A 144179-nucleotide genomic window follows, 5' to 3' on the forward strand; every position below is an offset into this window, starting at 1 on the left:
GTATGCATTGTTGAGCATTGGATTCCTATTGCTTGAAGGAGGAGTTGTAGCTTGCTGAGGAGTCTTCCAAAGCTTGATTGAGTATTAGTGTGGGCCCTATCATGATCATTATCATCAAATGGTGCTGTTGTACACTCCTGACAGACCTGCGTGTTTGCGCCTGATGAAGGCATGACTCCTACTGAAGCAAAATTGACATGAGCACTATATAAGAAGTCATCAAATGCTTGTGAGCATACATTGGAAGGTAGTTCAAGGTTACAAGAAGCCATTGCTTGTGTTGGAGCTCTGTTATGAGCTAAAATCAGAGTACACAGACCTGGGATAGAAGGTTGAACTGCTATATACAGAGTATATACAGCATATGCAACACTTTGGAAGAGCCTTGAAGCTCTCTGACATGCTTTATGGACCTCATTGGAGCCTAGGAGCACTCTAGAAGACATATGTATCAGTTCTCATGCCTTTGAGCTGAAATTCCTTGAAGAAAATACTCAGATCTGGAAGTATAAATAGGTTGGAAACCTGTCTCAAAACAGTGGCCAGCAAGCATTAGCTTTCATTGAAGCATTACTTGACACTTGGCTGGGATTTATCATATGTATGACATGGGATATGTATGCTGGAGGTTTATGGATTGGGTTGAGCATCAAAGGATCATGGAAGTTGAAGTCTAAGGTTGGTGATTACTACAGTGACATTGTCTCAGTGGTTGCAAGCAGTAAATGCAATCTATGAATTGGATTCATGAAGACAGGATGCCTATAGTTATCGGAATGCTCATGTATTGAACCTAACACTTCAAAGTGAATGTCTGACATGATTTGAGGCTGTTTTGGAGCTGGATTGACTTTGGTGTACTGAGAAGTTGCTAATTGCATTTTGTAAGCAAAAGGCTCGATACTTATACCTGTTATCTATGCACTGATTTGTGCCCCATTGGTTATGCTCGGATTGCTACATGTACTAGCAGGTGTCTATCAAGGTTTGGGACATGTATGACATGTATATCACTCAGTTTTGGGCTTGAAATCACTGCTGGTCACTCACAGAATTAAGTTTTCAGACTGCATAAATGTACCCTGGCAGTGAGGTTGCAAGAGTTCAAACTGAAGTGAATACATAGTATTTGCACTGACTGCTTTACTCACAGGTTAAGCCACTTGGTGTGAGCTATCTTGGACTGTCAGTGGGTTGAAATACCCTGGTTTTTTTACTGCAATTAATTGCAGAAAACTGTCATAAACAGTTCTGGGCTGAAGTTGAACTATTAAGAAGATCTTGGTTTGCAGATAGTCAGGCAAGGTCTACAACATGGAAAATGCTGATAGAACTGATAATGTAACCCAGATTGTGGGAGAAAAGCTTGATAGCAATAATTATGCAATATGGAAGTTCCGCATCGAGAACTTTCTGATACACAAAGGATATTGGGACTTAATGACAGGTGTTGAGGCTGAACCTGAAGTTCCAGATAGGAATCCTATAGCTGATCAAAGACGAGCGCATCGAGCTTGGACGAAAAGAGCTCGCAGGGTTTTACATTGGTTGTCATTATGTATCTCGGATGCTATGGTGATGCAGATCCTGAACTGTAAATCCCTAGCAGATGCATGGAATATATTGGTCAAATACTATGGCACAACTACAAGTGTAAGGAAGATACAACTGAAGCAGAAATTCAATAACATGGAGAGGAAGAACAAGTCCATACAAGATTATGTCACAAAGGTTAAGACCATAGCAGATTAGCTGGCATCTATTGGCTCACAGGTTGAAGATGAGGATATGGTTGCAGTGACCTTAAATGGCTTGGGTCCAGAGTACAAGTCTTTTGACACTTCAGTATCTGTGCGGGCTGAGATGCCTGACTTTAATGAGCTGGTTGCATTATTGATTCATGAGGAGGTGAAGCTTGGCTTAGCTACAGGGTCAAGCAACTCAAAGAATAAGGATGCAATTTTTTACTCGAATCAGCGTGGTCGTGGTAGCCGTGGTAGAGGCTATGGATTTGGCAAAGGAGGCTAGCAGAATGCATTCTATAGTAATAGCAATCAGCAGTCATCAAATGTAAGAGGTGGTGGAAACTTTCGAGGCAGGGGGAGATCTAACTCCCGTGGTAGAGGCTCATGGCAGCAGCAGCGTCAGTCAGACAATCCAAATAAAGATAAGGATTGTCACTACTGCGGAAAGTATGGGCATATTGCAAAGGACTACTGGAAGAAACAGGGAAACCAGAAGGGCAAGCGACATGGACATTATGCTACGTCCAGTCAAGCAGATGACTCTGGTGATAGACTGTTTGCTATGCAATATGTCAAAGATAAGGCTGCTGAAAAATCATCTGATGATGCAGTGTGGTACATTGATTCAGGGGCGTCAAATCACATGACCCCTCATAGTGATTGGTTCACGGATATGGTGGCTGAAAAGCATGGCTATGTATGCACAGGTGATGACACGCAGCATAGCATTGAGCATAAAGGCAAAGTGCCTCTTGTGGTTCATAATGGCAGAAAGAAAAATTTGCATGATATATTGCATGTCCCTTCAATTACGAAGAACTTGTTATATGTTGCGGAGCAGAACTTGCAGGTTAGATTCAATAAGCATGGCTGCTTTATTGAAGAGTTTGGCAATGGCTACAAGTTGATAGTTCGTGGTCACAGGAATGGCAGAATGTTTACTCTTGATGTTTCTTTGCCAGAGCTGAATTCAGCTATGTTTGCCCATGGTTTTGGCACTGTTAGGGATTTGGAAATATGGCACAAGAGAGTGGGGCATGTCAGTTTGCAAAGGCTGCAAATTATGCAAAAGAAATAGCTGGTTACAAGTCTACCGAAGTTCCAATATTCAGATATTGGTCATGTATGCGAGGCTTGTCAGTTTGGTAAGCAGTCACGATTGCCATTTGTCAGGCATGTACGACAGAGTACACGTCCATTGTAGTTAGTACACTCTGATGTTTGGGGGCTAGCTCATAATGTATCTATGGGAGGTTCCAGATATTACGTATCCTTCATTGATGACTATAGTCGCTATACCTGGCTTTACCATATTGAAAACAAAAGATGAGGTCTTTGCTGTTTTTCAACAATTTAAAGCACAGGTTGAGAAGGAGTTTGAATGCTACATCTCTTGCTTGAGATCTGATAGTGGTGGGGAGTATGTATCAAATGAATTTGATGATTTCTTGGCTGAAAATGGCATTCGTAGGCAGCTCACCTGCAGCTACACTCCACAGCAAAACGGAGTAGCTGAAAGGAAGAATACGGTTCTGATGGAAGCTGCTAGAGCTATGATGAATGAAAAGCATATGCCACTTTACTGTTGGGCAGAGGCTGTTATGATAGCCGTATACATTTTGAATAGGACTCCCACTGCAGGTATTCATGAGATGACACCGTTTGAGAAGTTGTATGGCTATAAGCCAGATGTAAGTCACATGAAAGTCTTTGGCTATCTTGCTTATGTGCATATTCCAGATGAGAAAAGGAAGAAGTTGGATCCCAAAGCACATAAGTGTGTTTTCATTGGATATTCCCAGGAGAAGAAGGCATACAAATGCTATGATCCCTCTACCAGGGAGACTTTGGTAAGCAAGGATGTTATCTTTGATGAGATGGGTTCTTGGTATGTATCACCAGTTGCAGTGCCAACAGATATGCCTTCCACTCATGCCTCTACAATTGATTTATAGCAGAGTACTGTTATGACAGAACCTTGTAGTCAGACAGTATCCCCATGGACAGGGAGATTGAAGAACTCGCCGTCCACAGACACTAGTATGTCAGTGAGGGGGGAGACATGATGTCTTGGACAGCAAAGAAAAATAGAAAGTTATTAAGGATGCATCTGGTATGATGACACCTGGCAAAATGACTTCTGTCTATGAGTCTGGTGATACTTTAGACATCGAACTCGATATTCCGACTGTCTATACATCTGGCACAAGGCAGAGCAGGTATATTCCGCCTCATGAGAGAGGGGAATCGAGTACTGAAGCACATCTTAGATGCTCGCAGAGGGTCAGATACCCTGTTGACAGGTTGACATACAGTGGCTCCTCTGCAAAGCATTATGCGTACATGACAAAAGTGATGGAGGTCAAAGAACCAAGTACATATGCTGAAGCAGTGAAAGATGAGAATTGGTGTGTAGCCATGGATGAAGAAATGAATGCCTTGGCTGAAAATAAAACATGGAATTTAGTACCACTGCCTGAAGGGAAAAAAACCATTGGCCGCAAATGGGTCTACAAAATCAAATGCAAGTCAGATGGCAATGTGGAGAGATACAAAGCCATGCTAGTCGCAAAGGGGTATGCCCAACAGTATGGACTTGATTATGAGGAAACATTCAGTCCTGTTGCCAAGATGGCAACTATACGCACTGTGATTGCCTTGGCTGCTGCTAAAGGCTGGAAATTGCAGCAAATGGATGTTAAGAATGCATTTCTTAATGGTGACCTAGCAGAGGATGTCTATATGGTTCAGTCGGAAGGGTATGTTCACCCTGATTTTCAGCATTATGTATGCATGCTGAAAAAGGCATTGTACGGGCTGAAACAGGCTCCGAGAGCTTGGCATGCTAGGATCAGTAACTACTTGCAGAGATTGGGTTTTGCTATTGGCAGGGCTGATCATCGCCTATTTACAAAGAAGAGTGACAGTGGTTTAGTAGTGTTGTTCATATACATTGATGATTTGATAATCACTGGTGATGATGACTTGGGCATACAGCATGTAATGAAGATGCTGAAATCTAAATTTGACATGAAAGACCTGGGAGAACGGAAGTATTTCTTAGGCATTGAGGTAATTCCAGCTGACAATGGGTTATGGCTGATGCAAAAGCACTATGCCATAGAGATGCTGAAGAAGTATGGCATGGCTGAATGCAAACCGCTGGATACACCTCTTGACCAGAATGTCAAGCTAGACATGAACACTGGGGCTGAAGTAGAGGATGTGACTATGTACAGGCAGATGGTTGGCAGTTTGATTTACTTGACCATAACTAGGCCTGACTTGAGCTATGTTGTAGGGCTCATAAGCCAGTTTATGCAGAAGGCTAGAAAGCCGCACTTGGATGCAGTTAGACACATTATGAGATATGTTAAGTCCACTGTAGAGTATGGGATGTTCTATGTCAGAGATAAGCCCTTGATATTGACTGGATACACAGATGCAGATTGGGCAGGTTGCTCATATGATCGTAGATCTACGAGTGGATATGCATTTGGACTTGGTAGCGGCATGATTAGCTGGAGCAGCAAGAAGCAGCCTACGGTTGCTTTGTTGAGTACTGAGGTAGAGTACAGGGGTGCTGCATTAGCAGCATGCGAGATTTCATGGCTGCTCAAGCTTATGGCTGATTTGGACATACAGGTAGATGCTCCAGTGAAGTTACTATGTGACAATCTGAGTAGTGTACTCCTGGCTATGAATCCAGTCTATCATGCCAGGACAAAACACATAGAGGTACACTACCATTTCATCATAGAGATGGTTCTTGCAGGACGAGTTGATCTTATGCATGTGAAGACTGATGAACAGGTAGCGGATATCTTTACCAAGTCCTTGGGTAAAGATAAGTTCTGTGGTTTTAGACAGCTGCTTGGAGTACATATGCTGTCTTGAGCTTGAGGGGGAGTGTTAGAATATCAAGCTCATTCATGTGTGTTTGATCGACATGAGCTGGACACATCTAGTCTGGCTACATCAGTTAGGTATATTAAATAAGTCAGTTCTACTTCTAGTGTGAATGGTCTTTATGACCTTAGGTTGTATATGCACTATGAGTGTGCTAAATGAATAATAAGAAGAATAGAGAGAGGAAGCATGTTGCTTCACTCCGTGTTGCTCTCCTTCCTGCTTCCATGAAATTTAACACCTTAGGCATCACAAGTAAGTTTTTTACCACTTTTGCACGATTCTTGCCCTGTTTCTGCCCTGTTTTGCAACAGTAACCCTAATGCTTATTTTCTTTGTTTTTCTTTGTTTTCACCTACTTTAATGCATCCAAATCACAAAGTAAATACCTACATTACTCCATCTCACAACATAAATCTCAAGAAAAACAACAAACCTACTTGCCAAGGATATCGAATACCATCTTCAACCCCCTCGCTTCCTACCTATCTCAAGCATTGGTTCGGGGGAAACCCTACTCCAATGCTCGATTCGAAGCGCGCAAGCGCTCAAGGCTTGAATCCGTTGGTCCCGGCAACCGAACCAAAATATGGGAAGCTTCCACTCAACCGCCAAGACCCACGGACCGCTTATTATTTCAAGCGTTCCAAGTCGAGCACTAATGGCTACCTCTCACATAATCGACATGCAATGCCTACCTTAGGGGTGTAGTGAGCTTACCTCCGTGCCGTTCGAGTTACCTCCTCTCCTGCGCACTCCGGTAGCTCCACGATCCAAGTGCAAGCTTCAAGCAAGCTCCATCCTCAAGCTCCACACTCCACGCTCCAAGCTCCATTGCCACGAGCAAGACAAGAGAAGAGAAGAGAAGAGAAGAAGAGAGGAGAAGATGGAGAGCTTCTCCTCCTCGGTCCCTCACCCTCACACACTCACTCCCTCACACTCTCACACTCCCTCTCTCAAGCACAAGCTCACGCAAGCAAGAACAAGAAGAAGAAGAAGAGGAGGAGAGCTACTTTTGGCCACACACAAGAATGAGCTTCTCATTCACTTTTCAACTTTATATACAAAACCCTAAATCCCTTTTGGGCGGTTATCCCCCTTTTCCCTTTTTACATGGCCGGTCGTAGCCTAGGCCCCTTTTTCCCATTGTCCTTCTATCTTCCTAACTTCCTTTCCACCGCCCTTCTACATTTACAAATTGCACGGGTGAGAGCCCAATATCCTTGAATTAAACCATGATGCGCTTGCACTCTTTTACAAAAGTTTTGACTTGCGCTTTTCCTTTTGCACCTTTCTTCCTTATTTAGGACTCTTCTCCTTGTCCTTCTTTGTCTTCCATTTCTCTTTGCCTTGGCCTTTGTCTTTGTCTTCTGCTTTAGCTTTTCTGGATTTTCTGCCTTCATTTGTTTGAGGGTTAACAAGAATATAAACCAAGTTTGAAAGTTTCTAGTAGTTTAAATTCTACTCTTCATTGCCATCTTGTTTGTGATTGCAATAATGCTTGTAAAGGATTGCTTGTGATTACAATGGTGCTTACAAAAGATTACTTGATATACTTAGAAAGATATGATTGTATAAGTTTAGGATCCTAATATAACCTAATTTACAAAAGGATTAAACAGTCGTATTAGACCTTCCCCAAGGCTAGCTATAGAATCGTTCACTAAGGGTGTTGGTTTTTACTGCCTCGGCGAAGAGAGCTCAGACCAACTCAATGAGGTGAGATGCCATTGCATAGACAACCCTTGGACAAGAGGAGGTAAGGATGCCTGGGGAAATTTGGCTAGTATACCCCTTAGGCTCTTAGGAATCACCCAACCACACTGTGTGACTAAGGATGGACTTTGTGAGAGTCATTTTACTAGTTAAGGGAAAAATATAGGTGAATAAGACCTTCATGTTATTCTTACATATGGGTAAAATGTGAAAATTTGTGTAAGACTCTGTATGATAAATAAAAGTTATTTTTCAAATGACCTTTTTCTTTGTTTATGTATCATGACCTAAGTCACGTGAACAAATACTATGTTTTGAAAGGCTAACTAAAGAATTTGGTTGTATATGTTCAAACATAAATGTGTTAATTAGTTAGGTAACTAGGGCCAACCAATCGAGGGAAGCGAGAGGCCAAGATTCCCAACAAATCCTTCCTAAGGCACACTCGTCCTGATAAGGTGAGAGCTTCATAATTCACCAACTCAATCCATCATATTAGAGCCAACATTGATCAAATAGGAATTAGCTAGAAATCCTAGCTCCATGTCATTTTAGGGGACCAGAGTGAGATTTTCCTATAGGCAAAGGGGTCAAGATGCCTATATCCCCCATAATTTCTCACTAATATTGAACCAATTGTGACATGAGTTGGCTTCAGTTCAAGTGATCTAACACAAATAGATGTTCAAAGATTGATGCTAGATAAATTTATAGTAGGTAATTCAAGCTAATCCTCATGGGTATGGCCAAAACCTTCTATTGAAAAGTGGACTCAAGAGTGCCTAAGCAACAAACCTTTTGCTATTCTAACAAGCATCAATAGGAAAAGCATCTCAATATACCACTAAATCATGCTACTGAGGGTGACTCAATCATGCATGTTACATCATACAAAAAAGAAATCCAATTAATGGGTTAAATATTATGAATAATGACTAGTGGAAGTGATGTATGAAAGCATGCAAAGTAGGTTAGAATAAAGACCTAGGTAAGGGTGAGCTTGGAATATCCATTCAAAGATTATTGAAGGCAAGGATATCGGAAGTAATCCAAAGTTCAAGATTGTAAAGGAGAAGGTGATAGAGTGTGCACTAAAAGATATCTCAAACAATTTCTTTGCTATGGATCCACAATCTATTTGTGATAGAGCCAACATTAGCATAGGGACTTACTCAAAATATTCAAGGGGGTGAAGGTTTGATTTGGTCATCTCTATTGAAGAGAAATAGAATCATGTCTCTTCCTAGATCTTCAAAGTTAATAGAGACTAAAAACTGATTAATGCAAAGGTTTTAGAGCTGACACAAGATTCGATGCATGTTCTTGGTGTGGAAACACTAAAGGTTGGGATAAAAAATACATATGAGATTAAGTTTACCAACCTCAATAAATATTGTCTAGATAGATCTATGCAAGGTGTAGTTAAAAAGGGCAACATATTATAATATGTTTGTTGAGGAATGTAGTAGTAAATTATAGTTTATCATAAAATTAGATAAAAGTGAGATCATTAAGAGATTAAAGCTTAAAAGAGTTAATGTAACTTTGATGAGTCGATAAGAACAACCCAAGGAACTTCAGTGTTAAACTAGAGTACCATATGTGGTGGCTTGCTACATTTGAAGTTCATAAGGAAATATTTGAGGTGCTACAACTGTTATTTACGCACATAAATATTCCAAACATCATCAATCATCAAGAAGATGGTGAGATACTCTCAATTGAAGGGTATGGTGAATACCAAGTTAAATGGCATCTTGCAGAAGAGACCTAAAAGCTTTAAAATGCATATGTTGGATCCATAATGGTGTAAATGAAAATAATCCATACCTATATTTCACGATAGAGAGGGGGAAAGAAAATCACATGAAGAAAAATTGGCAAAGAGTGATTAGCATGCCACTAATATGTGATAAATAAGATCCCACTTGGAATCCCATTCTTTCAGCATTTCATTAGATTTTGTTTGCATTATTCATCACATGTTTTTGTTAGAATTATGGAAAATTTTATGTATGAATATATTTCCTTTGCTCATAGGATGCACTTGGAAAAAGAAGCCATTGCAGGATGTAAGAATGTGGAGTGGGTTCTATCATAGATTGGGTTCTTTATATCTTATTGTGCTCTTTAGTGAGCTTCCTCTCATGTGTATGGTGTGTGTTCAGTGCAGTACCTACAGCAAGTCTCCCTACCACACAATTCATGAAATAGTATCAGATCGATGCCACTGAGAGAGGCTACATTTGAAGAGTAAAGTAAGGGAGAAGAAGCTAGGATTCAAACAAGTAAGCAATGGGTAAGAAGCTATTCTATTCTTCTACTCTTTCTCATGGATAGTTATTGTGGAGGTACCAGAAGCAGTGCAGGAAAAAAATCTTAGATTGCTATGACATTTGGTATGTAAGTAGAGCATTGTATATCTTGTAGATAAGCCCTTTGAGGCCATCTCGAGCCCCATTTTAGACCTAAAAGGTATAGTAGTTTCAGTATATATTGTGATTTTGATTGTGTTGTGAAGAGTGAAAGTGGGTATATTATAGGTTATAGATTTCAAATCTATAAGCTTTGAGGTTTTTTTAAAGAGAAAACACAAATTTTATTTACTAAGAAGTTGTAGATTACATGTACTATTGAGAAATTAGTGAAAAAGATTTCTTGGTGTATTATTATGCACTTATTATGAAAGGTTACAGAAGATTTAATCATTGTTTTATATCAAATTTTTGATAATGACACGGAATTGGGGAAACCCCATCATTGAGAAGCTTGATAAGAACAATTACTCATCATGGAAGTTTCATGTAGTAACAAACTTTCTTATTGGAACATGCCTTTATGATTTTGTTCCAAGTGAAGAAAAGGAGCCAGAGCTAAGTATTCCTATATACTATGTTGCGACATATCAAAAGTGCAAAAACTTCACATGCAACTTGGAAAAATTTTAAGAACATATTTTTCATAAATACAAAGGCACGAAAGATTTACTCAAGCAATTTGCAACCCAATATTATGTTAAGAAGAATGATATTTGCAATGGTAAATTGCAGCAAAGAGACTATGCATCATCTTCATAATAAAATGAAGACAAAGATAAGCATCTTTTGGTTATGCAACTTATGATGAATGTTGTTATAGGAAAGGGGATACATGATGATGTATGGTATGTTGACTGAGGTGCATCTAATCATATGACTGGCCATGCTCAATGGTTTAAAGAGATACAAGATTTATAAAATCTAGGTTATGTTAAATTTGTGATGATTCATGCCATCCAATTTTACACATTAGAAAAGTTTCTTAGTCCTTGCATGATGGTTAGGTTAAGAGTTTGTTAGATGTACTACATGTGTCATTCATCATAAAGAATTTAGTGTCTATTGGCCAAATAGTAGAGCAAGGACTATAGGTTCAATTTAGTTCAAAATATTGTTTTGTGGAAGACTTTAATGATAATTATAGGTTGGTCACAAAAGAAAATAGAGTTGGATGCATGTTCACTTTAGATGCTAGAATTCTTGCTATGAATTTCGCTATGTATGCTAAAGGTAAAGGAGTGGTTTCAAATATTGAAATATGGCATAAATGTATTGGATATGCAAATGAGTTGATGCTAAAATTAATGTAGTTTAAAGGGTTGTTTATAGCGTTATCTACTTTTTGAGTTGTAAAATTAATGTAGTTTATAGCGTTACCTACTTTTTGAGTTGTAAAATTTCATAGTGTGTGAAGCATGTCAATTTGGTAAGTAGGTAAGATAACCTTTTCCGCATGATAGAGATGTGAGCAAGAATATACTTGATATTGTGCATATAGATATTTGGGGGCCTACACAAAATATATCTCTAAGTGGAAACAAATATTTTATCAGGTTTATTGATGATATTTCAAGAAACTAGTGGATATATTTCATGGAGGAAAAGAGTGATGTGTTTGAGCACTCCAAAACTTTCAAGGCTGTTTTGGAGTCATAAAAAATCTTCAAAGTTAAGTGCTTGAAATAAGATGGATGGGAAGAGTGCCTCTCTAATGAGTTCAGCGACTTCTTGAGGTCTCATGAGATTAAAAGACAGTTTGCAGGTATATGCCACAGAAAAATGGAATCGAAAAAAAGAAAAATATATGTATTGCAGAAGTTGCACATGCATTGATGACTGAAAAAATTTTACCAAAACATTTTTGGTCTGAAGCTACTCATACTACTATCCATATTATGAGTAAAACTCCCACAACTACAATTCATAGGATGACCTTGAAAGAATACTTTACAAGCAAGAAGTCCGATGTATCACACTTGAAAGTTTTGATTGTAATTTTTATTGGATACTCTTTAGAGCAAAAAGGGTGTCATTGTTATAACCGTGTCATAGTTCAAAGTGAGCAAGGATGCTATTTTTATAACATGAGAAATTGGTATGTATTTAATGATAATGCATTGGTGGACGATGATAATAATCATGATGGTTATATGCAAAAAGAAAAGAAAAAATCACGAAGCCTTAGTGGACCAAAGACATCATTTGGTACTACATCTATAGTTAGCCTTTGGTTTTAGAGACTAAGGAGTAGTTTTATATCTTCAGGTGCATCTACTAGTGTTGCAAGTAAAGACAAAGAGAAGAAAAATGTGCTAGATGATAATGATGCATTTTCTAGTCATTTGGAGTTTGATAGACATTCTAGTGATTCAGAGAGTTTGAATGATGATCTTGTTATTCCTTTAGTTAAAACATAAGGCGTATAGAGAGCATATGGTAATGTGTAAATGCTCCACTGAGTGATTGTAAAAGTCCGCGTGGGAAATAATAGATCAGGCTTTTGAAAAAAAAATTATTATTTATTTCCCCCCCTTATCCCTCCAGCCGACTGACGAGCTGGAGGGGGAGGGGAATAGAAGGAGTTATGAAGCTCCTTGGTGGAGCTTGTGGAGGGAGGGAGGGCATGCATGTCGACACACAGGAGGAGAAGATCCCCCTCCCTCCACTAATTAAATGAGGGGAGGGGAGGGGCCACAGAACACAGAAGGCTGGGGGGGCCGTGAGAAGAACCGAACGCCGCTGTCGGGGATCATGACGCTGTGAGAGAGAGGGGAAGGAGGTACGTGAGCGGCTGCTTGAAGACTGGGAAGGGATGTTGTTGTTGGCCGCCAGGGTAGTAGATAGGAGTCGCCGTCGAGGGAGGGAGGAGCCACCTCCAATTCGCCGTCACGACGGATAGCCATAACCACCCCCCCCCCCAAAGCTTCTGGAAGCTTGGAAGCTTCCAAACGGGGGGCCTCTTTAAACCCCCTTCTTATACCCTACTACCCCCTTTGTTTTTTCCCCGGGTTTAAAATCCTTTAAGCCCCCTTTCATTCCCCCCTCCCCCGTGCTAAAACCCTTTTCCCTGGATTTCAAAAACTTTCACCCCCTCCTTGTGCTGTATGAAGCCCTTTTAACCCCCATATCTAAAACCCCTTTCCATGGGTATTAGAAACCCTCTGCCGGGTTTTAAAAATCCCTTAAGTCCCCTTTCACCCTTGTACTAAAACCCCTTTCCTTTCACTTGGAGTCACTCCCCCCCCATGAGCACAAAGGCCTTAAGGGTCTTATTACTTCTTTACCTGTGTATAATCCCTAAAAGACCTATTCCCTTGGCATTGGAATCACCCCCTTCCTGTGGCCTCTTAAAACCACTTCTCCCGTGATTACCCCTTAAGCCTTTACCTTGGCATCAAAACCTTTCACCCTCCCCCATGTGTAAGCCCCCATAAGCCCTTTTTCTCCGAGTTTGACCTAAGGGTCCTTAGACCCTTACTTATAACCTTTACGGCTATTATTTTCCCTTAAAGCTCTCCTACACCTTGTGTCTTCTCCACACCTTGTTATTTCCGTTCGTGCGAGCTTACAAAGGCCATTAAGCCTTCCCCATGGCTTCAATGGGTCTTAATTGTAAAAGTTTCTAAAATACCCTTTTCAATTCCTGAATTCAAGGAGGGAGCCTTCCAAAAACTACTTTTGACGAACGGTGCAAGGAGCGACGGTGGAGTTCTAAGGAGAAGTTGTAAAGCTGCTTCCACGTTCGACGGACCACACTTGCGATGCCTCCTAAGAAAGTCCAAGGCGTAGCCGCGGGAGGATCATCTCCTGATATCCATGTGGATATCTCACCCCAAAACTAGGTTTTTTTCTTCTTGGCTTTAATTCGGGTTTAAGTCGATCATGCAAAGAGAAATTATTAGGGATAGGATATATTTATCCGAGTTATTTGCAATAAAGAAGTTTAGCTTATTTGAATGAATGATAATGAATAGAACTTAGTTTCCTTCGAGTTGCGTCAAGCATTATAAATTACGAGCGAGATTATCCATTTGCTATAATAGTATATTTTAGTTAAATCCTAAAGGTGTAAAAATTATATCTTGCACCATTAGTCTTATTCCTTTCGCAACGAATCATTGTAAATGGTTAAATTCATGAAAGGTTTCTTTCGATGCTCAAATTACTAGGAAGTTATATTTGCTAATTGCGCATCTTAGCAAGGCAAATGTTGTTATTTGGCATGAGTTCATCTTTTAGGAAAACAGAAGTTAAATTAAACTGTATTGACTGGAAAGTAAATTGTCACAAGGATAGCAAAACTGTGACAAGACGATTAATATTACCTTCCAAAAGTTAACTAAACCAATCTAAACATAAAAAAAACATTCATACCCTAAGCACTTGACTACTTTCCTTACTGTAGGGACAATAAATTCGTAAAGATAAGGAACTAGGGTTTGTCCCTAAGGTTCTCAAAAAAAAGAAACCCTAGGCCTAACATATGTCAGCTTAAGGGATCTAAAACAGATTATCCCATCGCAGAACTTGCGCAGCAAGTACGAAATCATTTAGTCTTGTGATTGATTCACAAGGAGGAAGGGTAAAAACCCTCATCAAGGATGGTAGATCCCTACGCAAGTTATCTTGCAAAAAGACGTATTTTTGCATATCCTCCTAAATAAGGAAATTTGTAAACTGGAAACTAGCATATCTAAGGAACTTTAGGGTTGACCAAGTTGGGTTAATAAGGTACGCCCTACACCGGAATGTAAAGGATCTTGCCAATTTACAAGACACCTTGGAAACGAGTGCTGATACACTCAAAAGGAAAGAACACTTCCTTAGCAGTTTGCCAAACATCACGGTTGATTAATGGAAATGTTTGTGCTTGCTAGAGATTTTAGGGCTCTGTTTGAATTATGAACTACAAATTAAATGAGTACCTATACTTCAGGTTAAAGGCCTGAAGGAAGAGGCAGTTTGAGTTACCCCCGAGTACCTGCCTAACCCTAACCAAGGGGGTTGTTCACCGCGCTGGGAACGTGGACCAAACCCGCCCCGCGAGAGGTCTCTCCGTTGAGCTCTACTAGGAGTAGGAGGACGCTTGGGTGCCAGGGGGGCTCTGGCCGTAAATCCCTCGCCTTCCGGGTCCTGCACAAGAGGCTAATGTGACTCGGGATTGGATCTCGAGGCCCGCATACTAGTTTACGGGCGGTAGCTTGGAATAGTGATCCCTGAGGATCACTGGATAGCCTTCGGGCGGATTATGGACAAGCCTACGGGCGGAACTCCTTGTATTTCAAAGATAAAATGATGAAATGTTTTAAAAAAAAGAACTTGCTTGATATTGTTTTTCTATGTCACGTGATAAGATTACGTGAAGGAACTAGTGCTTAACAGGATTAATTAAAGAAGCTGATTGTTATATGTCAAATTAATGTGTTAGATAATTACATAACTAAAACAAACCGAGGAAAGTGCGGAGGATGGGCCATGGGTCCGTCCTATGGTTGGGTGGTCCCAGTTAGCCGGGAACTTTTCTCAAAAATCTCGAAGAATAGCGGAATGATCATCATCATCAAAAAGAATAACGAGAGCGATGACCTAGAATTACGTCTTACCCGATTTACGTTGTTTTAGGGGAACGGAATGGGACTATGCCTTATGGCAGAGAGGTGGAGTTTTGCATCCCTCTCGTTTCCCATTCTCCTTGAACCAAGTGCAGCGTGAATCCGCTTCGGACCTGGCGTTTCTGCGTAAAGTAGTTCGCTCGGGTCTGACGCTAGTTGCTGTTAGCTAATGACCCATTAGGAAAACCCTAATTTCGGTCGATCCTAAGTGGGAACGGCCAGGATACTTCTGCTACGTGGCAGACGCGGGAGGAACTAGATCGCAAAACCCGTAACATTCCATGGGAGTGCCGGGTAGAGCTTTCTAGACATCCTTTCCGATGGACTGCTAAGACGTGTCCTGGATGATACTAGGGGACACGTTACAGTTGGTATCAGAGCCGACCAACAACGGAATTGTTTTTATGAAATCTCAATAAAAGGAAATAAAGAAATTGTTGCTGTCCAAACATTTCCTCATCTTCAATGCTGTCTTGCAGAACTATGAAGTGTGGAACAAGTTTTTGGTGTTTCGGGTCATGTTTATGACTGCAATGCATTCTCCGCTTTATAGACAAAGAATTGGGATGATGAACATCCTGGAGTAGATTTATAATCCATCACCTTTATACATAGAACGAAGATGGACGGGGTCTTCAGGAATCTACTACATAGCTGCCCACTGGTTTGCTTATCTACACACCAACCTAAAGAGGATCAAGTGGTTGGAAGACTTGAAAGTCGTGAAGCTGTTCATTTTTGTGGAAGCTCACGTAAATTTGACTTTACATATTCAAGGTCAGAGGGTTGAAATAAACTCATATGTATATGAGGAAGTAACCCGTGTAATCCCAGCCGACAAGATTAAAGTGTTGGGCCGCCATGAGAAGTATGGATTCCAACGAAAAGGGTATCCTGAACTTCCAATGAATTATCGATTCCTAAAGATCCATGACCCAAAACCTTACTATTACACAGTTCCTGTAGACAAATGCAATACAACGTTGTTCTCCCCAAACTGAATGTAATGATTGAATTATCATCACACGAGACGTTGTATAAGGCTACGCCCATGTAAATATAAATAAGGACTTCTTTTATCAATATCTGGCTGTGCATCAGAGTTGTTAAAAAGTTAAGTAGCTTCATGATTTACGAGATAGCTGAACTAAAGATAAGCTAACGTCAATTATCATATAATCACATTAAGAAAACTTTTATCCAGGCACAACCCCAGGTACAGGTTCCAAATTCGCCCCCTACATCAAGTACTGCTGTGACCCAGGAGAAGAAGTTCCTCCTCAAGCAGATAAAGCCACCCGAGTTTGACGGGAGAGGCAGATTCATCCAGTTTGATGCTGAAATTAGGATTGAATCTATGGAAGATTACTTTGAAGCACCTGGTACTGCACCTACCAATCAGGCCATGCTCGCCAAGTTAAAACTCACCGGCGAAGCTAGACTATGGTGGAAACAATGGTGTAGGGATCAAGGGACTTCAGAGGGGTCCGTTACCTGGGAGAAGTTAAAGAAAGCCATGCAGGGGAGATATTTGCCACCTGCATATCGTACACAGAAAATGAATGAGTTCTACGAGCTAAAACACCTAGGACTCACCCTTGATGCATACTACTCTAAATTTGTCTCACTCTTAAAGTATGCGCCACAGATGGACATGACGCAGCAGGTGTCCAAATTTTGTGCGGGCTTAAATCCACCCGTAAATTCCCGTCTCGAATCTATGCGTCCATCAGATCTTCAAGATGCACTCATTCGAGCGGTGCCTATAATTCAGGAGGTGCAAACTAGACCAAGGGGTAACAAAACTTGGTCCTATAGTGACCCAAATAGAGGAGTATTCAGACCTCAAGTGAAGAGAGTTCAAGGTCACAATCAGGGACAAAGGAAGAAAGCAAGGACAAATAACGTCAACAACTTTGTTCCTACTCAAAATGGCCGAAACCTCTGATGTTTCCACTGCAACGAACTCGGTCACTTCAAAAGGCAATGTCCCAAGCTCAGCGGGGGACATCGTCAAACACTTTTCCAAGGTGCAGGCCGCGGTCAAGGAGCCGCAACCCGTGGAAGAGGAAGAACTGCCTGCATTACCAATAGGCAAAGATGCGAAGCAGAAGAAGAGGAAGATCCGACTATGGAAGCAGAATTCGAAAGAGCGACAGTCCATGCCGCTTTACACAAGAAAGCGCCGAATCACCAGTTCTCGGTGATTCAAACACCGTCGGACTATCAAGGTAAAGGTTTCAAAACCTTGATTGATTGTGGCAGTACACATTCCTTTATCTCACCAGCATGTGCAAAAGGATTAGGAATAGCCACAGTAGAAGCACCTACCCTGCTTGTGGAATTGGCAAACGGTCGTGAGGTAACTTGTACCAGGCAAACTGCTAAGGAAGAATTCTTTCTGGGAGGAAAGAAAACCTCAGTCAAATTCAGAGTCATGAATTTAGGTATCCATGAGTGTCTACTCGGGATGGATTGGCTTAAGCCTAATGACGCCCACATCCATTGTGGAAAGGGTCAAGTTTCCTTTCGAAACTCTGAAAGGGAGTTTGTCACAACTCAAGGTGAGGCAGGAGTGCCAAGAATCCAGTTAGCCAAAGTATCGCGGATCATAAAAGGAGTCAGAAAAGGATTACGCGTTTACCTGATCAAACTCAACAAGTTAAATCAAAAGCAAGAGTCTCATGAAGGACCTTCTTGGTTAAAGGAATACGCTGACGTATTCCCTGAGGAATTGATTGAACTTCCGCCTCCAAGAGAAGTTGATCATGAAATTAGGCTAGTACCTAGAGCTGCGCCAATTGCAAAGAGACCTTATAGAATGTCCATACCGAAAGCTATTGAGTTGAAGGAACAACTCAAGCAACTGTTGGATCAGGGTTACATCCGGCCTAGCAACTCACCGTGGGGAGCTCCAGTACTATTCCAGAAAAAGAAAGATGGGACACTTCGACTATGTATTGATTAGCGAGGGTTGAATCAATCAACAGTCAAGAACAAGTATCCTATTCCTAGAATAGATGAGCTTCTGGATCGCCTTCAAGGTGCAAAGATCTTCTCCAAGATTGATCTCAGGTCAGGTTACTATCAAATAAGGATCAAGGAAGAAGATATTCCAAAAACAGCCTTCAATACAAGATATGGGCACTTTGAGTTCTTGGTTATGTCATTCGAGCTTACAAATGCACCTGCCACCTTCAATAGGTTAATGCAAGATATTTTTAGACCATATCTTGATGATTTCGTGCTTGTCTTCTTCGATGACACTTTAGTCTATTCTAAACGGGAAGAAGATCATGAACCTCAACTTCGGATTGTCCTTGAGACAATGAGGTCCCATAAGTTGTATGCAAAAATGAAGAAGTGTGCATTCTTCAAGCGTCAGATTGAATATCTGGGATTCATAGTATCATCAGAAGGAATATCAGTAGACCCAGCCAAAGTCAGAGATGTGCTTGAATGGCCAATACCAGTATCCGTCAAAGAAATACGTAGCTTTCTTGGCTTGACACGATGGTATAGGGTCTTTATCAAAAACTATGCTTTGATTGCAGCACCTCTTACAGACTTACTAAAGAAGCAGACTTCTATTACATGGTCAACTTCCAAACAAAATAGCTAGCTTTGACAAATTGAAGCAAAGTTTGGTATCAGCACCTATTCTAAAACTTCCTGACCTCAATAAGGAGTTCAAGGTAGTAAGTGATGCCAACATTCTTGCCTTGGGGTGTGTACTTATGCAGGAAGGTCATCCAGTAGCATACTCTTCAAAGAAATTGAAGAGTCATGAAAAGAATTATGCCACGCATGATCTGGAATTATTAGCTGTCATCCATGCTCTAAAGCTTTGGAGACACTACATGTTGGGTAACAAGTTTACTCTAGTAACCGATCATAAGAGTCTCAAATGGATTTTTACATAGAAGGAGCTCAACATGAGGTAACGTCGGTGGATTGAAGTATTGGAGGAGTATGATTTTGAAATCAAGTATCGACCAGGGAAAGAGAATGTAGTTGCCGATGCACTCAGTCGCAAGGCATTCCTAAATTCCCTAATCTTGCAGAATCCATCAACGGCCAGATCTCTGGCTACAAAGGTATCTATGCCAAGCAACCCTATACTCGAACTAGCTAGAGAGGAAGCATGCCGTGATTTGGCCTACCAAACCATGATAAAAGAAATATCTACCAAGGAGCAGAATCTGAAGTCACAAGCTAAGTATCGGGAATTTTCCATTGATAATGGACTTGTCTATTACAGAACAAGGCTATGTATACCAACAAGCCAGTCACTTAAGCAGAAGATATTATGGGAAGCTCATGATTCCCCTTTCGCAGGACATCCTGGCTATGCAAAAACTCTTAATGCAGTTAGGAAGAGCTACCATTGGGAGAGGCTCAAAGGTGACGTTCTCAAATATGTCACTGAATGTTTGTCTTGCCAACGTATCAAGGCTGAACATGTCATGATGCCAGGAAAATTGCAACCACTTGATATTCCCCAGATGAAATGGGAATTCATCAGTATGGATTTTGTGGTGGGCTTACCCCAAGTCCAAGGAGGATACAACTCCATTATGGTTGTAGTTGACATGCTTACTAAGGTTGCACACCTGATTCCAGTAAAGACAAACTATAAAGCCTCCGACATTGCAAGAGTGTTTATCAAGGAGATATTCAAGTTACATGGGTTACCTAGAAGGATCATTAGCGATCGAGATTCTCTCTTCACTTCACACTTCTGGAGAGCTATCTTTGAAGCTATTGGAACTCAACTCTGTTTTAGCACTGCCTACCATCCCCAAACAGATGGACAAACAGAGCGAGTAAATCAAATCATTGAGGATATGCTTAGGGCATACTGCTGTCGAGAGCCGAAGAGGTGGATTCAGTACTTGCCGTTAGTAGAATTTGCCTACAATGCTTCTTACCAGCAGAGCATTCAAATGACCCCTTTCCAGGCATTGTATGGTCATGATTGTCGAAGTCCCCTAAACTTTTCTGATCCAACCCTAAGAGTTGAAGCTACAAGACAAATGTTGGAGGACATGGATGATCAAATAAGGTTAATAAGACAAGACATACAAGCAGCCAAGGATAGACAAAAGGCATATGCAGATTTGAAACGTCAAGAAAGAGTCTTCGAAAAAGGAGACATGGTCTTCATTCGGGTACGTCCTAAAAAGAGTTCTCTATCCCTAGGAGAATGCAAGAAGCTAAGTCCAAGGTATTGTGGGCCGTATAAAATCCTCAAATGCCTAGGACCCAATGCTTATAAATTGCAACTCCCTGAGAACCTAAAGGTTCATAATGTATTCCATATCAGCCTATTAAAAAAATATGTACCCAATCCTAATCATGTACTTAATGACCAACAAATTGTAATGCCTAGCCAAGGAGTCCTTGAAATAAGGCCAGAAAGGATCTTAGATGTTAGGGAAAGACAGTTAAGATCTAGAACCTTGAAAGAATGCCTTGTCCAGTGGAAAGATTATCCCCAAGAGGATGCCACTTGGGTAGATGAAGGCACTCTCAACCATCAATATCCCCAGTTTATCTCGAGATGAGGACATCTCGATTCCTCCAAGGGGGAGAGAATGTAAAAGTCCACGTGGGAAATAATAGATCGGGCTTTTGAAAATTTTTTAATTATTTATTTTCCCCCCTTATCCCTCCAGCCGACTGACGAGCTGGAGGGGGAGGGGAATAGAAGGAGTTATGAAGCTCCTTGGTGGAGCTTGTGGAGGGAGGGAGGGCATGCGTGTCGACACGCAGGAGGAGAAGATCCCCCTCCCTCCACTATTTAAACGAGGGGAGGGGAGGGGCCGCAGAACAGAGAAGGCTGGGGGGGCCGTGAGAAGAACCGAACGCCGCTGCCGAAGATTATGACACTGTGAGAGAGAGGGGAAGGAGGTACGTGAGCGGCCGCTTGAAGACTGGGAAGGGACGCTGTTGTTGGCCACCAAGGCAGTAGATAGGAGTCACCGTCGAGGGAGGGAGGAGCCGCCTCCAATTCGCCGTCAGGATGGACAGCCATAACCACCCCCCTCCCCCAAAGCTTCTGTGTAACGTGTCCACTAGAATCCTCTAGGACACGTCTTGGCAGTCCATCGGGAAGGCTGTCTAGAGAACTCCGCCCGGCACTCCCACGGAATGTTACGGGTTTTGTAATCTAGGTCTTTCCGCGTCTGCCACGTAGCGGAAGTGTCCTGGCCGTTTCCCACTTAGGATCGACCGGAATTAAGGTTTTCTAGTTTGGTCATTAGCTAGCAGCAACTAGCGTCAGACCCGAGCGAACTACTTTATGCAGAAACGCCAGGTCCGAAGCGGATTCTCGCTGCACTTGGTTCGAGGAGAATGGGAAATGAGAGGGATGCAAGGCTCGACCTCTCTGCCATAAGGCATAGTCCCATTCCGTTCCCCTAAAACAGCGTGAATCGGGTAATAGGTAATTCTAAGTCGTCGTTCTCGTTATTCGTTTCGATGATCATCCTTCTGTTCGTCGAAGATTTTTGAGAAAAGTTCCCGGCTAACCGGGACCACCCATCCATAGGACGGACCCATGGTCCATCCTCCGCACTTTCCTCGGTTTGTTTTAGTTATGTAATTACCTACCACATTAATTTGACATATATCAAACAGCTTCTTTGATTAACCCTGTTAAGCACTGGTTCCTTCACGTAATCTTATCACAGGACATAAAGAAAACAATGTCAAACAACTTCTTTATTATCATTTTATCCTTTTATCTTTGAAATACAAGGAGTTCCGCCCGTAGGCTTGATCATAATCCGCCCGAAGGCTATCCAGTAATCCACCAGGGATCACTATTCCAAGCTTCTGCCCGTAGACTAGTATGCGGGCCTTGAGATCCAATCCCGAGTCACGTTAGCCTCTTGTGCAGGGCCCGGAAGGCGAGGGATTTACGGCCAGAGCCCCCTCTAGCACCCAAGCGTCCTCCTGCTCCAAGTAGAACTCAACGGAGAGACCTCTCACGGCGGGTTCGGTCCACGTCCTCGGCGCGGTTAACAACCCCCTTGGTTAGGGTCAGGCAGGCAGTCGGGGGTAACTGAAGCTGCCTCTCCCTTCAGGCCTTCAACCTGAAGTATTTAGATATCATTTCATCCTTTAGTTCATTGAGCAAACAATGCAAACAGTGCTTTCTAAACTGTTACAAGCACAATCAATTCCAGTGGTCGTTTTAGCTGGCAAACTGTTAAGGAGTGACTCCTTTTCTCCGAATGCAACCCGCATTCGATCCGGAATCAATTGCAACTTGGCAAGATTCCTATCGTCCTTGGGCTAGGGTCATACCCTGTCAATACTTTAGGTTTGGTTTATGGTAAATTCCGGCGACCATGTCGCTTTAGTTTATTGATTAATCATTTTCGTCCAAGCAAATGCCTAGCTTCCCTTAACTTGACAAAGTTTCCCTAATTAGGATAGAGTAAAAGGACGACTACCCTTTTCCCCTTGCGAGTTTAAACTGGCGCAAGAACCTGCCAACCTTAATCCACGGAATGGCAAAACTTCTCACGATCAAACCGCAAAGCTATGTGACGTTGCAATTTATTGCACAAGTGTCGCCTCCATTCTAAGAGATCATTTCCCTTAATGAATGGCGTATTCAGGTCACGGAATTAACTTCAGTCGAGAAGGAGGGTTTAGGGTGTCTTTTTACCCACCCATCCTTAATTTCACTAAATCGACAGCGTTTAGTCCAACTCAAATCGAGTTTCATCATCTTGAACGCTTGGTCCATAAGGTAGGAATCCTAGATTATTGTTTACATGAGCATCCAATTAGCCCAACATTTTGGGAATGTGGTTAGGACTATTGGCTTGAAGGTTTCGACTTAGCGACATTTGGAAAACTTGGCCGAATCCTTAACCTAGTTAGTGTTCGGGTTGTCTATCGTACCATATGATTCCTTTGTGGCTAGGTGATTTGGATAATTCATTATGCTTGTCTCGCGACAAGGATGAATCCTTCCTAGAGACAATAAACTAGATCTAAAAGAGGAAAAATAGTTGCAACTAACATATTACATGTAAACATGTGCTTCATTGCTCCCACGCATCACATGGTTCACAATAACTCTATCTTTCCTTGGTATAGTAAAAATGCATGATAATCTCGATACTAACCTTCCTAGGACATACTAGGACTTACATCAAATAATCATGCTTACAACCTTGTTGTCTACACTTTAGAATCTCATGCTTTGATAACCCATGCGACCTTTTCTAGATACGGCTCCTAATGAATGGAATTTCTGCATGATGACTATGCAACACGCAACTTCCCACTAGCTACAATGTAGTTAATGAAGTTCATACCAACTAAAACTAGTGTTAACTTATTCCATGTTACATGCTACTTGCAAGTTCATAAGATCATTTTCGTACTCTTCTATTTCTTTCCGGATAATATCTTATGGGTGTTAACTTTTCCCCACAAATCATTACAAGGAAGATGTTACCCAAAATGCGGCACACGCTTATTCCTACCATGTCTAGTAACCAAATGCACTTATCAATTTCATTTCTTTGTCCTATATGTTTAGACTCATTACTTTGATAATGTTCCAAAATAGCAACATGCAGCTAGTCCTTTAAGGCGGACAACTCCGGAAATGCAACCGTTTCAATTCCATGACATGCACCAACCTTATCTAATGTTTAAAGAGATAATTTATCAAATGTATTTTTAACACTGCCACATGCATTAAAAATAAGCGTAAAATGCATTCTCCCTTATGGAATTAAGCGTGACTAAACATTTCTTTATGCGAGAATAAACTCGAAAAAACCTGGACTTGTGGGCTCGGGGAGATATCCACTTGTATGCTCAGAGATGAACCTCCCGCGGTCGCGCCTTGCAACTTCTTGGGAGCCATTGTAGTCGTGGTTACGGACTCCTTTACTCTCGCCTTTCGAGACGGCTAGAGGATCGCTATCTTCTCCTTGCGTGGGAATAGGTATTTCCCTAACCGGATTCAAAATCGCGAAGTCGCGTAGGATCAAGGCCTATGGCCTTAATCCTTAGAAGCTTCTTAAGAAGCTTCTGGCCTGCAGCGATGACGAGGAGGGGGGTCCCAATGCTTGGGAAGGAGGCCGTGATCAAGGCGAGGGTGGGCGGTGGCCTGGGCCTTTCAGCCAGGCGGCGGAGCTCCTGGACGCGGCAACGGATGGCGACCACGGCAGGCCTTGGCGGCGTTGTCAATACGGCAACTCCCTCACAGAGCACGGTCGCCCTCACGCAGCACGGTCGCCCTCCTTTTTCCTCACAGCCCGTCCTCTCCTACCTCCTCTTCTCTCCCTAACGGGAGTTCATATAGGCAAGGGGGGAGGGAAGGGAAGCTCCACCACGTGGAGGACTCATGCCATTCCCTCCTCATGCATTCCCGATTCACTCTTCCTTAGCCATTCCTCCCCACACTCCCTCTCCTCCAGCCATGCATCGGCTGGGGGAAGGGATAAAAAAATTTGCCTAAAAATTTATCCAATTGCCCCTTCAAAAAGGATGTTCCCTCGCGACTTTTACGGTCCTCAACCCCAGCCTCTAATTCACAATGTGGAGGCTACATTTTTGAGCGTGAATGGTATAGATTAAGCTACCAATAATACGATGTAGGGGATACCCTTGCACAGGATTTACACGGCGTGCGGGAAGTCAATATTTACGGTACGCAGTGTGCGGAAATATTACATTCTGGAAGCTTGGAAGCTTCCAAACGGGGGGCCTCTTTAAACCCCCTTCTTATACCCTACTACCCCCTTTGTTTTTTTCCCCGGGTTTAAAATCCTTTAAGCCCCCTTTCATTCCCCCCTCCCCCGTGCTAAAACCCTTTTCCCTGGATTTCAAAAATTTTCACCCCCTCCTTGTGCTGTATGAAGCCCTTTTAACCCCCATATCTAAAACCCCTTTCCATGGGTATTAGAAACCCTCTGCCGAGTTTTAAAAATCCCTTAAGTCCCCTTTCACCCTCGTACTAAAACCCCTTTCCTTTCACTTGGAGTCACTCCCCCCCCCATGAGCACAAAGGCCTTAAGGGTCTTATTACTTCTTTACCTGTGTATAATCCCTAAAAGACCTATTCCCTTGGCATTGGAATCACCCCCTTCCTGTGGCCTCTTAAAACCACTTCTCCCGTGATTACCCCTTAAGCCTTTACCTTGGCATCAAAACCTTTCACCCTCCCCCATGTGTAAGCCCCCATAAGCCCTTTTTCTCCGAGTTTGACCTAAGGGTCCTTAGACCCTTACTTATAACCTTTACGGCTATTATTTTCCCTTAAAGCTCTCCTACACCTTGTGTCTTCTCCACACCTTGTTATTTCCGTTCGTGCGAGCTTACAAAGGCCATTAAGCCTTCCCCATGGCTTCAATGGGTCTTAATTGTAAAAGTTTCTAAAATACCCTTTTCAATTCCTGAATTCAAGGAGGGAGCCTTCCAAAAACTACTTTTGACGAACGGTGCAAGGAGCGACGGTGGAGTTCTAAGGAGAAGTTGTAAAGCTGCTTCCACGTTCGACGGACCACACTTGCGATGCCTCCTAAGAAAGTCCAAGGCGTAGCCGCGGGAGGATCATCTCCTGGTCTCCATGTGGATATCTCACCCCAAAACCAGGTTTTTTTCTGTAACGTGTCCACTAGAATCATCTAGGACACGTCTTAGTAGTCCATCGGGAAGAATGTCTAGAAAACTCCGCCCGGCACTCCCTTGGAATGTTACAGGTTTTGCAATCTAGGTCTTCCCGCGTCTACCACGTAGCGGAAGTATCCTAGATTGCAAAACCCGTAACATTCCAAGGGAGTGCCGGGCAGAGTTTTCTAGACATTCTTCCCGATGGACTACTAAGACGTGTCCTAGATGATTCTAGTGGACACGTTACAGTTGGTATCAGAGCCGACCAACAACGGAATTGTTTTCGTGAGATCTCAATAAAATGAAGTAAAGAAATTGTTACTGTCCAAACATTTCCTCATCTTCAATACTGTCTTGCAGAACTATGAAGCGTGGAACAAGTTTTTGGTGTTCCGGATCATGTTTATGACTGCAATGCATTCTCCGCATTATAGGCGGAGAATTGAAATGATGAACATCTGGGAGCAGATTTATAACCCATCACCTTTATATATAGAACGAAGATGGACTGGGTCTTCAGGAATCTACTACATAGCTGCCCACCGGTTCGCTTATTTACAAACCAACCTAAAGAGGATCAAGTGGTTGGAAGATTTGAAAGTCGTGAAGCTGTTCATTTTTGTGGAAGCTCACGTAAATTCGACTTTGCATATTCGATGTCGGAGGGTTGAATTGAACTCATATGTATATGAGGAAGTAACTCGTGTAATTCCAGCTGATAGGATTAAGGTGTTGGGCCGCCATGGGAAGTATGGATTCCAGTGGAAAGGATATCCTGAACTTCCAATGAGTTATCGATTCCTAAAGATTCATGACCCAAAACCCTACTATTACACAGTTTCTGTAGACAAATGCAATACAACGTTGTTCTCCCCTAACTGAATGTAATGATTGGATTATCATCACACGAGATGTTGTATAAGGCTACGCCCATGTAAATATAAATAAGGACTTCTTTCATCAATACCCGACTGTGCATCAGGGTTGTTACAAAAAGTTAAGTAGCTTCATGACTTATGAGATAGCTGAACTAAAGATAAGCTAAAGTCAACTATCATATAATAATGTTAAGAAAACTTTTACTCAGGCACAACCCCAGGTACAGGGTCCAAATTCGCCCCCTACATCAAGTACTACTGTGATCCAGGAGAAGAAGTTCCTCCTCAAACAGATAAAGCCACCCGAGTTTGACGGGAGAGGCAGATTCATCCAGTCGGATGCTGAGATTTGGATTGAATCTATGGAGGATTACTTCGAAGCAGCTGGTACTGCTCCCACCAATCAGGCCATGCTCGCCAAATTAAAACTCACCGGTGAAGCTAGATTATGGTGGAAACAATGGTGCAGGGATCAAGGGACTTCAGAGGGGTCCGTTACCTAGGAGAAGTTAAAGCAAGCCGTGCAGGGGAGATATTTGCCGCCTGCATATCGCACACAGAAGATGAATGAGTTCTATGAGTTAAAACAGTTAGGACTCACCCTTGACGCATACTACTCTAAATTTGTCTCACTCTTAAAGTATGCGCCACAAATGGACACAACACAGCAGGTGTCCAAATTTTGCGCGGGCTTAAATCCACCTGTAAATACTCGTCTCGAATCTATGCAACCATCAGATCTTCAGGATGCACTCATTCGAGCGGCACCTATAATTCAGGAAGTGCAAGCTAAACCAAGGGGTATTAAGAATTGGTCTTATAGCGACCCGAACAGAGGAGCATTCAGACCCCAGGTTAAGAGAGTTCAAGGCCACAATCAGGGACAAAGGAAGAAAGCAAGGACAAATAACGTCAATAACTTTGTTCCTACTCACAGTAATGGCCGAAACCTCCGATGTTTCCACTGCAATGAACTCGGTCACTTCAAAAGGCAATGTCCCAAGCTCAGCGAGGGACACCGTCAAGGTGCAGGCCGCGGTCAGGGAGCCGCCACCCGTGGAAGAGGGAGAACTGCCTGCATTACCAATAGGCAAAGAGGTGAAGCAGAAGAAGAGGAAGATCCAACTATGGAAGCAGAGTTCGAAAGAGCGACAGTCCATGCCGCTTTACACAAGAAGGGGCCGAATCGCCAGTTCTCGGTGATTCAAACACCGTCGGACTATCAAGGTAAAGGTTTCAAAACCTTGATTGATTGTGGCAGTACACATTCCTTTATCTCACCAGCGTGTGCTAAAAGATTAGGGATAGCCACAGTAGAAGCTCCTACCCTACTTGTGGAATTGGCAAACGGTCGTGAGGTAACTTGTACCAGGCAAACTGCTAAGGAGGAGTTCTATCTGGGAGGAAAGAAAACCTCAGTCAAATTCAGAGTCATGAATTTAGGTATCCATGAGTGTCTACTCGGGATGGATTGGCTTAAGCCTAATGACGCTCACATCCACTGTGGAAAGGGTCAAGTCTCCTTTCGAAACTCTGGAAGAGAGTTTGTTACAACTCAAGGTGAGGCAGGAGTGCCAAGAATCCAGTTAGCCAAAATATCGCGGATCATAAAAGGGGTTAGAAAAGGATTACCTGTTTACATGATCAAACTCAACAAATTAGATCAAAGGCAAGAGTTTCATGAGGGACCCTCTTGGCTAAAGGAATACGCTGACGTATTCCCTGAGGAATTAACTGAACTTCCACCTCCAAGGGAAGTTGATCATGAAATAAGGTTAATGCCTGGAGCTGCGCCAATTGCAAAGAGACCTTATAGAATGTCCATTCCGGAAGCTATTGAGTTGAAGGAACAACTCAAGCAACTGTTAGATCAGGGTTACATCCGGCCTAGCAACTCTCCATGGGGGGCTCCAGTACTATTCCAGAAAAAGAAAGATGGGACACTTCGACTATGTATTGATTACCGTGGGTTGAATCAATCAACAGTCAAGAATAAGTATCCTATTCCTAGAATAGATGAGCTTCTTGATCGTCTTCAAGGTGCAAAAATCTTCTCCAAAAATTGATCTCAGGTCAGGTTACTATCAAATCAGGATCAAGGATGAAGATATTCCAAAAACGGCCTTCAATACAAGATATGGGCACTTCGAATTCTTGGTTATGTCATTCGGGCTTACAAATGCACCTGCCACCTTCAATAGATTAATGCAAGATATTTTTAGACCATATCTTGATGATTTCGTGCTTGTCTTCTTCGATGATACTTTAGTCTATTCTAAACAGGAAGAAGATCATGAACCTCAACTTCGGATTGTCCTTGAAACAATGAGGTCTCATAAGCTATATGCAAAAAGGAAGAAGTGTGCATTTTTCAAACGTCAGATTGAATATCTAGGATTCATAGTATCATCAGAAGGAATATCAGTAGACCCAGCCAAAGTCAGAGATGTGCTTGAATGGCCAATACCAGTATCCGTCAAAGAAATACGCAGTTTTCTTGGCTTGACAGGATGGTATAGGGTCTTTATCAAAAACTATGCTTTGATTGCAGCACCTCTTACCGACTTACTAAAGAAGCAGACTTCTATTACATGGTCAACTCTCGAGCAAAATAGCTTCGACCAATTGAAGCAATGTTTGGTATCAGCACCTATTCTGAAACTTCCTGACCTCAATAAGGAGTTCGAGGTAGTAACTAATGCCAGCATTCTTGCCTTGGGGTGTGTACTTATGCAGGAAGGTCATCCAATAGCATATTCTTCAAGGAAATTGAAGAGTCATGAAAAGAATTATGCCACGCATGATCTGGAATTATTAGCTGTCATCCATGCTCTAAAGCTTTGGAGACACTACCTGTTGGGTAACAAGTTTACTCTAGTAACCGATCATAAGAGTCTCAAATGGATTCTTACCCAGAACGAGCTCAACATGAGGCAACGTCGATGGATTGAAGTATTGGAGGAGTATGATTTTGAAATCAAGTATCGACCAGGGAAAGAGAATGTAGTTGCCGATGCACTCAGTCGCAAGGCATTCCTAAATTCCCTAATCTTGCAGAATCCATCAACGGCCAGATCTCTGGCTACAAAGGTATCTATGCCAAGCAACCCTATACTCGAACTAGCTAGAGAGGAAGCATGCCGTGATTTGGCCTACCAAACCATGATAGAAGAAATATCTACCAAGGAGCAGAATCTGAAGTCACAAGCTAAGTATCGGGAATTTTCCATTGATAATGGACTTGTCTATTACAGAACAAGGCTATGTATACCAACAAGCCAGTCACTTAAGCAGAAGATATTATGGGAAGCTCATGATTCCCCTTTCGCAGGACATCCTGGCTATGCAAAAACTCTTAATGCAGTTAGGAAGAGCTACCATTGGGAGAGGCTCAAAGGTGACGTTCTCAAATATGTCACTGAATGTTTGTCTTGCCAACGTATCAAGGCTGAACATGTCATGATGCCAGGAAAATTGCAACCACTTGATATTCCCCAGATGAAATGGGAATTCATCAGTATGGATTTTGTGGTGGGCTTACCCCAAGTCCAAGGAGGATACAACTCCATTATGGTTGTAGTTGACATGCTTACTAAGGTTGCACACCTGATTCCAGTAAAGACAAACTATAAAGCCTCCGACATTGCAAGAGTGTTTATCAAGGAGATATTCAAGTTACATGGGTTACCTAGAAGGATCATTAGCGATCGAGATTCTCTCTTCACTTCACACTTCTGGAGAGCTATCTTTGAAGCTATTGGAACTCAACTCTGTTTTAGCACTGCCTACCATCCCCAAACAGATGGACAAACAGAGCGAGTAAATCAAATCATTGAGGATATGCTTAGGGCATACTGCTGTCGAGAGCCGAAGAGGTGGATTCAGTACTTGCCGTTAGTAGAATTTACCTACAATGCTTCTTACCAGCAGAGCATTCAAATGACCCCTTTCCAGGCATTGTATGGTCATGACTGTCGAAGTCCCCTAAACTTTTCTGATCCAACCCTAAGAGTTGAAGCTTCAAGACAAATGTTGGAGGACATGGATGACCAAATAAGGTCAATAAGACAAGACATACAAGCAGCCAAAGATAGACAAAAGGCATATGCGGATTTGAAGCGCCAAGAGAGGATCTTCGGAGAAGGAGACATGGTCTTCATTCGTGTACGCCCAAAGAGGAGTTCTCTATCTCTAGGAGAATGCAAGAAGCTAAGTCCAAGGTATTGTGGGCCGTATAAAGTCCTCAAATGCCTGGGACCCAATGCTTATAAACTGCAACTTCCGGATAGCCTAAAAGTTCACAATGTATTCCATATTAGTCTCTTAAAAAAATATGTGCCCAACCCTAATCATGTACTCGATGACCAACAAATTGTAATGCCTAGTCAAGGAGTCCTTGAACTAAGACCGAAAAAGATTTTAGATGTTAGGGAGAGACAGTTGAGATCTAGAACCTTGAAAGAATACCTCGTCCAGTGGAAGGATTATCCCGAAGAGGATGCTACCTGGATGGATGAAAGCTCTCTCAACCTTCAATATCCCCAATTTATCTCGAGATGAGGACATCTCCATTCTTCTAAGGGGGAGAGAATGTAATATTCCCACCCGTGAATATTGACTTCCCGCACACGACGTAAACCTTGTGCAAAGGTTATCTCTCGTATTGAAATTATTGGCGATGTAATGTGTGACCCGCACGCGAGAAATGGGGTTCTCCGCATTGGTAAATTAAACCCGGAAGTTCGAAACCGCAAGTCTTACATAAACACCCTCTTGGGAGGGGAAATTTGAATATTCAAGGCAAATTTTTTTATTTTTATCCCTTTTTCCCCAGCCGATGCACGACTGGAGAAAAGGGAGTGTGGGGGGGATGGGACATGGGAAAGTCATGGCCTGCATGGGAGGGGGGAACCCATGCAAGGGGGCCACGTGGTGGAGGCCTTCTCTCCCCCCCCATGCCTATAAAAACATCTGTTACGTGCTGAGGAAAAAGGCTGGGGATACACGTCGCCGTGCTGAGAGGGGGATGCTAGTCGTGCAAAAGGGAAGGCTGCGTGTTGGAGAATCGAAGGAGGAGGAGGCTGCCGTGACCACCGACTGCTGTGCCACCAGAAACGCCGCCAATGCTGCTGTGACCACCGACTGCTGCGCCACCAGAAACGCCGCCAATGCTGCCGTGACCACCGACTGATGCGCCACCAGAAACGCCGCCAAGGACTGCCGTGACCACCGACTGCTGCGCCACCAGAAACGCCGCCAAGGCTGCCGCCATACTTCCCTACCATCATCCTAATCACCTCCTCCTTCCTTCGACATTCCCTCCTTCCATCATTGGTCACCCTCTCTCCCACGTGGTTCCCAGAAAGTCAAAAGCCTATTAGAAGCTTCTTAAGAAGATTCTAAAGGGATAAGGTCCATAGGCCTTGTTCCTATGTGCCCTTCCCCGATTTAAAACCGCCGATTAAAGAACCGGGTGCATTAAGCTCCTATTCTTACGCGAGGAGAAGGTATCGACTCCTGACCGTCTCGAAGAGCAAGAGTAAAGGCTAGAGGGAATCTGCGGGGTCCGTAATCACGTCTACAATGGCTCCCAAGAAGACGCAAGGCGCGGCCGCGGAAGGTTCTTCCCCGGACTTACACGTGGATATCACCGCGGATCAACAAATCCAGGTTCCGTAAATATATTTCCACATGAAGAGATGTTTTAAATACGCTTAACTCCATAGGGAAATTCATACTACGTTATCATTAATTCAGGGGTAGTGTTAATAGTACATTCGATAAAATATAGATAAAGGGTCCGTGCATATCATGCATCTATAAAGTTATGAAATGAAAGCACCTATGCATGTTCAAATTTACCAAGCCGAATTAAAAAGGCAATTCAGGAAAATTTGTCTATTTGATCGATTACTAGAATTAGCTCATGACATGAAATGGAGTTATTAACATTTTCAATATGATGAAGTGAGTTGTCTATCCATCTTACGACTCTAGTATTATGCTGCCTTATCATGCATTTCAAAGTGACGAGCCTAGAACACCTACCGCCTATCTTTATAAGGCTGAAGTTATTAAGTGTATTTTTGACTAGACATGGAAAGAATAAGCTTATGTCGCAATTTAGGAAAAATCTTTATTGTAATGGTTCATGGGGAAAAGCTGTTAACACCCGTAGGAGGTTGTCCGAAAAGTAATGGTGGTGTATCAAAAATGAATCTAGGGATTGGCATGTGGCATGTGCTTGCAAGAAAGAATATACCAACACTAACTCTACAATAACCTCATTTAACTACGTTGTAGTTATGAAAGGGTTGCATGTTGCACTTTCATCGTGCATAAAATTGATTCATCAAGTGTTGCATTTGGGAAAGGTTGCAGAATTTAAACAAAGCATGAGATTCTAAAGTGTAGATAACAAGGTAGTAGTCATGATTATTTGAAGTAAGTCCTAGTAGGTCCTAAGAAAGTTGGTACCCAGCTTATCATGTATTTTTACTTTACCAATAAAAGATAGAGTGAGTCGCATGTTTACATGTATTGTGGTAGTCGAAACCATTTTTCTTCTTTAGATCTAGTTTATTGTCTCTAGGGAAGGATTCATCCTTGTCGCGAGACAAGCATAGTGAATTACCCAAATCACCTAGCCGCAAAGGATTCGTATGGGCATGGTTCAGTCAATACGATAGATACCCCAAACACTAACTAGGGATTAGCACGTTAAGGATTCGGCCAAGTTTTCCAATTGTCGCTAAGTCGAAACCTTCATGCCCAATAGTCCTAACCACATTCCCAAAATGTTGAGTTAATTGGATGCTCATGCAAACAATAATCTAGGATTCCTACCTTAAGGACCAATCGCTCAAAATGATGAAACTCGAATTGAGTTGGAACCCTAGGACTAAACGTTGTCGATCTAGTGAAATTAGGGATGGGACGGGTAAAAAGACACCCTAAACCCTGCTTCTCGTCTGAAGATAATTCCGTGACCAGAAAATGCCATTCAATAGGTGAAATGATCTCTTGGAATGGAGGCGACACTTGTGCAACTAGTTGCAACGTCGCATAGCCTTGTGGTTTGATCGTAAGAAAGTTTTGCCATTCCTTGGAATGAGGTTGGCAGGTTCTTGCGCAAGTTTAACTTGAAAAGGGATGGGTAGTCATCCTGTTACATCGCCCTCATTAGGGAAAAATTGCCAAGTTAAGGGAAGTTAAGTAATTGCTCGGCGCAAATGATTAGTCAATAAATTAAAGCGACATGGTCGCCGAGATTACTATTAATAAAACCTAAGGTATTGGTTAAGTTGGGTATGACCCTAACCCAAGGACGATAGGAATCTTGCCAAGTTGCAATTGATTCCGAATCGAATGCGGGACGCATTCGGAGAGAAGGATTCACTCCTTAACAGTTTGCCAACTAAACGACCACTGGAATTGATTGTGCTTGTAACAGTTTAGAAAGCACTGTTTGCATTGTTTGTTCAAGGAACTAAAGGATGAAAGATATATAAATGCTTCAGGTTGAAGGCCTGAAGGGAGTGGCAGCTCAGTTACCCCCGACTGCCTGCCTGACCCTAACCAAGGGGGTTGTTGACCGCGCCGGGAACGTGGACCGAACCCGCCGCGAGAGGTCTTTCCGTTGAGCTCTACTTGGAGCAGGAGGACGTTTGGGTGCCAGGGGGGGCTCTGGCCGTAAATCCCTCGCCTTCCGGGTCCTGCACAAGAGGCTAACGTGACTCGGGATTGGATCTCGAGGCCCGCATACTAGTCTATGGGCAGAAGCTTGGAATAGTGATCCCTAGCGGATTACTGGATAGCCTTCGGGCGGATTATGAACAAGCCTACGGGCGGAACCTCTGTATTTCAAAGATAAAATGATGATATGATAATAAAGAAGTTGTTTGATATTGTTTTTCTATGTCACGTGATAAGATTACGTGAAGGAACCAGTGCTTAACGGGATTAATCAAGGAAGCTGTTTGTTATATGTCAAATTAATGTGTTAGGTAATTACATAATTAAAACAAACCAAGGAAAGTGCGGAGGATGGACCATGGGTCTGTCCTATGGATGGGTGGTCCCGGTTAGCCGGGAACTTTTCTCAAAAATCTTGAAAAACAACCAGATGATCATAACGAAACGATGACCTAGAGGTACATCCTACCTGATTTACGCTGTTTTAGGGGAACGGCATGGGACTATGCCTTATGGCAGAGAGGTTGAGCCTTGCATCCCTCTCGTTTCCCATTCTCCTTGAACCAAGTGCAGCGTGAATCCGCTTCGGACCTGGTGTTCCTGCGTAAAGTAGTTCGCTCGGGTCTGACGCTAGTTGCTGCTAGCTAATGACCTAACAGGGAAACCCTAATTCCGGTCGATCCTAAGTGGGAAACGGCCAGGATACTTTCGCTACGTGGTAGACGCGGGAAGACCTAGATTGCAAAACCCGTAACATTCCAAGGGAGTGCCGGGCGGAGTTTTCTAGACATTCTTCCCGATGGACTACTAAGACGTGTCCTAGATGATTCTAGTGGACACGTTACATTTTCTTCTTGGCTTTAATTCGGGTTTAAGTCGATCATGCAAAGAGAAATTGTTAGGGATAGGATATATTTATCCGAGTTATTTGCAATAAAGAAGTTTAGCTTATTTGAATGAATGATAATGAATAGAACTTAGTTTCCTTCGAGTTGTGTCAAGCATTATAAATTATGAGCGAGATTATCCATTTGCTATAGTAGTACATTTTAGTTAAATCCTAAAGGTGTAGAAATTATATCTTGCACCATTAGTCTTATTCCTTTCGCAACGAATCATTGTAAATGGTTAAATTCATGAAAGGTTTCTTTCGATGCTCAAATTACTAGGAAGTTATCTTTGCTAATTGCACATCTTAGCAAGGCAAATGTTGTTATTTGGCATGAGTTCATCTTTTAGGAAAACGGAAGCTAAATTAAACTGTATTGACTGGAAAGTAAATTGTCACAAGGATAGCAAAACTGTGACAAGACGATTAATATTACCTTCCAAAAGTTAACTAAACCAATCTAAACATTAAAAAAACATTCATACCCTAAGCACTTGACTACTTTCCTTACTGTAGGGACAATAAATTCGTAAAGATAAGGAACTAGGGTTTGTCCCTAAGGTTCTCAAAAAAAAGAAACCCTAGGCCTAACATATGTCAGCTTAAGGGATCTAAAACAGATTATTCCATCGCAGAACTTGCGCAGCAAGTACGAAATCATTTAGTCTTATGATTGATTCACAAGGAGGAAGGGTAAAAACTCTCATCAAGGATGGCAGATCCCTACGCAAGTTATCTTGCAAAAAGACGTATTTTTGCATATCCTCCTAAATAAGGAAATTTGTAAACCGGAAACTAGCATATCTAAGGAACTTTAGGGTTGACCAAGTTGGGTTAATAAGGTACGCCCTACACCGGAATGTAAAGGATCTTGCCAATTTACAAGACACCTTGGAAACGAGTGCTGATACACTCAAAAGGAAAGAACACTTCCTTAGCAGTTTGCCAAACATCACGGTTGATTAATGGAAATGTTTGTGCTTGCTAGAGATTTTAGGGCTCTGTTTGAATTATGAACTACAAATTAAATGAGTACCTATACTTCAGGTTAAAGGCCTGAAGGAAGAGGCAGTTTCAGTTACCTCCGACTACCTTCCTAACCCTAACCAAGGGGGTTGTTCACCGCGCCGGGAACGTGGACCGAACCCGCCGCGAGAGGTCTCTCCGTTGAGCTCTACTTGGAGTAGGAGGACGCTTGGGTGCCAGGGGGGGCTCTGGCCGTAAATCCCTCGCCTTCCGGGTCCTGCACAAGAGGCTAACGTGACTCGGGATTGGATCTCGAGGCCCGCATACTAGTTTACGGGCGGTAGCTTGGAATAGTGATCCCTGAGGATCACTGGATAGCCTTCGGGCGGATTATGGACAAGCCTACGGGCGGAACTCCTTGTATTTCAAAGATAAAATGATGAAATGTTTTAAAAAAAAAACTTGCTTGATATTGTTTTTCTATGTCACGTGATAAGATTACGTGAAGGAACTAGTGCTTAACAGGATTAATTAAAGAAACTGATTGTTATATGTCAAATTAATGTGTTAGATAATTACATAACTAAAACAAACTGAGGAAAGTGCGGAGGATGGGCCATGGGTCCGTCCTACGGTTGGGTGGTCCCGGTTAGCCGGGAACTTTTCTCAAAAATCTCGAAGAACAGCGGAATGATCATCATCATCAAAAAGAATAACGAGAGCGACGACCTAGAATTACGTCTTACCTGATTTACGTTGTTTTAGGGGAACGAAATGGGACTATGCCTTATGGCAGAGAGGTGGAGTTTTGCATCCCTCTCGTTTCCCATTCTCCTTGAACCAAGTGCAGCGTGAATCCGCTTCGGACCTGGCGTTTCTGCGTAAAGTAGTTCGCTCGGGTCTGACGCTAGTTGCTGTTAGCTAATGACCCATTAGGAAAACCCTAATTCCGGTCGATCCTAAGCGGGAACGGCCAGGATACTTCCGCTACGTGGCAGACACGGGAGGAACTAGATTGCAAAACCCGTAACATTCCATGGGAGTTCCGGGCGGAGCTTTCTAGACATCCTTTCCGATGGACTGCTAAGACGTGTCCTGGATGATACTAGGGGACACGTTACAGTGATCTAGTAGTATACAAGTCTAGAAAGGTCAAATACCCTTTTAAAAGATTTAGTTTTGAAGGTCATGCAACCCACCATTATGCTTATATGGTAAAGGTGGTTGAGGAAGTTGAGCCCACTTGTATCTCATTAGGGCAAAAAATATTTCAAAACTGGCACTTGTAAGAAAATGATTAAGTTACTAATTAGTTGAGGTTTTGTAATATTTTTGCTTGAAATATTAAGTCAACCTTAAAACCCACACATCCCGTGCAATAAGGCACCCCAAAGTGATCTCCCATATCGAAAAATGTTGGCAGTTAAATGCTTGCCCTGCACACGCGATAATAATCCCCATCCGCATTGTGCAAATAAGGCCAAGGTTAATACCCGCAAGCCGCACGAGAACACCCCTTATGGAAAGGAAAACGAATAAATGATTAAAGTAGTGCAAATTTTTTTACTATTTACCCCCCTCACCTCAGCCGATGCATGGCAGGGGAGAGGAGTGTGAGAGGGAGAGAAGCTAAGTGGCATGGGGAAGCATGAGGGGGGAGGCATGCACACAAGCCACGTGTGTGGCTACCTCCCCCCCCCCCCCCCCCCCACCCTTCCATCCTATATGAGCCCCACTCCCCTTGAGCTTGGGAGGGAGAGACAAAGGCTGTCGTGCTGTGCCCGTGCCATCTGCCATTGCCAGAACGCCGCCTTGCTACGCCCGCAGTCCGCCAGGCTGCTGCCCTCAACACCACGATCACCATCATCATCTTCATCTTCATCTCCTTCAATCGACACCTTCACCCCTCCTTTCCAATCATTTCCCTCCCCGTCACGTTCTGACACAGAAGTTTTTGAAAGGTTTTTTAGAAGCTTCTTAAGATAAGCTTCCATAAGCCTTGTCCACATGGCTTATCCCTGGTTTCTTAAAACCGCATTTTTGTAAAGGAATTTCCTGCACGAGAGGGAGTAGGTAGATTTTGAGGTTGACTTTCCAAAGCCTGGAGGGAGTTCGGAGATTGCATAAAGGCGAGGAAAAATCGCAGAGTCCAATTCCACTACATCAATGATGGCTCCAAAGCCAAAGATGCAAGCCGCACGTGCGGAAGTCTCCAACCCAAGTCTACGCGTGGACATTCCTACGAGTTCTCATGCCCAGGTTGTTCTACGACCTTAATTCCGCATAAAAGAAATGCATTAGGCACATCTAACTTCATGGGAAGAATGCATTACGCTTGTCTCTATTTCACGTAGTAAAGTTAAAATACATTTGGGAAATTATCTCCTTGGACGATTTACAAGAGTTAGTGCATATCGTGCATTTGGGCTGCTTGCATCTCCAAGTTGCAAATCCTAAGCGCATATTGCATAGGTTTAAAAAGATGAAATTGTTTAAATGCATCTTTGATTGGCCACGGAAAAGAAAAGCGCATAAGGCATTTAGGTAGTAATTTTCTACTTGTAGATACGTATGACGTAATCATTGTCGCTATTGTCCAAGTAGTTGCATTGCATGGAAATGAAACCATGAACTTTCCTGTTACATGCAAATATGTGTGCATTTTAAGTCAGATTAATTGCCATAGAACTGATTAAGTCAACATTAGTCTTATGATATTCGTCATGCATGAACTTCATTTATCGAAGTTGTATCTAGAAAAGGTTGCATGTCACATATTCGTCATGCATGAACTTCATTTATCAAAGTTGTATCTAGAAAAGGTCGCATGTCACATATTTGTCATGCATGAACTTCTTTACCGAGGTTGTTTTGGAAAAGATGCATTTCATATTCAATGCATCAGACAAAAGGGTTATAGAAATAATTCAAAATTGAAACTCAACGTAGGTTTTTATATGAGTTAGCCTTGAAATTGTAAATCATCATGATTTTAAGCAAGGAAAGGAAATGGTCATTGCAAACATTATAGTTGCATAGAAGTAAAAGTCTATGATTTGCATACTTGCATGGAATGTTGTATCTTGAATTTAGTTATTTGCATCTCTTAGGAAAAGTATTTGCATCTTTTCTAAGCGAAGATCATTCTCGTTGCGAGACAATTAGATCATTTTAGATAGATCACTTGTAAGGGTATAACCCTCAAGGGATTCGTAAAAGCATAACTAGACAGTACAATGAACACTTCAAAGTGCTAGGTAGGGTTTAGCACGTCAAAAATGCTGCCTAGTATCGCATGTGGGTCGCCAAGTCGAGACTTTCGAACCCAAAAGATCCTACCCACATTCACGGAATGTTTGGGTAAATTGGACGCCCATACAATAACGATCTAGGGTTTTTACCTGAAGGATTGAATGACCTGATAGTAGTCTTTTGACTGAGTTTTGAAACCCTAGGGCCAAGCGTTGTAACCTAGTAAGGTTAGGGTTGGGTTTGGCAAGAAGACATCCCAAACCCTACCTCTTGACTAAACGTATTTTTGACCAAGGTATGCCGATTGATGGGAAAGATGATCCCGCAAGTCAGATGCGACTCCTATGCTACAAGTTGCAATGTCACATGGTTTTGTATTAAATCACAAAGTAGAGTTGTTACTCCTTAAAACAAGGTTGGCAGGTTCTAGCACAAGTCTAACTTGCAAGAGGATGAGTAATCATTTTGTTACATTACCCTTTTGTAAGGCTAAGTTGCCAAGTTAGGGTAACTATTAATTGCCTAGCAAGCAATTGACAAATCAAGTTAGAGCGACAAAGTCTCTAGGATTTACTATCTCAATTTAAGGAACCTAAGGTGTTGCTAATTTGGGTTGACAGGGTATAAACCCTAACCCAAGGATAAAAGGGTAATCAAGTAATGAAACCCTTGGGGATCTTGCCAAGTCGCAATTGATCCCAGAGCGGATGTTGGACACATTCGGAGAGAAGGATTCACTCCTTAGTAGTTGGCCAAATAAATGACCACTGGATTGATTGTGTTTGTACAGTTTAGGAGCACTATTTGTATTGCTTTGCTCAAGGAGCTAAAGATGGAAAGATAATTAATGCTTTAGGTTGAAGGCATGGAGGGAGAGGCAGTATCAGTTACACCCGACTGGCTGCTTGACCCTAACAAAGGGGGTTGTTAGCCGCGTTGGAACGTGGACCGATTCGGCCGCGAGAGGTCTCTTCGTTGGGCGCTACTTGGAGCAGGAGGACGCTTGGGTGCCAGGGGGCTCTGGCTGTAAATCCCTTGCCCTCGGGGTCCTGCACAAGAGGCCGATGTGACTCGAGATTGGATCTCGAGGCCGGCATACTAGTCTATGGGCGGAAACTTGGATTAGTAATCCCTAAGGATTGCTAAATTGCCTTTGGGTGGATTATGGATTGCCTTCGGGCGGATTACGGATTAGCCTACGGGCTAGATTATATGATGTATTCCAAAGATAAATAAGATCAATTGTTGAAAAAGAAATTGTTGGACACTGTTTTTCTATGTCAAGTGCTAAGATTACATGAAGCAATTGGTGATTAATTGGCTAATTAAGGAAGTTGTTTTTGCATGTCAACCTAAATGTGGTAGGTAAATAGACAACTAAAGCAACCCCGAGGAAAGTGTGCGGATGTGGCCATGGGTCTATCCTATGGATGGGTGGTCCCGGTTGGCCAGGAACTTTTCTCGAAGGAAGTTGACAGCAAGGAAAGTTGACCTAGAATCTAGGACACTAGAGTCTTGATTTATGTTGTTTTAGGGGAATAGAATGGGACTATGCCTTATGGGCAGAGAGGTCGAGCTTTGCATCCCTCTCGTTTCCCATTCTCCTTGAACCAAGTGCAGCATGGGTCCACTTCAACCCTAATGTTTCTGTGTAAAGTAGTTCACCTGGGGTTTGACACTAGTTACTCTCTAGGCATTTGACCATTAGGAAAACCCTAATTCAGGTCGATCCTAAGTGGGAACGGCTGGAATGCTTCCACTTCGTTGGCTGACTCAGGAGGACCTAGATCGCAAACCCCGTGACATTCCATGGGAGTACCGGGTGGCACTTTCTAGACTCTCTTCCCAATGGGCTGCTAAGATGTGTCCTGGAAGTGAACAAGTGGACACGTTACAGTTGGTATCAGAGCCAAGCAACGAGGAACTAATGTTTACTAGTAAGGAGAAGTAGAGAAAATGTTGCTATTAAGAACATTTCCTTACTTACTTATCGATGCTGACTTGTAGAGTCGTGAAGCATGGAACAGATTCTTGGTGTTCCAGGTTATGTTTATGACCGTGATGTGTGCCTCGAATTATCAACGGAGGATTGATATGATGAATATCCTAGACCGCATCTACAATCCTTCACCCCTGTACGTGGAACGGAGATGGACAGGTGACTCAAGAATCTATTACATAGCTGCCTGCCGATTTGCATACCTTCGAACCAACTTAAAGAGAATCAAGTGGTTGGAAGACTTAAAGATCGTAAAGCTATTCATTTTTGTTGAAGCTCACGCAAACGCAACCCTACATGTCGGCAGTCGAAAGGTCAAGAAGAACATGTATGTGTATGAGGAAGTGACTCGGATAATCCCTACTAACAAAATCAAGGTGTTGGGACGTTATGAGAAGAACAGATACCAAAGGAAAGGATACCCTAATCTTCCAATGACCTATCAATTCCTGAAAATCCATGACCCCAATCCATACTATTACTCAGTTCCCGTAGCTGAATGTAATACAATCTTATTTTCCCCGAATTAATGTATCAACTTGTTCCATCTCCCCAAGAGTAATTGTACTTTGAAAGGGCTATGCCCACATGAATGAAATAAGACTCTTTTTATCAATGATTGTCTTGGCTGTGAGTATTGATAAAAAAGTTAAGTGATTAGGTCTCTTGGCTGAAAGCTGAGAATTGGGCATGAAATGTAATGTGAGAAACGTCTAGCGAGTTGTTAACATTAAGAATCTCAATCCCCAAGCACAACCTCAAGTGCAAATTCCTAGTCCGACCCCTACACCAAGTACGGTTGTGATTCAGGAGAAGAAGCTTCTTCTCAAGCAGATCAAGCCACCAGAATTTGATGGAAAGGGAAGGTCTGTCCAAACTGATGCCAAGATCTGGATCGAATCCATGGAGGATTACTTTGAAGTGGCAGGTACTGCACCCGCTAACCAAGCAATGCTCGCCAAACTAAAGCTTACCGGCGAAGCAAGACTTTGGTGGAAGCAATGGTGCAGAGACCAAGGGATCTCGGAAGGGTCAGTTACTTGGGAAAATCTTAAAAGAGTTGTGCGCAAAAGATACTTACCACCTGCCTACCGCACGTAGAAGATGAACGAGTTCTATGAGCTGAAACAGCTTGGTTTATCTCTTGATACATAGTACTCAAAGTTCGTCTCTCTTTTGAAGTATGCGCCACAAATGGATATGACACAACAGGTGTCGAAGTTTTGTGCTAGATTAAACCCACCCGTAAACACTCACCTCGAATCAATGCGCCCAACAGATCTTCAGGATGCACTCATTCGAGCTGCACCCATAATACATGAAGTGCAGACCAGGCCAAGAAGTAACAAGACTTGGTCTTATAAGGATCAGAACAAAGGAGTGTATAGGTCCCATGCGAAGAGAGTTCAAGGTCAAAACCAGGGACAAAGGAAGAAAGCTAGGACCAACAATGTCAATAATCTTGTTCCTACCCAAGGTAATGGCCGCAATCTCCATTGCTTCCATTGCAACGAGCCTGGTCATTTCAAAAGGCAATGTCCCAAGCTTGGTGGAGGACAACGTCAAGGACCATTCCAAGGAACCGCCCGTGGCCAAGGAGCCGCCACCCGGGGCAGAGGAAGAACCGCCTACGTTGCCAACAGGGAAATGTGCAATGAAGAATACCCGACCATGGAAACAAACTTTGAGAGGGCAACAGTCCATGCCGTCCTTCACAAGAAAGGCCCGAATCGCCAGTTTTCGGTGATTCAGACACCATCGGACTATCAAGGTAAAGGCTTCAAAACCTTGATTGATTGTGGCAAAACACATTCCTTTATCTCACCAGTTTATGCAAGAAGACTAGGAATAGCCACAATAGATACACCTACCTTACTTGTGGAATTAGCAAATGGTCGTGAGGTCATTTGCACTAGGCAAACTACTAAGGTGAAATTCCTACTAGGAGGAAAATTGACTTCGGTCAAATTCAGGGTTATGAACCTAGGTATCCATGAGTGTTTGCTCGGAATGGATTGGCTTAAACCTAATGATGTCCACATTCATTGTGGGAAGGGCCAAGTTTCCTTTCGAAAATTCTGAAGGGGAATTGGTCACAACTCAAGGAGAGGCTGGAAAGCTGAAAATTCAATTGGCCAAAGCATCTTGGATAATAAAGGGAGTTAGAAAGGGACTACTTGTCTATTTGATTAAGCTTAATAAGCTAGATCAGAATCAAGAGTCTAGTGAAGAACCTTCATGGCTAAAGGAGTATGCAGACGTATTTCCTGAAGAGCTGACAGAACTTACTCCTCAAAGGGAAGTTGATCATGAAATCAAGCTAGTGCCAGGAGTTGCACCAATTGCAAAGAGGCCATATAGAATGTCCATCTTGGAAGCAATTGAGCTGAAGGAGCAACTCAAGCAATTGTTAGATCAGGGCTGCATCCATCCTAGTAGTTTGCCATGGGGAGTCCCAGTGATGTTCCAGAAGAATAAATATGAAACGCTTCGGCTATGTATTGATTACAGAGGGTTGAATCAATCAACCATTAAGAACAAATATCCCATTACAAGAATAGATGAATCTCTTGACCATCTTCAAGGTGCGAAGATCTTCTCCAAGATTGATCTTAGGTCTGGATACTATCAGATAAGGACCAAGGAAGAAGATATCCCAAAGACCGTATTCAACACAAGATATGGGCATTTTGAGTTCTTGGTCATGTCATTTGGGCTGACGAATGCACCTGCCACCTTCAACAGGTTAATGCAAGATATCTTTAGGCCATATCTTGATGACTTCGTACTCGTCTTCTTTGATGATACCTTAGTCTACTCCAAACAGGAAGAAGATCATGAGCCCCAGCTTTGCATTGTCCTTGAGACAATGAGGGCACACAAGCTTTATGCCAAGAAGAAGAAGTGTGCATTCTTCAAACGACAGATTGAATATCTGGGATTCATTATATCAGCGGAAGGAATCTCAGTGGATCCGGCTAAGGTCAGAGATGTTCTGGAGTGCCAACACCAACTACTATCAAAGAAATACACAGTTTTCTTGGATTGACAGGATGGTACAGGGTCTTTATAAAAAACTATGCTTTGATTGTAGCACCATTGACCGATCTACTAAAGAAGCAAACATCAATTGTATGGTCAACTGCTGAACAATCTAGCTTTGATAAACTAAAGCAAAGCTTGGTATCAACACCTATCCTAAAACTTCCAGACCTTAGTAAGGAGTTTGAAGTGGTAACTAATGCTAGCACACTTGCCTTAGGATGTGTGCTTATGCAAGAAGGTCATCCTGTAGTATGCTCTTCAAGGAAAATGAAGAGCCACGAGAAGAATTATGTTACCCACGATCTGGAGTTGTTAGATGTCATCCATGCTCTCAAGCTCTGGAGACACTACTTGCTGGGTAACAAGTTTACCCTAGTGACGGATCATAAAAGTCTTAAGTGGATCTTTACCCAAAATGAGCTCAACATGAGGCAACGTTGATGGATTGAAGTGCTAGAGGAATATGACTTTGAAATCAAATACCGTCCTGGAAAGGAGAATGTAGTTGCCGATGCACTCAGTCACAAGGCATTTCTAAATTCTCTAATCTTGCAAGATCCATCAACAACTAGATCTCTAGCCATAAAGGTATCCATGCCAAACAACCCAATACTTGAGCTAGCTAGAGAAAAGGCATGCCATGATCCAACCTATTGGAAGTTGCTAAGGGAGATCCCCATCAAGGATCAGGACCCAAAGCTACAAGCAAAGTATCTAGAATTCTCTATCAATAGTGGACTTGTCTACTATAGAACGAGATTATGTATATCGGCAAGCTAGTCACTCAAGCAAAAGATACTTTGGGAAGCTCATGACTCCCCTTTCTCATGACATCTTGGCTATGCCAAGACCCTCAATGCAATCAGAAAGAGAGATTATTGGGAGAGGCTTAAAGGTGACGTTCTCAAATATGTCACTGAGTGTTTGTCTTGTCAACACATTAAGGCCGAACATGTCAAAATGCCAGGGAAGTTGCAACCACTTAACAATGATTCCCCAAATGAAATGGGAATTCATTAGTATGGACTTCATTGTTGGCCTACCTCAAGTTCAAGGAGGTTACAACTCCATTAATATGGTTGTGGTTGATATGCTAACCAAGGTTGCACATCTTATCCCTATTAAGACAAACTATAAAGCCTCAGACATTGCAAGGTTATTTATCAAGGAGATATTCAAACTGCATGGGTTACCCAGAGGAATCATTAGCGATCGTGACTCTCTCTTCACATCACACTTCTGGAGGGCTATCTTCGAAGCCAATGGGACTCAACTCTATTTTAGTACAGCTTACCATCCCCAAACTGATGGTCAAACGGAGCGAGTCAAACAAATCATTAAGGATATGCTAAGGGCACACTACTGTCGTGAGCCCAAAAAGTGGATTCAATACTTTCCACTGGTTGAGTTTGCCTACAATGCTTCCTACCAACAAAGCATTCAGATGACCCCTTTTCAAGCATTGTATGGGCACGACTGCCGAAGTCCTTTAAACTTCTCGCATCCAACCTTGAGGGTTGAAGCTTCAAAGCAAATGCTGGAAAATATGGATGACCAAATGAAGTCAATAAGACAGGACATCTAAGCCTCCAAGGATAGACAGAAGGCATACACGAATTTGAAACGTCAAGATAGATCCTTCGCAGAAGGAGATATGGTCTTCATTCACGTATACCCAAAGAAGAGTTCCCTATCCTTAGAAGAATGCAAGAAGCTAAGTCCAAGGTATTGTGGACCCTACAAGATCCTCAAGTGCCTAGGGCCTAATGCTTATAGACTGCAACTCCCTGAGAACCTAAAGGTTCATAATGTATTCCATATCAGTCTATTGAAGAAGTATGTACCTAACCCTAGTCATATACTTGATGATCAACAAGGTGTAATGCCTAGCCAAGGAGTCCTTGAGCTATGACAGCCTGACAGGATCTTAGATATTAGGGAGAGACATTTGAGATCCAGAACCTTGAGAGAATACCTCCTCCAGTGGAAAGATTATCCCGAGGAGGATGCCACTTGGATGGATAAAAGTAATCTCAACCAACAATACCCCTAGTTCTTCTCAAGATGAGGACATCTCGATTCCTCAAAGGGGGAGAGAATGTAATATTTTTGCTCAAAATATTAAGTCAAATTTAAATCGCACATCCAAAAATGTTGGTAGTTAAATGCTTACCCCGCATGCATGATAATAATCCCCATCCGCGTTGTGCAAATAAGTCTGAGGTTAAAACGCACAAGCCGCACGAGAACACCCCTTACGGAAAGGCAAATGGATAAATGATTAAAGTAGTGCAATTTTATTTTTTTTTTACCCCCCTCCCCTCAGCCGATGCATGGCAGGGGAGAGGAGTGTGAGAGGGAGATAAGCTAAGTGGCGTGGGGAAGCATGGCAGCGGAGAGGAGTGTGAGAGGGAGAGAAGCTAAGTGGCGTGGGGAAGCATGAGGGGGGAGGCATGCACACAATCCACGTGTGTAGCTACCTGTCCCCCCCCTATGCTATATGAACCCCCCTCCCCTTGAGCTTGGGACGGGAGTGACAAAGGCTGCCGTGCTGTGCTCGTGCCGTCCGCCATCACCAAAACGCTGCCTTGCTACGCCCAGAGTCCGCCAGGCTGCCACCCTCAACACCATGATCATCATCATCATCTTCATCTTCATCTCCTTCAATTGACACCTTCACCCCTCCTTTCCAATCATTTCCCTTCCCGTCACCTTCTAACATAGAATCTTTTGGAAGCTTCTTTAGAAGCTTCTTAAGATAAGCTTCCATAAGCCTTGTCCACATGGCTTATCCCCTGTTTCTTAAAATCGCGTTTTTCTAAAGGAATTTCTTGCACGAGAGGGAGTAGGTAGATTTTGCGACTGACTTTCCAAAGCCCGGAGGGAGTTCGGAGATCGCATAAAGGCAAGGAAAAATCCTGGAGTCCAAGTCCACTACATCAACGATGGCTCCAAAGCCAAAGACGCAAGGCGCACGTGCGGAAGTCTCCAACCCAAGTCTACATGTGGACATTCCTACGAGTTCTCATGTCCAGGTTCTACGAGCTTAATTCCATATAAAAGAAATGCATTAGGCATGTTTAACTTCATGGGAAGAATGCATTTACGCTCGTCTCTAAGTCACATAGTAAAGTTAAAATACATTTGGGAAATTATCTCCTTGGACGATTTACAAGAGTTAGTGCATGTCGTGCATTTGGGCTGCTTGCATTTCCAAGTTGCAAATCCTAAGCGCATATTGCGTAGGTTTAAAAAGATGAAATTGTTGAAATGCATCTTTGATTGGCCGCGGAAAAGAGAAGTGCATAAGGCATTTAGGTAGTAATTTTCTACTTGTAGATTCATATGACGTAATCATTGTTGCTATTGTCCAAGTAGTTGCATTGCATGGAAATGAAACCATGAACTTGCCTGTTACATGCAAAGATGCGTGCATTTTAAGTTGGATTAATTGCCATAGAACGGATTAAGTCAACATTAGTCTCATGATATTCGTCATGCATGAACTTCATTTATCGAAGTTGTATCTAGAAAAGGTTGCATATCACATATTCGTCATGCATGAACTTCATTTGTTAAAGTTGTATCTAGAAAAGTTTGCATGTCACATATTCGTCATGCATGAACTTCTGTATCGAGGTTGTTTTGGAAAAGATGCATTTCATATTCAATGCATCAAACAAAAGGTTTATAGATATAATTCTTGTTGAAACTCAACGTAGGTTTTTATATGAGTTAGCCGTGAAATTGTCAATCATCATGATTTTAAGCAAGGAAAGGAAATGGTCATTGCAAACATTATAGTTGCATAGAAGTAAAAGTTTATGATTCGCATACTTGCATGGAATGTTGTATCTTGAATTTAGTTATTTGCATCTCTTAGGAAAAGTATTTGCATCTTTTCTAAGCGAAGATCATTCTCGTCGCGAGACAATTAGATCATTTTAGATAGATCACTTGTAAGGGTATAACCCTCAAGGGATTTGTAAAAGCATAACTAGACAGTACAATGAACACTTCAAAGTGCTAGGTAGGGTTTAGCACGTCAAAAATGCTGCCTAGTATCGCATGTGGGTCGCCAAGTCGAGACTTTCGAACCCAAAAGATCCTACCCACATTCACGGAATGTTTGGGTAAATTGGACACCCATACAATAACGATCTAGGGTTTTTACCTGAAGGATTGAATGACCTGATAGTAGTCTTTCGACTGAGTTTTGAAACCCTAGGGCCAAGCATTGTAACCTAGTAAGGTTAGGGTTGGGTTTGGCAAGAAGACATCCCAAACCCTATCTCTTGACTAAACATATTTTTGACCAAGGTATGCCAATTGATGGGAAAGATGATCCCGCAAGTCAGATGCGACTCCTATGCTACAAGTTGCAATGTCACATGGTTTTGTGTTAAATCACAAAGTAGAGTTGCCACTCCTTAGAACAAGGTTGGCAGGTTCTAGCACAAGTCTAACTTGCAAGAGGATGAGTAGTCATCCTGTTACATTACCCTTCTGTAAGGCTAAGTTTCCAAGTTAGGGTAACTATTAATTGCCTAGCAAGAAAATCAAGTTAGAGCGACAAAGTCGCCAGGATTTATTGTCTCAATTTAAGGAACCTAAGGTGTTGCTAATTTGGGTTGACAGGGTATAAACCCTAACCTAAGGATAAAAGGGTAATCAAGCAACGAAACCCTTGGGGATCTTGCCAAGTCGCAATTGATCCCGAATTGGATGTTGGATGCATTTAGAGAGAAGGATTCACTCCTTAGTAGTTGGCCAAATAAATGACCACTGGATTGATTGTGTTTGTACAGTTTAGGAGCACTATTTGTATTGCTTTGCTCAAGGAACTAAAGATGGAAAGATAATTAATACTTCACATTGAAGGCCTGGAGGGAGAGGCAACATCACTTACCCTCGAGTGTCTACCTGATCCTAACCAAGGGGGTTGTTAGCCATGCCAGGAATGTGGACCGAACCCGCCATGAGAGGTCTCTTCATTGGGCACTACTTGGAGCAGGAGGACGCTTGGGTGCCAGGGGGCTCTGTGTAAAAGTACACGTGGGAAAATAATTAATTGGGCTTTTGAAAATTTTTTATTTTATTCCCCCCCCTTATACCTCCAGCCGACTGACGAGCTGGAGGGGGGGAGGGGAATAGAAGGGAGTTACGAAGCTCCTTGGTGGAGCTTGTGGAGGGAGGGAGGGCATGCGTGTTGACACGCAGAAGGAGAAGATCCCCCTCCCTCCACTATTTAAACGAGGGGAGGGGAGGGGCCGCAGGACAGAGAAGGCTGGGGGGAAGACCGTGAGGAGAATCGACACCGTTGCCGAAGTTCAATCGCTGTGAAGAGAGAGGGGACGGGACGCTGTTTATTGGCCGCCACCTCCAAATCCCCCCGCCAGGTCGGACGACCATAACCACCCCCCCAAAGCTTCTGGAAGCTTGGAAGCTTCCAAAGGGGGGGGCCTCTTTAAACCCCCTTCATATACCCTACTACCCCCTTTGTTATTTTTTTTTCCCGGGGTTAAAATCCCTTAAGCCCCCTTTCATTTTCCCCTCCCCCGTGCTAAAACCCTTTCCCCTGGATTTCAAAAATTTTTACCCCCTCCTTGTACGTTATGAAGCCCTTTTAACCCCCATATCTAAAACCCTTTTCCATGGGTATTAGAACCCCCTCTGCCGGGATTTAGAAATCCCTTAAATCCCCTTTCACCCTCGTACTAAAGCCCTTTTCTTTCACTTGGAGTCACTTTTCCCCCATGAGCACAAAGGCCTTAAGGGTCTTATTACTTCTTTACCTGTGTATAATCCCTAAAAGACCTATCCCCTTGGCTTTTGGAATCACCCCCTTCCTGTGGCCTCATAAAACCACTTCTCCCGTAATTACCCCTTAAGCCTTTACCTTGGCATCAAAAACCTTTCACCCTCCCCCATGTGTAAGCCCCCATAAGCCCTTTTTCTCCAAGTTTGACCTAAGGGTCCTTAGACCCTTACTTATAATCTTTACGGCTATTATTTTTCCTTAAAGCTCTCCTACACCTTGTGTCTTCTCCACACCTTGTTATTTCCGTTCGTGCGAGCTTACAAAGACCATTAAGCCTTCCCCATGGCTTCAATGGGTCTTAGTTGTAAACGTTTCTAAAAATACCCTTTTCAATTCCCGAATTCAAGGAGGGAACCTTCCAAAAACTACTTTGACGAACGGTGCAAGGAGCGACGGTGGAGTTCTAAGGAGAAGTTGTAAAGCTGCTTCCACGTTCGACGGACCACACTTGCGATGCCTCCTAAGAAAGTCCAAGGCGTAGCCGCGGGAGGGTCATCTCCCGGTATCCATGTGGATATCTCACCTCAAAGCCAGGTTGTCTTCTTGATGTTAATTCGGGTTTTAGTCAATCATGAAAAGAAAAATTATTAAGGAAATATATATATTTGTTCAAATTAATTCTAACGAAGGAGTTAGCTTATGAATGACAATGGATTCAAATTAGCTTTCCTCAAATTGCATCAAGCATTATAAAATAATAGGCAATACTATTCATTTACTATAGTATTATAGTCCTAAAATGAAGAAATTATATCTTGCTCCATTAGTCTTATTCTTTTCGCAATGGATCATGGCAAAATGGCTAAATTCATGAAAGGTTTCTTTCGATGCTCAAACTACTAGAGAGTTATCTTTGCTAGTTGCAAGGCAACTGTTGTTAATTGGCATGAGTTTATCTTTAAAGAAAACGGAAGTTAAATGTTAGAAATTAACAAGTATAAAAATTAGACATACGAAATCATTTGGGAAGAAAATGTAATGGGGAATTGCTGGATGATACTTTATTAACACTTTTCCCCTACAAATTGAGGACTTGGAACAAATAAAGTGTGTATTCACCAATTCCTTAGCTAGGTATTTGTCCCAAGGAGTATCGTCACTCTTTGTATCATGATGGCATTATGCTATATGCCAAATTAAACTGTGTTAATTGAGAAAGTAATCAAAGATAGTAAAACCGTGACAAGACGAGTAAGATTACCTTCCTAAAGCTGACCAAACCAATCTTTCCAAAAGATAACCGGACCAATCTAAACGTAGAAACATTCATACCCTAAACCACTGGACTACTTACCTTACCGCAAGGACAATAAATTCATAAAGATAAGAAATTAGGGTTCGTCCCTAAGGTTTTCAAATGAAGAAACCCTAGGCCTGACATACGTCAGATTAAGGAGTCTAAACAGATTATCCCATCGTCTGACTTGCGCAACATATATGAAATCATTTTGTGAATTGATTCACAAGAAGAAAAGGGAAAAACCCTTTTCAAAGACGGCAGATCCTTACGCAAGTTATCTTGCAAAAAGACGTAGTTTTTGGATATCCTTCGAAATTAGAAAAGTTACGGCCGATGCACTCACTCGCAAGGCATTCCTAAATTCCCTAATCTTGCAGAATCCATCAACGGCCAGATCTCTGGCTACAAAGGTATCTATGCCAAGAAACCCTATACTGGATCTAGCTAGAGAGGAAGCATGCCATGATTTGGCCTACCAAACAATGATAAAAGAAATATCTACCAAGGAGCAGAATCTGAAGTTACAAGCCAAGTATCAGGAATTTTCCATTGATAATGGACTTGTCTACTACAGAACAAGGCTGTGTATACCAACAAGCCAGTCACTTAAGCAGAAGATATTATGGGAAGCTCATGATTCCCCTTTCGCAGGACATCCTGGCTATGCAAAAACTCTTAATGCAGTTAGGAAGAGCTACCATTGGGAGAGGCTCAAAGGTGACATTCTCAAATATGTCACTGAATGTTTGTCTTGCCAACGTATCAAGGCCGAACATGTCATGATGCCAGGGAAACTGCAACCTCTTGACATTCCCCAAATGAAATGGGAATTCATCAGTATGGATTTTGTTGTTGGCTTACCCCAAGTCCAAGGAGGTTACAATTCCATTATGGTTGTGGTTGACATGCTTACCAAGATTGCACACCTAATTCCAGTAAAGACAAACTATAAAGCATCTGACATTGCAAGATTGTTTATCAAGGAAATATTCAAGCTACATGGGTTACCTAGGAGAATCATTAGTGATCGAGATTCTCTCTTCACATCCCAATTCTGGAGAGCTATCTTTGAAGCTATTGGAACTCAACTCTGTTTTAGCACCGCCTACCATCCCCAAACGGATGGACAAACCGAGCGAGTGAATCAAATCATTGAGGATATGCTTAGGGCATACTGCTGTCGAGAGCCGAAGAGGTGGGTTCAATACTTGCCATTAGTTGAATTTGCCTACAATGCTTCTTACCAGCAGAGCATTCAAATGACCCCTTTCCAGGCATTATATGGTCATGATTGTCAAAGTCCCCTAAACTTTTCTGATCCAACCCTAAGAGTTGAAGCTTCAAGACAAATGTTGGAGGACATGGATGATCAAATAAGGTCAATAAGACAAGACATACAAGCAGCCAAGGATAGACAAAAGGCATATGCAGATTTGAAACGTCAAGAAAGAGTCTTCAAAGAAGGAGACATGGTATTCATTCGAGTACGCCCTAAAAATGTTGAGATATCGAGCTCCACTCGTGATACGCCAGGGTGACCGTTGTATATTTATGTCACCGACTTGTCAGTTGCAGACGCGGTTGGTACACCGCCCATGAATAATAGCTACATGATAGCTATCCTTATCTACTCTAGTTCGTGGCTCAGTTAGTATGCCACCTTAGTTAGTTGAGTTTGGTTTGAGACCCATATATAGGGTTCTTCTATTTCTTTGTACTAGAGTTCTTTTGGCTTACACAACTAAGAAGAGGAAAACTGTTTTCAGCCTCCACACTTGTGTGTCTTCCCCCATTGTGCAAGCAAGAAAGCTTCAAGCGAGACTCCTTCCTTCTCTCCCACAATCTTGACATGGTATCAGAGCCTTGTTCGTGGTAAGGAGCTCAAGAAAGCAAGCCAAGCTCGCGGTGTTCTGGTAAGAGGAGCAGTGTTGCTTTCATTTTCTGTTTTGGGAGCAGATCTCTGCAGGTAGCACAGCCGGAAATTGCAGGAGTGCATTGTCTCAGGTTGAGACGCCCTTCGCGGTGAAGCAAGAGGGCAGTATATGCTGCGGGACAGGGCTTTAGCCCTGGGCGACCTTGTTTTTTTGATTTGAGGCCATTTCGGGGCCTGTTTTGCAGATGGAAGTTTTCTGCACGCACTCAGGAAAAGGCTCAGTTTTATGCTGTGCGACCACTGTTCTACAGGTCGGTGAAAAGTTACTGTAGAAATTGCATCGTATGCTTGTGCGCAGAGACATTGGGAGTTTCAGAATCATCCTTGGTTCCTGTTTATGCAAAATCGTCACTAGGAAGTGACTGTGTGGTCAAATACCACTTTCGCCAGTTTTGCAGATTTGCCCTTGTGAGGGTGAAGCTGTGTTTTTTGCAGTGACAGAATTTCTTGCAGTATTCTGTAATGGCGTCTGATTCTCTTTCACAGATTGTCACTGAAAAGCTTGACAAGAACAACTTCCAGGCATGGAAGTTTAGAATGACGAATTTCCTTATGGGAAAAGGATATTGGGAATTTGTTGCAGGAAATGAAGAAGAACCAGTTCTTCCTGATGTTCCCAATCAACAACAAATGCAGGCATTTAAAACATGGCATGAGAGAGCCAGGAAAGTTATGTATTGGCTGTCTATCAGCATTTCAGACTCTATGATTGTGCATATTCAGGATGCAAGTACGCCAAAGGAGGCATGGGATACTTTGTCAAAAATGTATAGCACAAATACGCAAGCCAGGAAAATGCAGCTCAAGCAAGAGTTGCACAATGTACAAAGAGAAAATATGAGCATCAACGACTACCACATGAAGGTGAAGAAGATTGCAGATGCACTTGCTTCCATTGGGTCGCCAGTGGAAGATGATGATTTAGTTTCCGTGACCTTGAATGGTCTAGGAAAGGATTATGCACAGTTTCGGACATCCATTTCAGTTCGTGAAAGATTTCCTGATTTTGAGGAGTTGATTGCTCTTCTAATTTCTGAGGAGCAGAGAAATGGTGGTGCATCTTCTTCAGGAGGAACTTCAAAAGAAGCTGTCTTCTACTCAAATGCTGGAAGAGGTAGAGGCAGAGGTAGAGGAGGCCGATTTGGAGGCCGTGGCAGAAATCAGAATATGCAGCAAACTCAAGAAAACCAGTCCTATGGAGGAGGACGTGGTAACTCTAGAGGCAGGGGGAGCCAAAGAGGTCGTGGTGGATGGCAAAGAGGCCAAAATGCAAACAGTAATGTTGAATGCTACTATTGTGGTAAAATGGGTCATATGGCTAAAGACTGCTATAAAAAGCAGAATGACATCATGAATGGAAAACTGCAACAAGGGAATTATGCATCTTCTAGTAGACAGGGTGATGACAGAAATGAGCATTTGTTCATGGTGCAGCACATGAACAATTCTATGACAAGTGCAGAAGAAAGCAATGATGTATGGTATGTTGACTCAGGTGCATCAAACCACATGACAGGTCATGCAGAATGGATGGAGGATGCAAGGAAAATGGAAAAACCAGGATTTGTGGAGACTGGTGATGATACTGCACATCCTATTGTGCAGATTGGAAAAATTCCCTTGTCTATGCAGGGTGGGAAAAAGAAATACCTGTCCGATGTATTTCATGTCCCGAATATCACCAAGAATCTGGTTTCAGTTGGTCAAATGGTTGAACAGGGCTTGCAGGTCAGATTTAATCCTCATGGATGCTTTGTTGAGGATATGAAAAATAAAGGTCGCTTGATAGCAAAAGGAAAGAAGAAGGGCAGAATGTTTACATTGGATGCAGACATGTCTGAATTGAGTGCAGCAATGTTTGCACATGGGACCGGTGTAGTTGCAGATATTGATATCTGGCATAAACGCATTGGTCATGTTAATGTACAGCGACTTAAATCAATGCAGGCCCAAAATATTGTTGCAGGATTGCCCAAATTCAAGGTTGCAGAAATGCATAAGGTATGTGAAGCCTGTCAGTTTGGAAAACAGGCAAGGAAACCATTTCCTAGACATGTTCAAGAGAGTGAGAAGCCATTGGAATTAATTCACTCTGATGTGTGGACAACTAAAGCTGCATCTCTTGGAGGCTGTCATTATTTTGTCAGTTTTATTGATGACTATAGCAGAAAAGTTTGGGTGTATTTTATGAAAAAGAAAAGTGAAGTTTTTGGGCATTTCAAAACTCTTAAAGCTATGGTTGAAAAAGAAACAGGCTTGCAGATAAAATGCCTAAGGTCAGATGGAGGGGGAGAGTACCTCTCAAATGAGTTTGCAAAGTTCTTGCAGGAGCATGGCATAAAGCAGCAATATTCATGCAGTTATACCCCACAACAAAATGGAATTGCAGAAAGGAAAAACAGGCATATTGGAGAGGTATCTCGTGCCATGCTCAATGAAAAAGACTTGCCAGATTTTTATTGGGCTGAAGCAGTTGCTACAGCAGTCTACATAATGAACAGGACTCCCACTGCAGCAATACATGGAATGACTCCAGAGGAGAGGTATACTGGTAGGAAACCAGATATTTCTCATTTGAAAATTTTTGGTTGCATTGCCTATGTACATGTGCCAGATGAGCTGAGATCCAAGTTGGATCCAAAAGCTGAGAAGTGCATCTTTATTGGTTACTCTCTGCAGCAAAAAGGGTATAGATGCTATAACCCTTCTACTCGTAAGTTTACAGTGAGCAGAGATGTTGTTTTTGATGAGATGAGTAGCTGGTATAAACCAGTAAATGTGATTGATGATGAAGATGCACAAAATGGTAATGCTACACAGAATTCACAGCAGCAGTCACAAAATATTAGTGGACCTGGAGCGTCCTCTAGCAGTGGTTCACATTCTTCGCCATGGACAGGCAGATTGAGATCAGGAGAATCTTCTCAAAGCAATGCAGATAGTGGTATGCAGGTATCACGAAAAGGAAAAGAGAAGGTTGATCAGCCCATGTTTGATGTGAATGCAGGTCACTCTTATGTGGATGGTGAATCCAGTGGCTCAGAACAGAGCATTGATGATGAGTTGGGTATTCCTTCTATTGTTACACCTGGAGTAAGGAAGACCAGGGATGTTTTGAGAGCACCTGGGAGTGAACCTACTTTGCGCAGGTCTACAAGAGCTAGGTATCCTGTGGATAGGCTGAAATATGATGGATTTACAGCCATTCACTATGCATATATGGTCAAAGTGATACAGGAACCAGAACCCACATCTTTTGAGCAAGCCATGGGAAAAGAAAAATGGGAGAAAGCCATGGATGAAGAAATGGATGCCTTGGAAGCAAATGCTACATGGGAGTTAGTACCTTTGCCTAAAGGTAAGAATGCAATTGGCTGTAAGTGGGTTTATAAGGTGAAGCACAATGCAGATTGTTCTATAAACAGATACAAGGCAAGATTAGTAGTCAAGGGGTATGCACAAACATATGGCATTGACTATGAAGAAACATTCAGTCCGGTTGCAAGGATGGCAACCGTAAGAGCAGTCATTGCTATGGCTGCATCAAAGGGATGGTCTTTACATCAGATGGATGTAAAGAATGCCTTCTTGCATGGTGATTTGCAAGAAGAGGTCTATATGGAGCAGCCACCACGTTATGTGCATGTTGTTCATCCTGAGTTTGTTTGCAGGTTGAAGAAAGCTTTGTATGGCTTGAAGCAAGCACCTAGAGCATGGTCTGACAAGATAGGACAGTATCTTGTCACTATTGGCTTTCAGATTTCCAAGGCAGATTTCTCACTTTATGTGAGAAAAACAGAGAAATGTATTATGCTGCTTGTCATTTATGTTGATGATTTGATTATGACAGGTGACAGTGATGAAGATATCCTTCATGTGAAAATGCTATTGAAGCAGAAGTTTGAGATGAAGGATTTGGGAGAGCTGCGTTATTTCTTGGGCATTGAGGTGATTAGATCACCAAGTGGGATAGAGCTCTTGCAGAGGCAGTATGGATTGGACATGCTGTCCAAATATGGGATGACAGGCTGTAAGCCTATTTCAGTTCCTTTGGAGCAAAATGTGAAGCTGAGCACAGATGCAGGTGAGCTTCTAGAAGACCCTACTATGTACAGACGCATAGTAGGAAGTTTGATTTATATGACTATTACCAGGCCAGATTTGAGCTATGTTGTTGGATTGGTAAGTCAGTTTATGCAGGCTCCAAGGAAACCACATTTGGATGCGGCTAGACGCATACTTAGGTATGTGAAGTCCACATTGCAGTATGGACTATTTTATGAGACTGGGGTTCAGATACAGTTGCATGGATACACTGATGCTGATTGGGCTGGTAGTATTTCTGATAGACGATCTACCAGTGGATATGTATTCTCTTTTGGGAGTGCTGCAGTCACTTGGAGCAGCAAGAAACAGCCTACAGTTGCCTTGTCGAGCACAGAGGCTGAGTACAGGGGTGCAGCAATGGCTGCATGTGAGGTAGCTTGGTTGCATAAGCTACTTTATGATATGCATCAGTCTACAGATGGGCCAGTTGTCATTTATTGTGACAACATGAGTAGTATACACTTGGCAAATAACCCAGTCTATCATGCTAGAACAAAGCACATTGAGGTGCATTATCACTATGTGCGAGAGAGGGTTTTACTAGGTCTTATTGATCTAGTTTATGTCAGCACAGAGGATCAGGTAGCTGACATATTCACGAAGGCATTGGGCGCAGAGAAGCTACGCAAGTTCAGAGACCTGCTTGGTGTGCAGGAATTGGGATTGAGCTCGAGGGGGAGTGTTGAGATATCGAGCTCCACTCGTGATACGCCAGGGTGACCGTTGTATATTTATGTCACCGACTTGTCAGTTGCAGACACGGTTGGTACACCGCCCATGAATAATAGCTACATGATAGCTATCCTTATCTACTCTAGTTCGTGGCTCAGTTAGTATGCCACCTTAGTTAGTTGAGTTTGGTTTGAGACCCATATATAGGGTTCTTCTATTTCTTTGTACTAGAGTTCTTTTGGCTTACACAACTAAGAAGAGGAAAACTGTTTTCAGCCTCCACACTTGTGTGTCTTCCCCCATTGTGCAAGCAAGAAAGCTTCAAGCGAGACTCCTTCCTTCTCTCCCACAATCTTGACAAAAAAGAGTTCTCTATCCCTAGGAGAATTCAAGAAGCTAAGTCCAAGGTATTGTGGACTGTATAAAATCCTCAAATGCCTAGGACCCAATGCTTATAAATTGCAACTCCCTGAGAACCTAAAGGTTCATAACGTATTCCATATCAGTCTATTAAAAAAATATATATCCAATCCTAATCATGTACTTAAGGACCAACAAATTGTAGTGCCTAGCCAAGGAGTCCTTGAACTAAGGCCAGAAAGGATCTTAGATGTTAGGGAAAGACAGTTAAGATCTAGAACCTTGAAAGAATACCTTGTCCAGTGGGAAGATTATCCCCAAGAGGATGCCACTTGGATAGATGAAGGCACTCTCAACCATCAATATCCCCACTTTATCTCGAGATGAGGACATCTCGATTCCTCCAAGGGGGAGAGAATGTAAAAGTCCACGTGGGAAAATAATTAATTGGGCTTTTGAAAAAATTTTATTTTATTCCCCCCCCTTATCCCTCCAGCCGACTGACGAGCTGGAGGGGGGGAGGGGAATAGAAGGGAGTTACGAAGCTCCTTGGTGGAGCTTGTGGAGGGAGGGAGGGCATGCGTGTTGACACGCAGAAGGAGAAGATCCCCCTCCCTCCACTATTTAAACGAGGGGAGGGGAGGGGCCGCAACACAGAGAAGGCTGGGGGGGAGACCGTGAGGAGAATTGACGCCGTTGCCGAAGTTCAATCGCTGTGAAGAGAGAGGGGACGGGACGCTGTTGATTGGCCGCCGCCTCCAAATCCCCCCGCCAGGTCGGACGACCATAACCACCCCCCCCAAAGCTTCTGGAAGCTTGGAAGCTTCCAAGAGGGGGGGCCTCTTTAAACCCCCTTCATATACCCTACTACCCCCTTTGTTATTTTTTTTTCCCGGGGTTAAAATCCCTTAAGCCCCCTTTCATTTTCCCCTCCCCCGTGCTAAAACCCTTTCCCCTGGATTTCAAAAATTTTTACCCCCTCCTTGTACGTTATGAAGCCCTTTTAACCCCCATATCTAAAACCCTTTTCCATGGGTATTAGAACCCCCTCTGCCGGGATTTAAAAATCCCTTAAATCCCCTTTCACCCTCGTACTAAAGCCCTTTTCTTTCACTTGGAGTCACTTTTCCCCCATGAGCACAAAGGCCTTAAGGGTCTTATTACTTCTTTACCTGTGTATAATCCCTAAAAGACCTATCCCCTTGGCTTTTGGAATCACCCCCTTCCTGTGGCCTCATAAAACCACTTCTCCCGTAATTACCCCTTAAGCCTTTACCTTGGCATCAAAAACCTTTCACCCTCCCCCATGTGTAAGCCCCCATAAGCCCTTTTTCTCCAAGTTTGACCTAAGGGTCCTTAGACCCTTACTTATAATCTTTACGGCTATTATTTTTCCTTAAAGCTCTCCTACACCTTGTGTCTTCTCCACACCTTGTTATTTCCGTTCGTGCGAGCTTACAAAGACCATTAAGCCTTCCCCATGGCTTCAATGGGTCTTAGTTGTAAACGTTTCTAAAAATACCCTTTTCAATTCCCGAATTCAAGGAGGGAACCTTCCAAAAACTACTTTGACGAACGGTGCAAGGAGCGACGGTGGAGTTCTAAGGAGAAGTTGTAAAGCCGCTTCCACGTTCGATGGACCACACTTGCGATGCCTCCTAAGAAAGTCCAAGGCGTAGCCGCGGGAGGGTCATCTCTCGGTATCCATGTGGATATCTCACCTCAAAGCCAGGTTGTCTTCTTGATGTTAATTCGGGTTTTAGTCAATCATGAAAAGAAAAATTATTAAGGAAATATATATATTTGTTCAAATTAATTCTAACGAAGGAGTTAGCTTATGAATGACAATGGATTCAAATTAGCTTTCCTCAAATTGCATCAAGCATTATAAAATAATAGGCAATACTATTCATTTACTATAGTATTATAGTCCTAAAATGAAGAAATTATATCTTGCTCCATTAGTCTTATTCTTTTCGCAACGGATCATGGCAAAATGGCTAAATTCATGAAAGGTTTCTTTCGATGCTCAAACTACTAGAGAGTTATCTTTGCTAGTTGCAAGGCAACTGTTGTTAATTGGCATGAGTTTATCTTTAAAGAAAACGGAAGTTAAATGTTAGAAATTAACAAGTATAAAAATTAGACATATGAAATCATTTGGGAAGAAAATGTAATGGGGAATTGCTGGATAATACTTTATTAACACTTTTCCCCTGCTAATTGAGGACTTGGAACAAATAAAGTGTGTACTCACCAATTCCTTAGCTAGGTATTTGTCCCAAGGAGTATCGTCACTCTTTGTATCATGATGGCATTATGCTATATGCCAAATTAAACTGTGTTAATTGAGAAAGTAATCAAAGATAGTAAAACCGTGACAAGACGAGTAAGATTACCTTCCTAAAGCTGACCAAACCAATCTTTCCAAAAGATAACCGGACCAATCTAAACGTAGAAACATTCATACCCTAAACCACTGGACTACTTACCTTACCGCAAGGACAATAAATTCATAAAGATAAGAAATTAGGGTTCGTCGCTAAGGTTTTCAAATGAAGAAACCCTAGGCCTGACATACGTCAGATTAAGGAGTCTAAACAGATTATCCCATCGTCTGACTTGCGCAACATATATGAAATCATTTTGTGAATTGATTCACAAGAAGAAAAGGGAAAAACCCTTTTCAAAGATGGCAGATCCTTACGCAAGTTATCTTGCAAAAAGACGTAGTTTTTGGATATCCTTCAAAATTAGAAAAATTATAAAATAGAAACTAGCATGTCTACGGTACCTTAGGGTTAACCAAGCTAGGTATACCCTACATCCGAATATAAGGGATCTTGCCAAGTTACAAGACATCTTAAGAACGACTGCTGATACACTCAAAAAGGAAAGAACACTTCTTTAGCAGTTTGCTATACAACTGGGTTGGTTAATGGAAATGTTTGTGCTTGCTAAAGATTTTAGGCTCTGTTTGATTTATGAATTACAAATTAAATAAGTATCCATACTTCAGGTTAAAAGCCTGAAGGGAGAAGCAGCTGCAGTTACCCCCGACTGCCTGCCTGACCCTAACCAAGGGGGTTGTTTGACCGTGCCGGGAACGTGGACCGAACCCGCCGCGAGAGGTCTCTCCGTTGAGTTCTACTTGGAGCAGGAGGACGCTTGGGTGCCAGGGGGGGCTCTGGCTGTAAATCCCTCGCCTTCCGGGTCCTGCACAAGGGACTAACGCGACTCGGGACTGGATCCCGAGGCCCGCATACTAGTTGACGGGCGGAAGCTTGGAATAGTAATCCCTGGAGATTACTTGTTAGCCTCTAGGAAGATTATGGACAAGCCTACAGGCGGAACTTCTTGTAATTCAAAGACAAAATGATGAGATGTTAAAAGAACTTGCTTGATATTGTTTTTATATGTCACGTGATAAGATTACGTGAAGGAACTAGTGCTTAAACAAGATTAATTAAAGAAGCTGATTGTTATGTGTCAAATTAATGTGTTAGATAATTACATAACTAAAACAAACCGAGGAAAGTGCGGAGGATGGGCCATGGGTCTGTCCTATGGTTGGGTGGTCCCGGTTAACCGGGAACTTTTCTCATAAATCTCGAAAGACAACGGAATGATCATCATCATCGAAAAGAATAACGAGAACGATGACCTAGAGTTACGTTTTACCCGATTTACGTTGTTTTAGGGGAACGGAATGGGACTATGCCTTATGGCAGAGAGGTTGAGCTTTGCATCCCTCTCGTTTCCCATTCTCCTTGAACCAAGTGCAGCGTGAATCCACTTCGGACCTGGCGTTTTTGCATAAAGTAGTTCACTCGGGTCTGACGCTAGTTGCTGTTAGCTAGTGACCCATTAGGAAAACCCTAATTCCGGTCGATCCTAAGTGGAAACGGCCAGGATATTTCCGCTACGTAGCAGACACAGGAAGAACTAGATCGCAAAACCCGTAACATTCCATGGGAATGTCGGGTGGAGCTTTCTAGACATCCTTTCCGATGGACTGCTAAGACGTGTCCTGGATGATACTAGGGGACACGTGACACTCTGGCCGTAAATCCCTTGCCTTTTGGGTCCTGCATAAGAGGCTGACGTGACTCGGGATTGGATCTCGAGGCCCGCATACTAGTCTACAGGTAGAAACTTGGATTAGTAATCCCTAAGGATTGCTGGATTGCCTTCAGGTGGATTATGGATTGCCTTCAGGCAGATTACGGAGTAGCCTATGGGCTGGACTATATGATGTATTCCAAAGATAAATAAGATCAATTGTTGAAAATGAACTTGTTTGATACTATTTTTCTATGTCAAGTGCTAAGATTACGTGAAGGGATCGGTGATTAATTGGCTAATTAAGGAAGCCATTTTTGCATATCAAACTAAATGTGGTAGGTAATTAGACAACTAAAGCAACCCCGAGGAAAGTGCGGCGGATGTGGCCATGGATCCGTCCTACGGATGGGTGGTCCTGGTTGGCCGGGAGCTTTTCTCGAAGGAAGTTGATAGCAAGGAACGTTGACCTAGAATCTAGGATACTAGAGTCCCGATTTATGCTGTTCTAGGGGAACGGAATGGGACTATGCCTTATGGCCAGAGAGGTCGAGCTTTGCATCCCTCTCGTTTCCCCACTACAAGGAATTTGGCAATTAGCGACACCGATTAGCGACGGCGGATATTGGCGTCGCTATTGGCGTCCCTATTTGCGTCGCATTTGCATCGCTATTGGCGCGCTATTTGCGACGCAAATAGCGACGCCGCAGGAAAAAAAGCGCGGCCGAAACCCGAGCGCCGTTTTCATTTCTTTTGCTTCGACTTTTGAGAGCGAGAGCGAGGGAGAGAGCGAAGGCTTTGTGAGAAGGAAGGAGAGGAAGAAGACTTGCTACCGCCGTCGTTGTTCGCGAAGGAGAGGAGGAGCCCTCATTGCAAAGAGAAGCCACCCCACGCTCGCCATATCTCATTGGTGAGTCTCCCTCTCTCTTTCTTTTGCTTGTTGAAGGTTTAAATCGTTCTCTTTTGCTTTTTTAGGAGAGGAAATGAAAGAGAAGGAGAGGGAGAGGGAGAGAGAGAGAGAGAGAAAGAGAGGGAGAGGGAGAGGGAGAGGGAGAGGGAGAGAAAGAGAAAGAGAGGGAGAGTGCATTCTCTCTCTCTCTCCCTTTTGCTTTTTTAATGTTTAAATTACTTTCTTTTTTGCTTGTTTAGGAGAGGAAACGAGAGAGTAAGAGAGAAAGAGAGGGAGAGGGAGAGGGAGAGAAAGAGAAAGAGAAAGAGAAAGAGAAATAGAAATAGAGGGAGAGGGAGAGGGAGGGGGAGGAAATGAGAGAGGGAGAGAAAGAGAAAGAGAGGAAGAAGGAGGGAGAGTGCATTCTCTCTCTCCCTCTCCCTTTTGCTTGTTTAATGTTTAAATCACTTTATTTTTTGCTTGTTTAGGAGAGGAAATGAGAGAGAAAGAGAGCAAGAGGGAGAGGGAGGGGAAGGAAATGAGAGAGGGATAGAAAGAGAAAGAGAGGGAGAGTGCATTGTGTCTCTCCCTCTCCCTTTTGCTTGGAGGATGTTTAAATCACTTTATTTTTTGCTTGTTTAGAAAATGAGAGAGAAAGAGAGATAGAGAGGGAGAGGGAGAAAAAGAGAAAGAGAGGGAGAGGGAGAGGGAGGGGAAGGAAATGAGAGAGGGAGAGAAAGAGAACGAGAGGGAGAGGGAGAGGGTGAGAGAGAGTGTGTGCATTCTCTCTCTCACGACGGGTTTGGTTGTTTGTTGTTTGAATCACTTTCTTTTTTGCTTGTTTAGGAGAGAGGGAGAGGGAGGTGAATGAAATGAGAGAGTAAGAGAGAAAGAGAGGGAGAGGGAGAGGGAGAGGGAGAGGGAGAGAAAGAGAAAGAGAAAGAGAAAGAGAAAGAGAAAGAGAAAGAGAGGGAGAGGGAGAGGGAGGGGGAGGAAATGAGAGAGGGAGAGAAAGAGAAAGAGAGGGAGAAGGAGAGAGAGTGCATTCTCTCTCTCCCTCTCCCTTTTGCTTGTTTAATGTTTAAATCACTTTATTTTTTGCTTGTTTAGGAGAGGAAATGAGAGAGAAAGAGAGCGAGAGAGAGAGAGAGGGAGGGGAAGGAAATGAGAGAGGGATAGAAAGAGAAAGAGAGGGAGAGTGCATTGTATCTCTCCCTCTCCCTTTTGCTTGGAGGATGTTTAATTCACTTTATTTTTAGCTTGTTTAGGAAATGAGAGAGAAAGAGAGATAGAGAGGGAGAGGGAGAAAAAGAGAAAGAGAGGGAGAGGGAGAGGGAGAGGAAGGAAATGAGAGAGGGAGAGAAAGAGAACGAGAGGGAGAGGGAGAGGGTGAGAGAAAGAGAGAAAGAGAGGGAGAGGGAGAAAGAGGGAGAGAAAGAGAGGGAGAGGGAGGGAAAGGAAATTTAAGATAATAGACTTATTCATTAGGAGAAATATGGACTCTCTTTTTTGCCCCTTAAGGGGTTTCTCTCACCTCTCTCTCTCTAAAAAGAGATTCCAAAATAATATTATAAAAAGAGATCTTCTACAATCAAGCAAATCTCGTTTTTGTGTTTTCAATAGATTTCACCTATTATTTTATTCCCAAACTGCAGGATAAGGTCACTTTTTCTCAAAATCCTCATAAATAAAAAAATACAATTCTATTTTTTCTAAAAACGCAGCCAATCATTCTTTAATGACCTCATGACTCTTTAATGCCCTCTTTAGTGCCCTCATGACTTTTCAATCATTCTCATTCTCGCTTCTTAAAAGAGCGGAAGTTAAAAAACGATATAAAATGACGTACACATCATATTTTAAGATTATTTTTTACCCAGAGACACCTTTTTGACTCGAGAGTTTCCTTGTAAATTTTCGTCTTTTTTGGACAAGTATATACCTATTTCTGGGCATTTTTTCATTCCCTCAGAAAGCTCTAGTTTTGTCCCAAATTTTGTGCATTCTTCTCTTTCCCTCCAGAATATGGTTTCTTGCATACGAGTTCTTCTGAAGCAGCATTGAGGAGTAGTTTTGATACCATTTGTTGAAATCAAAGAATCTCTATCTACAACACACTCTACCCTGCTACAAGCCATCTTCCTCTTCAGAAATATGCAGTAAGAAATCTCCGTCTTCAACAGTCTATACTACAAGCAATCCAGTGATAATGGAGGTATCTTTATTTTTTAAACCTTTGTGATGTTATTATTCTTCACAGTTGTTGTTCAGTCCTTAAGCATCAATTCATAGAGAGAGAGAGAGAGAGAGAGAGAGAGAGAGAGAGAGAGAGGAGGGGAGAAGGGGGGGGACAGAGAGGACTGTGTGAGATGAACAAAGAAAATAAGTGATAGAGTGACAGATAGTAAATTAGGGTAGAAGATAAGATGATTTATTGTTTTCCACTAGCCAAGCTTCAGTATGAATGTGTTTAGGGTTTCCTTGATGAATTTTTGTTGAGAGAGAGAGAGAGAGAAAGAGAGAGAGAGAGAGAGAGAGAGAGAAAGAGAGAGAGAGAGAGAGAGAATATTTTGGATAGAACAGAAGATAAGATTTGATGCTAATTAGAGGTAGATTAAAAGCCAAGATTACAGGCTGATTAGGGGTTGATTAGGGTCTATCAAGACTGAAAGCAAGAGAAAGAGACAAGAACCAACTGGGTTTTAAAAAAAACACAGATATAGTGAATCAAAGGGGTGTAGTTCTGCTATTTGAATGTTAATCCAAGTTAACATTTGCATACTTTTTTTTTTGCTGAATGCAGGTGCAGGATGTACCAAGAGAAAGAGAGATATTCACTTTCAATTGGAGGATGAATATGCACCAATGTTCAAAAGAACTGTGGAAAGAGATGATGCAATAAGATGCAGGATGCAACAAGAAAGAAATGCAGGGAAAAAAAATGTGGACCTTTGGGTTGATGGGTGCATTTATCCACCTGATCCACTCACTCGAAGGCCACCACAATTTGAAGGGCTTACATCATTTGTAAAGTTTGCTTGTGAAGGCAATGAAGGATTGTATGGATACACATGCAGACTTGTCACACAAGGAATAGCAGGGGCTCATCAAACCTTGACAAATATGCAGACAAGATTACAAGGGAATATGCAGTCTTTGATGGAAAAGGATAGATTATTGGCTGAGAAGGATAGAGAGAACCAGAACCTACAACAAGCAATGTCTGTCATTGAAGATGCTATGCATGCTACACACGTGCAGAATATGGAGTTACAGTCTAAAGTCAATGACTTGGAGAAGGAGAATCAAAACATAGAGAGGAAGCTCACAAAAACTTTGGAGATTGGGCCCACTTTAAAAACCAAAGGGGCACATCGGCGCATCCGATCCGTTAAACCAATTGGCCAATTAGCCAAAGGAAGTGGACAATATCATAGACGGATATATGCTCAATCTACTACAATGAGAAATATGTTTCCTCATGCAGAGAATGATACTATTGCCAAAGTCCTTAGCAAGAATATGGTAAAAAATGCATTGGAAAATCGTAAATTCAGGGACATTGTGGATGGTGTTGCTAGTGAACATCTTAGGGATGTGAGCAACTTGTTTACTGCTACAGATGCTCAGGGATTATGTGACAAGGTGGGAATGAGTTCTGAGTCATATAGTATGCTCTATCAACAATTGGATACAGGTTTTAAGCAAGTCTTCAATACTAAGCGAGTAATGCCTCTGCCAAAACCATTTCACGTGAAGAAGGCTCGAAAACAACTAAATGAGAAAGTTTTAGAACTAATTGGTGAGCCTACGCATCTGGAACACACACACATATTGAAGTATGGTTCCAAAGAAGTTGCCTTTGTATTGAATGCATCCAACAACTTTGTATTGGATATATGTAGGGTTCAGATTGCTATGGTCAAGTTTTACAATATGTCTATGGAAGAATGTAGAGGCAAGCTTAAGTTTGTCCTCAAACTTGATGAGAGTGAGATTATCAAGGGGCAAAAACTTGAGCGTGTGAGTATAACACTTATGAATCGAGCATTGGATCCCAACATCGATGAAAAACATCCTTTATACTTCAGTGTACAATTGGAGAATGAAATATGGTGGCTTGCAGCATTTGAAGTACCAAAGGAGGACCATGAAGTACTTAAAGTTTTTTTTAACCTCACTAATATACCCAGTGTTATTCAACGGCAAAATAATGGAGCAGTTTTACATGTTGAGGGGTTTGGGGACTATCAAGTTGAATGGCATCTTGCAGGTGATTTAAAAACATTGAAGTGTATGTTTGGTTTATCAAATGCAGCAAATGCAAAATTTCCGTGCATATACTGCATGCAAACTAGGAAGAAAGGGAAAGATGGAAAGAAAGAATGGCTTGCCAAGGCAGGACAACAGGGTGCTCCGACACGTGATCAGAAAGTCATGAGAAATGGAATGCTAATTCCAGTGGATCCAAACTGGCGCCCTATTTTGGAAATACCACTAACAAGGGTTCACTTTTGCACATTGCATTGTTTGGTTAGAATAATTGAGAAGCTAGTACATGAATATATATGCTTTGCATACAAGATGCAGCCCGTGTCAGAATCTGATGCTACATGCAAGAAGGTAGAACAAGTCCTCTCTGAAGTTGAATTGCACGGAGGCCAAGTAGAAATAAAAAAGGACGAGAAAAAATCGGGGAAGAGTGGAAATGTTCCTTGTAAACCATGCTTTGGCGGACCCAAGGCTAGGAAGTTTTTATCTCCACCTCGAGATGAGGAAGGCAATATACTAGTAAAACAACCAGAGAAGTACGAAGCATGGAAAAAGTTGCACCTTGCTGTTTCAGATTGGAGCAATGGGGGACGAGCGAGGATTGCGAAGGCAGAAGTGTGGATACACCTAGATAGATTAGCAGCTCTCTTACAGAAGTTGGGGTTTATGGATGGTGATGCCAATGCATTTAAAGAGACAGCTGCTAAATTTCATAAGTCCATGGTGGAGGCATGGACTACAAATAGCATAACACACTACATGGTCAGTATTATCACCATTGCAAAAAAAAATCATCATTTCGAATTACTTTGTGTTTCTAATCTCTTTTCTTGTGCAGCATATACTTGAAGCACATGGTCCATACTTTGCAGATCAAGGAAGTTTGGCAATATGGTCAACTCAAGGCATGGAAAGATCTCACTGGCAAGCTCGCTGTGCTTTTCAAAAGGCAACTGATCATGGAGGTGGCATCAATGATTCCAATTCTATGAGGCAATTATTGTCAAGAATCGCGTGGTGGAGGGGATTGCTCAAGATGCTGCGCCGAACACACACAGAATGCACAAGGAGAAGCTCACTCAAGAGACAAGAAGAGAGATGGAGGCCAAAACGTTTTCTTGCTGATTTCTTCTTCTTCTTTCACACACTTCACAATATACACAAAGTATAGATAAGATACAACATAAAAGGAAAGTGGCCTACTAAGTCAAACAATGCATAACCGACTACACTAGTCGAATGGCGCTATAACTATGCCAGCTGTAAATAGGTGTAACAACCTGAATATAATAAGTAATGAGTCAGTGGCCATGTGAGAGTCATAATGACCACCGACGTGCTAAGTGTAGACGTGTGGACCCATCTAACCAGGCGGTCCATCATCCATGTCCACATGTGTTGAGCTTGCCATCTCAACACTCCCCCTCAAGCTCAACTGCATCTCTGTAACTCCAAGTAAGCTTCGAAACTTTTGAAGCTTCTCTGTACCCAATGCCTTCGTGAAGATATCAGCTATCTGATCCTGTGTGCTGACATATACCAAGTCAATCTCACCTGCTAGTACCTTCTCTCTCACAAAGTGGTAGTGTATCTCAATATGTTTTGTCCTGGCATGGAACACAGGGTTCCTAGCCAACTGTATACTGCTCATGTTGTCACAATAAATGACAACTAGACCTTCCACCTGCACATCCAAATCAGCCAATAACTTTTGCAGCCATACTACCTCACATGCTGCAACAGCAGCACCTCTATACTCAGCCTCTGTACTCGACAAAGCAACTGTAGATTGCTTTTTGCTGCTCCAAGCAACTGCTGCACTACCAAGAGAGAACATGTATCCGCTGGTAGATCTTCTATCCGATATACTACCAGCCCAATCTGCATCTGTGTATCCAAACACATGTACGTCTGTACCTGCCTCATAGAAAAGTCCATAATGTAATGTGGACTTGACATATCTCAATATGCGTCTCACTGCATCCAAATGTGGCTTTCTAGGTACTTGCATAAACTGACTCACAAGACCAACAGCATAGCTCAAGTCTGGCCTTGTAATGGTCATGTAGATCAAACTCCCCACTATCCTCCTGAACATAGTAGGGTCTTCTATCTCATCCCCAACATCAGCACTCAGCTTTACATTCTGCTCCAACGGGACTGAAAGTGGTTTGCATGCAGTCATACCATACTTGGACAACATATCCAAGCCATACTGTCTTTGGGACAGCCATATACCATCATCACATCTGATCACCTCAATGCCAAGGAAGTACCTTAGCTCACCTAAATCCTTCATCTCAAACTTCATCTTTAAACAACCCTTGACTTCAGCAATCCCACTATCACTATCACCTGTAATAATCAAGTCATCCACATAGATGACTATGATGACCAAACCTATATCTCCCTTTCTCACATAAAGTGAGTGATCAGCATCAGAAACATAAAAGCCAATATTGACAAGATACTCTCTGATCTTGTCAGACCATGCTCTAGGTGCTTGCTTGAGCCCATAGAGTGCCTTCTTCAACCTGCACACATACGTGGGATGCTCTAAATCTTCATAACCTGCTGGCTGATCCATATACACTTCTTCCTGCAAATCACCATGCAAGAAGGCATTCTTTACATCCATTTGCTGCAACCTCCAACCTTTGGCTGCTGCCAAAGCAATCACACATCTGACAGTTGCCATCCTAGCAACTGGACTGAAGGTTTCATCATAATCTATGCCATATGTCTGGGCATAGCCTTTTGCAACCAGCCTAGCTTTGTACCTGCTAATAGAACCATCTACATTGTGCTTAATCTTATAAACCCACTTACATCCAATAGCTTTCTTTCCCTTTGGCAATGATACTAGATCCCAAGTCTTATTGGCCTCTAGTGCAGCCATCTCCTCATCCATTGCTGCATCCCAATGAGCATGACCAACAGCCTCCTCAAAACATGTGGGCTCAAAATCCTCAACTAGTTTCACCATATAAGCATAATGGTGAGTTGCATAACCCTCAAAACCAAATCTTTTAACAGGGTATCTCACCCTGCTAGACCTGCGTACCACTGGATCACTCAATGGAGTCTTTGCATTAACACGTGCTCTTTGCACACCTGGAGTTCTCACTGAAGGAATGCCAAGCTCATCATCTAAGCTCTCTGAGCCACTGGAGTCTCCATCAAGAACTGCATCAATGCCTTCTGACACTTTATTCTTTCCTTTGTCTTTACCTGTAGTGCTACTAGATGCACCTGAAGATGTAGAGGTACTCCTTAGTCTCCCAGACCAAGGACTACTAGATGATGTCTCTGGTCCACTAAGAGTCCGTGATTCTTGCTTTTCAGTCTGCACATGAGTGTCATGATCATCATCAACATCCAATGCATCACCACTAGATGCATACCAGCTGCTCATTTCATCAAAGATGACATCCCTGCTCACTCTGAACTTACATGTGACAGGGTTGTAACAGCGATACCCTTTCTGCTCTAAAGAGTATCCAATAAAGACACACTTTTCAGCCTTTGGATCCAGTTTCTTCCGCAACTCATCTGGCACATGAACATACGCAATGCAGCCAAATACTTTCAAGTGTGAAACATCAGGCTTCTTACCTGTAAAACATTCTTCGGGGGTCATACCATGAACTGCAGCTGTGGGAGTTCTGTTCATAATATAAACAGCAGTATGAACAGCCTCAGACCAAAAATGCTTAGGCATATTCTTTTCAGCCATCAAGGCGCGTGCAACTTCTGCAATATGCCTGTTTTTCCTTTCTGCAACCCCATTTTGCTGTGGGGTATACCTGCATGTGAACTGTCTCTTTATCCCATGAGACCTCAGAAAATCACTGAACTCATTTGAGAGGTACTCTCCCCCTCCATCTGACCTCAGGCACTTTACTTTCAAGCCTGTTTCTCTTTCAACTGCAGCCTTGAAAGTTCTAAAGTGCTCAAAAGCTTCACTCTTTTCCTTCATAAAATATACCCACAGCTTTCTAGAGCAATCATCAATGAATGTGACAAAGTATGAACTGCCTCCAAGAGATACATTTTGTGTAGGCCCCCAAATTTCTGTATGCACAACATCAAGGATATTTCTGCTTACATCTCTGTCATGTGAAAAGGGTTGTCTTGCCTGCTTACCAAACTGACATGCTTCACATACCTTCTGAAATTCTGCAACTTTAAATGTAGGCAAACCTGTAACCAACCCTTTGGACTGCATTAATTTCAGCCTTTGTACATTTGCATGTCCAATGCGTTTGTGCCAAATTTCAATGTCTGCAACAACACCTTTTCCTTTGGCATACATAGCCGCATTCATAGTAGGAATTCTAGCATCTAGAGTGAACATACGTCCAACTCTACTTCCCTTTGCTACCAACTTGCACTTGTCATTGAAGTCTTCTACAAAGCAGCCCTTTGCATTAAATCTGACTTGCAGCCCTTGCTCTACCATTTGACCGACTGACACCAAATTCTTTGTAATAGATGGCACATGTAATACATCTGAAAGACTCTTTGTCTTACCATCATGCAAGGACAAGGGAACTTTTCCAATGTGTGAAATTGGGTGGCATGAGTCATCACCCGTCTGCACATAACCTGCATTCTGCAAATCCTGCATCTCTCCAAACCATTCTGCATGGCTGGTCATATGATTGGATGCACCTGAATCAACATACCAAACATCTTCATGTGTTCCCTTTCCTGTAACAGCATTCAGCATATGCTGCATAACGAACAAACGTTCATTTTTGTCTTCATTCTGTCATGAAGACGATGCATAGTTTCCTTGCTGCAACTTACCACTGCGGATATCATCTCTCTTAGCATAACATTGGGCTGCAATATGACCTGTTTTGCCACAGTAGTGGCACACAATACCAGAGTTGTTAGAACCTCTATTCTGCCATCCACCTCTTCCTCTAAAGCTCCCCCTGCCTCTAAAGTTACCACGACCTCCTGAAACCTGCATATCGCCAAATTGCTGATTCAATCTGTTTTGCTGGTTGTCACTACCACGTCCTGTACCACGGCCTCTTGAAGAGAACCTACCACGTCCCCTTCCTGAACTGGAGTAGAAAGCTTGGACCTGTTCACCGCTTCTTTCAGATGTCTCACTCTGCATGTTGATCTCTTCAGTGATCATAAGGGAGACCAACTCATCGAAATCTGGAAATGGCTTTCTGACATATACGGAAGTTACAAAAGCCTCCAAGCCTTTTCATTGTTAAGTCCACCCAAGGTAGACGACACCAAATCATCATCATCGGGCATTGCATCAATCGCTGCCAATGCATCTGCAATGCTCCTTACCTTCAATGCATACTCATTGATAGACATCTTCCCTTTCTTTAATGTATTCAACTCTTGCTTGAGTTGAATCTTCCGTGCCTTTGTATTTACAGAAAACATACTTTCAAGTATGGTCCAAGCTGCATATGCATTCTCTGCATTTCTAATGTGTCCCAGCATATTATTGTCAATTACTGTAGACAACCAATACATGACCTTTTTATCCTTTGCATTCCATTCCTTTCGTGCCTTTATCTCTTCTGTAGTTGGAGGATCACTCACCTCCGGCTCCTTTTCTTCACCTGAAACGAACTCGTAGAGGCCTTTTCCAATAAGGAAGTTCGTGACACGAAACTTCCATGATGGGTAGTTGTTCTTGTCGAGCTTCTCAATGATGGGGCTTCCACTGTTCTCTGCCATTATCACAAAACTAATACAAAACAGCAAGCAAATCTTCTGCAACCCTTGACTTGTAGTGCACAGCAATACACCAGACAGCCTTTTTTACTGTCTGCTCAACAATACATGCAATCTGCAACCAGTTTGTAGATAAACCTTGTGTTTACTCACTGATAAACACCTTTGAACTTACAGATCTGAAATCTATAACCTGCGCACCCACGTTCGGTCAATACAGTCGAAGTCACAGTGTACCCCGAAACTGCTATACGCAACCTTGCGGCTCTAAAACGGGCCCTGAAACGGCCTCAAATGCCCAAAATCTCTGCGATAAAGCCCTTAAGGGTTTATCTACAGAATATACAGTGCTCTTCGCGCACACCAAATCTCACTGCAATCTGAGATTTTTGCTCTGCCCTGCTTCCGGTGCCTCCACAGGCACTATCCAAGAGAAGGAGTGGAAGAATGGGAGAGATTCTTACCCGTAGCTTGCTTGCTCGAACCTTGCTTCTTCTCCTTCACTTCAACCTTTGAAATCAGCCTCTCTCAATGGCGCGGCTCTGATACCATGTCAAGAATCGCGTGGTGGAGGGGATTGCTCAAGATGCTGCGCCGAACACACACAGAATGCACAAGGAGAAGCTCACTCAAGAGACAAGAAGAGAGATGGAGGCCAAAACGTTTTCTTGCTGATTTCTTCTTCTTCTTTCACACACTTCACAATATACACAAAGTATAGATAAGATACAACATAAAAGGAAAGTGGCCTACTAAGTCAAACAATGCATAACCGACTACACTAGTCGAATGGCGCTATAACTATGCCAGCTGTAAATAGGTGTAACAACCTAAATATAATAAGTAATGAGTCAGTGGCCATGTGAGAGTCATAATGACCACCGACGTGCTAAGTGTAGACGTGTGGACCCATCTAACCAGGCGGTCCATCATCCATGTCCACATGTGTTGAGCTTGCCATCTCAACAATTATTCCAATGGTGGTATAGGAGACTAGAGATACGATACGAGGAAAAAGAAAAGAAGTCCAAAACATCTCAAGCAGAATCTATAAGTAGGGCAATATATGAAGTGAGAAAAGCAAGATATGAAAACAGCACAGCTAGACAACGGCACGCAGAATGGTTGGCAACCCAAGAGAGAGATGGCAAAAAATGGAGACCTAGATAAAGATAATAATTTTGATGCATTTAGAGTCCACAAGAGAGCACAAGTCCCAAGGATATGACACATCAATACTCATATCTCTAACATGAGATGTCTTATAATTTTTCTTTAAAATTTCAAAGGTTTGTCACTATATTTTTCAAAGTCGATTTCGAACTTTGTTTTTTAATTATGAAAAGTCCATTTTGAAATCCTAAGACAAAGATATGAAAATTCTAAACATTGGAACATTCATTGGCCTAGAGAGAGAGGGGGGGCATGAGGGGGGTGTCAGGAGATAGAGAGAGGTAGGGATGGGGTGGAGAAATGAAATGAAATGATAAATTTAAAATTCATTTACACCACAGTAAGTTTGAAAGTTTCGTATTTAAGTCGTCTCTCCTTTCATTTTTTCCCATTGCTCTCCACTCTACCCTCCACCTTTCTATCCTTCATTATCACAGCCATGGCACGTTCCAAGCTTCCTATCAAAAAGGCGCCTGCGAGAGCAAGAGCTCAACACTCTTCCGAATCTAGTGAGTGTACTGTGAGTGACAAAGATCCCCTGGTGACCGATAACGGTGGCCCTACTGCAGCCAATAATGGTGGCGCTACTGTGGCCAACAATGGTGGCCCTAGTATGGTCGATAATGATGGTTCGCCATTGTACAGAAATGGTGGTCCACATGCTCCAGCTGCTCCACCTCCCACTACTGCTCCAACTCGTAATACACGCCCTCCAACACATAAAAAGCGAAGATGGAGACCAGGCACAGCTGCGCTACGCGAGATAAGGAAATTCCAGAAGAGTGCCGATTTGATTATTCCTAAGGCACCATTCTCCAGGTTGGTGCGATAAATACTGCAAGATCTACAGTCAGGGCATCATCACAAGTTCTTTTCGAGGAACCAGGCAAGGAATGTGGGGCGATGGTCAAGCCAAGCCTTGCTTGCTCTCCAAGAAGCAGTTGAAAGCTACTTGATTGATCTAATGAGTGATGGTCAACTTTTAGCCATTCATGCCCGACGTATCACTATTAAGCCCATAGATCTGGTTCTTGTTCGCAGGATCCGCAATAACAAGGATGCATTTAATCTTAATGTCAACAATATGCTTTGAGAAGCTACCTTGTAATTGGATCTATGTTTTTAGCTCAGGTTTGGTTGTAGATTGTAAGGATCTTAGTTTTGGGTTATCTTTCCAATAGACCTTCAAGTATTTGATAGTAGTGGCCTGCAAAATGGAGCTAAATTTTCCCTAGCTCTAGTCGTACTTGGTGCGATGCACTATCTACCGTGTATTTCATAGTTTCACAATGCTAAATCCAATATGTGATATTCTATTTTGACCATGTTTCGCATTGTGTGAATTTTCAAGTTTCCAATTTTGTAAGTAATTTTGTTGAGGATAAATTCAATGTGCAACCACGTACACGTCGGTGATCAGTTGTACATGGGCCGATGCACTATATCCTTACTATATTTAGTGGTTTGGCAACAGTATATCTGATGCGATATTCCATTTTACCCATGATTTATTTTTTGTCAATTTTTAAGTTTCCAATGTTTCGCATTGCGAGGTTGACAATACATTTAATCTGCAGTTGCACACACTCATTATCAATACATTTAATCTACAGTTGCGAGGTTGACAATACATTATCAGTGCAGTATAATGCAGTTAACGCATTTTCAAAAAAAGATTGAACCGTCAAATTTATAAATCGGAATCTGGTGAAACTTCACCCTCATGCTGGGCATTAGAAAAACTCATTTATATTAAAAATTTGGCCCCATCAGAAGCCTCTGGGTCACCTGTCCGGAGGCTCGCGTTTGGGGCCCTGAATCTGGGGATTTAGGGCCCCAGACGTGAGCCTCCGGACAGGTGATCCAGAGGCTTCTGTTGGGGCCAAAAAAAATTTGGATGGTTGATGTGTCCTTGAGGAGCCTACAGGTAAAATTTCATGTGAATCGGAGCACTGGTGATATTTTTCCTAAGCGTGGATTCATTAATTGAAATTTTAGGGTTTTTGAAAAGTTTGGCTATAAGTTTAAAGTTTCACCTCATTTTACACATTTCACTTTTGAGTTCTGAGTTCTCTCTCCTAGAAGACATGGTACGCACCAAGCAAGCGGCCCGGAGATACCCCCCTGGAAATTCCATACGGCAGCCACGTCCTCCAGCTCCACCACCACCACCACCACGCCAGCATCGCAAGCGTCGATGGAAGCCAGGCACAGTGGCTCTTCGCGAGATCCGCCACTACCAGAAGACCAGTCACCTCCTGATACCGAAGGCTCCATTCCAAAAGTTGGTGCGGGAGATCATGGAGGGCATATTGATCATGAACAACAGGAACCAGTTTCCAAACACATCACGCGCGAAACAACCGGATCGCTGGACTGCCCAGGCCCTCCTCACACTACAAGAAGCTGCTGAAGCCTACCTCGTCGACTTATTTGGAGACTCAGTCTATGCAGCGGTGCATGCAAGGAGGGTCACTGTCACCGAGAGGGATCTGCGGATAGTCAGGTTCTTTCGGCGATGGAAAGATAGTCCTCGCGGAGGTCAGCAAGGATAGAGGTGTACAAACTCAAAAGCACATGGAATGTAGCTTCTGAAGACATTTTGTAAAGCCTTGGTCCTAATGGATCCCATGTAAAATTATTATTAATACAAATACAAAGTTTTTGGCGCGTCTTATTTTTGTTTAGTCACTTGATATTTATTTTATTTACGTCGTTGAGTTATCGTTACATGAGTTCGAACAAATACATGTTGCGCACGAATTCGATAAAGCACTGTGTATTAAATTTAGGGTACGAATCGTGTTACGTATAAATTCGATAAATAAATGTAACATTCAAGTAAAAAAAAACAGTAAATGACACGTATCACAAACTACATTGCATGCGAATCCAACAAACATCAGTTTTCATTACTTGAAGAGAAGATTACAAAGTGCAGTACATCAGTGATGCGATATCAGTAGGCAATAAGTACATCTATTCTCTCCTAGGCTTCTTGGAGCTAGGCTCCCCATGGTCAGAGCTATTCTTGATCATAGGCAACAATACATTTTGCCCCAATAGTTTCTGTCTAATGACAGTGGGGTCTTCAACACCGGCAACCATGCCACGGGCCACCATGGAGAAAAGTGGGCCAGACCTAGTACTCGTGAATAAGTAGAGAAGCTTCGAACGTCGAAGCAACACTACTTTCTCCAGGCTGGAGTTAGTCGGGATGGTCTTGAAGGGCCCAGCCTTTGTTAGTGCCCTCAACTTCAAGAAGTTCTCTGCAAAAGCAGGGGAGCATGTCTTATGAAATACAATAATGTCGTTGACAAGCTGCCCAACATACTCCTTCAATGCCGAGTCTTGCACCCTTCCTTGGCTACCAGATCGGCCACCCTGCCTAGATGAAAACTCATCTATATAGACAATCTCCTACAACACACAAGTTCAGTATCAGACTCACTATGCATGGAGTGTGCTGAAGATATATAAATCATATTCATATGAAACTTAACCAGTAGGGCCTCTAGGGCATCGGGAGCACACACATGTGTTTTTGTCGGGATCGGGCCCCCAGAAGTGCCCTGGCCGGAGGCTCGCGTCTGGGGGCCTGAATCTGCAGATTCAGGCCCCCAGACGCGAGCCTCCGGCCAGGGCACTTCTGGGGGCCCGATCCCGACAAAAACACATGTGTGTGCTCCCGATGCCCTAGAGGCCCTACTGGTTAAGTTTCATATGAAACCGAGAACTTTACCTTCTCTGCATCATCTATCTGCCGCTGTAATGGAGCATCCAGGTCTGCTCCTGCCACTGGGCTGCCCTCGTCTCTCTCCTGGGTAGGCACTGCATAGTCGGGTCGAGGACCAAAAAGGCTTTCCTGCAACCGCTCGAACTCCTCATCAGAGATCTGATACTGTGGCGCCGCATCCTCAATCTGCTCCTGGATGCTCACAATGGCAGAGATGTCATCGATGCTCGTGCCATCATAACGAGCCACCTCATCAACATGTGGTGGGGCATCCTGTAAATCAAAATCTATGAAATCACTAGGTGCATCACGCACCATGATACAGTATAGTTCTTCTTCCCTAAGCTCCAACAACTCTAGCACATCCTGCATGAGTAGATATTCCACCCCCTCGATGGTGATAGCATGGAGAGAAGAGAGGGGTGGCTCTTCGCTCATGGGCATCTCATCAGGGCAGGGAGGTGGGTGCACAATGGCCAAGCTCTGTGCTGCCTCAACACTCAGATCGAGAGTGATCTCCTCAAGCTCCCTCTCAAAGTACTCTAATAGTGGCCGAGAGGGTGCGTCGATGTCCTCGTCACTGTCCTCTTGCACCTCAGTGCACATAACATATATGGCAAAGGCGGTATCCCTCTCAATGAGATCCATCGTGACGTGGTCCTGTGACGAGGTGGGCACTGCTCTAGCGCGGAGATGTTTCCCCACATGCACCAGGGCTCGACTTATCACCTTTGCATGGCTGGATCCGGCACACAAACTATACAAAAAATCCATGGGAACCCACCTGAGAGTGGAGTCGGGAATAGAGCAAGTGAGAGGGTTCACTGCATCACAAAACGATGCTAGTATACTAGAGTCAGGGTCTACAGTGGAAAGCGAGCTCTCTAGACTCAAGGTCACGCAAAACCTAGGGTATATCTGGTCCCCTATGTGCGCGTAGCATGTGGAACTGATCCATGCGGCGAAGGCGGGAGTGGTAGCCATGGCACACAAAGAGAGAAGGAATGAGAGCACAAGTGTAGGGAAGTGGAGAATGAAAGCGAAAATGAGTTTGGAGTTATAGCTTTTATGTGTCTAGGGTTTTAAATAAAGGTTCTTTATAAAGTTATTAATTCTAAAGTTTCAAATTAAAACTCTTACCTTAGTTTCTTTATTTCAGTACTTTAAAGTCACTGTTAAAATTACTCATACAGACAAACGCTTCGTTCTACATTATTATATCCTCGAATATGTTTGGGTCGCTGAGTATATTCAAGCCTAACGAGAGAAAATATATAATTTTTTAAAGAAAATAAATCTAAAAGGCCTTGAAATTCCCTTTGGATCCAATTTAATATTAAAATGTAATAAACGAGCAGCAGAGATGCGCTATAATATATCATTGTGCAAAGACAATATTCTCTAGATTATAGACCTCTAACCTGCAATTTAATTATGATTTTTAACTGCACGATTGAGTAATTACAGTATGTATTATCGCACGCTTGGATCACAGTAAACTAAAATTTAAAGTACTCAGAAGTTCAAAAAAGGTATGTATTCGCTCTTTATAAAGTTTTTTTACAAGGATTCCACTATCTCAAGGATATGTGGAGAAGCACATTGTTTACATGTCATGGATTGCTCACTACGAGTCCTGACTTTTCTATTATCTAACTTGAAATAGAAGTTGTAGAGGGGCTCACTAGACATTAATTGGATTTCTTGTCTCAAAAAATAAATGGGCCAATGACTCTCTGCACTGACTACGAAAGGATTATGACCACTCCACAAGATTACCACATCTACGAGCGCTGTATGTGTGTCATCTCGGATATCTTGATCCAAGCTGATCCACTCCCCTCGCAAAAGTCGCCATCTTCTATATCGAAAGCGAACGCACAGAGTTTGTCTAGCAATGAAATACCTGTAATAAAAACAAAAATAATGGTAAGTGATCAATGCGACTAACATAACAATTCATCTAAGCGAGACCTATGTCAATTAAATCAAGGTATGCAAAGTAGTAAAAAAGTTTTACCTGAATGTAATATCAGATTGGTTGACCCTGCACTCAATCGTCTCATCAAAATGTGTTCTTTTGACTTCCCAAGACTCACCCAATAGCTGACTCATCCATTCCTCGGATGGACACTTGCATTGATAAGTAATCTTTGTTTTCTTCAAAACATCACATGAACCAAACAAATGTGCAAACAATGAGAATGGAATAAACCAATTAAGATGCACATCTTTGGAGCCTGTGGTGGGTTTCATAGCACTATTGATGTCAGATTTTATCTTCGACTTGCAAGCTCCTGACAACTCCAAGCTACCAATGAACCATTCACCACTAGACAATGGCGGCAATGGGACATGCTGCAATCTCTGGCTTTCTACCACATACAATGAATTATAAAAAAAGATATTTTGAGTGGCAAGTTGACTTGTAGAGGTATTATCATAGATCAAAGAACCTATCTCTTCATGCCAAACATGTATCTTGCCGCTTAAACATTCCACATTCTGCCATTCATGCAAAGTCGATGGATATAGAGCTGTCAATCAAACAAGACTGAATTAGAATACTGCAAAGACTTTTAAAAACAACTCTGATACAAAAGAATAATCAATGATAAAATTTAACAACTTACTGTTTTGTTTATAATTTGCAATGTTGTTCTCGTCGTGTACAGAGATTTGTTTATGCGTATAAACATGTTGAATCAACACTTCTGTTACTGCACCTGTGCCATTAAACACTTTTCTGAACTCTAGAATTCTACCTTTCCAATGTTTGCTAGGGTTTGCAACATCCTTGCGCTTGACCTTGAAACTCCCTCGAGTACTTGGGTGCATCAAAATCCAATCCAACTTATAATACTTATCACAAATCCAATTACCGCCATTATCTTTCCTATTGAAGACCTCCACTGCAAGTATGCTACTGATATTTTTCCTCCGTGAAGACATCTGTAACAACCAAATACAAAAGTTACCTATTAACATGTGTATAATTTGCAAATGTTATCTCCAAATGAAATTAAATTTAAATGGATCAATTTAAAAAAGAAACATTGTACCTGTAATTTCTTTCACAAAGATCCCTAGATATGTTGAACAAGAAGTTGACTTATAGCAAGACCATTGTTCCTTCACTGACAGATTCCTGTAGTACAAAAACAAAAGAAATATTGGGTCAACACATACATATAACTTATATAGGCTTTGTCCAAATGCGTTGAAATTTAACCATGGAACAGTAGTAAAAAATGGCAATATACCTGTGGCTTTCTCTGCAAAAAATCCCAAAGATATTGTAGAAGTTGAGTTCTTAATAAATCATTGTTCTTCACCCTCGGAGATTCTTGGAGTAAAAAAACAAAGGAAAGCTCAGTATGCATGTAACTTGTATACATTTTGTCTAAACGAGATAAAATTTAACAGTGGAGCAACAAAAAAACAAGACAATATACCTGTAACTTTGTTTACAGAGAAACCCTAAGATGCTGAAGAAGAAGTTGAGTGTTCAAAATCCCAAAGATGTTGTAGAAGTTGAGTTCTTAATAAATCATTGTTCTTCACCCTCGGAGATTCTTGGAGTAAAAAAACAAAGGAAAGCTCAGTATGCATGTAACTTGTATACATTTTGTCTAAACGAGATAAAATTTAACAGTGGAGCAACAAAAAAACAAGACAATATACCTGTAACTTTGTTTACAAAGAAACCCTAAGATGTTGAAGAAGAAGTTGAGTGTTCAAAATCCCAAAGATGTTGTAGAAGTTGAGTTCTTAATAAATCATTGTTCTTCACCCTCGGAGATTCTTGGAGTAAAAAAACAAAGGAAATCTCAGTATGCATGTAACTTGTATACATTTTGTCTAAACGAGATAAAATTTAACAGTGGAGCAACAAAAAAACAAGACAATATACCTGTAACTTTGTTTACAGAGAAACCCTAAGATGTTGAAGAAGAAGTTGAGTATTCAAAATGTCACTATTATTGACTGTAAGAGACTCCTAGAGCATCAAAACAAAAGAAATTACATGTCAGAGAATGCACATAACTTGCACAGGTTTTCTCCAAACGAGATAAAACTTTACCATAGAACATCTATGGAAGAGAAAAATATACCTGTAGAGTTTTGTGAAGAGAATCTTAGGGCTTTGGTAAAACAAGCTCTGCTCTCATGAAACACATGAATCTCTCTCTGTGCTTGTGCAAAGCAAATGAAATTTTACAGGGTTACAGACATGGCAAGAAACAGTGAGGCTGTAAAATTTCGTCAGGAAAGAAGAAGCGGGGAAAGAGATATGACAAATTTGAGTTCCGCCTAAAAAAGAGGGGGAAACTGAAAAGGGGAGAAAAGAAAAGTCAAACATAAAAAATAAGAAAATGAAAATTCGAGGCACAAACTTCCAAGAAGTGACAGCTTTGTACTCCCCTTTTCCCTTATTTTATTGCTGAGGGAAGATTTGGTCCAAGATATGGCTAGAAGATTCATGTTACATGAATCTGGAATCCCAGCTCTCTCATTGGTTAGGCCTATATTTGTTTATTCACTCCTTAAGGGGCAAAAAAGAGAGTCCATATTTCTCCTAATGGATAATGGTATGCAATGTGCTTTGCCATGGGCCACGTACATTGGTAACTCTTTAAGATGGCTTAAAAATGGTCAATTCCTTCATAATGTCCAAGTAGGGGATCTAATTGTGATATGCATAATTCATTGTTTTTGTATTAACTTTATAGGCATGCCAAATTAGAAATCATGCCAACTAGTCAACGGAAGGACTAAAAGAAAATGATACCCTAGCTAATGGTCATTAAGGTACTTCATCAAAATGAACCCAAAAGTATTGTTATAGAAGAAGAAACCCTTAAATTGAGTATAGGATAATTTCTCTCAGGTCTTATGACTATGAGTAGAATTTATTGAAATAAATTTTATTACTATAGTTATTAAATTTCATAGATGGCGCGTATTAATTTTAAAATGGATTACTTATACTCAAAGTCGAGATATAACAAATAATTATCTACCGAGACAAACAAATCCTTGAGCATGATACAAGGCCGAGATATAACATCGGAATATCTCTCAACTACTATATACAATGCAAGATTTATGGTCAACTTGCAACTTGACGTACATCTCCATAAAGCTATCCATTTAAGCCTCGTTTGCTGTAATGTAGATAAGATGGAAAACAAAGAAGGTCTTATTGTTCAAGACCGCGAGACATATCTTAATCAGCGTGTCCCATGTCCTTGCTCTCAATGCAAGTTGGCAATTAGACGAAAACGCCGATTGTCTATAGAACACATACGACGATTTGGCGAGTTTCAATCTGAGATCATTAATCAGGCGATTGCGGATTTTCAGCAAACGGTAATTTGAAGTTAATATTAATCATACATTGTACTCTCAAGCTAATTGAAAACCATACACAATAAGATTGGGTCTTGTTGGCAAAATTTCTATCCAGGGGGGTGATGTCTCGACCCAAGTGGGAGTGCACCCTTTGCGGCCAATTAGAAGAGTTCGTGGACGTGCGATGGATGGATTGCAGGAGCCAATCGACTACTCACAAGGCCCATCTATACCATCAATGCCAGAGGAGACAGACAACCTTCCCAACCTGCCTACAATCTTGGAGCCTGAGATGGAGGCAATGATCGATGCATTGATTCCCATGGATGTTGAGACATCTGACCCGCTTAGAGAGGAAGCATCCATACCATTATATGATGGGTACCGAGTATCTCGGTTGAAGACATTGCTTGCACTCTTAAGTGTGCAAGCAAAATACGGTTGGAGCGATATGAGTGAGACTGAGTTATTTAGGTACCTTGCATACAGGCTTCATTGTTTTTTTTTAAAACAGTATTATTGCAAACATTTGTGCTTTTTCAAGGTGTGTTATGATTTTTTTCAGGTTATTGAAATATCATATATTGCCACCTGCAAATACCATGCCTGAGTCTCGTGATGATGCACGACATGTTTTACGGAAGCTTGGCATGGACTACAATAACATCCATGCATGTATCAATGACTGCATATTGTTTCGAGATGAATATGAGACTATGGAGACATGTCCAAAGTGTGGTGCTCACAGGTATCGACAGGACTTGCAAGGGCAAACCATCCCTCAAAAATTTCTCAGACACTTTCCGCTCATCCCCCGCATAAACCACATGTTTCGCACGTCTGCCATGGCAAGCTTGACAACGTGGCATGTACAGAATAGGTCAACGGATGGAGTTCAATGAATATCAGCGGATTCGCGCGCATGGAGCCACATTGACTCTACCTTCCCAGGCTTTGCGCGAGAGCCAAGGAATCTTCGGCTTGGTCTCGCCATGGATGGTGTGAACCCATTCGGTCTGCGCTCGACTTCTTATAGTGTGTCGCCTATAGTGCTTGTCAACTACAACATCCCTCCATGGCTTTCTACGAAGAAAGGACATCTCATCCTTAGCTTGCTCGTCCCGGGCTGCTACAAAGTAAAAAATATGGACGTATATCTTCGTCCATTAGTCGATGAGCTTAAGATTTTGTGGGAGGAGGGGGTCACGATGCAAGATATGAGCAGGCGCGATGGTCGACGGTCAGCCAACATTCGAGCCATTCTCATGTGGACGATGCATGACTTTTCGGGATTGGGAGAGTGCTCAGGTGAGCAGACCTTTGTTCTCGCTGGTAATATCTATATTTTATTTCATTCAATCAAGTATTCACTAGGTCGTGGATCGCCTTACAAGTCTGGTTACCTCAGGTTATCATGCATGTCCATTGTGTGGGCCACAGTTAGACTCCCGAAGGTCACGAACCATGAAGAAGATGGTATATCAAGGACACGCCGCTTTCTTGCTGGAGGATCATGAACTCAGGGAAGGTTTTCTTGGACGACCTCCAGCACATATGAACGCTGCAAGCTGGTATGAGCTGAAAATGGTAGACCCGGAATCACATCCAAATGGAATGCGACGGTTCTCAGTTTTCTACGAGTTACCATATTGGACCCACTTACAGGTCAACCACTTGTTAGATCCCATGCATATTTTCAAAAATATGGGCAGCTTGCTATGGGACCACATCACAGGAAAGAGAGACACTATAGGGTCACGAATGGATTTAAAGGAGGTAGGTAAGATGGAGGCGCTTTGGCCACAGTCGAGTGCTGAAGGGGGAGTGCAGCTTCCTGGCGCTCCCTGGGTTTTGTCTACCAAAGAAGAGCACATTGTGAAGCAAGTAATCAAGTCTATCCGCACTCCGATGGGTATGATGCGTTCTCTCAGGTCCGCATTTTCTAAAGATTACCAAATATCTGAGCTAAAATCCCATGATTGGTATAAGATATGTCATGTTTGTGAACAGAATGGATTGTAATTAGCGTGGGCATTTTGCAATTTGAAAAGTGGCCATTATTCATAATGCTTTCTCATTTGTGGCAGTTTGTCCTACCGATCGCGATCGCAGGATGCCTTACTCCAGAAATTCGCGGGGCCATTTACAAGTTGTCGACTTTGGTGCAATGGATCTCACAGAAAGAGATTAAGACATCCTCTATTGAATCCGCAAGGCGAGGAGCAGTTGAGACGGTCTGTCTCTTTGAGAAATACCTGCCCACTAGCATGCTTATGATACAAGTTCACCTTCTTGTGCATCTTGTGGACGAAGTGGAGATTGCTGGACCTGTCCATACGCGATGGATGTTCTTCCTGGAGCGCTTCATGAAAACCCTGAAAGGCTTTGTGCGACAACGAGCTCGTCCAGAAGGTAGCATGGCGGAAGATTGGTTGGTGTCAGAGGTGTTAGTGCATATCTCACAATGGCTACCAATGGTGGAACCAGACAATGAAATGCTATGGATGCTGAAGGACAATGATAGGCTGACTGGAGATGTGGTGGTTGGAAATGGGGTAGAAAAAAGAATGGATGCCTCAATGAAGAGAAGGTGAATCACTTTTGTATGTTGCACCATGCCTCCATGGAGACGTGGCTTGCCAAGTACCAGATTGCAAGGCAAGATCGAGAGGAAGCGCAAGCTGAATTCCGACGCAGTATGCGTCACCGACCGATTTGATATCCCGAAGGCATGGAGGAGATGCCGCGGTTTATGTCAACACGATGGTTGCATGGAGCCTTGACCACAGCATCCAGCGAAGGGACAGAGGTCTCAATGGAGGAGTGGGAGCTCTCAAGGGGATGTAGTCCAAAGGTAATGAGGGGTTTAGAATGTGTCGTATCTAAATTTGCTTGCTACATCTAATTTGAGTGTTTCAATGTGCAGTACAAAATATATAGTGCAGCGTGGTCGCGCGGACGGCATTTTCAGGTGGAGCGTATTGACAAAATGCGCTCCACAATGGACTGTGGTGTCATGGCAAGGTTTGAGCAAGAGAGCCGGCGACGAGCAACGGATCCGAACACGGTTGTGGATGAGATGGAGTATTTTGGGAACTTGCAAAGTATTATTACGGTGGATTATCGTAGCTTCTCCATGATACTATTCAATGTGCAGTGGTTCAAAGTGGTACTTGGAGGAGCTGGAGCAACAGTTCGATGAGGTCCATCTGGATTTCTCAAAATAGATTCCGAAAAAAAATGGACGGATTTGCACGACACCTTTGTGTTGCTGGCCCATTGTGAACAGGTACAAATAGTCATTTGCTTGCTAATTGTAATAAGACATGGTTTATGTCACAATGGTTTGAACTCGCTTTGTAAGTGTTTGTGAACAGGTAATCTTCTATCCAAACCCCCGACAACCTCGATGGTGGTATGTTATACCTTCAACTCCTCGAGGTGCGAGAGTATATGATCAAAGCGATGTGCCAGGCATAGATGAAGAAAATATGCAAATAGAGGGATCGATATTACAAGGGGTGGAGGCCATCGCAAGCTTGGAGCCCGCATCGGCTAACAATGATAGAAATACAGAAGTCGTAGAATTTTTTGAGAACGAGGCAGACTCGTTCTTTTGTGGTGACATGTCTATCGACCTTCCAGTGTATGCAGAGTTGTGTCAGAAGATTAACATGGGACCATAGAATACTTCATTCTTGGAGAATTGTATTACTCAATTCGTTGTTTAGATCTTCCATAAAGGTAGATAAGATATGCATTTTAAGAGGGATTTTTCAAAAATGATTTATATTAACATGCTTTGTATAGTTTAAATTGATTATTCTAACATCATTTTTTATCTATGCAGGTATCGACATTTTCAGGATGAGTTGAGGGATGAGCAACGAGGAGTTTCAGGACATGATGGCACACATGTCTCCAGATCAGCTCGCAAGATTCAGAGAGATGGCAGATCAGGAGCTGTCTTGTTCTTCATCAGGGCGCTCTGCTAGATCAGCTTCAACTAGATCAGCTTCAGCGCGATCAGATGCTTCAGCTTCGAGCAGACGATCTCGACGCTCGCGACTTGGGCTAGAGGGAGGGACTGCGACTGTAAGAGGATCATGGGGGTGCTGCTGTGGAGACACGGACGTGGTGTCTCCATCTCGTCATTCAGCTGGAGCTGCGTCACCTCCAGGATTTGTCACACTTGTGGGGACGTCCACTCCAGTTACTCCGGCTTTTGCGCAGCCGTCGGCAGATGGCACGCCTTTTGGTGGCACTCCTTTTGGTGACACCCCTTTGAGTGGCACTCAGGGAGAGGGTACCCCCGTCGGTACACGGATGTACAGGGGTCTCCTGGATATGCCCAGGAGCGTGGACGGAGATGGGAGAGGGCCCATCTTAGGCAGACTCCTAGGGGTTATGGATACCTAGTGGATAGCAGGTCAAGAGCCATCATCATGAATGATGAGGGGAGGAGGGTGATGGCTCGCATGAGGGAGTTGTGCTAACAAGTTTTTCGGCACAACGTCCTGGATCATTGGAGGAACATACCGGAGGGGAGCAAGGACTACATAGTAGCATCCTTGCACGAGGAGTTCCCGGTGCCAGCCGCAGTAGATAGATTCTCTACGGGCTGGATGATGGATTGCATGCATGCATACATGTCATATAGACGATCCGATGCACGCAAGGCAATCAAGAGTGGGGCTCCAAAGCCCGAGTGGTTAGATGCAGACGACTTGCGCCGACTGAGAGAGGAGGCTACAAATTCGCCAGGACGTTGGAGTCAGCAGCGGGAGGCGGCGAGGGCACGAATCGAGGCCAGATCGGTGCATCATCTTGGGAGTGGCGGCCACAGGACATATTTGGAGGACTTTGTAAGTTTCTCTTTTGTTTTGCTTATTTGTTTTTTTGAGATATTCTTTGTACTGACAATCATGTTTCTAACAGTTAGCATTTTGTTTTCTTTGCAGCACTCCGTTACAAATCGCGATCCGCAAGGCCTTGAGACTCGATATGCAGAGAGGCACGGTCTCAGGGCATTGATCGACTGATTGTATAGACGCGTTGGCCCTGTAAGTCACTCATCTTTCTTGTCCATAGTTACCATGAGATATTTGAATGCATTATTGTATGGTGGATTGATATGTTGTTTCTTTTTCTGCAAAATCCGTTTGATGCTCCTTTGTAGCGGGACGAGCTTTCGGGGGACGAGGATTTGTAGCTCGCCCTTGGATCCTTAGAGCTCACACACCTTTAGTTTTTAGTCGCCTGATCTATGTAGACATTTTCTATGTATTAGTGATATCGTTTCATGATTGTACCAATCGCATTTTATGCGATCATGTATTTATTTCATGTATCAGTTTTATGATTTCAGTATACATTCTTTTTGTTTGCAAACGCTTTGTATGCAGCAGTGCAGAAACTATTTTGTATGGCTCTCATATAGCACACAGTGCTATATGTGGCAAGGCAGCTTGCTGCCCTGCCACAAATTTTTTTTTCTCTGTTACCGTCGCTATTTGCATCGCAAATTTACTGCTCGCATCGCTATTAGCATCGCTATAAGCGTCGCAAATTCTCTGTAACCGTCGCTATATGTGTTGCTATATCGTCGCACGTGCGACGCATATAGCGATGCATATAGCGACGGTTCTATGGCGTCGTCAATAACGACGCTTTTTGCGACGACAGGGACAAATTTTGTTGTTTGTATTTTCGTCGCTTTAAACGTCGCTATAAGGTCTATATCTTGTAGTGCCCATTCTCCTTGAACCAAGTGCAACATGGGTTTGCTTCGACCCTGAGGTTTTTGCATAAAGCAGTTCACCTGGGGTTTGATGCTAGTTACTCTCTAGGAATTTGACCATTAGGAAAATCCTGATTCAGGTTGGTCCTAAGTGGGAACGGATGGAATGCTTCCGCTTTGTGGAAGACTCGGGAGGACCTAAATCGCAAACCCCGTGACATTTCGTGGTGGGAGTTCTGGGCAGCGCTTTCTAGACTCTCTTCCCGATGGGCTGCTAAGACGTGCCCTGCAAGTGAACAGGTGGACACGTTACAGGTTTTAAAAGAATGAACCCTCCAAATTTGGCCATTCAAACGTGATTAATGAGAGAATATATTATTCATTTAAGAGTTTGGCCATTAAATGCCTAAGGATATTAATCATGTCAGGGGTCACTTTTCGGCCATTATTCTTTCTTTTTTAATATTCTACTATCACATTTTCCACCAAAATCATGCTTCTTTTTTTGTCTATTCATTTGATTCATTGTTCTCTTCTCTTCACTTTGTTTCTTAGTCCTTAAAGCAGATTTTACTCTGTCATAAAAATGTTGAGATATCGAGCTCCACTCGTGATATGCCAGGGTGACCGTTGTGCATTTATGTCACGGACTTGTCAGTTTGCAGATGCAGTTGGTACACCGCCCATGAATAATAGCTAGATGACAGCTATCCTTATCTACTCTAGTTCGTGGCTCAGTTAGTATGCCACCTTAGTTATTTGAGTTTGGTTTGAGACACATATATAGGGTTCTTCTATTTCTTTGTATGAGGGTTCTTTTTGGCTTACACAACTAAGAAGAGGAAAACTATTTTTAGCCTCCACCTCTGTGTGTATTCCCCCATTGTGCAAGTAAGAAAGCTACAAGTGAGACTCCTTCCTTCTCTCCCACAATCTTGACATGGTATCAGAGCCTTGTTCTTGGTAAGGAGCTCAAGAAAGCAAACCGAGTGCGCCGTGTTCTGGTAAGAGGAGCAGTGTTGCTTTCATTTTCTGTTTTGGGAGCAGATCTCTACAGGTAGCACGACCGAAAATTGCAAGAGTGCATTGTCTCAGGTTGAGATGCCCTTCGCAGTGACCCTGTTTTTTTGATTTGAGGCCATTTCGGGGCCTGTTTTGGAGGCGGAAGTTTTCTGCACACACTCAAGAAAAGGCCCTATTTTATGTTGTGCGACCACTGTTCTACAAGTCGGTGAAAAGTTACTGTAGAAATTGCATCGTATGCCTATGCGTAGAGACATTGGGAGTTACAGAATCATCCTTGTTGCCTATTGATGCAAAATTGTCACTAGGAAGTGACTGTGTGGTCAAATACCACTTTCGTCAGTTTTGCAGATTAGCCCTTGTGAGGCTGAAGTTGTGTTCTTTGCAGTGACAGAATTTTTTGCAGTGTTCTGTAATGGCGTCTGATTCTCTTTCACAGATTGTCACTGAAAAGCTTGACAAGAACAACTTCCACGCATGGAAGTTTAGAATGACGAATTTCCTTATGGGAAAAGGATATTGGGAATTCATTGCAGGAAATGAAGAAGAACCAGTTCTTCCTGATGTTCCCAATCAACAGCAAATGCAGGCATTTAAAGCATGGCATGAGAGAGCCAAGAAAGTTATGTACTGGCTATCTATTAACATTTTAGACTCTATGATTGTGCATATTCAAGATGCAAGTACGCCAAAGGAGGCATGGGATACTTTGTCAAAAATGTATAGCACAAATACGCAAGCCAGAAAAATGCAGCTCAAGCAAGAGTTGCACAATGTGCAAAGAGAAAATATGAGCATCAATGACTACCACATGAAGGTGAAGAAGATTGTAGATGCACTTGCTTCCATTGGGTCGCCAGTGGAAGATGATGATTTAGTTTCTATGACCTTGAATGGTCTAGGAAAGGATTATGCATAGTTGGATTATGCATAGTTTCGAACATCCATTTCTATCCTTGAAAGATTTCCTGATTTTGAGGAGTTGATTGCTCTTCTAATTTCTGAGGAGTAGAGAAATGGTGGTGCATCTTCTTCAGAAGGAACTTCAAAAGAAGCTGTCTTCTACTCAAATATTGGAAGAGGTAGAGGCAGAGGTAGAGGAGGCCGATCTGGAGGCCGTGGTAGAAATCAGAATATGCAGCAAACTCAAGAAAACCAGTCCTATGGAGGAGGACGTGGTAACTCTAGAGGCAGGGGGAGCCAAAGAGGTCATGGTGGATGGCAAAGAGGCCAAAATGCAAATAGTAATGTTGAATGCTACTACTGTGGTAAAATGGGTCATATGGCTAAAGACTGCTATAAAAAGCAGAATGACATCATGAATGGAAAATTGCAACAAGGGAATTATGCATCTTCTAGTAGACAGGGTGATGACAAAAATGAGCATTTGTTTATGGTACAGCACATAAACAATTCTGTGACAAGTGTAGAAGAAAGCAACGATGTATAGTATGTTGACTCAGGTGTATCAAACCACATGACAGGTCATGCAGAATGGATGGAGGATGCAAGGAAAATGGAAAAACCAGGATTTGTGGAGACTGGTGATGATACTGCACATCCTATTATGCAGATTGGAAAAATTCATTTGTCTATGCACGATGGGAAAAAGAAGTACATGTCCGATGTATTTCATTTCCCGAATATCACCAAGAATCTGGTTTCTGTTGGTCAAATGGTTGAGCAGGGCTTGTAGGTCAGATTTAATCCTCATGGATGCTTTGTTGAGGATATGAAAAATAAAGGTCGCTTGATAGCAAAAGGAAAGAAGAAGGACAGAATGTTTATGTTGGATGCAGACATGTCTGAATTGAGTGCAGCAATGTTTGCACATGGGACCGGTGTAGTTGTAGATATTGATATCTGGCATAAACGCATTGGTCATGTTAATGTACAGCGACTTAAATCAATGCATGCCCAAAAGATTGTTGCAGGATTGCCTAAATTCAAGGTTGCAGAAATGCATAAGGTATGTGAAGCCTGTCAATTTGGAAAACAGGCAAGGAAACCATTTCTTAGACATGTTCAAGAGAGTAAGAAGTCATTGAAATTAATCCACTCTGATGTTTTACTAAAGCTGCATCTCTTGGAGGCTGTCATTATTTTGTCACTTTTATTGATGACTATAGCAAAAAAGTTTGGGTGTATTTTATGAAAAAGAAAAGTGAAGTTTTTGGGTATTTCAAAACTCTTAAAGCTATGGTTGAAAAAGAAACATGTCTACAAATAAAATGCCTAAGGTCAGATGGAGGGGGAGAGTACCTCTCAAATGAGTTTGCAAGGTTCCTGCAGGAGCATGGCATAAAGCATCAATATTCATGCAGTCATACCCCACAACAAAATGGAATTACAGAAAGGAAAAACATGCATATTGGAGAGGTATCTCGTGCCATGCTCAATGAAAAAGACTTGCCAGATTTTTACTGGGCTGAAGCAGTTGCTACAGCAATCTACATAATGAACAGGACTCCCACTGCAGCAATACATGGGATGACTCCAGAGGAGAGGTATACTGGTAGAAAACCAGATATTTCTCATTTGAAGATTTTTGGTTGCATTGCCTATGTTCATGTGCCAGATGAGTTGAGAGCCAAGTTGGATCTAAAAGCTGAGAAGTGCATCTTTATTGGTTACTCTCTACAGCAGAAAGGGTATAGATGCTATAACCCTTCTACTCATAAGTTTACAGTGAGCAGAGATGTTGTTTTTGATGAGATGAGTAGTTGGTATAAACCAGTAAATGTGATTGATGATGCAGATGCACAAAATGGTAATGTTGCACAGAATTCACAGCAGCAGTCACAAAATATTAGCGGACCTGGAGTGTCCTCTAGCAGTGGTTCACATTCTTCGCCATGGACAGGCAGATTGAGATCAAGAGAATCTTCTCAAAGCAATGCAGATAGTGGTATGCAGGTATCACGAAAAGGAAAAGAGAAGATAGATCAGCCCATGTTTGATGTGAATGCAGGTCACTCTTATGTGGATGGTGAATCCAGTGGCTCAGAACAGAGCATTGATGATGAGTTGGGTATTCCTTCTATTGTTACACCTGGAGTAAGAAAGACCAGGGACGTTTTGAGAGCACTTGGGAGTGAACCTACTTTGTGCAGGTCTACCAGAGCTAGGTATCCTGTGGATAGGCTGAAATATGATGGATTTACAACCATTCACTCTGCATATATGGTCAAAGTGATATAGGAGCCAGAACCCACTTCTTTTGAGCAAGCCATAGGAAAAGAAAAATGGGAGAAAGCCATGGATGAAGAAATGGATGCCTTGGAAGCAAATGCTACATGGGAATTGGTATCTTTGCCTAAAGGTAAGAATGCAATTGGTTGTAAGTGGGTTTATAAGGTGAAGCACAATGCAGATGGTTCTGTGAACAGATACAAGGCAAGATTAGTAGTCAAGGGGTATGCACAACATGTGGCATTGATTATGAAGAAACATTCAGTTCGGTTGCAAGGATGGCAACCGTAAGAGCAGTCATTGCTATGGCTGCATCAAAGGAATGGTATTTACATCAGATAGATGTAAAGAATGCCTTCTTGCATGGTGATTTGCAAGAATAGGTATATATGGAGCAGCCACCAGGTTATGTGCATGTTGTTCATCCTGAGTTTGTTTGCAGGTTGAAGAAAGCCTTGTATGGCTTGAAGCAAGTACCTAGAGCATGGTCTGACAAGATAAGACAATATCTTGTCACTATTGGCTTTCAGATTTCCAAGGCAGATTTCTTACTTTATGTGAGAAAAACAGAGAAAGATATTATGCTACTTGTCATTTATGTTGATGATTTGATTATGACAGGTGATAGTGATGAAGATATCCTTCATGTGAAAATGCTATTGAAGTAGAAGTTTGAGATGAAGGATTTGGGAGAGCTGTGTTATTTCTTGGGCATTGAGATGATTAGATCACCAAGTGGGATACGGCTCTTGCAGAGGCAGTATGGATTGGAAATGCTATCTAAATATGGGATGATAGGCTGTAAGCCTATTTCAGTTCCTTTGGAGCAGAATGTGAAGCTGAGCGCAGATGCAGGTGAGCTTCTGGAAGACCCTACTATGTACAGATGTATAGTAGGAAGTTTGATTTATATGACTATTACTAGGCCAGATTTGAGCTATGCTGTTGGATTGGTAAGTGAGTTTATGCAGACTCCAAGGAAATCACATTTGGATGCGGCTAGACGCATACTCAGGTATGTGAAGTCCACATTGCAGTATGGACTACTTTATAAGACTGGGGTTCAGATACAATTGCATGGATATACTGATGCTGATTGGGCTGGTAGTATTTCTGATAGACGATCTACCAGTGGATATGTGTTCTCTTTTGGGAGTGCTGCAGTCACTTGGAGCAACAAAAACAGCCTACAGTTGCCTTGTCGAGTACAGAGGCTGAGTACAGGGATGCAGCAATGGCTGCATGTGAGGTAGCTTGGTTGCATAAGCTACTTTATGATATGCATCAGTCTATAGATGGGCCAATTGTCATTTATTGTGACAACATGAGTAGTATACACTTGGCAAATAACCCAGTCTATCATGCTAGAACAAAGCACATTGAGGTGCATTATCACTATGTGCGGGAGAGGGTTTTACTAGGTCTTATTGATCTAGTTTATGTCAGCACAGAGGATCAGGTAGCTGACATATTTACGAAGGCATTGGGTGCAAAGAAGCTACGCAAGTTCAGAGACCTGCTTGGTGTGCAGGAATTGGGATTGAGCTCGAGGGGGAGTGTTGAGATATCGAGCTCCACTCGTGATATGCCAGGGTGACCGTTGTGCATTTATGTCACCGACTTGTCAGTTGCAGATGCGGTTGGTACTCTGCCCATGAATAATAGCTAGATGAAAGCTATCCTTATCTACTCTAGTTCGTGGCTCAGTTAGTATGCCACCTTAGTTATTTGAGTTTGGTTTGAGACCCATATTGTCACAACTCTATAGAAACAGAATTTGTATCCTTTTTCATTAATTTATCTATATAATGATTTATTAAATTTATTTCCTTTGCACTAATTAGATATAAAGAAAAGTGCATTGGACCTGGCCACTGATGAGTGGTCACAGGTTATGGTGGACCCACACGGTGGGTTAGAGAAAAGATAGTTCACACTTCCACCTATATGACCCGATTGGGCGCCTGTGACTAGAACTCACGCATATCAGGGTTAGACTTGCACACAGAAAGGATTGATGCCTTGAAGTGTGGGCTAGATCCACCAGAACATACAGTTACAATCAACAAGATGGCATGATCATGAAATGCTTGTATAATGTGCATGTGTGGGCTGAAAGCTTGAAATGCACATTTCTTTGCATAGGAAAGTCACATGAAGATTCGGATACCATTTTTGCGATGTACACGGAAAAAGCTTTCATATGATACCCATATTGGGGGGGTCCCTAAATTTTAGGAGATCCCTAAATTTTAGGAGGTCCCTAAATTTTAGGAGCCCCGAATTAGCTTAAAAATGCTAGTCCTAAAAAATAGGGATGTCATTCTAAAAATAGTAAGTTCTGTACTCTCACTGTGCTTACTAAATTTGGTTGTTTCTATTCTTGACAGTATTCAATCCAAAAAGGAAGGCCATAGAGAAGAGACAAGTGTCAAGACACTTGTCACACAAGTTTCCAAGTGTCCCACCACTTGTCACATCTCATGACATGTGGCTGGACACTTGTCTTGTGCTACTCCACTTTTCCCTTTTGTACTAGCTCTCCCCTCTCCTATAAATAAGAGCTCGTTTTTCTTCATTCATCATCATTTTTCTTTGCTGTAAACTCATGAACAGCACCCACAGATAGCCAGAAACTGGCCCCATCCATCCCCATCATCATCCCCCACTTCTCCATTATCAAATTCCTCCATATTCCCTCTTCTATCACTGTTTTTTTTTACAAGACAGCAAGCCTGTAAATTCATTACAGCACCTCCTTCTCGAGCTCTTTCTTCCATTTTAGCTACAAGAAGTAAGCCCTATCCATGTACTGCTGATCAACGATGGAGAAAGGCTGAATTTCCCTTTTTCTTCTCTCATATTGTAAAGAAATCAGTTCTTATCATTGCATAATAGATAATGCATGTGTGTTTGTACATCTTTGCATGATCTTGTGAGAGTGAGAATTACTTCTTCTCACTCTCAGGTTGATTGTAACTGAGCTCTTCCCTAAGGGACTTGGGTTGAGCAGAAATACATTCCTTCGGGGGGGGTTGCCCATCTTCAACCCTCAATTTTGTCTCCATTACTTTTACATTTTCATGGCTGTAATTTTGTGAGCAATTTTCATTTTCAGCTTTAAGTGTTCATTCTCTTTTATATTAAATCTCGAAAACAAGCGAATATCATAATTGTTAAGCATACTACGTTGTTCGGGGCGTTTATAGTGGTATCAGAGCTTTGGCTCGGTCCTCACCCCCAACACTGGTAGTGCTTACAACTATAAGTTTGTTTGTTTTCAGCCCTTGCATTGAGTGCTTGAGCATATATTTTTTTTCTTTAGTCTCAATGGATCAATCGAGTGCTATCCTTCAAGCCATTCAAAGTCTTAGAGAGGAGAATCAGCAAATTCGTGAGCAACTTCTCAAACTAGAAAAAGTTGAGAATCCCAAAGAATTCAAGGAAAGAAGCCCCTCTACTTCAAGGAGACAAAGCCATACCAATGAAAGGAGCCGATCAAGAAGTCCAACTACTTCTAAGAGGCAGTCCCATTCTACTTCAAGACAAAGAAAGAGATCGCGTCGAAGCTCATCCTCTTCTTCAAAGTCATCTGGCGCCTATTCTGATGGATCCTCTTCTAGTAATGAAGAGTCACACCCTTCTCGTGGAAGACCTCATCATCGTCAAAGGCATCGACATTCTTCACCCTCGTCTCCATATTCATCCCCATCAAGCACTTCATCATCTTCAACCTCAATATCCGAGCATGGACAAAGGCATAAGAAGAAGAAGAAGACTAAGTCACTATCTCAACTTGAAAAGAAGATCAAGTTCAGTATGTATGATGGTTCCCGAAATCCTGATCTTATTCTGAAGTTTATTCGTCAATTTCAAATTTTGTATGGTCGTGACAAGTATAAAGAAAAAGAAAAGATTAAGTGTGCAGCTTTACATTTAACCGACTTAGCCCATACTTGGTGGACGGGGTTGGAATATGATCATGCTGCCCCAAAATCATGGCGGTCCTTTGTTCGCCTGATACAAAGCCAATTTCTTCCTGTTCATTTCAAAAGAGATATAAAAATGGAATGGGATCAGCTTTGGCAAAGGAAAAATGAGTCACTTGGTGACTATACCAAGAGATTTTGGGAGCTACTTTTGAAGGTCCAACATTTCAAGAAGATCAGCAGTTCGGAAAAGCTTAGGAAGTTTCAAGGAGGTTTGCATTTTAAACTTCATACTGCTCTTAATCATTATCATTGTTCTAGTCTCAGGGAACTCATTGACCATGCTGAGACATGGGAAATGGAGCACAATGGCAACAAATCATTCCAAAAGAATGATAAGAAGAGAGTAGTTGATGATGAGGAGTATTCAGCCCCAAATGAAGGACAAAAACAGTGGCAAAAGCAGCCATCAAATCAAAAGAAGATGAAGCCCTATGCACCTTCTAATGCTCCTCAATTTCGCTCCAATCTATACCCACAAGCAAAGCAATTTTCCGAAGAAGAAAAGCAACGCTTCATGAAAGAAGGGAAGTGCTTTAAATGTGGACAAACAGGCCACATAGCGAAGCAATGTCCAAACAAGGGACAAAGCAAGGTTTCTGACAATAAGCCTAAGTCGCCAGTGAAAATCAATGCTATCAGTGATGTAGTTGCAAACACAACTCACACTCCAGAGACTCGCAAATTATTAAAAGCTTGGGGACAGTTACAAGGTAAGCAAGCACTATTCTTGATAGATCTTGGGGCGAATGAAAATATCATTTCCTTGCAATTAGCTAAAGAGCTTGGATTAAAGAATGAAGAGATGGACACTCCGGCAGAAGTTCGCCAAGCTTTAAATGTTGATGAAGGTGACACAATGAAGTTTGTGATACCCTACATTGGCAAGCTCAAGTTTCAAATTCAAGGCTACAGTGACGAAGATACCTTCTGTATCGGAGACCTTGATGGTTGCGATGTGATTCTTGGCATGCCCTGGAATCATAGAATAGATTCAACCATCTTCTCTCAGAAAAAGAAGGTAGAACTCACCAACAAAGGCAAGAAGTACGAGATCCAAGCTGGAGTTTCTGGAGACACCATACCTATGGTAAGCCATATGCAAGTCTCTAGAGCAATTAAGGATTGTGTTCAATGTTGTCTACTTTATGTCACTGATGTAAAAGATAATATGAATGCTGAAAACCAAGAGCAACTTCAGCTCTTGGAAAAGTATAAAGATTGTTTTTCGGAAGATCTTCCTTATCAGCTTCCCCCAGAAAGGCCAGAAGACCATCATATTGATATTATCCCGGGCAGTTCTCCTCCTAATATAGCACCATACCATGTGAGCCGTCCTCAACAAGAAGAAATCAGAAAGCAAGTCGAAGACCTACTCAACCGTGGGCTAATTAGGCCAAGTAGCTCACCATTTTTTTCACCAGTTCTTCTTGTTCAAAAGAAAGATGGCACATTCAGGATGTGCATTGATTATCGAGCCCTCAACAAAATCACTGTGAAGAATCGGTTTCCTATTCCTAGAATTGACGACATTTTGGATCGTCTAGGAGGCTCAAAGGTTTTCAGCTGCATTGATCTAAAGAGTGGTTATCATCAAATTAGGGTAATACCACAAGATGTACACAAAACTGCTTTCCGCACTTCATACGATCTTTATGAATTCTTGGTGGTTCCTTTCGGATTAACCAATGCACCAGCCACCTTTAATCGAATGATGGAGCGCATCTTTAGAAAGCATCGACAATATGTCGGTACTTTCTTTGATGATATTCTTGTCTTTAGCAAGAATGAAGAGGAGCATCATCAACACTTGGAAATTGTTCTACAATTACTACAACAAAATCAACTCTTGGTAAATGGTAAAAAGAGTGAATTTTTCATGCATAAAATAAATTACCTTGGGCATGTCATCTCTTTTGAAGGGATTCAGATGGATCCTGAAAAGATCAGGATAATCCAAGAATGGCCTCATCTTCGTGATGTACATGAGGTGCGATCGTTTCTTGGCTTATGTTCTTATTACCGCCGCTTCATCAAGCATTTTGCACATATGGCTTCTCCACTTCATGACCTTACAAAGAAGAAGATCTCTTTCCAATGGAAGGAAAAAGAGAAGGCAGCCTTCACAAGGCTGAAAACAGCTCTTACTTCTGGACCTGTTCTTATCATTCCAGATCTGGTAAAACCATTTGTGGTGGAAGCAGATGCTTGCGGTGATTGTATTGGTGCAGTGCTAAATCAAGAAGGCCATGCCGTAGCCTTTGAAAGCCGTCGTCTAAATGATGTGGAGAAAATGTATGACATTTATGAAAAGGAGCTCTTAGCAGTGGTTCATGCTTTAAAGATATGAAAACATTATCTTTTAGGCAATGAATTCCTTATTAAAACCGATCATCAAAGCTTGAAGTATTTCAAGACTCAAAAGCATTTGCAAGAGAAACATGCAAGATGGGAAAATTTCTTGTCTATGTTTCATTTTCAAATTATGTACACTCCAGGGAAACAAAATGTAGTTGCTGATGCACTTTCTAGAGTGCCTCACATTGCAACTATTACAGTGGCTCATCATGAAGATTTTCAAATGATGAAGAATACTTATGATGAAGATACTGATTTTGCAGCAATTTGGTCAAATTTACAACAAGGAGATTCTCATCCAGATTATTCCATCAAAGACGGTTACCTTCTCATGAACAATCGCCTCTGTGTCACTCTTCCTGTTCGACAAAAGGTGCTTAAAGAAAGTCATGAACCCCCTTATGCAAGGCATAGAACCTTGTTTTGGAAGCTCAAGTTGATAAGAACCCCCTTATGCTTTGGAAAAGATGAATTTTGACCCCCTTCAAAGTGATTGAGAAAATAAATGAAGTTTCTTATCAACTTGAGCTTCCTACTCATTGGAAAATACACAATGCTTTTCATGTAAGTTTGCTAAAACCTTACATAGGACCAGAACCAAAGGAACCCATTACTGAAGATCCCCCAGAAGTTGAAGAAACAGAGCAACTCTTGGAACCTGAAAAGATTTTGTTTCTCAAGGATCAAACCACGAGAAGTGGCCTTGTGACACGAAAATTCTTGCTAAAATTCAAGAATCTACCCACCACAGATGCATAGTGGGTAGATGAAAAATTCATGAAGGATTACCCAAATATTCTACAACAATATCAAGAAGATTTTCAGCTGAGGACAGCTGAATAAAAGCCAGAGGGCTGTCACAACTCTATAGAAACAGAATTTGTATCCTTTTTCATTAATTTATCTATATAATGATTTATTAAATTTATTTCCTTTGCACTAATTAGATATAAAGAAAAGTGCATTGGAGCTAGCCACTGATGAGTGGTCACAGGTTATGGTGGACCCACACGGTGGGTTAGAGAAAAGATAGTTCACACTTCCACCTATATGACCCGATTGGGCGCCTGTGACTAGAACTCACGCATATCAGGGTTAGACTCGCACACAGAAAGGATTGATGCCTTGAAGTGTGGGCTAGATCCACCAGAACAGACAGTTACAATCAACAAGATGGCATGATCATGAAATGCTTGTATAATGTGCATGTGTGGGCTGAAAGCTTGAAATGCACATTTCTTTGCATAGGAAAGTCACATGAAGATTCGGATACCATTTTTGCGATGTACACGGAAAAAGCTTTCATATGATACCCATATTGGGGGGGTCCCTAAATTTTAGGAGATCCCTAAATTTTAGGAGGTCCCTAAATTTTAGGAGCCCCGAATTAGCCTAAAAATGCTAGTCCTAAAAAATAGGGATATCATTCTAAAAATAGTAAGTTCTGTACTCTCACTGTGCTTACTAAATTTGGTTGTTTCTATTCTTGACAGTATTCAACCCAAAAAGGAAGGCCATAGAGAAGAGACAAGTGTCAAGACACTTGTCACACAAGTTTCCAAGTGTCCCACCACTTGTCACATCTCATGACATGTGGCTGGGCACTTGTCTTATGCTACTCCACTTTTCCCTTTTGTACTAGCTCTCCCCTCTCCTATAAATAAGAGCTCGTTTTTCTTCATTCATCATCATTTTTCTTTGCTGTAAACTCATGAACAGCACCCACAGATAGCCAGAAACTGGCCCCATCCATCCCCATCATCATCCCCCACTTCTCCATTATCAAATTCCTCCATATTCCCTCTTCTATCACTGTTTTTTTTTACAAGACAGCAAGCCTGTAAATTCATTACAGCACCTCCTTCTCGAGCTCTTTCTTCCATTTTAGCTACAAGAAGTAAGCCCTATCCATGTACTGCTGATCAACGATGGAGAAAGGCTGAATTTCCCTTTTTCTTCTCTCATATTGTAAAGAAATCAGTTCTTATCATTGCATAATAGATAATGCATGTGTGTTTGTACATCTTTGCATGATCTTGTGAGAGTGAGAATTACTTCTTCTCACTCTCAGGTTGATTGTAACTGAGCTCTTCCCTAAGGGACTTGGGTTGAGCAGAAATACATTCCTTCGGGGGGGGTTACCCATCTTCAACCCTCAATTTTGTCTCCATTACTTTTACATTTTCATGGCTGTAATTTTGTGAGCAATTTTCATTTTCAGCTTTAAGTGTTCATTCTCTTTTATATTAAATCTCGAAAACAAGCGAATATCATAATTGTTAAGCATACTATGTTGTTCGGGGCGTTTACACATATATAGGGTTCTTCTATTTCTTTGTATGAGGGTTCTTTTTGGCTTACACAACTAAGAAGAGGAAAACTGTTTTCAGCCTCCATCTCTGTATGTATTCCCCAATTGTGCAAGTAAGAAAGCTACAAGTGAGACTCCTTCCTTCTCTCCCACAATCTTGACAAAAACTTCTCACCAAAATCACGTCAAATTCTTACCAGCAGTCTACATTGGTCTCCCTTCGTCTCCCTTCATCGCCTTTCACAAAATCTCGAGAAGGTGATTAACAATCAAAAGAGTCTCTACACAGAGGACCAACACCACTTACTTGTCGATTGAGCTATAGAGATATGGTCCTCCATGGACCTAAAACGAGATAATCTTGCTAGTTTTAAGCAGACCCAACTAGGTTGGGACATCCAAGCCGCATCTTTACTTCCACCCCTAAGACATCCATTCTGTAAGATTTTGTTTCAACTAAACCCAAGCTTTTTCTTTAGTCTCTTCAATTTGATTCATAAGAAAATTGATAAAAGAGTCCCATGGTGTTGATACAAATTTGTAAGGATAGATATACTAAGGATAAACCTCAAGCTAATAGAATAGAAAGTGAAAAATTTCACCTTGATCTTGACACTTGAAAATAGAATATCTTCATTATACATTGTTGTAATATCAACTTTTTAGCAAGCACTAATGGATAAGGCAAGGATAATATATTATAATTAGAAGAAAGGAAGTACTTTGATTTCTAGGAGATAAAAATATTTACCTAATAATAGATTAAAATGTTTATTATTCAATTTTTAGTCTCTTAAAATATTAAAAATATTAAACAAGTAATAGATAAAAGTATTAGTGATATTGTGTATCATATCAACTTTAGGACTAAGAGGATTTTATGTGTGCAAGATGCTTCAGAGAATATGAAGGATACAACTTTTTACTTGATATTAGCTCTTAGGAGTCTTTTTCTCATCATATCCGCAACTATGATTCTTAATAGCACTATTGGGTTTCAATATCCTCAATTGCGATTCTTATTAGCACTATCAGATTTCAATACCTAAATGGTGGCTTGATGTCATGGAATGATACTACTAATGCTATCATATCTTGAAAAATCTCTTAAGATCTCTTCCCTTGATTTGTAAGAAGAAATAGAAAGAGCTTAACTCTATTTCTTTCTCTCAGAATTCTTATTCTAATGCAAACCAATTTCATAATTTAAAGCATCACTGCATTATTAATGCTTTATCCTTGTATATCTTTTTTCAAATGTAAAATATCTCAATTTCACAAAAAAGAATGACCATTAAAATAGTCTTTGTGATTATAGATCTCCTTTACTCTATAGCAGTCATGATTTTATTTATTTTTTAAAGAGTATTATATAATGTTATACAAAGTTCTCTATATAAAATAACATGAACTTTTAACAAGTCAATGGAGTTAAATAAATAACTTATTAGTGGAGTCATTTATATAATAATATAAACTATTGATAAATCAATGGAGTTGAATAAATAAGTCATTGGTGGTCAAATTCTTATATGAAACCTATAATAATAGATATAATTATTCAATATCTCTTCAATCTTTTTCTATAGCTCAAAAGGATAGAATATACTATTTAGTAAAGATTAACTATATTCCATAACTCTTCAAGAAGATACTCTCTCTAAAATAAAAACATTTTAGTGAATTGATAGAAAGATTTAAAAATAAATGATTAAAAATATATATTATCTCAAAAATATATAACTATTCATATCTCTTATATATTTTTCAAGCTCTTAAAGAATATAGAATTTCTATAGTAAATATATACTAATGCAATATCTATTTAAAAAGATAGTGTATTTTGGATCCAAATTATGTAATGATAGGTAGAAAAAAAAAGTAAAGGAATAGTCCAAAAAATTTTAAGCTTTAGGATAATGGTCACATGTGACTCTCTAATAATGTTATAATTTTTATTTTTAATAAGACCTTACACCTATTAAACAATATAAAAAAATCATAAAAGAATAAGACTAATTTTTTTTGGAAAGTTTTTAAGAAAATTTTTAGCTCATTTATTATTTTAAAGCTATTTTTAAGAAACAAAGAAGAAGAGGATCCTCCTTATATGTTGTAAGGGATAAAGGAAGCTGAGTGTGAATGGTCTTAAGGGGAAGGGAAAACCCTAACCCAAAAAAAGCACCAAAAAAAAGTCCATCATGATATGGCGTGAATAGGGGGGTTGGGTGACGATCAACCAATCCCCCTATTCGCTCAATATACATGCACATGCAAAGTACAATCCCCTTGTAATGTCTAAATTTTGCGTGAGACCTTAAACCTATCAAAAAATTTCCAAAAAGGTTCCACAAAGTTTTTAGGCTCTGATTTTTTTTAGAAAACTTTCAAGATTCTTTTGAGCTTGTTTAGTATTTTAAAACTATTTTTAACCCTGAACACCCCCTATTCACACCATATCATAATATGCTATTTTTGGGTGATTTTTAATGATTTTTTTGTCATTTTAGGCCTTGTTTTGCCTAAAAATATTTTTAAAATAGCAAAAGATCTCAAAAAAATATTTTAAAAATTATAAATTATTTTTAGAGCCTAATAAATTTATGAAATTTTTTTGAAATTTTTTTGATACGTTTAAGATATCACAAAAAAATAAGATATTAGAGGGGGATTGTACTTTGCACGTGCATGTTTACTCCTCCACAATACGGAGCGAGGAGGATCTCTACACAGATTTTGTTATGCCATATCAGGTCATCCATGATATGGAGTGAGAAGTATAGTACAAAAAATTATGATTTGCCATGCTCGCACCAAGCTGCTCCACGATACGGTGCGAATAGGACCCTACGAAGATTTGACTTTGCTGCTCTCGCATCGTATCAACTTATCCTCTCCATGTCTGACTATCGACCATACCAATGAATAGTTTTTTATTACTCTTCCTGTCATTTTCTCTCAGGCAATTGTGATGATAAGGACAAAGCGAACAACTACTAAGGTTCCAATCTCCCCTAGAGTACTTGATCAACCAACAAATCAATCTAGACCCTCTTCTGCTCAAGGAAGTGAGCCTTCCAAGCTAAGGAGAAATAACAGATCTAGGTTTTACTATATGTAGAAGTGTTTTAGTGAGATATATGTAAAAGTGTTTTACTGAGATAAGGAAATCCTAGAGAGCTTTATAGCATTTCATTCCAAAGACAACTTTTACACTACAAGATATAGGCCTTATACCGACGTTTAAAGCGACGAAAATACAAACAACAAAATTTGCCCCCGTCATCGCAAAAAGCGTCGTTATTAACGACGCCATAGAAACATCGCTATAAGCGTCGCTATTGGTGTCGCTATTAGCGTCGCATTTGCGACGCTGATAGTAATGCCAATAGCGACACTTTGCGACGTGCATAGCGATGGCAATAGCGACGCGAGCAGTAAATTTGCGACGCTAATAGCGACGGTTAACAGGGATAAAAAAAATTGTGGTAGCACTATGTGTTGTATGATAGCCATACAAAATAGTTTCTGCACTACTGCATACAAAGTACTTGCAAACAAAAAGAATGTATACTGAAATCATAAAACTGAGACATGAAATAAATACATGATAGCATAAAAAGCGATTGGTACACTCATGACAGGATATCACTAATACATAGAAAATGTCTACATAGATCGGGCGACTAAAAAATAAAGGTGTGTGAGCTCCAAGGATCCAAGGGCGAGCTACAAATCCTCATCCCCTGAAAGCTCGTCCCGCCGCAAAGGAGCATCGAACGGACTCTACAGAAAAAGAAACAACACATCAATCCACCATACAATAATGCATTCAAATATCTCATGGTAACTACGGACAAGAAAGATGAGTGACTTATAGGGCCGCTGCGTCTATACAATCGGTTGATCAATGCATTGAGACCGTGCCTCTCTGCATATCGAGTCTCAAGGCCTATCAGATCGCGATTTGTAATGGAGTGCTGCAAAGAAAACAAAATGCTAACAGTTAGAAACATGATTGGCAGTACAAAGAATATTTCAAAAAAATAAACAAGCAAAACAAAAGAAAAACTTACAAAGTCCTCCAAATATGTCTTGTGGCCGCCACTCCCAAGATGATGGACCACTTCGGCCTCGAGTCGTGCCCTCGTCACCTCACGCTGCTGACTCCAATGTCCTGGAGAATCTGTAGCCTCCTCCCTCAGTCGGCGCCAGTCGTCTACATCTAACCACTCGGGCTTTGCAGCCCCAGTCTTGATTGCCTTGTGTGCGTCGGATCGTCTATGTGACATGTATGCACGCATGCAATCCATTATCCAGCCCGTAGAGAATCTATCTATTGCGGTGGCACCGGAAACTCCTCGTGCAAGGATGCTATTATGTAGTCCTTGCTCCCCTCTAGTATGTTCTTCCAATGATCCAGGACGTTGTGCCGAAAAACTTGTTGGTACAACTCTCTCATGCGAGCCATCACCCTCCTCCCCTCATCATTCATGATGATGGCTCCTGACCTACGACCAGATATCCATAACCCCTAGGAGTTTTCCTAAGATGGGTCATCTCCCATCTGCATCCACGCTCTTGGGCATATCCAGGAGACCCCTCTACATCTGGTGTACCGACAGGGGTAATCTCTCTCGGAGTGACACCCAAAGGGGTGGCATCCAAAGGGGTGCCACCTGCTGATGGTTGCGCAAAAGCCGGAGTAACTGGAGTAGACTTCCCCACATGTGTGACAAATCCTAGAGGTGACGCAGCTCCAGCTGAATGATGAGACGGAGACACCACATCCGTGTCTCCACAGCAGCATCCCCCTGATCCCGATGCACTCCCTTCCTCTAGCCCAAGTCGTGAGCGTCGAGATCTTATGCTTGAAGCCAAAATATCTCATCGCACTGAAGCAGATCTAGTAGAGCGCCATGACGAAGAAGGAGATAGCTCTTGGTCTGTCATCTCTCTGAATCTCGCGAGCTGGTCTGGAGACATGCGTGCGAAGATGTCATGCAACTCCTCATCGCTCATCCCTCAACTCATCCTGAAAATGTCACCTGTAGAGATAAAAAATGATGTTAAAATAATCAATTTAAATCATACAAAGCACAATAATATAAATCATTTAAAAAAATCTATCTTAAAATGCATATCTTATGTAACTTTATAAGAGATTGGTCAACAAATTGAGTAAGTGGATGCTCCAAGTATGAAGTATCCTATGATCCCATGTTAATCTCCTGACACAACTCCGCATACACTGGAAGGTTAATAGACATGTCACCACAAAAGAATGAGTCTGCCTTGTTCTCAAAAATTTCTTGGACTCCTGTATTTCCATCATTGTTAGCCGATGCTGGCTCCAAGCTTTCGACGGCCTCCACCCCTTGTAATATCGACCCCTCTATTTGCATATTATCTTCATCTATGCTCGGAACATCTCTTTGATCACATACTCTCGCACTTCGGGGAGTTGAAGGAATAACATACCACCATTGAGGTTCTCGGGGGTTTGGATAGAAGATTACCTGTTCACAAACACGTACAAGAGAGTTCAAACCATTGTGACATAAACCATGTCATAATACAATTAGCAAGCAAATGACTCCATGCACCTGTTCACAATGGGCCGGCAACACAAAGATGTCGTGCAAATCCGTCCATTTTTTTTCAGAATCTATTTCGAGAAATCCAGATGGACCTCGTCAAACTGTTGCTCCAGCTCCTCCAAGTACCACTTTGAACCACTGCACATCGAATAGTATCATGGAGAAGCTACGGTAATCCACCGTTTGCAAGTTTCCAAAATACTCCATCTCATCCACAACCGTGTTTGGATCCATTGCTCGTCTCGCCGGCTCTCTTGCTCGAACCTTGCCATGACACCACAGTCCATTGTGGAGCGCATTTTGTCAATACACTCCACGTGAAAATGCCATCCGGCGACCATTGTACATTGAAAGACTCAAATTAGATGTCGCATATAAAATTTAGATACGATAGATTCTAAACCCCTCATCACCTTTGGACTACATCCCCTCGAGAATTCCCACTCCTCCATTGAGACCTCTGTCCCTTTGTGAGATGCTGTGGTCAAGGCTCCATGCAACCATCATGTTGACATAAACCGCGGCATCTCCTCCATGCCTTCGGGATATCGAATCAGTCGATGATGCATAGTACATCAGAATTCAGCTCTCGCTTCCTCTCGATCTTGCCTTGCAATCTGGTACTTGGCGAGCCTTGTCTCCATGAAGGCATGGTGCAACATACAAAAGCGATTCACCTTCTCTTCCATTGAGACATCCATTCTTTTTTCTATCCCATTTCCAACCACCACATCTCCAGTCAGTTTATCATCGCCCTTCAGTGTCCATAGCATTTCATTGTCTGGTTCCACCGTTGGCAGCCATTGTAAAATATGCACTAATGCCTCTGACACCAACCAATCTTCGGCCATGCTACCTTCTGGCCGAGCTCATTGTCACACAAAGCCTTTCAGGGTTTTCATGAAGTGCTCCAGGAAGAACATCCATCACGTATGGACAGGTCCAGCAATCTCCACTTCGTTCACAAGATGCACAAGAAGGTGGATTTGTATCGTGAGCATGCTAGTGGGCAGGTATTTCTCAAAGAGACAGACCGTCTCCACTGCTCCCCGCCTTGCAGATTCAATAGAGGACGTCTTAATCTCTTTCTGTGAGATCCATTGCACCAAAGTCGACAACTTGTAAATGGCTCCGCGAATTTCTGGAGTAAGCCATCCTGCGATCGTGATCGGTAGGACAAACTGCCACAAATGAGAAAGCATTATGAATAATGGCCACTTTCCAAATTACAAAATGCCCACACTAATTACAATCCATTCGTAGCACAAATCTGACATATCTTATGTCAATCATGGGATTTTAGCCTCGACAATTGGTCGTCTTTAGAAAATGCGGACCTGAGAGAACACATCATACCCGTCGGAGTGCGGATAGACTTGATTACTTGCTTCACAATGCGCTCTTCTTTAGTGGACAAAACCCAAGGAGCGTGAGGAAGCTGCATGCGACCATCAGCCCTCGACTGTGGCAAAGCGCCTCCATCTTACCTACCTCCTTCAAATCCATTTGTGCCCCTATAGTGTCTCTCTTTTCTGTGATGTGGTCCCATAGCAAGCTACCCACATTCTTGAAAATATGCATGGGATCCAACAAGTGGTTGACCTGTAAGTGGGTCCAATATGGCAACTCATAGAAAACTGAGAACCGTCGCATTCCATTTGGATGTGATTCTGTGTGGACCATTTTCAGCTCGTACCAGCTTGCGGTGTTCATACGTGTTGGAGATCGTCCAAGGAAATCTTCCCTGAGTTCATGATCCTCCGGCAAGAAAGCGGCGTGTCCTTGATATACCATCTTCTTCATGGTTCGTGACCTTCGGGAGTCTAACTGTGGCTCGCACAATGGACATGCATGATAACCTGAGGTAACCAGGCATGTTCCAACACCACGACCTAGTGAATACTTGATTGAATGAGATAAAATATAGATATTACTAGTGAGAACGGAGGCCTGCTCACCTGAGCACTCTCCCAATCTCCGAAAGTCATGCATCGTCCACATGAGAATGGCTCGAATATTGGCTGACAGCCGACCATCGCGCCTGCTCATATCTTGCACAGTGACCCCCTCCTCCCACAAAATCTTAAGCTCATCGACTAATGGACAAAGATACACGTCCATATTTTTTACTTTGTAGCGGCCTGGGACGAGCAAGCTAAGGATGAGATGTCCTTTCTTCGTAGAAAGCCATGGAGGGATGTTGTAGTTGACAAGGACTATAGGCCACACACTGTAAGAAGTTGAGCGCAGACCGAATGGGTTCACGCCATCCATTGCGAGACCGATCCGAAGATTCATTGGCTCTCGCGCAAATCCTGGGAAGGTAGAGTCAATGTGGCTCCATGCGCACGAATCCGCTGATATTCCTTGAACTTTATCCGTGGACCTATTCTGCACATGCCACATTGTCAAGCTCGCCATGCTGGACGTACGAAACATGTGGTTTATGCAGGGGATGAGCAGAAAGTGTCTGAGAACTTTTTGAGGGATGGTTTGCCCTTGCAAGTCCTATCGATACTTATGAGCACCACACTTTGGACATGTCTCCATAGTCTCGTATTCTCCTCAAAATAGTATGCAATCGTTGATACATGCATGGATGTTATTGTAGTCCATGCCAAGCTTTCGTAAAACATGTTGTGCATCATCATGAGAGTCAGGCATGGTATTTGCAGGTGGTAATATATGATATTTCAATAACCTTAAAAAAAATCATAAAACACCTTGAAAAAGCACAAATGTTTGTAATAATAGTGTCAAAAAAAAATTCAATGAAGCCTATGTGCAAGGTACCTGAATAACTCGGTCACACTCATATCGCTCCACCCGTATTTTGCTTGCACACTTAAGAGTGCAAGCAGTGTCTTCAACCGAGATACTCGGCACCCATCATATAATGGTATGGATTCTTCCTCTCTAAGCGGATCAGAAGTCTCGACATCCATGGGAATCAATGCATCGATCATTGCCTCCATCTCAGGCTCCAAGATTGTAGGTAGGTCTCGAAGGTTGTCTATCTCCTCTAGCATTGACAGTATAGATTGGCCTTGCGAGTGGTGGATTAGCTCCTGCACTCCATCCATCGCACGCCCACAAACTCTTCTAATTGGCCACAAAGGGTGCACTCCCCCTTGGGACGAGACATCACCTCCTTGGATAGAAAATTTGCCAACAAGACCCAATCTTATTGTATATGGTTTTCAATTATCTTGGGAGTACAATGCATGATTGATATTAACTTCAAATTACCATTTGCTGAAAATCCGCAATTGCCTGATAAATGATCTTAGATTGAAACTCGCTAAATCATGGTACGTATTCTATAGACAATCGGCGTTTTCGTCTAATTGTCAACTTGCATTGAGAGTAAGGACATGGGACACACTGATTAAGATAGGCCTCGTGATCTTAAACAATAAGACCTTCTTCGTTTTCCATCTTATCTACATTACAATAAACGAGGCTCAAATGGATAGCTTTATGGAGATGTATGTCAAGTTGCAAGCTGACCATAAGCTCTTGCTTGAGAGGTTTTAGCCTCTACAAGAGATTGAGAAGCAAATTTTGTAAAACATTGAGGTTGATATTAATGCATCCATCGTGTTGAAATCTAAACTTCAAGATATAAGAAATGCTTTACTGATTGATGTAAAGAATGCGTGGGACATAGTAGTTGAGAGATTTATTGATGTTATATCTCGGCCATATACCATGCTCAAGGATTTGTTTGTCCCGGTAGATAATTAATTATTATTGTTAAAAAAAAAGCATTGGTTCATAAGGTTCATGAGTTGAAGACTAAATGTTTGGACTTGACTAAAAGATTGGATAATGCCTTAGATGCTAAAAGGAAAAGTGATGAATATGTTGCTTCATCATTGCAACAAAAAGATTGGTGACAAGGATGCTATGATTAATGAAGTTTTTCACGAGGTGAATATAGAGTTGAAGGGGATGGAACATGATTCTTCTTTGGGATTTAGTGGTGATCAGTCAATTATTGAGGTGTCTTCTTGTATGGCCATTATACCTTATATACCTAGCTACGATCTCTAGGTTATGTACTTTGAGTATCTTAGAGGGGCTCTACTAGGATTACTTATACAACTGCACTAGAGGGCTTTGAGTATAAGTAATCCATTTATGAGCATCATTGAGGATCTCTTAGTTTAATAATAAATCAGTCTCAACAAAAAGCATCCTAGTAATGTGGTTTTTTTGTCCTAGGTCCATGTATAAAAATTAATGCCATCTATGAGATTTATCAACTATAGTTATAAAATTTATTCCAATCAATTCTACTCATAGTCATAACATTTGAAGAAAATATCCTATGCTCAATTTAAGGGATTCTTCTTCTATAGCAATACTTTTGGGTTCATTTTGATGAAGTACCATAATGACCATTAGCTAGGGTATCATTTTCTTTTAGTCCTTTCGTTGACTAGTTGGCATGATTACTAGTTTGTTATGCCTATAAAGTTAATACAAAAACAAGGAATTATACATATCACAATTAGATCCCCTACTTGGACATTATGAAGGATATGACCAATTTTAAGCCATCTTAAAGAGTCAACAACGTACGTGGCCCATGGCAAAGCACATTGCATACCATTATCGATAAGTCTATTATCGTGCATCTTAAATCTTCTAATTAGACTTTATAAAGTGTATGACTAATTTTTAGCCCTCTTAAGGAGTCGATGTAATGGTACCCATAAAAAAAGCAAAGTGCATACCATTACCATAATCATGGATATGTTATCATTCCAATATATACACACACAGGTGGACTACATCTTGAGTAGACAAAAGCTATCCATTTGAGTAGACATACATCTCCATAAAGCTATCCATTTGAGTATACATATCTTTCTCTTTCTCTTTCTCTCTCTCCCTCTCCCTCTCTTTCTCTCTCATTTCCTCTCCCTCTCACAATATATCCTAACACTCTCCAAAAGAAAAAGGGAGAGGGAGAGAGAAAATGCACTCTCCCTCCTTCTCCCTCTCCCTCTCCCTCTCCCTCTCTTTCTCTTTCTCTCCCTCTCTCATTTCCTCCCACTCCCACTCCCTCTCTTTCTCTTTCTCTTTCTCCCTCTCTCTCTCTCTTTCTCTCCCTCCCTCTCCCTTTCCCTCTCTTTCTCTCTCATTTCCTCTCCCTCTCACAATATATCCTAATACTCTCCAAAAGAAAAAGGGAGAGGGAGAAAGAGAATGCACTCTCCCTCCCTCTCCCTCTCCCTCTCCCTCTGTTTCTCTTTCTCTCCCTCTCTCATTTCCTCCCCCTCCCCCTCCCACTCCCTCTCTTTCTCTTTCTCTCCCTCTCTCTCCCTCTCCCTCTCTTTCTCTCTCATTTCCTCTCCTAAATAAGCAAAAGAGAAAGTGATTTAAACCTTAAACAAGAAAAAGGGAGAGGGAGAGAGAGAATGCACTCTCCCTCCCTCTCCCTCTCTCTCCCTCTCCCTCTCCCTCTCTTTCTCTCTCATTTTCTCTCCTAAACAAGCAAAAGAGAAAGTGATTTAAACCTTAAACAAGAAAAAGGGAGAGGGAGAGAGAGAATGCACTCTCCCTCCCTCTCCCTCTCCCTCTCCCTCTCCCTCTCTTTCTCTTTCTCTCCCTCTCTCATTTCCTCCCCCTCCCTCTCCCTCTCCCTCTCCCTCTCTTTCTCTTTCTCTCCCTCTCTCTCCCTCTCCCTCTCTTTCTCTCTCATTTCCTCTCCTAAACAAGCAAAAGAGAAAGTGATTTAAACCTTAAACAAGCAAAAGAAGGAGAGAGGGAGACTCACCGATAAGATATGGCGAGTGTGGGGCGGCTCCTCTTTGCGATGAAGGCTCTTCCTCTCCTTTGCGAACAACGGTGGTGGCGGCGGCGGCAAGTCTTCTTCCTCTCCTTCTCTCACGACAGTCGCTCTCTCCCTCGCTCTCGCTCTCAAAACACAAAACATGAAATAAAGTCGCGCTCGGTTTCGGCGCGTTTTTTTTCCCTGTGGACCATCGCTATTTGCGTCGCAAATACCAAAGTTATCAATGATATTTTTGATAGATTTTTAAGAGTGTTTACTAAAACTGGCCTACAAAAGAAATGGTAGCTTGCAGCAATTCTTTCTCTTTAGGAGGCAATTGAAGACTTTGTTATTGACTTTATGAATGATGCTTACATTGTTGCTCCTCATGCTCATAAGATCATCTTGATGAACAAAGATTTTAATATGATTAGCATAATAAGGTACCGAGGATGATGTTTGCAAGAGAAAAATCGATGTACTTGGCCCTGTTAATTATAAGAGAATGAGTGAGGTGTATGGACAAATGGTTATCAATGTTACTTGTACTTCTGAGGAAGAGGACTATCTTAGCATATCTCTTGAGGACAAGTCCATGCTAGTTGTAAAAAGAATATTTCATTATTAGATTATGTAGTTTATTGTTGCATAAGGTAATGCATTTTGACTCTAAAAAATTTTAGTATATAAAATGATTGTGCTCTTGATTATAAACAACACACCTTTATTTTTGCTATTAGCTTTAGGGCATTGGTTGTATCTCTTAGCCAATAAATCTCTAAAATTATATGTATTGTTGATCCACTATTATCAATGGAATTGTTTTTGAGATCTGGTTCAAACATAGCAATGTCTTTCAAAGCTTTTGATTCCATCACAAGCTACCATATTTTTTTTCATTACATCGGATAGACTCACCAAAGAAATTATCCTCATGAACTAAGTGGTATCCATGGCCAAGGAAGAATGTGGGTTAAATGGAATACTGCAAAAAACCATATAACTCTCTCTAACAAGAATTACCATTGCAAATTCATATATATACTTGTGGAAAGAGAGTGCTTTCAAATGTTTGCAAGACAATAGATTCCAAGATAATCAAAATAGATGGGGTGAATGTAAGTCTCTTTCATATTGTTGGTTTTTTTAGGGACCCTTTTTTCTCGTAGTGCTAAGATTACCCTAACTCATATATGTGGTGGATAAGGAAGCAATGTATTAAGTTGATTTTGAATAGGGTAATCACACTAGTTGATTCTGACTCCCCTCCACAAAGTCACGAAACATACATAATATATAAAAGACATTCCCTCAGTAAAAGAACCCACAATCTGATCAGCATAGATAATGTATGCGAACACCTTATGAATCACATGGAAGGTTTCACTTAAGCTTTCCGTAGGTTGGCATTCAGTACTTGTTGACAGACATATATCTACAACCAAGAATTCATTATTAGTACTTGCTTAAATGAAAAAAAATTACATATGTTATCAACTCAAGTCTTACAATGTGTTTGCTGCAAAATACACTCATTTGGAGGCAAGTGCATATTCTTTGCCATGTAAACATGTTGCAGTTTGATAACCCACCCTTCATGCATAATTTTGAAAGAAATGATACGTCACTCTTCCAATGATGCTTAATATCCTTTCATTTTTTTCTTTTCACCTTGTGAGAGTCCTTGCAAGAGGGCATCATAGAAACCTTATCATTTATGCTAAAGATCTTTGGCTCCCAAATTCCATCACCTTTGTGGCTATAGACAATGCAAGAGTTTACTAAACTAGAAGAGCACCTTTTGGATACCATAGTTAAATTAAATTTGCAGAGAAAGAAGCTCATCCAGAAAGATGAATGAACTAAAAAGCAGATAAAGAAGCTCACCGAGAGTGGAGCCCCGAGAGGAACACCAAGGAAAAGGGAATTCTCTTGCAAGAAAATCTATCTTGTAACATCAACAAGCTTGTTTATCATGTTTCATATGATCCCAATGAAGAAAAGAACACCAGGCACAACAAATCTTCATGCAGCATCATGTAAATCTCCCACGGTTTTTAATAGAATCAACCATATTCTTCAACATCCTCATAGAATCCATCAATGGAACAAAGAAATCAAAGAAATACACCATCTTTGAATGGAAATACATCACATAGTATTCATCTTCAATATCTTCATAGTCTTGTCTCTCAATCTCTCATATACAATCACTCTGTTTTAGTAGAATTGGCTATCTCTGACTCTCTCTCTCTCACTCCATCAATAATACATCATATCCTCACTACAATCTCTCAAAATCACACTCAATAATCACTCTTAGGTCGTGGATACCCCTCCCAAGAGGTATGTCTGATATGAAGGGTCACCAGAGCCACTACAGTGTCTCTTCACAGCTCACTACTGTCACTTCACTCTAGTCTTCTCTTGAGTCTTCAGCAGCTACTTCTTCCACTTCTTTCAGCTCTTTTGCACTTGTATTCACCTCTTTCCAAAGCTAGAAAACTTTCCCAAAGTCACACATACATTCCACAGAACACTTACAGAAGCATACAGAACAGTCTACAGAACAGTACCAGAACAGTACCAGAACAGTTACAGTACAGAAACAGAAACAGAACAGAACAGAAGCAGAACAACTACAGAAGATCTACAGAAGATCATCAAAACCACATAACTCACTCTCAAACCATTTCAAACTCTCACAAACCATTCAATAAACTTCCACAATATCTCATTCTTCATCAATCAATACTCCATCCCTCCTTACAGAAGACAATCAGAACAAAACAGACCAAAACAGAGCAAAACAGAAGGTATACAGAACCATTCAGAACCTATCATAACATCACAGAACCATCAACAAACATCATGAACTTCCAAAACACAATCAATATCATCCAAAACACTCTCAATCCTCTTCCAAATCAATCAATCATCCCATAAAATCAACCATTCAGCTCTCAAAAACAACAAAAATCATCCAAAAAACAAGTCATTTCAACACTCAACATATCCCCACACTTAATAAGGAAGCGTCCTCGCGACCCAAGAAAAAGGGAATACAAGTTCATTGAAAAGCTTCACTGTGATCTTCAATATCTTCATACAAAGAATTCATCCACCACGACCCCAACTTATAACTTGTTTCTGATATAAAAAATATAAAGAAAGGAAAACTCTTTACACATTAACACCTCTTATCAAACTAAAAATCACCACAAATTTATAAAGGATATAAGAGTTTGCTTCTTCTTCTTCAGCATCAGCTTCAACTCTCCAACCACGACCCCATCTCGACAAATCTCCAAAACATAGCTCGTACACAAAATCCAATAGGAAACCACCACGTTCGTTTGACATACATGAACTCACAACACAAACACTAATACACAACACAACCATCTAAATGACTTCTTCAAAAAGAAGAGTTTGGCATTAAAAAGCTTGCACCATACATTGGAAAGGCATCAATGAAGATGATCCCTCTTAAAAGATTGATGTTGTCGGAATCGATCCATAGATAAGGATTCATCTACAAAGTTTTTAGGAGGATTTTGGAAAAATTGGAGACAGCACATCCTTTCCAATAGGACCAAGTATCTGCTAGGCAAACAGAGGGCATGAAAATACAGTATCTCCAGCTGTTGAGAATCAATGCTAACATTGACATTCATGCACAACTTTGGAATAGGCTTTGAATTAGTATGAGAGTGCCTATGCATATACGCCAGGTACCAAGCAAAGTGAGCAGTTAATCTCACTGAGGGATCTGCAGACTGTGAATATTGTTGGGCAAAATGAACATAGTTTTGATAAGCTTGACTTGAAGCTGTCCATTCCCCTGGAATTACTGGCCAATTAATCTGCGGTCCTGTAAGGCAATCATCCGAACTCCATCCCCGTCTTCTGGAAATCTGATTATCAAAACCGTCACAGTCACTAACCAACTGAGGTGGTTGAGATATGGAAGTGTTAGGAGAGGGTAATGGAATAAGGGAAAGTGGATGTAGGGAAGGATAGGAAAAATCATAAAAGGAAGAAAAGGTTAAAGAAGGAGTGGCGGAAATTTGTAAGGAATCACTAAGGAAATGTGTTAATTGATAAATAGGAAATGTGGAGGGTACATTTATGAGGGGTGAAGGACAGGGTGGAGAAGGGGAAAATACCCTATCCTCAATAAAGGAACAGTAAGTGAAAATGGGAATTTGAGGGAAATTGGAAGGTTGGAAAAGAAGGGGTAAAATTACTGTGGAATTAGTTTGACAAAGGGAAAAATATATAACATAGCGGTGAGCCAATTGTTGGTAATAAAGGAGGGTAGGAACAGAAGGTCCTAAGAGAGATCGTCTATGATAGGCATCAAAGAAGGGAGCATCAAACGGATTATGTTTGGAAAGATAGGTTCAGAGATCCATCCTCAGTTGGTTAGTACTCTGTACAAAGGTAGGAGCTGTATTTTGTCTTTGATTGAGGACCACTGAATCAATCATGGGATGCCACGAATTATCCTGACAATCAGCTACTTTGGAGGAATAACTCTGAAACATATCAGCTATGCGCAACTCCAAATGATTGACATATAGAACAGCCTGTAAGACCACATCCCCCACATACCATGCCATATCTACCTCATCTGGAATTAACAAATCTCCACGGAGATACATGTATGACATCAGCATGGTGTCTGGCGTGACAGAATCTTCAAAGAGCATTCTAACTACCTCTGTCAACAACTCAGCAGACCAAGCCCCACTCCAGCCATCCTCTGGAAAAGATAAATCCATCGTGGAAAGCTTCATATAGAAGACCAACTTCTGCAAGTGGTAGTGGACAAAGAAAGAATGGTCTGGTAAGACAAAGTCCTGAAATTGCTCAAAGGTAGACCATAACAAGTCCATTCTGGACTGCAATCTTTCCACTTTGTCTTGGAATAGAGGGCACAAAGTAGCCTGTCTCTGTAGGGCAGCCAAATCCTGCTGTGAAAGAGAAGGAATTAATGGAACAGGAGGGCTTGGAGGAACAGAGCGGGACTTTGCAAGCTGATCTTGCAACTGCTGGATTTGGGAAGCTTGGTTGGCCACTGTGTCATTAGCCACCTGTAAAGCTGAAAGCTTGTCATCGAAAAGAACTTGGAATTCTTTCGCTTCACTGGACATCCTCTCCTTCTCTGCTGAAAGGCTAGTAACCTGTGACTGAGCCTCGAGTAACTAGGTCTTCAATGAAGAAATCTCATCACTTTGAGTGGCAACCAGTTGGGTTTGCTGTTCCATTTGCTTAAATAGATCTGCTAGGGTATCCTTAGCAGAAGCTAACTCAGATGTTGCCTTATGCAACTGGTCTTTGGACTGCATGAGCTCCTCATAGAAAGATGTGTACAACTGCTGAACACAGGCTGTCACTGACAACTCAATGGAACTTTGAATATCCTTGCAGAGGAAAGGAATGGCATCTCCTGAGACGAGACTGTTCAGGGAAGGAACTGAGATCTCCAAGGATCCTTCTCTATGTGCACGGAACAGGTTATTGCAAGTGAGATACCCAGGGAGTTCACTGCCAGAAGTAGCAGGGATAGACACTGAGGGAAGTACAGCAGGGGCTTTGTCCGCTACCCTCTTCAAGCGTTTGCGCTGTATGACCAAGGGAGGCGGAGAATCATCATCCTCAATGTCAATAGGTGCTGACTCTTCTGAAGGTGGAGGAGGAGGTACTGGATCTGATGGAGGAGGTGGAGGCACAGTCTTCTGTAAACCTGAATAGGTCAAGAAGGCAGACAAATATGATCCGTAGGTAACATTGGTAACATTACCCCTCGTGACTTTAACAAAATGCTGATCCATCTTAGTAAGGAGGTATGTGCTCCAATCAATGGCAACTCCTTTTAGCACCATCCTGGAAGCTGTGAAAAGCTCTTTGGACAAATAGTGGGATGGCGTTTTGGCAGGCATGAACCTGTCCTGAAGGAACTGACACATGGTCTTCCAGACGGGATCAGTAATCATAGAAAATGAAACTCCTGAAGAGTTTATCACTTTCTTAACATCAAGGACTTCCCTTGTCTGCTTCTGCAACAGCTTGAGAATCTCTTCATTAGAGAAGAGCTGACGAGTGGTCATAAAAGGTTCTCCTTTGAAGGGTAAAGACAGAGCCTTCCCTAAGCCGCGAGACGTCAAAGTCATAGACATGCCTTGGACTACTCCTGTCTTCTTGCTGTAAGAGGCCAGGAACTCATCACATACGGACGGATCCTCTGGAAGTAATGGAAAAGGAGTGGCCACAAAAGCAGCAAGTCCTGCCTTCGTGAGGGGCTCAAAAGTAAGTAGGGACGAGTAATCCCTACTAACTAGTGGGACGTACTGGATAGGGGGAGGAGCATGAGAAGGCACCATTCAGATGGTTACACACACACCACAAACACAGACAATCAAGGTGAATGCCTGCAAAGCAACAGACAAAAACCAAGGATAAGAGAATTACCAATCAAAACGTGACACGACCTACTAACCCCAGGCAAACCACATCCTAGAAAAAATTTGACATGACCTCGAGACAAATGCGACCGAAAGCTTCATGCGATGCATCAAACAAACACCCTGAACCACGTATCAGGCAAAAAAAACTGCATACCGTACCCGTAACCATAACTAAGACAGGAAACCAAAACCATACCATATCCGACACATATCAATACGACATCTATGATAAACCAAGACTGGACCATGGAAAATCACACTAATGACTGCGTATACCCATCCCACGAAACACTTCATTAAAAAGGGGAATTAAGTGCAGTGAGGGGGAATTAATTTAATGAAGAGTTGATTGTAATCAATTATTAAAAATGGGTGAATTTTTATTAGGTGATAAACCTTAATAAGAAAACGGCGGTTCCTTATTATAAATTTATTTACCAATTATTAGGTTAAACCGGTGCAGTTATGCGATTCCCGGACTTCGATTCCCGACTGGGTCTCTAAATGCAATTCATTGATTATAATTTAAGGTGATGTGGAGCGCTTTTTTGCCAGCGCGTGCTCATGTGACGGCTGGTTTATTTTAATTTAAAATTTAAAGTGCCTCTTTAGCGCACGTAGCGCGTGCTAAGTGAACAGCTGGTTTATTTTAATTAAAAAAAATGTGTGTTTAGCGCGAATGCGCGTGGAAATTGTGGGTGAATTAAAGGGTTTATTTTAACAATTAATTGTGATTAAGGGGGAAAATAAATAAATAAATAACATAAAATAAATACCTGGAAGGGTGTGTATGTAATGCAGGAATGCGCACGGAAGAGTCCCAGTAAAGGAAAAGCAAAGAACACTGGTGAAACAATAATGACAACACCTTAGCAGATGTGTTAATTTGGTTTGTTATTTTTATTTATTTTATTTTATTTTGAGTTGTGATTTTTTTATGGTGGAATAAATGGAAAATGAGCAAGGGAGGTGAGGGAAATTTTGTAGAAGGTTGTTAGAATTTTTTAGAATTTTTTACAATTTTAAAATGAATTTTCTATATTTATTGGCAATTTAGGGATTAATTTAGGAAATGTGGAATTTCCAGAAATTATAGGGAAGGCAATTCCTAGCAGACAAAGTTCCAAAAATTGGCAAAAGGCACAAGGAATTTTTAGAAATTTTTTTGAAATTTTTTTATGGAAAAATTAATGTAGTGATTAATTAAGGCACATTAATCACATTAGTCACATTAGTCAATTAAGTCATAAGTCAATTAAGTCAGGTTAGGAGGAATAAGTCAGGTTAGTCTACCTAAGGCTAGTCTGGTAAGTCTACCTAAGTCGAGTCTGGTTAGTTAAGTTTGATTAGGTAAGTTCTAACTAACCTAGTTAGGTTAGTTAAGTTTGATTAGGTTAGGGCTAACTAACCTAGTCTGGTTAGTACTAACTAACCTAGGGTGAGTTAGTGGGGGGAAAGACTAACCTGAGGTAGGTTAGTGGACTAACTAGAGTTAGGTAAGAGTTAACCTAACCCTAGTTAAATGTTGACTTAGGTTAGTGGTTAAGTAAACTAAGGTTAGTAATTAACCAAACTAAGGTTAGTAATGAACCAAACTAAGGTTAGTAATGAACCAAACTAAGGTTAGTAATGAACCTTAGGATGGGAGGAGGAGGAGATGGGGGTGGTGGAGGAGAAGGGAGATGGAGGTGGTGGGCGGCGAGCCGGCCAGGCGGGGCGGCGTGTCGTGGCGATCCGGCGAGGAGGCGCGGCGGCGGCGGCGGACGACGCCTGCGACAGCGGCGGCGAAGGCGTTCTGGAGGCGGCGTGTCGACCAGGCTGACGGGGGCGGCGAGGGCGGCGACGGCGGGCGAGAAGAAGGGTAGGAGAGGTGGAGGAGGTGGCGGACTGGGGGAAGGAGGGAGTGGAGGAGACGAAGGAGGAGGAGGAAGGTGAAGGGCAGGAGGGCGGGGGGGTAGTAGGAAGGCGAGGATGGAGGGAGGAGGACGCGCTGGGGAGGAGGAGGTCGCGAGCAGGGAGGGTGGAGGCGAGGGTGGAGGGAGTGAGTGGAGAGGGAGAAGGAAGGGAGGAGGAGGTCGTGGAGGGGGGAAGAGAGAAGGAGGGGAGGATGAGAGAGGAAAAGAAGGGAAGGAAAGGGAAGGAGCAGAAGGGAAGGAGAGGAGGTGGAGATGGAGGGAGAAGAGGAGAGGGAGGTGGAGATGGAGGCAGGGAGAAGAAGGGGAAAGAGGAGTAGGAGGAGGGGGGAAATGCAGGAGGAGGGCGTCGTGAGGGAGGAGAGAGAAGGAGAGGAGAGGGAGAGAGTACGCAGAGAGAGAGAGAGAGAGAGAGAAAGAAGAGAAAGAAAGAGAAAGAGAGAAAAGAGAGAGAGAGAAGGGACGGTTGGTGGGAGGGGGTGTCCGTTTGTTTGTTTGTTTGTTTGTTTTTTTAAAAAAAATAAAAGGTGGGCGGGCAGGTTGGGGTGGGCAGGGGGTCTAAAAGGGGGTGTATCCCCGTCCCGCGCACGTGCGCGGGGCGGGGGAAAAAAAATTTGCCGTGACGGGATTGGAATGGTGCGAGGAAGACAGTACGGGGTACGCGGACACGACCGGGGCGCGTGGAGACGCGTTAAATCGAAAAAGGGCGCGTTCACGCGCAAAACGGGTGCGCGAATACACGTAAAAATAAAGAAAAATTAATAACTCCCAATCCAGATGTCAAAACGAAATATCGTAAAAACGAAAAGTGGGCAGGACGACAGGGGGGAAACAAGAAAAATATGGGACGGGGGTTCCGGGAGGGGTAAAGGGCGGTCACGTGCAAAAAAACACAAAAAATGAATCAAAAACGCAATTTAAAAATTAATACCGAAAGATCCGTGCATCGGAATGAGGTGCAGAAAAAAGGAATACTGTGCAGAAAGATGTGTCCGACAATCCTAGTACGTCAAAACATAATTCCGACTGAGATAAGACGCGTTCACATGGGAAAAACCCAAAAAAAAACCCGAAAATGGGATCGGAAATTAATATCGGACAAACCGTTCACCGGAAGGACATGCAGTAAGAAGGAAAAATGTCCGCAAGGAGGAGTGGCACAGGATTATCACGTTAAACCGCAGTTCCGGCGGGAATAGGAGGGGTTCACATGTGAAAAACTCCAAAAATACTCCCGAAAACTCATTTAAAATTTAATAAGTAAAAATCCAAACGTCGAAAAAGGGTGGAGGAAAAAGGAAAAAGGTAGGGAAAGGCACAGCGGACACGGCTGTCAAATCAAATTGGAATTCCGATGCAAACAGGGCAGGTTTACATGGAAAAATGTCAAAAATACGCACGAAAAAGTCGTGAAAACCCCGGAAAATTAATAACGGACAAACTGTGTATCGAAATGATGCGGAATAAAAAGGAAAAATGTCAGGGGAAAAGCGTTGGTCAGGGCTATGACGTCAGATCACGGTTTCGAAGCAAGAAAAGCGCGTTCACATGGAAAACCGGTGAAATTACGCAAAATGTTTCAAAAATTAATAACTCGAAAACCGTGCACCGGAACAGGGGTAGGTAAAAAGGAAAAATGAGCAGTTCGAAGGGAGGAACAGGGCTATAAGGTTGGATTTAGATTTTGGTGAACGTAGGATGCATTCACAGGACAGGACCGCAAAATCAGGGAATGAAGGAAAACTGCAAGGAAATAGCCCCAAGGGTGGGTGGAACATAACTGGGTGGGTGGGAAGGGTCCCCAGGAGGGTAAAAGCAAGGCAAGGCATTCATGCATGAGCAGAATAAGGCATATGCAGAAGGGTAGGCAACATAGACGCGCAGGGATGCGTCCCCACACTTAAGACCTTAACGGATAGGGTTAACCGAACCACGCCACAGACCATCCACTAACTTCCCCACACTTAAAACATGACCGGCACGAAGAAACCAAAGTGTAGGGTTAGATAAACTTGGCCCGTTTCGTCAAGAATCAAGGTTGAGTGTCGATGGCACGTCCAGTGTTGTTGGCGGCGCTGGAGGGACCAAGGCATCTTCTCGGCACACGTCCGTCATGGAAGGGACCACGCGGCAGCACCCAGGGAGGTAGTTGATGGAAGGAATCGCAGGAAATTCGTCGATGATGAGGGATATTGCACTCAACTCACAGTCACTCAATTGGAATGAAAGAACAGTCATTCGCCCCATGACTAATATCACTCGCAGAAGAATAATTAAAACCCATATCGCATACCCGGTTGAGGAATCGTCAAGGGGAAAATAGTGCAAAAAGAGTATGCCAGGGTGCACAGTTGATGGTGCATTAGTGCGTCCAACCCGTCTAGCATAGGTGCAAGGGGGAAGGCAAGGGAGCCTTATGGTGCAGTGCACAGAACAGGGTGATGTGTTTTGTGTTGACGGTAAAAATCCATCCCGTGGGTGCATAGGGAAACGGGAACATACCTGACTCCAAGTGTCGTAACGTCCCTCAATCTTCACCTCTCAATATTTGATTGAAGAAACTCCAGTCACACTCAACCCACCCTCTGTCTCACTCTCTGTTGATAGATACAGGAGGGCAGCCTTTTCCTGAAACCCATTGATGTAATCCTCACAGTCACTTGTGCAAAGGTTGTATGCCTTGTGCGCATTTGATGGTGCAACCGTGCATCCCGCCCTGTGCCGGCATACGGTGCGAGAAGGAAGGCCAGGGAGCCTTATGGTGCAGTGCACAGAAACAAATCGTGCTTTGTGCTTTGAGAGGCCCATCCCGTGCGTGCAACACTTCATTCACACTTCTTACCTCTCATTCGATTTGAAGGGAAAAGACTGGTCTCTCGCCCCACCCTCTGTCTCACTCTCTGTTGATAGATACAGAGGGCAACCGTACTCACTTCCCCATCCGGTTAGGATGAAAGCTCACATCACTCAAGGGGTTGTCGATGAAGATCGCGTCATCAATTGTTGAAGAGGCGTACCCAGGGAGGTAGCCATCAAATCGAACATTGTGTTGAATAGGACATGTCATCTGCTAGAGGACAGTTAGTCACTTTGCAAAGAGACCCAGGACACAGCGTACCAAGGGAGGCAGCTTCGGAATTGAATCCTAGGGATATCAATTAATGAATCCACTTTCTGGACTGCTGGGTGTTACCACCTTTTCCACAGCCAGCTTCTCGCCCAAGGGTGTTTACCACCTTTTCTTGGAACGAGGCCTGCTATGACAGGGAATTGCTTCCTTTTCTCTCATAACAGATTTGCTTTGTTTTTTTTTTCTTCTTTTCTTTTTTTTTTCCCTATTCCCGAGGGTGTTTCCACCTTTTCGCGAAGAATAGGTCGGCATGACAGGGACCTAAGTCCTTTTCTCCCATAACCGATATGTTTTTGTTTTCTTTTTTTTTTCTTTTTTTTTTCTTTCTTTCTGCAAAATGAGCAAGGGCATGGTAGAAAAACCATTTGTCAGAACCCACCTCGCCACTGATGCTGGTGGAAAATAGAGGATAAGAGATCAAGGCTAGAAGGGGGGTTTGAGGGGACAGAGGGTTGCGTCCACTTCATCAGGACTGACTGAAGAATGGCTATCAGAAGTAGCATCATAAGAAGTACAGTGCCACGCCAACGAGGGAAAAGATCAAGTGTCCGTAATTGTCAAGATCCCCAAGGAGGGAAGTACTTCTTCAGGCGATATCCATTGATCAGAAAGGGATCATCAGAGGCATCCAAGGTCTGTACTTGGACAGAGCCATTAGGGTTGACTGCAAGTACCTTATAGGGGCCCATCCACCGCTGTTGGAGCTTGCCAAGAAACTTGCCAAATCGTGAATCATAAGCTAGGACCAAATCACCTTCTTTGAACTCCTTGTGCTTGATGAAGCTGTCATGGTAAGCCTTGCGTCGAGCTTGTGTGGCTTCCATGCACTGTAAAGCCATCCTACGAATTTCGTCCAAACATTCCAAGTGCAGGAGACGACGTTGCAGTGAATCATCATCCCCCAAACGCTCTTTGATAGCCACTCTCAAAGAGGGTAGTTCCAGTTCAACAGGAAAAACAGCTTCTGTACCATACACCAGCTGGAAAGGTGTCTGTCCCGTTGCTGCTTTATGGGAGGTTCTGTACGCCCAGAGGGCCTCTGTAAGTCGATCGTCCCAATCACGACGATGTGCAGCAATTGTTCTTGTCAGAATCAAGCAGAGGATGCGATTCGTGACTTCGACTTGGCCGTTGGCTCTGGGGTAATAAGGAGTGGACTTGCGATGGCGGATCTTATACAATTCTGTCAACTCTTCCATGACTTTGTTAAGGAAATGCGTGCCTCTATCACTTACCAGCTCTAAGGGACTGCCAAAACGGGTGATGATATTCTCATACATGAACAGGGCCACGCTGTTACCATCGTCCCGCTTTAGGGCTTTAGCTTCGCACCACTTTGTGACATAATCTGTACATACTAGGATGTATCGGTTCTGTTTCCTTCTGGTAGGAGGATCGATTGGACCTACGAAGTCAATGCCCCACTTCTCAAACGGCTTCAAGGGAAGGATAGGTTGCAACGGCATGGCACTTGTCTTCGTGGGTTTCCCCATTCTTTGACAAGCATCACATCTTTTACAGTAATCATAGGCATCCTTATGAATGGTAGGCCACCAATATCCTGCTAGCAGAGCCTTCCTAGCTGTAGCTTCTCCTGCAAAGTGACCTCCACATGGCTCGTCGTGGCAAGCCTTCAGAACAATCCCAATCTCATCCCCGGCAACACATCTTCGGAGCACTTCATCTTTGCCTTTCTTGTACAATGCACCGCCTAGCAGGGTGTAGGGGGCTGATTCTAGCATGAGCTTCTTCCTTTCCCGACTAGAAATACCAGGAGGGTACTGTTGGGTTGCCAACAGATTAGCAATGTCTGCATACCACGGAGTTACAGTTTCTACCAAGAATAGGGAAGCATCAGGGAGGTCTGGATCATCCTGCTCCTCGTCTGCAGTTTGTGGGATACGCGACAGATGATCAGCCAGAACATGGGAACGACCAGGCTTAGTAATCACCTCAAAGTTGAACTCGTGGAATAGAAGGAGCCATCTCATCAATCGTCCTTTCACATCTGCTTTGTTCATCAAGAAGTACAGGGCCTCATGATCCACATAAAATTTAAAGTGGGTAGATAGGAGGTAATGGCGAAACCCCTCCAGGGCAAACACCATTGCCAAGCACTCCAGCTCTGTCACTGTATAGTTCCGTTCCCTATCAGTGACTTTTCGGCTTGCATAATAGATCGGTTGATCCAACTTTGAGGAGCCCTTTTGGCAAAGGACAGCATCTAAGCCTTCAATTGATGCATCAGTGTGTACGTGGAACTCTTTCGTCCAATCAGGAGGTTGCAGAATGGGTGCCTCTATCAGACACTACTTCAGAGTGTGGAAGGCTTTGTCACAATCTTCCGTCCAAGTAAACTCTGCATCTTTCCTCAGAAGCTTGTGCAAGGAAGTTGCCTTTGTCGCAAAATGGGCTATGAACCTTCTGTAATAACCCACATGGCCTAGGAATCCCCTCAACTGTTTGAGGGTGGTGGGTGCTGTCAGAGCTGCGATCTTTTCGATCTTTGCAGGATCTGTTGATATCCCTTGTGCAGAGACAATGTGGCCCAACAGAACTCCAGAAGAGACCCCAAAGATGCATTTGTCGGGGTTGAGGGAAATCCCATACTCCCGGCATCGGTCAAAGCATTGTTCCAGATGTTCCCAGTGTTCACTGATCAAACTATAGACACAGAAGTCATCCAAATATACCTCGATAAAGTCATGCAGATGATTCTGAAATGCAGCCATCATGACTCGTTGGAAAGTAGCAGGGGCATTGCAGAGCCCAAATGGCATCACTCGGTAAGCGTAGGTTCCCCATTCTGTGGTGAAGGTTGTTTTGGATTGGTCTTCTTCTGCGATTTGGACTTGGTTGTATCCACTGAATCCATCCAGAAGGGAATAAAGCTCATGTCCTGCCACTGTGTCCAACAGTTGGTCTGTGAAAGGGATAGGAAAATGATCCTTCTTTGTCTTGGAATTAAGCTTTCGGAAATCCACACATATTCGCAATTTGCCATTCTTCTTGGGTACAACCACGATGGGTGAAACCCATTCACTATTTGCCACTGGATAAATGAACTCGGCCTCCAGAAGCTTCAACAGCTCTACTTTCACCAATGTGGAATAATTCGGGTTCATTCGCCTCTGTCGTTGCCGTACTGGCTTGGCATCAGGCTCCAAGTCAATATGATGTTGACATATTGTGGGATCAATCCCCTTTAGGTCTTTGTAAGACCATGCAAACACGTCCAAATTTTCTTTCAACAAATTGTACAAGGTTGACAACTCCTCTTCTGGGAGACTGCTACCCACCTTCAAGTGGCGTTCAGTGCCATCTGCATCCACAAAGGTTAACTGCCTTTCACCTTCTACTTCTCAGATGAAGGTCCCGCGGACTGCTTCTGGGTAGAGATCCGACTCCTTCAAGGGAATGGTATCCTCTTCTGATGTCCCACTAGAACCAATTTCTTCTTTTGGTGGAGACTTAGGTTGCTCTTTAAGATATTGGAATGGGATTAGCGCTGTTTCGGGTTTGGTTTCAAAATTAATTACCTCTTGGCTTGAAGACTCATCTTCTGATGATGATACATCCAGGAACGTCACATAACAGGGACCCTCTGACGCCTGTTGGGTTTGTGGGACTGGTGCTTGTTGGCACGGTGCATCATCATCATCTTTCTTTGGCAAGGATAGGTTAGGACGGCATGAGCCACTGCTAAAAGACGGCTTTCTCTTCTTAATCCATTTCTTATAAAGGTTTTGCATATGAGAAGATCCATTTACCAGATCAAATGGTACCATCGCCATTCTGTCCCATAACATGAGCTCATCGACTTCTGATGCTTCTGAAACTTCTTCCTCAAATGTATCCTCTTTAGGTGGGATAGACCCCTCTGGCTCACTTTCATCACCTTCTTTGTCCATATCATATTCATCCTCTTCTGTCTCTGTCTCTGCTTCTGCTTCTGCTTCTGTCTCTGTTTCTGCTTCTGCTTCTGTAGGAGCTCTGTAACAGAAGAATAGATTCTCTGTCTCCTCTTCTGCCTCTGTCTCTGGCTCTGCGTCTGTTTCTGCCTCTGCTTCTGCTTCTGCTGTGACCATGTAACAGGGAGAGCAGTACATCCATGCTTCTATCTCACTATCAGAAGTGATTTCAGAAGTCATTCCCGGTCCAGGCAGGAAGTATTCACCCATTGATAATGGCTTTGCATCTTTTGGAAGTCGGCTTACAGTATTCACTGTTAAGGAATGTGCCACTGTTTTCTTGGGAAGGATCTGTTTGACAGCATCTTCGTCTGCTGACGTTCCATCTGTAGCCTCGTTAGGGGAATCAGAAGATAATTCCAAGGAGGTGGATCCATGTCCTTTTTGAGAACCATACAGTTTCAGCACCACTTTGTTGGGTCCTCTGCCCAAGGTCAAGGTTCCTTTGAACCAATCCGTCCTTGCTCGGGCTTCAAAAAGCCATGGTCTACCCAGTAACAGAGGATAGGATGTACCATAAGAGTTTGGCTTCACCACCAAATAGGTCAGCCAATAATCTTTTCCAGCCACAGTAGTCTTCACATATGGGAGAATGCCCAAAGGCTTGATTCTACTCTGATCCGCCAGTCTGATGAGCCATTGGGTTGGTTGCACACCTTGTAAGCCTAGATCCTTCATTGTGACATCCGTCATAATGTTCACTGATGAACCACCATCAATCAGTGCATTTGCAATGAAGCAGCCTTCTATCCATACGCCAGTCTCTGGAGTACCTGGATCTAGGAAAGCGTTAGCCACATCCACTTCTTTTACAGGCTCTGGAGCCTTGTTGGACTTTGTCACTGTTGAGGGAGCAATCCTTAAACCATGTCTTTTTGTCAGTATACTTTTGAATCTTTTCCGGCAACTGGGAGACAACATCAATAGTTGTCGGAATGTGAGGTTTGGTTTAAAGGTATCTAGATCTCTAACCAGATCGTATTCCTTAATAGGATCCACTGGCTTTTCTAATCGATTAGGGAATGGGGCAACACCCATTTTCATTTTCCCTCTTTCTTCCAACAGAGGAATTACATGAGCTTCTTCTGCCACTTGTGGCACTTCCTCCTCTTCTATATCCTGGACCTCTGGTCCTGCCTCTGTAACTGTCTCTGTAACTCTCTGTGGCACTGTAGGGCTCTGTACGGCACTGTTAGGCTCTGTTCTGTTCTGTTCTTCTGGTGGAAGATTGAACTTCACTGTTCTGGCAGGAGGGTTATTTTCTTTCTGGATAGGTGGTTCCTTCTGCTTTGCACGAGTGATGGCAGCAACTTCCAATTCCACTAAATTGGAGGTAGGCTCTTGGGCCTTGGACGGACTATCAGTAGCACTGTTTTTCACTAGGGCTGGGCTTGGACAGTCTTTTGCAGTGTGGCCTTCTCCTTTGCATCGACTGCATAAGGGCTTGTAATCCACTGACCTTCGAGGATTTGGACAATTTGGTGAGATGTGGCCCTTTTCTCCGCATCTGTAACACTCCACTTCTGATCTCTGACCACCGCCAGATTGTCTTCCTGTGTAACTTTGAGAGGGAAATCTTCTGGGTCCGAAATTAGGACCAAACTCTCTAGGCTTGGGTCCAATATCTTGTGTTGTCATTTTGGATTCTAGCAAGTTAAATCTTGCGTCTTCTTCCTTTCTTCTCCTATCATGCATCTCCTTCAGAGAGCAAATGTCCTCTGTATGGTTCTTCCGCAAACAGTAGGAACAGAAGGCCCCAGGGATGGTTGGTTTCCGTGTACATTCAGTGGCTAAATGACCTGCTTGATAACACTTACCACACCAAGTATTTGACCTCATCACATCTCTTCCTGCTCCTGCAACGTTGGATATGCTCGCTGTGTTCACTTTCAGCGTCTGTAGTTGCTCTGTAATCACATCCATCAACTCCTTTTTTATGTTTGCAACTGAGTTGGATAAATAATCCTTCAAGCTTTCTCCTCCGGACGTACTGGCAGGAGGGTTTTGAGGAGTTTCTGTAATCACTGCATAAACTGGTTGGGTTGGTACAGAGGGGTCTCTGTTCTGGTTCTGATTCAGAGCTCCTGTTTGAACTGTTGGCTGTTGACTCCAGTTGGTAGGGTTCCACTGTTGCTGTTGATTTGTCATTGAGGAAATTGGTTGAGACCATGGTTGTTGTGGTGGAACCACCATTTGAGGCATGGATTGTGGCCACTGTGGATTTGGTGCACTGTACTGTGATACTGAGGGCATCTGTTGGTAGGGGTAGGGAACAGTCCCTGGAACTGCATTGGGTGGATACATCATTCCTGGCATCAGAGGAGGTAGGACTCCTCTTCCTGTATTCATCGCTAATCTAGCTTCCACTTCATCGTACAGTCTTGCTCCTTCTGTTGCAGCTTGCAGGGTGGCTGGTCTTTGTAGCTCCACAAACTTACGGACTTCTGGTTGTAATCCTCTGAGAAACACCCCCTTCTGTATGCCATCATCTAGATTGTGGTTAGTCCATCTCTTCAGGATGGATTCCATTCTTGAGACATAAGCTTCTACTATTTCTCCAGAGGACTGACTCAGGTTCATGAATTCCTCTCGCATTCGCTCTTCAAAACCTTCACGCCTGAATTTAGTGAGGAAGGCCAACTTCAGGTCGTCCCATGTGCCAAAAGTTCCTGCTGCTTGTCTCTCATACCACTGAAACGCCGCGCCCTTAAAAGTGGCGGGGAATATCGCTAACCAATGCTCAGGGGTTCTGGCATTGTTAGCCACACACGCTACCATAAACTCTGCTACATGAAGATCGGGGTCTTCATTGTACTCTCCCTTAAAAACTGGCAATGGGACTACATTCGCTGGTCTGTCATCAATATTTCCAGGACGGATCTGGCTTGGAAGTGGACCTCCAGCAGGAGGAGGAAGGGCTTGATGTGCCATTGGGACTTCTGTAAAGAGTTCCGCAAGGGCGTCAAAGGCGGCTTCTGCTGCGAGCTCGCTCTCGGCTCGGATTCTTGCTTTCTCTCTTCTCACGTACCTCTGGACTCGTTCTAACGCTTGTCTTTTTATTGCGTCATTCATCAGGGGGTTGACTCCACTATGTTGTTAGTGCTCCACAGAGGGTTAACAGAAGACTTCAGTCTCTGGAGGACTCTCTTGCCAACATTTTTTCTACTTCTTTCTTTTCAACGTCCCTGAATTCTTCTTTCATGCCACTACACAGGGGAAGGTATTCGGTTCTGAAGGTGTCAAAATGCATACGTCTGAGCATGGTGGTGGTGCCATCATCATAGTAATGCCAGCTTTTGATGGTTTCAATAGTGTATGTTGTGAAAAACACTCTGTCTACCAACTTCCAGTGGGTTGCTAATTGAACAAACAGAAGATTATCAGTACACCAAGCATCCCATGTATCTTGCTGTTGAGCGTCCACGAACAAATTCCAACTCTTTTCCTTCTTGTCCTTGTGAACCTCTACAGACCAAGACTCCTGAAGCTTCTTCACAATCTCCCACTTGATATTGTCTGGAAAATTCTCAATGAATGCCAAATCTTCCATGGATGTTCATTCTCTCTGTTTCTATTCTTCAGTTTGTTCCCAAACAGTTTGCCACCAAGATGCAAGTTTCTGCTGCTTCAATAGGAAGAGGAAACTGTCCACCACATAAAGCATGCATCATGATGGTGATGTGTTTCCGCCATTGTGGGATGAACTTCTTGTGGAAAGTGGCTTTGATTATGAGGAATTCCAATTCTTCAGTGGAAGAAGGAACTTTACAAACATCCATTGAATTCTTCTCTTCTTGGCAATGCCATTTCCTTCATTTTCAGCCTCTTTTAGTGCTTGTTGATGGCAAGTTTCCCCGGCTGCGCACCAAAAACATGGAGCCCCGAGAGGAACACCAAGGAAAAGGGAATTCTCTTGCAAGAAAATCTATCTTGTAACATCAACAAGCTTGTTTATCATGTTTCATATGATCCCAATGAAGAAAAGAACACCAGGCACAACAAATCTTCATGCAGCATCATGTAAATCTCCCACGGTTTTTAATAGAATCAACCATATTCTTCAACATCCTCATAGAATCCATCAATGGAACAAAGAAATCAAAGAAATACACCATCTTTGAATGGAAATACATCACATAGTATTCATCTTCAATATCTTCATAGTCTTGTCTCTCAATCTCTCATATACAATCACTCTGTTTTAGTAGAATTGGCTATCTCTGACTCTCTCTCTCTCACTCCATCAATAATACATCATATCCTCACTACAATCTCTCAAAATCACACTCAATAATCACTCTTAGGTCGTGGATACCCCTCCCAAGAGGTATGTCTGATATGAAGGGTCACCAGAGCCACTACAGTGTCTCTTCACAGCTCACTACTGTCACTTCACTCTAGTCTTCTCTTGAGTCTTCAGCAGCTACTTCTTCCACTTCTTTCAGCTCTTTTGCACTTGTATTCACCTCTTTCCAAAGCTAGAAAACTTTCCCAAAGTCACACATACATTCCACAGAACACTTACAAAAGCATACAGAACAGTCTACAGAACAGTACCAGAACAGTTACAGTACAGAAACAGAAACAGAACAGAACAGAAGCAGAACAACTACAGAAGATCTACAGAAGATCATCAAAACCACATAACTCACTCTCAAACCATTTCAAACTCTCACAAACCATTCAATAAACTTCCACAATATCTCATTCTTCATCAATCAATACTCCATCCCTCCTTACAAAAGACAATCAGAACAAAACAGACCAAAACAGAGCAAAACAGAAGGTATACAGAACCATTCAGAACCTATCATAACATCACAGAACCATCAACAAACATCATGAACTTCCAAAACACAATCAATATCATCCAAAACACTCTCAATCCTCTTCCAAATCAATCAATCATCCCATAAAATCAACCATTCAGCTCTCAAAAACAACAAAAATCATCCAAAAAACAAGTCATTTCAACACTCAACAGAGAGACATGAATGTACTGAAAAGGAATATTAAGAAGACTAATGAAAATATATTGGGTGTCAAAAAGTTCTCAACTTTCAAAATAATAGTCATTAATTTCACATCAACTTTGTTATGTCATTTTTCAGATTTTATAAGTAAATAAGGACTTCGGGACTACCAAAACATGTCAAACTTTGGAGATTTTGGCTAGAAAGAAGGAGAGAATCACAAAATGGGCTCTACTATCTCCAAAAACGAGGAGACAAGAATACTATATTCTTGCACACATGGAAAACTCTCTTTGGCCCTTTTCTTAATCTTGTGATTAACAAAAGTGCATTTTTAAAAGCGCTTTTGGCCCTAATGTTGTAGTGACTGTTGCACTATTTAGGGAGGAAAACATGAATATGCCGATAGATCTTCTATCAGACATACTACTAGCCCAATCTACCTCTATGTATCCAAATATTTGTATATCATTACTTGCATTATAAAAAAGTACATAATACAAAGTGGACTTCACATATCTCAATATGCATCTAACTGCATCCAAATGATGCTTTCTAAGCATTTGCATAAACTGATTGATAAGACCAACAACATAACTCAAGTTTGACCTTGTGGTAGTTATGTAAATTAAACTCCCTGCTATCCTCCTGAACATAGTAGAGTCTCCTATCTCATCCTCAATATGGGCACTCAACTTCACATTTTATTCTAGTCACTACAAGATACAAGCCTCATAGCGACGTTCAAAGCGACGAAAATGTTCACCAAAAAAATTGCCCATGTCATCACTAAATACGTTGGTATTAGCATCTCCATAGAACCATTTCTATTGTCATCATTATTTGCATCATTATTTACATCGCAAATGCAACACAAATGACGACGCAAATAGCGATGCAAATAACAACGCCAATAGCAACGGTTTGTGACGCACATTGCGATGCCAATAGTGATACATGTAGTAAATTTATGACGCTAATAGTGACGATTACAGATTTAAAAATTTTGTGATAGGACAGCAAGCTTTCCTGCCACATATAGCACTATATGTGCTGTATTTACATTCTACAAATGGATTACATGTAAAGTGTATAATGGTCATCAAAATGAAGGCAAAATATACTTGAATCCACAAGACTGATACATAAAATAAATACAAGATCACTAAATGAAAGCTCATGGAATCATGGCAAGATACAAATGATGATAATATCATAGTGCATAGAAAATGCCTACATAAATCACAAGACTAAAAAGAAAGAGGATGTGTGCTCACGAATCCAAGCATGAGCTATAGATCCTCACTATTCGAAAGCCCGTCCCGATATAAGGAGCATCGAATGGACTCTGCAAAAAAAAAACTACACATCAGTCCACCATACATAATGCCTTTTAATAAAATAGTAACTACGGATAAATAAATATAAGTGACTTACTAGGCTGCCATGTGTATATAGTCTATAGATCAATGCAATGAAACCGTGTCTCTCCACATATCAAGTCTCTAGGCTGGTGGGATGACAGTTTGTAATGGAGTGGCGTAAAGAAAATAAAATACAAATGCTAGAAACACGATTGTTAGTATAAGAGATATTGTAAAAAAAAAAGTGAGAAGAACAAAAGAAAAACTTACAAAGTCCTCCAAATAAGTCTTGTGGCCGCCACTCCCAAGATGATGGACCATCGCTATCTCCGGTTGTGCCCTCGTTGCCTTCTGCTATTGTCTCCAACATCCTAGAGAATCTATAGCCTCCTCCTTGAGTCTACACCAGTCATCTGCATCTAGCCACTCGGGCTTTGATGCGCAACTCTTCAGTCCTTGCATGCATCCAATCGTTTGTGTGACATGTACGCACACGCATACAATCTATCATCCAGCCTGTGGAAAACCTATATGCTATAGTGGGTACTAGAAACTCCTCATGCAAGGATGCTACTATGTAGTTATTGCTCCCCTCGGGTATGTTCTTCCAATGGTCCAAGACATTGTGCCGAAATACTTGTTGGCATAACTCTCTCATATGAGCCATGACCCTCCCCTGAGGGTTCACTATAGATGTTGTATGGTATCACATGAGTGTAAGGAAGGGGGGGTTTTTGGAAGGGAACACTTAAGCATATATATTAGAGGTAGACCCCTCTAAATTTCCTATATTGAACTTAAATTTAAGGAGGGGATAGAGGAAAAAAATAAGGGGGGGATGCATTTGATCACCTCTCTCTATAGATTGGTTTCTTCATGGCATACAAGAGACCTTGATAAGTAAGGTTAAAACCTTAAACCCTCATATAGTAGGGTTATTGAATTAATCATAATGTGGGAGGGGGAAGTTTACACTCTCCCATGGTTTTTGGTAGAGAGATTCAACTCCCCTTCTTCCAAAGAGAGCTTGGTGTCCACTTGGTGTGGTCACCTTAAGTATAAAGGGGTTCGATTCCCTTACTCTCTCTCCTCATGTGGTAAGGGGGCACGGGCACTCAAAAACATTGCGACACATACTTCGATGGTATCCATGTGCCACTACATAAATGACTTTGCGATATGACCATTTTGATACCTTTAATTGCTTAGGATAATTTCAACGTTTAAAAAGAAAGTTAGTATATGTTCTATGAAAACTTACATTTAAGAAAGGGTATACATAAAAAGTCATACATGTATATATCTTATAAGCTTAAATAGGGGAATATATTATCTCACAAGCTTCATAAATAGGGTTTTTTAAAGAAGTCCTTCCACGCACATGACATGTCTTCTTTACTATGAGTGAACCCCCTATGGACCCTCCTCCCCTCATTATTCATGATCACAGCTCCTTTCTTGTCATCTACAAGGTATCCATATCCCTTTGGGATATGTGTCAGATGTGTCCTCTCCCACCTACGCATGTGCTTCTCGGCATAATTAAGAGACCCATGTACATCTGGTTTACCCACGGAGGTGGTATCTCTCAAACTAGCACCCATAGGGGTGCCACCTGCAGGATGACTGAGCAAAAGCTGGACTCACTGGAGTAGATATCCCCACAGGTGTGACAAATCCTATGGATGATGCAACTCCACCAAAACAATGAGACAGAGACACTGCATTGATGCCTCCACAACAACCACTTGAGCCACCCTCTCTCGAACCTGCATGAAAGAGAGAAGTAGCACCTATATCTCGAGTCGACTGTAGGCTCACCGCATCCACGTCTCCACAATAGCATTCCCCAAAACCACTCCCTCTATTTGGCCCAAGTCTAGGGCGTCGACCTGGTCTACTAGAAACTGAAGCATCAGAGCGTGCTGATGTAAATCTAAGAGAATGGCCTGATGGTGTCCAAGACAGCTCTTGGTCCACCATATCTCTAAATAGAGCCATCTAATTTGGAGACATACATGTAAATATATCCTAGAAATCCTTGTCACTCATCCGTCAACTCATTTGCTCTTCAAAATATTGTCAAAGGTCACCTGCACAAATAAAATGTGATGTTAGCATAGTCAATATAAAGATTCAAGCAAAGCATGGTAATAAAACTCTGAAAAAAGTGATGTTACTTAAAATGCATATTTTAGAGTATCCTTATAAGTGATTCATCAATGAATTGTGTAAGTGGATGCTACAAGAATGACGTAGTCTATGGTCCATGTCAATCTCCTAGCATAAAGTTGTATAAACTGGAATGTCGATAGACATGTCACCACAAAAAAATGAGTCCACCTCATTCTAAAGAATTCTTGGCTTGTTGTCTTTCCATCATCGCTACCCAATTCTGCTTCCTTTACACATTCTAAGCCATCTTCAACCTCCACCCCTTGCAATATTGACCCCTCCATCTGCATACTGCCGTCATCGAAGCTGGGAACATTGCTTTCATCATACACTCTCGCACTTCGAAGAGTTGAAGGCATAACATGCAAACATCAAGGTTGTCATGGGTTTGGATAGAAAATTACATGTTCAAAATTACAAACAAGAGAGATTCAATATTTCTGATATACACCATGTCATAATAAAATTTAAAAAAATAGTTCATATATTTATTCACAATTGGTCGACAAGACAAACATGTTGCGTAGATCCGTCCATATTTTTTTGGAATGTATTTTGAGAAATGGAGATGGACCTCGTCGAATGGTTTCCCCGGCTTCTTCTAGTACCACTTTGAATCACTACACATCAAATATGATCATGGAGAAGTTACGATAATCCACCGTAATAACACTTTGCAAGTTCTCTAAATACTCCAACTCATCAATAATAGTGTTTGGATTCGTGCCTCGTCGTCATCTCTCTTACTCCAACTTTGCCATGACACCACAATCCATTGTGAAGTGCATTTTGTGGATGCCCTCGACGTGGAAATGTCACCCACGTGACCATGCTGCATTGTATATTTTCCAATGTACATTGAAACTGTTAGATTAGTTGTCACATATAAAATCTAGATATGACAGCTTATAAAACATGTAGTCACCTTTGGACTACATCTCCTTGAGAATTTCCACTTCTCAATAGATACCTTCACCCCTTCACGAGAGGCCGCAATCAAAGCTCCATGTAACCATCACATAGACATAAAGCACGGCATCTCCTCCATACCCTTGAGATATCAAATTGGTCGATGGTGCATACTATGCCAAAATTTTGATGGTGCTTCTTCTCGATCTTTATCGGCTTGCTCGTACCTAGCGAGCCATGTCTCCATGGATACATGTTACAACATACAAAAACGATTTACTTTCTCCTGCATTGCAGCATCCATCATTTTTTCTACCCCATTTCCAACCACAACATCTCCGGTCAGTCTATCGTTGTCCTTTAGTAACCATAGCATACTGTTGTCTGAATCCACCGTTGGTAGCCACTGTGAAATATACATTAACGCCTCAGACACACAAACCAACCTTCCGGCCGAGCTCGTGGTTGCATAAAGACTTTCAGGGTTTTCGTGAAGCACTCCATGAATAACATCCATCGTGTATAGATAGATCCCACAATCTTCACTTCATCTACAAGATGCACCAAGACGTGGGTTTGTATTGTGTGCATGTTGGTAGGTAGGTACTTCTCAAAGAGATAAGCCATCTCCACTGCTCCCCGCCTTGCAGATTAAATAGAGGATGTCTTGATCTCCTTCTGTGAAGTCCATTGCACTAAATTTGACAACCTATAAATCCACCAGTGTATTTTTGAAGTTAGGTATCTTGTGATTGTGATCGGTACATAAATTGCAACAAACGAAGAAGCATTATAAACATCGACTAAACTCTAGACAGAGAAAATATGTAGGCCACTTATAATACATCCGTAGTACAAACCTGATATATCTTATGCCAATCATGGGATTTTAGCCCAAGATAGTTGGCCATCTTTAGAAAAAGCAGATTTGAGAGAACACATCATACCCGTCGGAGTGAGGATAGACCTGATGATTTGCTTTACAATGCACTCTTCTTTAGTGAACAAAACCCAAGGAGCACGAGGTAGTTGCAAGGGACCATTAGCACTCAATTGTGGCCAAAGCATCTCCATCTTTCCTATCTCCTTCAAATCCATTCGTGCCCTTGTAGTGTCTCTTTTTCTGTGATGTAGTCCCATAGTAAGCTGTTCACATTCTTGAAAATATGTATGGGATCCATCAAATGGTTGATCTATAAGTGGATCCAATATGACAACTCGTAGAAAATCTAGAATCATCGCATTCCATTTGGAGGCAACTCCATGTGGACCATTTTCAACTCGTACCAACTTTGGGCGTTCATTCGTGCTAGAGGTCATCCAAGAAAACCTTCCCTCAATTCATGACCCTCCGAGAAGAAAGAGGCTTGTCCTTGATATACCATTTTCTTCATGGTTCGTGACCTTTGGGAGTATAATTGTGGCCCACACAATGGATATGCATGATAACCTGAGGTAACCAGACTTGTCCCAACACCTCTATTTAGTGAACACAAACTTGAACGAGCTATGATAGATATGACCTATGAAAATGGAATCCTACTTACTTGAGCACTCCCCGAATCCCAGAAAGTCATGCATGGTCCACATGAGAATAGATTGCATATTGGCGAACCATCGACCATCGTACTTTCTCATATCTTCCATGGAGACACCCTCCTCCCACAAAATCTTAATCTCATTGACTACTAAATGGAGATAAATGTCCATATTCTTGACTTTGTAGCAGCCAGGAATGATCAAGCTAAGGATCATGTGTCCTTTCTTCCTAGAAAGCCATGGCAGGATATTGTAACTAACAAGGATTACATGCCACACATTGTAAAAAGTTGAGTGAAAACCGAATGGATTCATGCCATGCATAGTAAGACCGAGCCAAAGATTCTTGGGCTCTTGTGCAAAGCTTGAAAATGAAAAGTCAATGTGAATCCATGCATGTGAATCTACTGATATTCATTGGATTCTATATGTTGATCTATTCTACGCATGCCACATTGCCAAGCTTGCCATGTCTCATGTACGAAATATGTGATGTATACGGGGAATAAGTGAACAGTGGTTAAGAACTTTTTGAGGGATGGTTTGCCCTTGCAAGTTGTGATGATACATGTGAGCACCACTCTTTGGACATATCTCCATAGTCTCGTACTCTCCTGAACAATATGCAATCATTGACATATGCATAGATGCTATTGTAATCCATGCCAATCTTTCGTAAAACATGTTGCACATCATCATGAGACTCAAGCATGGTATTTCCAAGTAGCAATATATGATACTTTAGCAACTTGAAAATAAATTATAAAACACCTTGAAAAAGAATAATTTTTTAAATAATGGTTCCGAAAAGAACTCAACGAAGCGTACGTAGAAGGTATCTGAACAACTTAGTCACACTCGCATCGCTCCACCGAAATTTTACTTGCACACTTAGGAGTACAAAAAACATCTTTAGGCGAGATACTCAACACCCACTACAAGGATACAAGTGCATAGTGATGGCGGTTTCTGACGTAAATTAGTAGTGTTGCTAGCAATGGTACTTAGGTGAAAAAATGTGGACCGAAACCCAAGTGCGTCATTTTGCGCAAACGAAACAAAGAGAGATCGCACTACAACAAAAAGGCTCCATAGACACACTTGTAGATGCAATATTTGAATTGTGTTTAAAAATGTCAGGCGCATTTATTACCGCGTCTACTAGCGCGTCTAAAATTTCGCGTCTACAAGCGCACTTATAGTGAAAACTACACGCGCATATAGACGCGAAAATAGACACAAATATAGACGTGTCTATTGATGCTCTTCGTAAATATATAATCATATTTATAAAAAAGTAGATATATTCAAATTCTGCATCTATAGAGACGTATAACTGCGCGTCTAATAAGGCGTGTACTCTACAACTTTTTGACGATTATAGACGCGCATTTTTATGCAATTTAGACGCGTGGATAGACGCACAAAAGAGAGTATGAAAAAAAAACCAGAGAGCATACATGCTCTCTGGTTTTTTTCTCCCCATCAAATTGTATGCTTAGGGAAAACAGAGAAAGATTATTACATTGAAAGCAAAAGAATGTGGAGAGTCAAAGTCTATATATTGATAATAACACATGATGAGCGTACTATGCTAAAACATTTGTACATATTTCGAAGATTTTTGTACTCAAAACAAAACAATGTAGAATAGGAAATTTCATATATAAAGATGAAATGGTTTTACATGACGAGTTCTAGTGCTTGTGACCTCAAGCATGGTCATGGTCACAAGCATTAGTTGAAAGTAATACATATCAAAAATGAAAAATACAAGGCCAAGGGGAGGCATACATGCACGCGGCTCCTCTACATCTCCTCAGAAGAGGCATCATCATCGCTACTGCCACCACTGCCGGTGCCGGTGGCGGTGGCGGTGCCGCTACTGCTAGTCTCCCCTTTGCTATCCTCGACTGCATCAGGGTTCGCCTACACAAAGGATTAAGGTATATAAATACCATTACAAACAATAAATTAGAGTTACCTATACTTCTCATGTAAAAAATAAAACATATCTCTTCTGGCTGTGGAATCCTCATGGCACGATTGTATTGCTTCTCCGTGATTAGTCCCTCCTCGTAGAAATGCTACCAAGTGGACGCCCGATTATGACCTGGATGGTAGCCTACCTCTCTAGGAGTAGGCATCCTACCAACGAAATGATACTATTAAAAAAATTTAACATACAACATATTAGAACACACTACATAATGAATTGAAACAAATTACAAAATTTAATTTTAAAAAATAAATCAAATAATACTTACAAACTCAGCCTCCCATGACTTCCTGCCACTCGATCCATAATGCGATGATCCTATGGTTGCCATCTGGATACGTCGCATCTCTGCATGTTGGCGACTTGTCCTTTTCTCTGCTGCTCTCTTCTTGGCCTCTTTCCACTCCCTGCGGTGGTAATTGGGTGGTTGGCCATATCTAGGGCGCCCTTGCTCTTGTCTCCGCATTGACTCCTTGGCATGCGTCATTAGGTGAGACCTCTTGTTATGAAGCGTGTCTCTCACCTTTGACCGTCCCCAATCATCTGAGAATCATGAATTCTCGGGATAAGGGTACCTTCTATGTACTGCCCTTAGCACCTCTTGCCATAAACCACTTTTTTGGTGCTTGAAGGGAATCATACAATCTTTGTATGTGGCATGCATGACACTTCTCAAGTAGGCTATCACTTCCCTCCCTTGAGGGTTATGCAAGATACCACCAACATCTGTGATAGAGTAGTACATTTGTAGAGGCTCACCTCTCTCATTTCTCGGTGAGGGTGATCGAGAGGCACCTCCTAGGCAACCCCCACAAAGCCCTCGACCTCCTCGTCCTCCTGCACGACTCTCCCTCCTCCCTCGATGGGCACTACCCTCTACCTCACTTGATGCACGTGCTTCTGTAGATGCATGTGCTTCGGCCGATCCATGTACTCTAGCTAATCCATGTGCATCAGCTGATCTGTGTGTATGCATAGTGCGTGGAGTACCTGTTAGAGGTGTACCAAGGTTTGGTGTTTGTGCGGTAGTGCTAGGCAAAGATGTGATAGGTGTCCCAGACATGACACTAAAAACCTCCTCTGTAGTGGGAGGACGACCAAGATAACTGGTCATCTCCCCCATGAATTGCTCCTTGTTCGAAAAACCTCCAAAACAAATACTAACACCTCTAGAAAACTCCGCTAACGTGTTGTTCATGCGTTCCAAATCAGGATCAGTGCTGGAAGATACAGGATTCCACATCTACACAAGTAAAAATCCATTACTACAAAATCAAGAAGCTTTGAAAGATGCAATTCTCTTTCATGTCTGTTAGCGCATCTATACTCGCGTCTACTCTCGATTCTGGAAGCGCCAATAGGCACAAAAGCATAATACTAAACAAAAAAAACTCAGACCCTAACTCTAATTAGTTATGCCGACAGCGCGTCTATATACATGTCTAAAAACGCATCTAGATTGTCAGCCAGACGCACCTATAGACGTGCAAAGACCATATTTTCAAAACCATAATAAAAAATGGTGCAAAGTCTCCATAGATTATCTAACGCATGTAAAGAGAGAGAGAGAGACAAACAGACAAAGATAAAGCAAAGAAGATTGAGAGAGAGAAGAAGAACTCACCTTCTTTGCTTGTTCCGACAGGTGGTAGCTAGGTTGCAAGCTCCTTGTCCTCCTCCTCCCTTCCCTTGGTAGGTTGCTTGATTCTTCTTCTCTTTCTTG

At 42.1% G+C, this 144179-nt stretch overlaps 1 long non-coding RNA gene across 1 annotated transcript; it reads right to left on the minus strand.

Annotated features, from left to right (window-relative positions):
* Nucleotides 1–81750: 81750 nt before the first annotated feature.
* Nucleotides 81751–82618, minus strand: LOC148041864 (uncharacterized). Its single transcript, XR_015692501.1, has 5 exons — nt 82571–82618; nt 82342–82461; nt 82113–82232; nt 81921–82003; nt 81751–81805 (listed from the first exon to the last, which is right to left on the minus strand). It is a non-coding gene; the product is annotated as an uncharacterized LOC148041864 (long non-coding RNA).
* Between the last annotated feature and the right edge of the window lie 61561 nt (nt 82619–144179).

The sequence above is a fragment of the Lygodium microphyllum genome, chromosome 1, assembly GCF_053477565.2.
Source record: "Lygodium microphyllum isolate KBCC chromosome 1, Lygodium_microphyllum_v1.1.10, whole genome shotgun sequence".
Classification (NCBI taxonomy): Eukaryota; Viridiplantae; Streptophyta; class Polypodiopsida; order Schizaeales; family Lygodiaceae; genus Lygodium; species Lygodium microphyllum.